This window comes from Triturus cristatus, chromosome 6 (genome assembly GCF_964204655.1).
Source record: "Triturus cristatus chromosome 6, aTriCri1.1, whole genome shotgun sequence".
NCBI classification, from domain to species: domain Eukaryota; kingdom Metazoa; phylum Chordata; class Amphibia; order Caudata; family Salamandridae; genus Triturus; species Triturus cristatus.
In genome coordinates, this window is record NC_140589.1 from 1,489,274,518 (window position 1) to 1,489,418,696 (window position 144,179).

At 44.3% G+C, this 144,179-nt stretch overlaps 1 long non-coding RNA gene across 1 annotated transcript; it reads right to left on the reverse strand.

The window, feature by feature from the left end:
- Window positions 1-13,603: 13,603 nt before the first annotated feature.
- Window positions 13,604-117,771, reverse strand: LOC146821588 (uncharacterized). The gene is made up of 3 exons (XR_014962738.1): window positions 117,668-117,771; window positions 23,464-23,605; window positions 13,604-14,487 (listed from the first exon to the last, which is right to left on the reverse strand). It is a non-coding gene; the product is annotated as an uncharacterized LOC146821588 (long non-coding RNA).
- Window positions 117,772-144,179: the final 26,408 nt, after the last annotated feature.

Consider the following 144,179-nt stretch of genomic DNA (forward strand, 5'->3'; position numbering starts at 1 on the left):
GATAAGGTTCCATACCACTGGAGGTAATTAACAACTGGTGAGCCCTCACTGTTGGTTTACATAATTCCTTTTCTTCTCTTGCTAGGTATACCAACTGTTTATATGTGTCTTTCACCCATTTCACATCCCCTTTTAATAAATTATTTGGGTGATCAAACAATTCTGGACAACCCAATTCTATGGTTAATTTTTTAGTATAGTTCAACCAGGGGCTAGTTTTACCATAATCAAGGGCTAAACAATCCCTAAGAATTTCATGATTCAACTCTAAATCAGGGTTTAACCATATTGATATCCATTTTAATAGCGGGGCTAAGGCTATACGGTCTGCAAGATATTCTACCCCGCACTCTTGGTGAACAATATATCCAGATGTTGACTGGGGGAGGGATAAGAGAGATTTCAAAAACTTATCCTCTGCAACCTGCAACGCCTTTACATTTTTAATCCCCCACAGTTCAGCTCCATACATAGCTATTGAAGTACATTTGGCATCATGAGTTTTCAACACAGCCTCTAGAGGCTTCACCCCTAACTTACGGGCAAAGTCCAAAACAGCTAGAATAGACCTAGCAAAGGCATTACGTTTAGCAACTAGTTGGTGCAACCAGGTGGACTTATCGTCAAAAATGACACCCAGAAATGGAAATCTGGAAACCCTGGATAGAACATTCCCTTCACAGTGCATAGTTTTAAAACTTTTGGGCTTGTTACCCACAATCATTATATGAGATTTCGAAAAGTTCACACTTAAGTCCAGCGCTTTCATAAAATTGGCAAAGGAGTTTAAGAGACATTGCAGCCCCACTGCTGTGCGTGCTATTAAAGCGGCATCGTCCGCATATAATAATGCCGGAATATAAAACTTGCCAGCCCTTGGAATGTCTTTGCACGCCTCCGTGGGAACCGCACCCAAATCATTGATATAAAGGGTAAAAAGCAAGGGGGCTAAAATACACCCCTGCCGCACCCCATTAGTGATCCCAATCTTGCCCGTGCAGTTACCTAAACGGTCATATCTAACTGTGGCTGTAAGGTCCCTGTGTAGGTCGGCAAGAAAATACACAATATTTTTATCTATGCCCAATTTGAGGAGCAATTCTCAAAGTTTGGACCTATTCACTCGGTCAAAAGTCGATGAAAGGTCCATAAAAGCTAAATATAGCGGACCCCTTTTGGCAATAGTGTATTTTCCAATTAATAGATGGAGGTTGAGGCTTTGATCTATAGTCCCTCGTCCCTTCCTAAACCCATATTGCAGGCATGAAAGGGTGTCAGTATCCTCCAGCCAAGCAGTTATTCTGCCTAGAACCACTCGCCCCAGCACCTTCACCGCTGAGTCAATGAGAGAAATAGGGCGATAACATCTGGGATCCCCTCTATTACCTTTCTTAAAAATGGGTATAATAACAGATTCAGACCAAGTGTCCGGAATACCTACAATACATACCCTATTAAAAACATTAGTTAAAACTATAGACCAGGTCTTGAGATCTGATTTAAAAAGGTCAGCTGGAACGCCATCGGGGCCTGGAGCCTTATTACTCGTCATCTTCCCGATAGCGTCTGCCACCTCAATTTCAGTAACCGTTAAAGTATAGGGATCAAAGATAGGGGTAAACGTATTCCCCTCCTCAGGGTTTTCCCCTTCATAGACTGACTTAAAATGAGAGCACCACAACTGTTCCTGAATACCACAATCTAATTGGTCATTACTATGTTCATGGAAAAAAGGTTTGTTTACAACAGCCCAGAAGTTGGCGCTGTTCCTGAGCACATCCACAGAGGTTAACTCTTCCCAGGCATCCTCCCGGATCTTCTTTCTTCTTGTTTCCAGCACTTTGTTATAATTTTTCCTTAATAAGGCCACCTTGGCACTATTCACTGGCTTACAATTCAGGGCGGCCTTCAGCTTTTTATTAGCTGATGAACAATTATGGTCAAACCACCCCAATTCAGCAGGAACCTTAGCTTTCCCTGTACATCTAAAGTCTGCTGAGACCTGGGTACAAATTTTTGAGTAAGCCTCTAAAACCACCTCATTCCCTGCTTCCAAATTCAGGCATGTGTCCAGCGCAGGTCCTACCTTCCTCATTAAGTTGGTATGAAAATCTCCCGGTATGACTCTGCTCCATCTAATCATACGGGCCTGATCTGTTTGACGAATATCAAATTTGTCCATTCTATTTTTAACTGTCATAGGCTTTATGATCAGGTCCGAAACACTAATGACCACTGGGTTATGGTCACTAAAATGTGACCAAACCGGCGAATATCCATAGATCCTGTCTCCCAGAGCTAAACTAACAAAGATATAGTCAATCACTGAGTGGTTACCATTCCCTTTAAAGGTGGGTATCTCCTCATACAGCATGGGAGTAAGAATCAGACCATTGTCCACCAGAATTAATTCAAGGAGATCTCCCTGTGCAGAATGTTCAAAGTGGGTCCCCCTTGCTCTGCTGGGCCTAATGGATCTAATGACAAACATTTATCAGGACAACCATGAATATTAAAGTCTCCCATAACTATAATGAAACTTTCATTTTTATTAACCTCCTTATAATCTGCCCAAAAAAGATTTAACAAGGCCAGGTGATCAGTAGGGGTGACTCTATCATATGAATTATAAAAATTAATAATTAAAACATCTCCCACCCCACTCAAGGAAATTTGTACTGCTAAACAATTTCTTGATCCCGTATCTAATTGAATATGGGTACCGGGAATGGTAGCTGAGATTAGGGTGACCAAGCCACCCTTCGCCCTCCCCCTATTAGATGGGACCGCCGGAATACAATAACTGGAATAACCATCCAATGTCAGGATATTCCCTGTGTCCCAGGTTTCTTGTAAACCTATAATGTCACCCAGACCAACAAATTCCCTCCATGCTGGGTCATCTATTTTGTTTTTAAGACCAGCAACGTTACACGTTGCCAGCTTTACAGGTGTACGCCTGGGCCCTTGATCGCACCCAACTATATGGGAAACATTTCTTTCTAGTATAGGTGCGGTAGAAACACTAACCGGGGTGACAGGGAAAAAAGTATCGTCTTGGATCCCTAGTCACTCATTTTCTCCCAAATTAGAGAGGGTATCAAATCTATTAAGGATCGGGACGGTAAATTCATAAGGACCTCTCCATCTACTCATCTAATAAAGGCTGAGCCCATATAGCTATGGAATAAACTATTGAAATTGCCAGAATGAACACCATGTTTTCCAATTCATTCCTACTGCTTGGCTGAAGCTAATTAATGAGTTGATGCATTGATATTACCCAATGAAATTGGAAGGTTATATTGTGTGTTATGCAGCTTTGAATATTACACTAGAAACAGCCATATATATTCAAGTGCTTAGTTCCTGAGCGCTTCACAAAAGGAACAGCCAGGAAGAAAGGTGAAGACAACTTCAAATTCCCAAACATCAATTGGTCTACACTTTAGGAAGCAACTTTATAACCTGATTGGAGAATCAAAACTACAGAATGTAATCCTAGGTAATGACTGCAATGCATTCTTCAAGGTAGTTTTAGACAATGGGTTGAATGCTATATGCGCCTCATATAAAATAGAGAAAGTCTTCTTAAAAACAGTCCGGAACATGCATGTGGTTGCCCTATGGCATGCAGCTGTTCAAGTAACTCGGGAATTTTCTTTCTTCTCACACCCTCAATTATCACACAGGATAATTGACGATGTATTTGTCTCAAAGACACGAAATAACAGATGCTGACAACAGAGCATTATTGATATCCTACCATTCTCTTGTTTTGATCATGTTTGAGCCACCAAGAGATGACCAGTGTTCTCCAAGATGGTGCCTGAACACCTCCCATCAGGGCAGTCATGATAAACTGTAACAGATGAGTAGATTAACCAGAAGCTTCTTTCAGACAAACAACGACCTCAATAGAACTCCAGAAACAACATGAGCGGTTTATATGACAACAATATGGGAGGAAATGTTTAACTTAGTGGGGAAATGAATAAGTTGCTAATTCAAGTAAATGAAAAACTTGAAAATCTGGTCAAGGAAGAAAACTCCCTTATGGCGTTCAATAAACTAATGAAGCTGAAATCTGAATTTGCCAAAGACTGCACATACTCTATTAACTACATCCTTCTAAGACCCACATTATAAGTAGTATATTTATCGTGATGTTGATGAAAACTATAATGTCTAACCAAATCTACATTACGAGGCATGCCGTAATACCAAATTTGGTATTACTTCAAATAACTCCACGTACAATTCCACTTTGTCAAATCTGGTGGACTTTTTCTGACAAAAGGCCTGGGATTTGAGAATATCTTGCATAAACTGGTGCACTGGAATGCTTCTCATTCTATGGAGGGCCGACATGGGATCACGTGTAATCACACAGTAACATTAAATCCCGGAATTACAGTTCAATATTACCACATTGCATTCGCCATAGTGATTGTAATTGAAGCCTAAACATTTAGCCCGCATTTCCTAATGTTAGTCCTAGAGGCATTAAGGAGTTGTGGGACAAAATGTGAATAAAAATATTCAAAGTTGTTTCTATTAAAGAGCATCAAGTTGCAAATACAGCTAAAGATACAGATACATATATTCTTCTAGTATTCTAGAAATGATATATGAACCGATATTTAAGTAAAATGTTTTCTTCGGAAGCTGATACTGACTCTCACTTCAGACATATTCCAACAAAATATATCCACCCTTCTGAATTGCACTAAAAGGGAAATTGCTGAGAGCAAAATCAATTAACACATTGAAACCATAAAATAAAGAAACCGACAAGATCATCTCCCTTCCCACATGAGTGCTACCATTGCTTTCAGAAAATACAGAAAAAGAAAATCTTGTTTTCTTTTCCTATTTAAGATTCTCACAAAGCAGACAAACTTTAGGGAGGCCTACATATTACCATCACTTATAAGCAAATTAGCAACACTATGCTACCCACCTGAGTGCTACCATTGGTTTCAGAAAATACAGAAAAATAACATCTTGTTCTTTTTTCCCTTTTACGATTCTCACAAAGCAGACAAACTTTAGGAAGACCTACATATTACCATAAATTATAAGCAAAGAAGCAACACTATGCTACCCAAAACATCATAATTAGCAATGGCTGCAACATTCTTGCATAAATATTAGGTAATTCATTTGATCCACTGCTATTGAACTTTAAAGTATTAACAGAACAATGGAATAATCAAATATATTGTAGTACGAGGTGAAGAAAAAAGCCTTTATCAAGTGTCATTAACCTACATCTTGCAGACCCAGGGGCTTGTTGATGAGAGCCCTGCATCACTTTTACACCATGTAAAGTGGTACATGCGCGATGAAGGGCTCTCATGTACATTTATGAAGCCATGCAAAGCCACCCTGCGTTGCTTTGAGTGGCCACAAAAATCATGAGTAAGGCGAAGCAGCGCAAATCGCTGTGCCATCCTACTCTGCACCCCGGAGGCATTCTATGGGCGTAGCGGTGGGTTTTCTGATGCAACATCCGTGGAATTTGACCCTGTTCTAGATTTACAAAGTGATTTAAACCTGGGGAAGCACCACATTTGTACCCCTCCTGAGGTGAGCTGTAACAAGGAGAAATATGCTTGTTTCTCCTCGCGTGTTCCTCTTTCCATGTGTGCTGCATTCTGCAGCACACATAGAAAGAGGAAAATGCCTCTTAGGATTATTTTTGTGCAGGTCCCGCTTCCTGCACAAAAACAATCCTGCATGCAACGGAGGCACATGGTGCAAGGGTGCCTGCGTTGGGACTAGGCTGCTGAAACGGCGCCAGCGCAGGGAGAAAGGACAGGAATGCACTGTATTGCTCAAACAAGGTGCATTTCTACATCAGCGCAGAAAAGTGCCTTGCTGTGCTTCCTTATTTCATGATTTCCTTAAATCCCATGAATAAGCCCCCCAGCTTTCCAGCATGAGCATACCAAAAATGCAGGACTCAACCTTTAAACATAACCCAGCCAAGAATGCCACCTACCCCCTGCTCTTTTTCTGTTAGTACTCAAGAGTCTCTGTCTTGTGAAAAGCACTCTCTACAATTCCTAACCTATTGGAACAAATTGACCCCTGCTCATCAAAATTAAGCCACAAATTCCACGCAAAAAACTGAAATCAACCCCCTCGCTAGCCTCGGGTGGAAAGACCATGTCATGAACTGGAAAGGTGCAATTTACTAAACCTGACTTGTGAACCAGGAACAGCCATTAACAAGCATTGGCAAAGTCAACAAGGCTGGGTTGCACTTGCACTGCGTTAAGAGCTCTGCGGGGAGTTAGCAGGCTTGAAATCTTTCTGCGGGAGCTGCCTGTGTGATAGTAGCTTACATGACTCTCAGCCTCCTATATTAAGCTTCTGTCAGGATTGGAGAAGCTACTTATGCTGTGGACAGATCTGCAGTGGGGTGTGTGAGCAATAAGGAATTGCTAAATTCAATGGTACGCTGGAGCAAAAAGTGCTGTGGCCCGGTATTGATCACATTAACACTCAAATACGACAAATAAACACGTCTGTAGCAGCTACAAGCTAAAAATGGGAACTCTCGCAGCAACAGGGAATAGCGGCAGTTCTGCTGGATAAACTCTTCGGAGGATAAAACAAGATATTTAAAGTAGCCAAGTGCAGAAAAGTATTTTCAAAGCGGTGGTTCAAAGATCGAGTTTACGAGAACAGGTGGTAGGATTGCCGAAACGAAAGCATTTGTGACTGTAAGTGGGATGTGATGGTGATGCAGCACACACTTAGCCACAAGTCTTGATTGCTGCCTTCAGCTTAGAAGAATACATTTGACTTGCAAATCCATTTCTTTGGATTAGGGGTCACAATACCCTCATGCCACTCTCAAATGATTTCGATGCTGCTTCACACCCATGTCGTCGATCACAAATCCAGTAAGCAAAAGGCTTCACTGAGTAAAACATTCGATATCCCTCGTGTGTCTGTAGGGAGATTGTTTGTTGTATGTGGTGTCGCTGGGGGCCTAATCAGAGAGGCTCGTGGGGTAGGCCTCGCACGTGGACCCAATAAACACGCAGGACACTCGTGTTGCTTTCTTGCCGTCTCCGCGGCCGTGGCTCTACTCCCGCCGCGTCTGCGTGACGTCATATTTATTGCTGAACGTACAATGAACGTGCCCTGACGCGCACACCATCGCGTGTCACGTCAGGGCCGAGTATCGCGACACTACATTCCTCCCCAACACACAAAACAAAAACATAGCACAACCCCAGGGTCCGTGATTACACTCCTCGGCATGGACGGCAGGTCTCGCCGTGTCCCTCACTCTGCAGCTTAACGGCCCCACAAACAAAACGTAAACAGTCTTACTTTACGTAGTCTCGTAACCGGCAAGAGGGCGCGGGGTGCGGCCTCAGGTCGTATCGCACTCCGCCACGTTCCCCGGCAGCATCCTGACCTCCGCTCCCAAAGTCACCCTCGGCGTCGTTCTCTCCGGCCTCAGGCACGTTCGCGACTCCAGGCGGCAGGGTCTCTGGCCGGTGCTGCATAGTGTCATGTCCTTGACCTGTGGGCTCTACTCTCTCACTCGCCTGGCCCTCGGGTTCTGAGAGTCCTTCTTCTCGCGGCATGTCCCTCAAGACCCTGTCTTGGCGTTGCAAGACCCTGTCCTGGCGTTGTTCCTCCCCTCCGGAGGGCACGGGAATTTTCTTGAAGAATGAGACGTTCCTCGTTATCCTTTCAGCACCCTTCCGGGCTGTCACACACGTGCCTCGAACTTTCTCCACCATCCAGGGCTGAGGTTCAAAGTTCAGACGAAACTTGCCCCCTGGCACCCGATTTCGAATTAGTACCTGGTCACCTGGGGCTATTGGTGAGGACACAGCCCTCCGGCGGGCGTCGGCTTGGGCAAACGCTCCACGTCTATGCGCATCAATGGCACTGTCATTGGGAGTTTCGGGCTGCCATCCTGGGTGATGTGGTATTGAATCGGTGACAACCCGCCCCATTAGCAAGTGCGCGGGAGCCACTCCCGTGACGGAGTGGGGCGTTTGGCGATAGCTACGGAGGAATGTGAAAATGGCAAGTTCTACAGACTGGCTCTTTTCGTGGGCGATCCGTATTACTTTGTTGAGAGTCCTCATGAAGCGTTCTGCTTCTCCATTCGCTTGAGGCCACCGGGGGGTGATTCGCCGGTGGTGAATCCCGAGAGCCTGGAGGTACACCGCGAAATCTTGGCTCTGAAACGGTGATCCATTGTCGGTCCTGATCTCTTTGACAATGCCGTGGGTTGCCATGATTTTCTCGAGCTTCGGGATCACTTCCTGAGCACTCAGAACTGTCAGTATCTCAACCTCCGGATACTTGGAGTGATCATCTATGGCCACCAAGGTGTGCCTTCCGTCGGGCAGGCTGCCGAAGTCGACGCTGATCTTTGACCAGGGCCTCCTCGGGCGAGGCTCCATCACCACAGGGGCCGGCCGGGGCACTTCACCGGTTAGCTGACACGCCTGGCACTCTCGAACGGTAGCCTCCACAATTTCGTCCATAAGAGGGAACCATACTTTGGTTCGGAGTCGTGACTTCGTCTTGACCATGCCCTGGTGACCGATATGGGCTAGATCCACCACTCTCTGGGTGAGGGACGTCGGTATAACCAGCCGGTGGCCTCTCAGCAGGCATCCAGTCTCGTCTTCCGTTAGTTCTGCCCTCACGTGGTACAAGCTCTCCATTATCTGCTTCGCCTGAGGCGTCAGGCTCTTCCACTCCTCTCGGGCGCGGGTCCAACTGTTGTTTCGGACCGCCATTCTCGCTCTTTGTAAGCACTCGTCTTCACTGGTGGCCTGGGACAGGCTCGCCATGGACACTGGCCGGGGGCATGACCGCGCCGTGACGCACCGGACGTATTCTTCAGTTTCTGTCGCCTCTTTTATTTCTCTTGGAGTTGCTGTGCGGGGGTGGCGAGATAGGTAGTCCGCCGGGTTTCGCGCACCCGGTTGGTACTCAATCTTGCAGTTGTAGTCCTGCAGTTGCAACATCCACTTCTCTATCCGTGGCGGCGGTTTCGTTGAGGTGCCTGCAAACAGGGAGACCAATGGCTTATGGTCGGTGGTCACGACGAAGGGTTTGCCATAGACGTACAAATGGAAGTGACGACACCCCCAGTGAATGGCGATCGCCTCCTTTTCTATTTGAGAGTATCTCTGCTCCGTCTCCGTGAGTGACCGGCTGGCGAAGGCCACCGGGGCCCACTCCTCGGCATTCGTCTTCCGCTGCAGCAGGACTGCGCCCAGCCCGACTGGACCGGCATCGACGGCAATTTGTGTCAGCTTGGCCGGGTCGAAGAAGGCCAGCGTCGTAGCTTCTGAGAGTGCATGTTTGACTTCCTCAAATGCTCTGCTCTGGTCACTGTTCCACGTCCAAGGGGTTGAGTCTTTTGTGAGCTCTCTCAGTGGCGCTGTGAGGTTCGCTAGATCCTTGATGAACCTGCCACAGTAGTTCACCATTCCTAGAAAACTCCTCACCTCTGTGACATTGGCAGGAGCAGCTGCCTCCTTGATATCTTTGACTTTGTCCGGATCGGGGTTGACGCCATCAGCTGAGAAGATGTAGCCGAAGAACTGGATCTTCCGGCACAGGAATTCGCACTTATCCCGATGTAGTGTGAGGCCTGCGTCTCGTATGCGTCGTAGCACTTGCACCAGCCTCTCGTTGTGTTCCGCTACCGTCGTGGCGTGTATCATGATGTCATCGCTGACGTTGAGCGCCCCGGGGATTCCAGCGATCAGCTCCTGTATTACATTCTGGAACACCTCCGCAGCGCTCGATACCCCGAAACTCAGCCTCGTGTATCGCCTCAGACCTACGTGGGTGGAGAATGTCGTTATGTTCCGTGACGCTTCATCCAGAACTATTTGGTGATATCCTGAGCGTAGGTCCAGCTTTGAAAACCACTTGGCGCCGGCCATTTCACCAACGATGTCATCGATAGTAGGGGTGATGTGTCGCTCCCTTTTGATGGCCACGTTCGGGAGCCTCATGTCCACACATATCCGGACAGCGCCTGGCGGCTTGGGTTTCTTCGCCACGACAATTGGCGACACCCACGGGGTCGGTCCGGATACTTTCTCAATGATCCCCGCTGCCTCAAGCTTCTTCAATTCCGCTTCCACTAGTGGCCTGAGGTGGAATGCTATGCGGCGATGTCGGAGTGCTATCGGCTGGACCGTGGGATCGATATGTAGGTGAACTTCTTTCCCCCGGAACTTGCCTATCCCTTGAAAGATTTCCTCGAACTCCTCCAGAGTGTGTTGTACTGACTCTTGGTGCACCCCAAACGTGAAGGTTACCACTCCCAGGTCTTCCGCTGCTCGACAGCCCAGGAGCATGCCTTGCCCGTCTTCGGTGACGTAGACGTTCGACGTGATGGACCGTGTCCCATGGGATATCACCGTTCTGAACTTCCCTCGTACCTTTAACGGTTCTTCCTGTCCATAGGCGAATACCGTGATGGTCGAGGGTTGTAGTGGGGGCTGTGGACGCATGGACTTGTGCATGGCGGCAGCCATGATGTTGATGCTGGCTCCTGTGTCTACCACTGTTGTAACTTCTTCTGCCCCTATTCGGATGCTGCATTGCGGCAGTCTCCTAGTTCGGCGGGCCGCCGTGCCTATCATGTGCACCTGGTGTATAACTTTTTCCTCCTCTTCGTCGTCGTCCATGTCGCTGGCTCCCGGGCCTCCTTCCTCGACCGTGTGCACGGCCTGGCGGGGCTTTCGGAAACCCTTCGATCGGCACACTTTCTCAAAGTGGTTGAAGCGTCCACACCCTCTGCATTTGGTCCCTCTCGCTGGGCACTCCGCCGGGGCGTGGGGTGAGCCGCCACAGTATCCACAGGACCTCTGCTGTTCTTGAGCAGCCGGGGCTGGCTTTCGTCGGGGCCACCTCTGTTTCGGCTTGACTGCCACGGCATTGACCGGCTCGGCTTTCACTGGCACTTGCAGTGCCGCCTCCATGTGCGCAGCGCGCGCCTTGGATAGTTCCTTCGTTCGGCCCATCGTCAGGATGTCCGCTAGGGGTTTACCGGATTCCTCCAAGATTCTCTCCCTGAGCTTGGCGGACGCACACCCTTGTATTATCTGGCCTCTTATCTCCTCCGTCTCGTCTCGAAACCCGCAGGTGGCCGCCAAGTTCTTTAGACGAGCGTAGAATTTGTCGAGTGACTCATCCGGCGACTGGCGCGCCTGGCGAAATATGAAGCGTTCATAGTCGCGGTTTGCCATTGGCTCAAAGTATTCGTTGAGAGCTGCTATGAGCGTCGTGTGCGTCTTGGGGGTGGCCTCCGCGAGTGTCTTCACTATGTTGTGAATTTCTTTCCCGCCTAGGTGAATTATCATTGCGCGCTTTTGATCTCTGTGGACCTTCGTGGCCTCGAAGAAGATGCGCACTCTGTCCTCCCAGTCTCTCCACCGGGCTGCTACCGTCGATGGGGACCCCTCGACGGAGAACGGCTCTATTGGCGGGATTGTCGCCATGTTGCGCGTGCGTGGCTTACGCAGGGATGAACCTCCTTCTCTCGGGTGCCGTCACGCTGGGCGAGACCTTCTGGCACGTGTGTGTCTGGCGCGAGGCGAGACCTCTTCTCCCTTGGGCAGTTCAGGCTCCCCTGGGCGAGACCTTCTGGCCCGCGTGTGGCTGGCGCTAGGTGAGACCTCTTCTCCCTTTGGCAGCTCAGATTCCCCAGGGGCACGTGTGTGGGCCAGCCCCTCCCTTGTCGTCTGATATGGAGGGTTTATACACGCTCAGGGGCACTTGACCCTACCTTCCTGGGCCTCCGGTGAGCCAGATGACGCAGTGTGTCTCCACTGGCTTGTTCCCGTCGTGTGGATGCAGGGCCCAGTGGACGCTGCACGCTCTCCAGGTCAGGATGGCAGGGCACATGAGGTCCTTGAAACGCGCTGGGCGCCGATGGCAGAGACGGCCCCAGCGCGAGCAGCCAAGCACAGCGGAGCGCTCCGGCGCTTTCGCGCACGTCCTGGGCGGGCTATCAGCGCAGGGCCGGCAGCGCGCTCCGGCGGGGCACGAGCACCGCAAGCGAGGATCGCTAACGGCCGCCACACCAACCGGACGCGCCGATCCTGAGCGGGGGCACGATCGCACCCTCGTCGCCAACTTGTGGTGTCGCTGGGGGCCTAATCAGAGAGGCTCGTGGGGTAGGCCTCGCACGTGGACCCAATAAACACGCAGGACACTCGTGTTGCTTTCTTGCCGTCTCCGCGGCCGTGGCTCTACTCCCGCCGCGTCTGCGTGACGTCATATTTATTGCTGAACGTACAATGAACGTGCCCTGACGCGCACACCATCGCGTGTCACGTCAGGGCCGAGTATCGCGACACTACAGTTGTATTGCTTAGGAATTTTATATAGCGCAAACTCGACCCGAAGGAATTGGAGCGCTTTACATGAGCGCAACTTATATTACACAAGGTCACATTGGTTTCGTTTAGGCCCGCGGAGATTAAGTGATGTGCCCAAAGTCACAGGATGTTGAACCGATGCCGAGATTCGAACCTGCTTTCCCACTTTGAAAGAGGGCAGTTCTGGCTATAACGCAACATGCTTTTACCCAATCGCTTAACTCAGGTCACCCAAACTCTTTCAGGGTGCTGCCACCCCATTTCTGTTGAACACAAAGAAAAGGCTACAGTATGAGTAGATTCAAGGTGAGTTTGAGAATGAAGTATTTTTAGAGATATCATTTGGTGAAATGTCTACTCTAGCAGTTGGCAAAGCTGTGCTTTCATTAACAGGTTCCCTACTAGAATGGTCTACCCTCTTGCATATGCTAGTCAAAGATTTTGCGACCCACACTGCCCTTGGAATTTCAGTGGTTGGTGAAGCTATAGACTTTTCCATACATACCTTAGTAAGAATTATAGGTTTTCCACCAATATGCAAGGTTGGTCGTATGTGAGAAAACTTTACATGAGGTATATACTTGCATATGAAAGGAACAAGAGATACTAGCTCAATGCATTGTCCATACAGTTTCTAAAACCAAGTGGGTTTCTAAAATCACATGGTGAAAGTTATTAGTAAGACGCACCCCATTTCCCAAGAGTACAAATTAAGCAAGCAGCCTATTAAAAATTGGGTTTCTGATTCCCTAGGGTATGCACCTAAGCCAGGCAGAACCCTCCTCTCTAGTCAGAGTAAGGGAGTTTCACACCGAAGATAACCCCTGCTCACACCCTTGGTAGCTTGGCATGAGCAGTCCGGCTTATTCCAGAGGCAATGTGTAAAGCGTTTACGCAACACACACTCCAGTGACAGAATAAGGACACCACAAAAGAGATTCCACACAGGATTATATAAACATTTCTCATGTGTTTTATATAACACATAGACCACAATCACATAAATCATAAATCCCTTTGCCAACTAGGCAATTATCATGGCATCACAGTTAGTGCAATAAAGCAAAGACATAGATTGCACACGTCCTCAAAATAATCTACAACATCACTGTATATATTATGCTGCTCATGAAATGATACTTGTTCTCCTATCGTTTCGTTTTCAAAACTTTATTCGATTCAAAGCAAAGGAATCATAAAAGTCAAACAGTTTCATTTACAAACATTATTTCAAAATCAATTTTAAAGAGCATTCTTACAATTATAACACTAAACTGTTAGAGTTCATTAGCTAAAAAATAATCACAAATAAAACCCCAAAGCTATTACTTCCAATCAATTAGATGATTTCATTGGTTCTTCATGCCAGGGCATACATTAAAATGCCGATTAAAACAGATAAAAAAATCAGAAAATCACGATGCAATAATATACAATATAGTTAATCAAAAGTCGGCTTCATGGTGCCAGATTTAGCCGTAACGTCTCCTATCATTGCACGGTATAAATGACATAAATCATAACACCAGGGCATGAAAATGCAGCAGTTTGAAGCAAACACATGAGTTACCAAACTGCATCATTGCACATCAATCACCATATGTCATGGTGAACTCTTGATCCACAGTACACCTGAGCGCCTATTATAGGTACTTCGGTACCTATTCACAACACATAGGAGACAAGGCCACCTGCCCACCTACAACAGTGAATCAGCAATTTCAGTGTGGTCTTTCGTACATGCATCCAGTTCTCAAGCGGGAGCCCGGGCAGGGCTCGGCCCACAATGACCACAACAGAACAAGTGTTCCAACCACCAGGTGTGTGCCAGAAAAGCAAAGGGGTAAGAGGGGTCCAGCTTCGGGACCATGCAGAAGATCTTGACCTGTCCCCCACAGGCAACTTTCACCTGCAGCTGCCCGCGGCACTCCTGCCAACAATCTTGGGCAACTCAGCACCTGATGCAGAGGATGTTCCAGGAAGACTCCAGGTAGCACCACAATGCCGACGAGCCTCCCTACAAAATTGAGGATCACGACCATCTTTAGGAATGAGGCAAATAGTGGCCTCCTGAAAGGTGCCTTCTGTCCTATCAAGTGAATAAAAGGAATGGAAAGCGTTAAAAGCTTGGGGAGTAATAAATCAGAAAAATATAAATAAAATTAAACAGAAAATCCATATGGACCAGGCGTTTTCCCTTTAGTAAGAGTACACAAAGCATTGGAAAGTTCCGTAAGGGAAAGATCTTTTTCAAGGTCAAGAAAATTAAGATAGGAAGTAGAAGGAGGAGGAAGTTTATCAAGATAAGTCTGAATGAGAGCAGAGGAGGGGGGAGATTCTGGTGTATAAAGATTTTGATAAAAGAGTTTAAATTCATTAAGTATTTCCTGATCTTTATGCAGAAGAGAATTATTCGAAGAATAAATAGAATCTATAAGCGTGCGTTCTTTATGAGATTTGAGATAGTTTGCTAAGAGTTTCCCTGCCTTGTTACGACCACCATAGTAACGAGCGGAGCTGCGAAGGAGCATAGATGATGCATTATCAGTCGAAGACTTATTGAACTTAAGTTTATCTCGTATCAGTTCTGGTGAGATAGAATTATTTGAAGAAGTATAGAATTCATGCTCCAAAAGCTTAATGTGTGCCAAGATAGATTTCTGCTTCTGAAGAAAGTGTTTCTTCTTTTTTTTTTTTTATATTTTTTATATTTATTTATTTATTTTTCCAAAAACCTTTATTGACAAATGTAAAGCGGACAAATCAATACACCGTGAATGCACGGCACCATAAGTTGGCCCCGCTAATCAGCGGGGGTGGGGGGGGTGGGGGGGGGTGTAGACATCGCTTACACGGCCATTTAGCCGACATCCCGGAGGACCGGCGGCGCTTCAGGAAAATCCTCACCTGTGGTGAAGCCGTCACCTTTACTTCTGAAATACCGTGCCTGCACCTGACCCTAGACCTCACCACAGCCCGCCCTATCGTAAGGCAATCCTACCCATGCCAGCTAACTCCTACGAACCTGGTCCTATCCCTGAGTGTCCGTAACCATATCCCAACGCCCCCCCTCCCCCCCGCCCCCCCTCCCCCCGCACGCACGTCATCTCATCTCTCTCACATCCACTTGCAACCTTCTCCACAGTCCCTGCATCTAGCAGTGGGCAACCATTGCGGCCCTCAACTTTCAGATCGCCGGTGATCCTGCAACACTCTGCTGCCGTCCACCCGATCACTTATAGGGCGTACCCAGCCTCTCCGGTCAATCCCCAGACACTCCCTCCACGCAAAGGCACACCTTCAGACTGTCACGCCAACGCCTCGTCCAGTTGTGAACGCACTGGGTCGTGATCCTGTACCTCCCCTCCCTCCGTCCCACTGTGTGTATCAGGTACCTCGCACTGCGTCTCCCCCTGGCTATTCGATTCAGCAGCCCCGGCGGACAGGTATGTTCTATACAGCTCCCAGAAGTTCTTGGGGCGGCTCTTCGGGGGTAACAATTCACTGTATATCTCCGCCTGTGTGCTGCAGTACAGCATGTCCCTAGACCTTCTTGGTGCTAGAGCAGCAATATTTCCACATCTCGTCCGTTATTTCCATTTGGAGGTCGGCCTGCCAGCCGCTCCGAGCCGCTGAACACTGGGGCGCCCGGTGCAGATCCCCGAGTTTCTTGAGGGTCGTCACCAGTTTGGCCGACGCCTCCGTTTTGATAACATAGGTAAGTTCCGGGATGTCCGGGGGTTCTACCAGTCCCGGCCCCAGCAGGGCCGACAGTGCGCTGCGAACCCTGTGGAATTGGAAGCGCTGGAGCAGAGTAGCTCCGGGTCGGGTCGAGGCGAATTGCTCCCATGTCTTAGCCACCCCGTCCTGAAACAGGTCCGCCATCTTAACGACTCCCAAAGCGTCCAGCGCCTGCCTCACCCCTTTTTCTCGCAGCGGGGGGAGCCAGACCGCCCATTCCACTCGCATCAGTGGTGAATACAGCAGGTCACGATCCTGCGCCCTCCGCAACGCGTGCCACGCATGGTTCGTAGCCTTAAGAGAATCCAACGTCCCCACCCGGCGGTCCACCGGCTGAAATACAGTGGCTGGGAGTGGGAGCGGGGCCGCGAACAGCCGCTCCATCAACACGTGAGGTATGTCCGAGGTGGCATGGACCCATGTCTGCAGGTGGGCCGCCTGCGCCACCCTGTAATACCTTTCCAGGTCGGGGGCCCCAAGCCCACCCATCTCATAGGGGAGCGTTAGCACCTTCCACTGCACTCGGGGCTGCTTACCGCCCCAGGCCAGCCGCACCAAGGTCTGGGTCAGCTGCGCGAAGAAGGCCCTAGAGAGCACTATAGGGATGTTCTGGAAGAGGAACAAAAATCTCGGCAGGACCACCATTTTCATGATGGCCACTCTGCCCATCAGCGACAGGGGGAGTTTAATCCACGCCTCCACGTCATCGACAAGGTTGGAGTAGGCCACCCCGTAGTTTTCCCGGAGCAGGACCTCTGGATCCTTGTGGAGCCGGATCCCCAGATATCGAATTGAATCTGTCGTCCACTGTAGAGGGTATTCCATGGGGAACGGCTCCGTGACAGGGGTCAACGGGAACGCCAGTGACTTGGTCCAGTTCACCTTGAGGCCCGACAGGGCCCCAAACCGGACCACCTCTCTCAAAACTGAGGTGAGATTCTCCTCCGGGTTGCGGACGTATAGCAGAGTATCATCCGCATAGGTGGATATGCAGATCCTATAGGAGGGGAAGTTGATACCCTCAAATTTGTGGTACTCCCTCATTGCGCACGCCAGCGGTTCCGCCACCAGTGCATAGAGGAGGGGGGAAAAGGGGCAACCCTGCCGGGTGCCCCGGGAAATCTCAAAGGCTTCCGTGACTTTGTCGCCTATACGCAGCCTGGCAGTGGGTCGGAAGTACAGTGCGCCCACCATCTGCAGGAAGGGCTCTCCCAGTCCGAGCTTCCTCAAGACTCGCACCATGAAGGGCCACTCCACGGAGTCGAACGCCTTCTCCATGTCGAGGAAGATAGCCAGGGCCTTGCCCCCCGGGCGCACGTGTTGCATGGCCCCTAGGACCGTGCGGATGTTGTATGTAAGGTTCCTGGACGGGATAAAACCCGCCTGTTCCGGGGCCACAAGCTCCGGCACCAGCAACGCCAGCCGAGTCGCGAGGACCTTTGCATACAGCTTGGCATCTACGTTAATCAGGGAGAGCGGCCTGTATGAACCACACAGGTTCGAGGGTCTCCCGGGCTTTAGGATGGTGACCAACAGCGCCTCTCGCATCGCGTCGGGCATGCTGCCCTCCTGGCAGATATCATCGAAGAGGGCCATGAGGTGTGGGATGAGCTTATCCTGAAAGGCCTTGTAAAAGGCCACCGTCAGCCCATCTGAACCCGGGGCAGAACCCGCCCGCATGCTCCCCAGGGCCTCCAATATCTCGTCCTTTTGTACAGGCAGCGCCAGAAATTCCCTCTGCGAGTTAGACAAGAACGGCATTTTTATGTAGCTAAGGTAGTCATCTATTTCCTCTTCCAAGTGGGAGGACTGAGATGTGTAAAGCCCAGCATAATAGCCCGTGAACTCTTCAACTATCCCGGTCTCGTCTGTAATCACCCTTCCAGAACCAGTCACGAGTTCATCAATAACCAGAGGGCGTCTGGTGTTGCGAAGTATCCCCACTAGTAGGGAACCCAGGCGTTCGCTCTCCCCATAGGTACGAGCCGTGGCATACTTGCCCATATGCTGCACTTCCCTGTCTGCTTCGCTATTGTATTCCGCCACCAGCGTCTGTATCTGAGCCGCCACCTCGGGATCCACAGACCTCCCATGCCGCTCTTCCAACTGTGCTAATTACGTCTCCAATGCCCCCAAGCGACGCCGGATGGATTTAAGAACACCGGAGTGCTTTGCCATAGCCACGCCACGGATAAAAGCCTTAAACGAGTCCCATACCGTTTGGAAGCTCTGAACCGACCCCAGGTTGGCCGCAAAGAAAGTGTCGATCTCGTCAGCTAATTCCCCCCGGAAAACCTCGTCCAACAGGGAGTATGGCGGCATCCTCCACGTGAACGGAGGTGGCCGCCCGACCGGGGAGGCCAGCACCACAAGGAGGGGGGAGTGGTCCGACAAGGTACGTGGTAGGACCTCGCCCCCCCTGACAACCGCCAAAAGCGTCCGGGATGCCAGCCAACAGTCAATTCTGGTATGCACATTGTGGTATGCAGAGTAATGCGTGAATCCCGCCCTCCCAGGGCTCCTGTGCCTCCAGACATCTACCATGTCTAGTCTAGTCAATTCCGCCTGCATGCACAAGGCGGCCGCCGCCGGACGACGGGCCCGCCCCGAGGAGCGGTCCAGGTCTGGGTTGAACGTGAAATTAAGGTCACCGCCCCATACCATGCGGGCGTGCGCAAACTGCCTGCACTGTGCAGCAAGTGCGGTGTAGAACTCTGGGGCGTCGTAATTGGGACCATAAACATTGACTACAATGAGGTCGTGTCCTTTCCCGGCGCACCGGGTAATCAGGTAGCGCCCGTCCGGGTCCGTGGCCAGCTTCGTTAGCGTCAATTTTGATCGTGGGTTTACCCATGTGATCACCCCTCTGGAGTGCGAGGTAAAGCACGCCGCCCAACTGTTACCCGAAAGCCCTTTAGCTAGCAACAGTTTACTGGTAAGTGGGAGGTGTGACTCCTGTATGAGCGCCAAGTCAATGTGGTGCCTATGTAGGTAGTTCAGCACCTTCCTCAATTTGCGGAAATCATTCAATCCTCTCACATTCCATGTCAGCGCTCTAAGGGTCACCTCTCCGCTGTCGTCTTTCATCTCGCTAGGCTCAGGCATCGCTGCATTCACACTCCGCAGCCACATCAGGCAGAGACCCATCGTGGGACTCCCCCCACCAGGAATCGCTGAACAACAGACCCCGGATGTGCAAGAACAAGGCAAGAGACGTATCACTCCGTGAACCGTGCGTTTCCCAACAAGCAACCCCTGAACAACCCTTTAACTGCTCAACCCCCCTCCCACAGCCGACCGCCCCCAACCTGGCCAGACAGGACCCCATCCCACCCCCCCTCCCCCGACCACAACAAGCAAAGAAAACCTTTACCGAACCAGCCCCCAAGGGGGCAACATGTGCTAAGTAGCGCTGGGGCAGAGGCCACCGGGCAACCGCCGCCCTGTCCGACTGGCGGGCCACTGCACAGGCGTGCCCCCGCACCACTACCTCCCTACATCAGTACAGCTAGAGCTGGCATCGTCTCTGGTCCAATAGGTCTAGGGGAGACCTCCACCGACCCCCCGCAGGGGCATGTCACTCCATCCAGGGAGACAGGCCGGACTGTCCAGGGGAGACCCTACATAAACATCCAGTTCAGTGTCCGGTAGGATCAGAAAACTGACCCTCACAGCTAAGGTAAGTGGACGCCGTAGTGGGATCCCCTCAGTGTTTTAGCCCCAGAGGGAGGGATCGGCAGCAGTAAGCAAATGCAGGTTAACCCCCCTCCCCAAGCCCCCCCGTCCAATGTTGTAATGTTAGGGTGCCCTCAACAAAACAGAAAGATCTCACCCAGCTTCAGCCGCGCCATCCCCAGAAGCAGTCGCCTCCGCCTCCACCAAAACACCGGCCCAGGCGCCAGTGTTCTCTCAGGACAGCAGGCCCAGTCTGTGCAACAGCCCGCGGAGGCAGGCCGCCTCCTGTCGTCTAATCCTGCCCATCTAGGCCGCCGGCTTCAGCGCTATGGTCCGTGTGGTCCCGCGGGCCGCTCCGCTGGCCCCTGGTCCACTCCCTCAGGGTGCGTTGGAGTTCTCTCGGGTCCGTGAAGAAGTGGGAGTGGCCCTGCCTGTTGATCCGAAGCCTCGCCGGGTACAGCATAGCATAGTCCAAACCCAGGTCACGTAGTTGTTTCTTATAGGGTGCGAACTGCCTCCGTTCCTCCTGGACCTTTGCCGTGAAGTCTGGGTAAATGGAGATGTCCATTCCTTCAAATTGCAGCTTCCCTTTTTCTCTAGCAATCCGGAGGGCAGTGTCTCTGTCTCTATAGTTCAGCAGCTTAGCAATGATGGGTCGCGCAGGGGCGCCGGGCTTTGAGCGGGGGCCCAGCGAACGATGGGCCCTCTCGACGACAAACATGGGGGAGAACACGTCCTCACCCAGCAGGGTGTGAAGCAGTTTTTCCACAAAGGGTTCCATCCGCCCCGTGTGCGTCGACTCAGCCACGCCCGTGATGCGGATATTCGACCTCCTAGAACGGGCCTCTAAGTCCTCCGACTTGTCCCGGATGACTTGCAGCAGCTTACTGAATTGCTTACGGTCTGTGTCCCACTCCGTCTGCGCCTCCTCCACCTGCGCTATTCTTTTCTCGGACTCATCAAGCCACTCCGCGTTCTTGTCCACCCGCTCCGACATGCGGTCCACGCGATATGAAAGCGCATCAATCTTGGTGCCTATTGCTGCCAGGCTTTCCTGCAGTCCCTTGTCCATGGACACCAGCATTTCTTTGAGGTCCGCGCACGTAGTGCCCTCCGAGGTAGCCGCGCCGGCCGCCACCGCCAGAGCCGCGACATCGGGCCCCTTACTCTTGCGGGGGTCAAACGACAGTTTAGGCTGGGTCTTGACGCCTTTGCCCATGTCGCTGCCAAGGGTCCGCGTCCCCAACTCGGTCGGCCAGGGGGGAGGGGGGGCACCGCCGCTCCCCGCCGAAGCGCAATCCGCTGGGCTGTCCGGTATGACCGGGCTGCGGGGGGGACCGGAACCACCGAGTCCAATCCACGTGTCCGGTCCCAGTCCTCCGCTCGGGACCTGGTTCGAGTTGGCCCGCAGCAGTACCGCCCAGTGTTCACCCCCGGGGAGGGCCGGACCCTCCACCACCGCAGGGCGCTCCACGTCCCTCCACTTCTCTAGCCACTGTCTGGTTCCGGGCCGGCGTCTCAGGGGCAACAGCAGGTCGCAGCCAACGACTAGGCCTCCAAACGCGGGGCAGGCGGCAGCCCCGCACCCCAGACGATCGGGGCTCGCGAAGCCCACCGCCAGCCCACAGCCGGAGCGCCCGGGTCCAGCCCTCCGAAGGCCCACCGCAGCCCACCGCCGGAGCGGCCCAGCTCCGTAGAGGGCGCAGTGCAGGGAGATATGCCAGCCAGGATGCACCCCCCGAGGATCTGCGCCGCAGTCACAGTCTTCGCCGAGGGGGGGGGGGGGGGGGGGGTGGGCAGCTCCGTCTACCGTCGTCCGGCTGCAGCCTCCCGAAGAGAGCACCCCTCCCACGCGTGGCTGCCAGGTGTTACACTGCTGGGCAGGGCTCTCCGATGAGCTCCGGAGCACAGGGGGCTCACTCGCGGCAGAGCACCGCCGCCGGTCAGCCGAGGGCGCGACCCAGCTGGGGAGGGGGGACACCCCCATGCCACTCAGCCCCCACCTCCTAAGGTCGCACGCACCTCTCAAGCCGCCCCCGGGGGCGTCCGCGCCTCGAGTCCGTCTGCTCCTTGTCCCGCAGACGCCGTTCTCCGTCGACCAGGTCCGCCCCTTCACAGGCGACCGCACGTCGAGCGACGCACGCCGGCCAGGTCTACAGGATAGAGTGGGGATGGCGGCCCTGCACTTCTATCGAAGCGCCGTCCACTGTTCCGCCGCCGCTCTGCGCCGCCGAACTCCGCCGGAGCTCCCCGTTGGGGCAGTCGGGTGCGTAGGGAGATCTCCTCGTCCGTGCGCCAGTTAACTAAGCTGTTGAGGATACTTAAGCGGATCGATGGAGGAGTAGTGCAGGGAGCTCCGCGCTCACGCGTCCGCCATGATCCCCGGCAAGCTCCGCCCGCCCGAAAGTGTTTCTTCTTAGAGACAAAGTCTATGATGTATCCTCTTGCCGAAGCTTGAAAAGAGTCCCAAAGGGTATGGGGAGAGGAACTAGAGTCACAATTGAGTTTGAAGAATTCCTTAGCAAAAGAGCGAAAGGAGGAGGAAAAAAGAGGGTCGGTAAGGAGGGAGTTATTAAAACGCCATCGAGAGGAATGTGGATGGGGAGGAAGTTAATCAAGGTCCGTGACAATTGGGGCATGATCAGAAATAACTATAGGTTCAATGGAGGAAGACAGTAAGTTTTGAGACAAAGGTTGAGAGAGAAAAATATAGTCTAGGAGAGAGAAAGATACGTGAGGAGGAGAGAAAAAAGAGTAATCAAGAGTGTCAGGATGAGAAAGCCTCCAGGAGTCCATGAAATGCGTCTGAGAGATAGTGTCCAAGAATTGTTTATGAGTTTTGTGTGGAGTGAAACGGACTGTGGACTTACGGTCAAGAAATAGGTCTACAATTTGGTTACAGTCATCACCTAGAATGAAGAAATCATCTCGAAATTGAGTGCATTTTTGCGTAATCAAAGGCCAAAAAGAACAATCAGGCTGTGTAGGACCATAAATATTGAAAACAGTGAGAGAAACAGAATTAATTAACAATTTTGCTAAGATCCATCTACCTTCTGTGTCATTTTCTTGTGAGATAATTTTACATTTCAATTTTTTATGACATAAAAAGACAACACCGTTTTTTTTGTTGGTAGATGGAGAGAATAAGACCGTACCCACCCAGCTTCTCTTTAACTTAAGTGATTCTTTTTCTGTAAGATGAGTCTCCTGCAAGAGAACTATATCAGGGTTATACGAAGCAAGGTGGGAAAGGATTCTCTGTCTTTTAAAAGGATTGATAAAACCCTTTACATTCAAGGAGAGAACTCTGAATGTAAAAACATTGAAGATTGTAAAAACTTATACAAAACCAAGTATGCAATAACATGTAGCAAAAGAGGAAAAATCAATGCAGAAATGAGGGAAAGAGCGAGGAAGGAGAAAAGAAAAGGCTGAATGGAAAAGAGAAATACAAGGAAAAATAGAACAACTCCAAGATATGACTGAGGAAACATAGCTGAAGGGGATGGAGACAAAATTGATTTAGGGGTGTGACAGCGAATGAAGAAGGGAGAGAGAGGGAAAGGAGGAGGAGGGAAAGGAAGAGAGAGGAGAACAATAAGAAGAGACAGTACATATCCAGAAAGGATGACTGAAAATAACATACCTGAGGGGGACAAAAAGGAGGACAACAGGGCAATGGCGACACACAACAAGACAAACCAACCGAATTGGGGATCCGGACTGCATCACTGCGGGAGGAAGCTAAAGAGAAGGGGGACCACATGGATGGAAGGACATAAACAGATCTGTATGAAGAAACAAAAGAAATGATTAACATGAGGATGTTACAGACCAAAAAGAACGACTAGCTAACATATAACAAACACTATGATAAACCTGAGGAACAAACTTTGCTTTTAGAAGAACAAATACAGTAAGAAGTAACTCAGAAAGAGAAATAAGAACAAAGCTAACATTCTGTAGGGAGCATCAAACATTAATTAACTGTATCCTGTAAGGAAAAAAGAAAAGTTAAATGGTCAGCCACTAGAAGAGTTAGCAGTGTCCATGCCATTGGTATTATGAATAAGGATAAAGTTCTTAAGTTCCGCAGCATCCTGGAAGGTCCATGTTTGGTTCTAGTACGTTACTTTGAAAATACATGTATGAAATAGACCGCATCTGGCACCAAGAGATCGAAGAGGAGCACAAAGATTGAGGAACTCCTTTCGTCTGGACGCAGTAGCATTGGAGACATCTTGAGACAGGAACACCCTTTGACCTAGCCAGGAGATTTGACGCTTAGATCTAGCTGCAGAGAGGACTGAGAGAAGATCTGTAAACTTCCAAAAAAGAATGATGACGCCTCGAGGTTTAGCTGGAGTGGATGAAGAGGAAAGTCGAGGACCCAGTCTGTGAGCCCTTTGGATGCTGAGAGAAGTAGTCGGTGGCATCTCTAGGAGCTTCGGGAGGAAAGAGGAGAAAAACGATACAGGATCGTCACCCTTCAAAGATTCTGGCAAACCATATATACGCAGGTTGTTCCTTCTATTTCTGTTTTCTAAATCCTCAGTGTGTTGTTGAAGACTGAACACCGTTTTTTCTAAAGAAGGAATTCGTTGGGAATTAACCTCTATTCCCGAGGTCTGATGCTCCAATGAAGTCATTCTGTTATCCATTGTAGTCCATTTTTCTTCAAGAAATTGCATTTTATTGTTAGTTTCCTCCACGAACGAGCGCAAAGCGCGTATCTCCTCCGAAAGCAACTCCATAGAGATGGTGTTTTGTCCGGAGATGGGTGATCATGTTTCAAACGTTTAGTGGAGGAGAGTGATGGGGAGGATTTATTTGGAGTAGATTGCGCCGACGAGGTACGATTAGAGGTTATTCCAGCCATTTGACCTGAGGTGGAGGAAGGGCTCGATGTTGAGGAAGATGAAGATATTGCCAAGGAAGTACTTTTTGATGGTACAAAGACAAATGTCGGCTTGCGCAACCTTCCCATAAATGTCCGATCATCAGTGTTTAAAATGAATGATGTGCAATTTTATTGAAGGCAGCAGAATGAGATATTCGCCAGGAAAATTGGTTTCCAGAGTGACTGATAGAGAACAGAGAAAAAAGACACAAAAATGTTCGCAGTCTCAAGAGATAGGTGTAGAGTAATCAGGTGCCAACCACGAAGCAAAAGGTAATTCTGTGAGTGATCAATTGCAAAAGACAAAAAATGCTGCAGGCAAATCAAAAGTACATGTTCCTTTGGAAACGCAAAAGATAGTGAAGTGAGAAAATCCACTAGTTACAAACAGCGGCGATTCTCCTGAGCACCTTATTAAAATAGAGGCATACAGTCAAATGATACGCAGTATATAACCAGTAATGATTGAAAAAAGAGGTGTATAAACTGAGGTGGACAGGCTTAGAAACAATAGACTGTCAGTGTGCAAGTGCAGGAAGGGCATCACTATTAGGGTATAAGAAACATTTTGACAGGATAAGCACCGAAAATGACAGACGTCGTGAAGAACAAGGTGTGAAACAAAATGAAGCACAGCACACTTAAATTCAAAAACAGCCTTATTGGAGTATTAGAACATTGGAATGTTGGGAGCTCCATTGAAAACAATGGAGCGCTCCGGGCTTATAATGGCTGGTATAAGCCCGGAGCACCAACATTCCAATGTGTCTTTGTTCACAGCTCTGGCAGTGAACAAAGGCTTCAGGGAGCCTGAGGGGATTTCAATCCCCTCGCGCTCCCTGAAGGCTTTGTTTTGTTAGAACATTCTGCCCTCTAGTGGCAGAATGTTCTAATAGCCTTATAGCCCTTCGTAGCAGGGCTATACCGGCTTTTAAAGTCCCTCTGCTTTGTTAAAGTCACTCGCCTTCGGCTCGGGCCTTTAACGCTGCAGCGGGCCTTTAACAGCCGGTATAGCCCGCTACGGCGGGCTATAAGGCTATATTCACACACTCCTGGAAATAAAACGGGCAGGATTCCATGAAAAACAAGTCATGTTCTGAAAAATGGAGCAAGGCATTAGCCACAGATAATGAAGAGCCTTCCAATCATCATGTCAAAGTTAAAGCCTGTAAACAGGATGTGTACCACTAATTATGTGAGTTTGAAGCATGAGGCTGATGACGAAGCCAGTGTGAGGACTGCAACGTTATTTGCACTTGAAATTCATTTGAGGAGCACCAGCGGCAGAGCGCTTGCTTATCTAATCTGGAAAATCACTTGCCGCCTGGCTCGCACCTAAAATGGCGGGCGCCGCGAGGAGACGGTTGCGGCAGCGGGAACAAGATGAAGCACGTCGCGCTTGAATTCGAAATTACCTCACCGAAGACACCGCATGTTCCGAGGGATGATGCGGGCAAGTGGCAGTGAAGAAGATATCAGGAAGTGCCCCAGCGAACTCCAAAGCGGTCCCGATGCAGCGGAGCGGAAACCCTAGGCAGCCATCTTGGACGGTGCCGTAACCACGCCCCAAACATTTCATTTTTTAATTTTTTTAAAAGCATACCGTTTTCCTTTCAGGAAAACGGGTTGCATTTGATTAAAAAAAACCTGCTTTATTGAAAAGCAGTCCCAGACATGGAGGTCTGTGGAGCCCAGCAGGCCACTATCCCTGGGAGGGCCAGCCATTCCCAATAGGATCGTAAATTGCGAGTGGCTCATTAATTTTCATGAGCCTCGCATTTTGCGACACCATTGGGATACATATATGGCCAGATGCACGATGTCAATTTGCATGCGCAAATGGGTTTGTGACCTGTTTGCGCATGCAAAACCACTGTGGCCCATGTACAAAGCCTATTTAACGAGTCACAATTTATTTGTGACTCACTAAATAGGTTTTGCGACTCGCTATTAGGAAGGGGCAAAACACTTACAAATTACCGTCCTCTTCAAGAGGGTGGTAATGGATTTGCAAATGGGAAGGAGTCCCTAGGTTCCCCTTTCCCTTTGTGACAGGCTCCCAAAATCTGCCCATAAAAAATGAACCGAAAACATTTCTTTTTTTTTTTTTAAATGCATACCGTTTTCCTGGGAAAATGGGTTGCATTTGATTTTTTAAAAACTGCTTTATTGAAAAGGAGTCCCAGACATGGAGGTCTGCGGAGCCCAGTAAGCCACAATCCCTGGGAGGGCCAGCCATTCCCGATAGGGTCGTAAATTGCGAGTGGCTCATTAATTTTCATGAGCCTCGCATTTTGCGACACCATTTGGAATCGCTAACAGTGTCTCTGACACTGTAGTACAATCCAAATTGCGATTCGCAATTTGCGACTCACAATTGAGCGCAAATTGCGAGTCACAATTTGGATGGCCGTACATCTGACCCATAGTCCATTAATAGGGGTTTTCACCAGTACTGGGAGTAACTTGCACAATTTGCTGTTACGCAATTACATGAAATTACAGCAAAATTACGTGAAATTATGTTGAATTATGAGAAGAGATTGACCCTGCCTTAAGTGCTATTTTGTAAATTGAAAATGAACCTCACATCCAAAATGGACCAGAAAAGTAGCACACAATTACACAATTTATTCTGAATACCCGAGCACAATTTAAATTTCACCCAGGTTTAGTTTGCACAAGATTACATTTGTGTGTAAAACAAATGACACACTATTATTGGAATTTCCCTGTAATAGATCTAGGGTACCCCATGAAGATCCAAGGGGGTCAGATCTTTGCCAGAATCTGAGGATATTTAGATAAGATAACACAACAATGGATTTAAATGGCGCTCAGTATTTAACTTGAAACTCTGTCACATATCTCGCTCTCCTGGACCTTAGTTGGACCTGTATATAAAATTGTTCCTGTGGGTTGTGTTTGAGCATGAGGGATCGAAATTAAATACTGGCAAGTGATTTATCTTTGGCTGCAGCCGTATTTCAGCATCTTATGGCTTCATTAGTACACAGTTGCTCCCTTATTCTTAATATGAGATTTGTATTTTAGAATGCTTTTCGCTGACTGTATTAAGTAAACAATGGTTGCCGCTCTGCTCCGGGCGCTTTCACTGATTGAACATACACATCTAAATGTCATATGGGCAGATTAATTCTGATTCCGAGAATGCCTGCTTTAGAGTGACATTTGCCCCTTATATCCACGCTCACAGCGGGTCCTACCACCGTCATGTCACTGTGCCTGCTTGATGTAAAAAATAAAGGCAGCGACATGAGCGTATCTTTAGAGGAAACAACCCACAACAGTTCAGGCTTTCGGTTTGCAAGCTTGTCTGTACTCTTTTTATGTTAGGACTAAGCCTGGCTACGGGATTCGGGATCTGGGGAGGTCATGAACAAGCATGGGTGGGGGCGGGGGGAGGTTAGAGGTCATAAAGTTCAGTGGGGAGAAGAAATAAAACCATAAACGTTTTTGGGGAAATCAGTTGTTTTAGACACTGACAATTTTGACATTTTAGAAATGTCAGCTATACCTCTTTAATTCTACTGAATCTAATGGATAGAACAACTGACCATGTATTTTTTCTAGTGCCCAATGTCAGTGTGAGCAAAAGTACTAGACAAAGTGCAGATCATGCCTCATGCCCAGGCCACAACTACATGCAGTGCCCACAGGGAGTAGGGTACCTGTGCTTCCTAGACCTCATAGCCATGCCCAGTGCTAACCACAGAAAGAAGTATTTGGCTATGGGCCTGTCTGAAATGCATCAACAGAAGTAGGGGTAAAATGATATCATAAACCGCAAAGAGTAAAAATCAATGTTTTCTTTTATATTTAAGATCATATTTGTACTCTTCTTGTACCTATGGTTTGAGCATTCATATGTCATAGCAATGATGTCAGAACTAGTAATCATTAATTTTACATATTTAACGAGAAATATGTAATGTGGGTGGAAAGTGCACATTTTACTTTAAAAAAAAAAAAGTAAATGTAAAAACTACACATATAACATGAAATTATAGAGTTCTGGCGACAATGGCAATCCACTCGATCACCACCGGTTAATTATCTGACCAAAGAATCCCACATTGGCATTAAAGATCAAGGGCTTTGTGAAATAAAAACTTCTCTCGCTTAGCTCTGTATCGTCCCATCTTATACCTTTCAGTTGTAAGCTCTGCAAGTACCCAGCTGCAAGGAACTTGGTCTCTGCTATTACTCAAGACTGCCACCCATGATGAATGGCAGAAGGATTTCAAAAGCTGTCAGCCATCAACCTGAATTCTTCCCATTTCATGCTGTCATACGTCCTGCTCTAGGACTTGTGCAAGAACTAATTTTACTACTTTACTACTACTAAATGCCTTTTGTGAATACCGACAGTCATAAAGTTAGGATTTTTCTCAGTTTAGTAGTAGTAAAGTTTGGAATCCTAACTTTTCTACTCCTAAATGTCTTTTCTGAATACCGAAAGTCGTAAAGTTAGGATTTTGTATCAGATTACTTTTGTGAATCGGGCCCTATGTGTTTAGTGTGAAACTGCTAATCAATGTTATTCCACACAGAGATTGTACGTGCTGTAAGCAGGCAGCAAAGCTTCTGAGTACAATACTGGGAACATTGGGGAACACTATTGTTAGAACTGGGGGTTTCTAGTTGGCTGAGGCAGGTACCTTAGTCCAAATAGAGACTCTTGCTTCTAACTCAGGAAAAGGAAGGACACCTTCTCAGATTGCCCCTTCTCACCTTCTTGGTAGCTTGGCATGAGCAGCCAGGCTTATCTCCAAGGCAAATGTGTAAAGTATTTGCAATCACGCTCTCAGTAAACCAATGATGACACCACAAATAGACTCCACACGAGTTTCATAAAAAAAGAATTATATGTTTATTAAAAAAAAGATATACAGTGAGACCATACAATAAAAATCCAACATATGCGTATTTGTAATATTTCCCCTGGACAGTTATTAGGCCAGCAAGCCCTTGTAGGTTCTTGCAGTATTAATGAGCAATTCTAGATGATCCACTGCAGTCCTAATGCAATGCTATGCAGCTCGTAATGCAAGAATCAGTCACTTCGTAATGTAAAAATAATGCAATCGTTATACAACAATCAGGCAGTTCGTAATGCCAAAATAATGCAATTCGTAATGCAACAATCAGGCAGTTCGTAATGCAAAAATAATGCAATGCATAAAGCAACAATCCGGCAGTTCGTAATGCAAAAAGAATGCAATGCGTAATGCAACAACCAGGCAATTCTTAATGCAAAAATAATGCTATGCGTAATGCAACAATCAGGCAGTTCGTAATGCCAACAATAATGTACTGCGGCACCGATCACGGTGCTCTGGGCGGTCTCTATGCCACTCGTACTGACCCACGGTCAGCTACTGCCAAAATATGCCCCCAACACGGGGATGGTGGAAAACAAAGTGCAGATCCATACTCCGGCCCTGGTACTGCTACTCCTCGGCAAGTACAGGGCCACGATATGAGCTTGAGCGGAGGCTCGCCCTGCGAGAATTGGAAATGCAGAGAGCTTTTCCCTTGGGGCCCGCACCCCACCCCAGGCGGCGACACACGCACGCTCGCTGAGCGTTACCTGGGGGTGCGCCCTCGCTCTCCTCTCCTCCAGACTTGGGCCGCCGATGCAACTTCGGTGATTTTGGGCAGTGGAACTCCCCCCCCCCCCCCCCCCCCCCCCGACGGGGATGGTTCAAGGTTCCTCCTTGGCAATGGCAGGCTCGGGCTGCTGGCACAGCTCTTCTGGGGATGCCGGTCCGGGCTGATGGCAATGACTAAAGGTCTCAGGCTGCAACAGGGCACATGCACACAGCGTTGCTGAGACTCACTTGAACTCCAGCTGCACACGATCACAGGGCAATTCTTACGAGGGTCTCAGGCTGCAAAAAGCACACGCACATACAGTCGATGAGACACAACTGGAATCTTTTGTGTTCCTGAGTTTCCACAACAGAGAGCCACCTCTCCTCGGGCCCTTGGGGATAAGTTACTTCAGGAAACAGCACACAGCAAAGTCCTTACAAGCAGGGAAACACAGCACACAGCAAAGTCCCTTTAGCCTCTCCTTGGTTAAATCAGAAAACTGCAGGCCATTCCCAGAACACACAGCAAGGGTCAGTCCTTTCCTTCAGTCTCTTCAGCTGTTTCTTCCTTGGCAGAGGTTCCTCTTGACCACAGAGCAGTTTCAATCCTTTCCAGTCTTGAACAGTTTCATTCCACCGTTCAGGGGTTTCAGCTCTCCTAATTATACCCCTAAAGGTCTTTGAAGTCTTTGTGATCAGGGGGGCACTGACCCCCGTCCAAACCAGTTCTGGGTGTCTCCCTGCCAGTGACACCTTCTTCTTTTGATAGTGGGGGTCTGGATCCTCAATCACTCAGCAGGAGATGGAGCCATTGTTTTATGGCAGCAGACCGGGCCTCTTCACCTTCAGGGGCTACTCCTCCCCCCTACACTCCAGATGCACGTCAGCCTGTTGCTGTCGCACCTCCTCCCCTGGGTCAAGACTTTCCCCAGAGCCTATCACATTCAAATCCAGACAGTCAATCCACAACCAGGCAGAGACAGACAAAAATGTTAGAACACAAAAACCCAGCCACTTCTAAAAGAGTGGTTTCTAAACACACAATGAAAAAACCACCTTCACGAAAAGATGTGTTATTAAATTGTGAGTGCAGGCACACTAAACTTCACCTCTCCATCTTAAGCCTATGGGAAGATAGGCTGGAAACATATTACACAGCCTCCCCATTCTGTCCCATGGGCAAGATGGCCTTTCAACAGTGAAAAACGAAATGGAGAGTATTTCACTGTCAGGACATGGTACACACCTCAGTACATGTCCTACCTTTCACATACACTGCGCCCTGCCCAGGAGGTACCTTGGGCCTACCATAGTGGTGTCTGATGTGCATAAAAAGGGAAGGGTAAGGCAGGGCAGTTTAACAAACTGCGCGCAGGCACAGCAGTGGCAGGACTGTGTTCTCTCTTTAGGGCTACTTGTGTGGGTGGCACAATTAGTGCTGCAGGCCCACTAGTAGCATTTGCATTACTAGCCCTGGCACATATAGTGCACTTTACTAGGGACTTTACTAGTAAGGCAAACATACCAATCATGGACAACCAATTACCATAACACTTTATACAGGAGCACTTGCACTTTGACACTGATCAGCAGTGGCAAAGTGCCCAAAGCATCTAACTTGGCAACACCATGTCAGAAAAAAAGGTCTAGGGGGAAGGCAAAAGTTTTATGGAACTTTAGCCAAAAAAGGGCCAAGTCCAACAACTATGCAGAGATCTGCACTGTAAGTCCAGTTTCTACATGTTATTTCCCAAAAACTATTAAACCATGTTATTCGCTAGTCCAAAATGGTTCAGATGTTAAATTGGTAAACAGTGATCGAGGAGGAGTCTTTGTCTGAACAGAGTTGTGGTGAAGATTTCTAGTTTGGACTTAGTCTCTTTTTTGTAAGTTGAAAATCTCCAGTGGGTTGAAACGGCAAACTGTAGTCGACGAGGGTTCCATGAGGGGGTTACTCCTCCTTTAAAGGATCGCTGAACATGATTTGCTGTTGCGGAGAAGAACGTAGTGGGAGCTGCTGAGAATTCAGGTCACCCGGGGCTTCATCTTGAGTGGATCGACCACCACGTAGATCCCGGTCTCCGCTTTGTTCTCAGAGCACTTTTTAGTCAAAGTTTTCAGAAGTCTGAAGTTTGGATTTTGGGCTATCAGGGTACATTTAGCACCATTTTCAAGGATCCAGGACTAGAGATGAACCACTTGAGGGTCAGTACTCACTCAAGCTGGGTGAAGGTGTGGGCTCAAGGTGGTTGGAGCCTTTTCTGTCCCTGATTCTCTGATCAGGGGTCCAGCTAAAGAGTCCTAGAAGTCACTCTGGTAGGCCTAGGTTCAAGAGGTGAAACAGGGCTGTTGGACATGGCACCATTGGCGCGGATCTCCCTTCCATTTGTCTGCTGTTGCCTCCTGTGTTTTTGCTATGTTTTTACTGGTCTAGATGCTTTGGGCACTTTGACACTGCTGTTCAGTGCCAAAGTGCAAGTGCTCCCTATTGTAAATTGTGGTAATGGATTAGTGACTCCATGATTGGATTATTGGATTTACTTGTCAGACCCTAGTACAGTGCACCATGTGTGCCCAGGGCCTGTAAATCAAATGCTGCTGGTGGGCGTGCAGCAGTGATTGTGCCACCCACAGAAGCAGCTTGTAAAATGTGGCTCAGGCCTGCCATTGCAGAGCCTGTGTGCAGTCTGGGACTGCCATGTCGACTTGCCAAGTGCACACACTTGCCAGTCCCTAAACCTTCCATTTTCTACATGTTAGTCAACCCTAAGGTAGGCCCAAGGTACCCCTGTGGGCAGGGTGCATTGTATGAGAAAGGTAGGACATGCCCTGATGTGTGTGGCATGTCCTAATAGTGAAATACAGCCGATGTTGTTTTTCACTATTGCAAGGCTATCTGTTCCCATAGGCCAGAATAGGCAGTTTGATTAGAACATCTTATAAACATAACTGACCCAGGGAACAAGATAGGACAATAAAGTTTAGTATGCCAGAATGCAGCGGGTGCATCGATCTCCGAAGACCGAGACCGGCTCACCAAATTCAACGCAAGGCCGCCGGGCGTGCACGCATCGTACCATGTCTTCGCACCGCATCAAAGATGCCATCTTGTCGCATTGCACTGGATCGTCGCATCGCATTGAGGTGCCATCTTGTTGCATCGTCAACGGAGCGCAGTAAGAAAAAGACGCATCAACTCCCCACACAGTAAGGAAGTGACGCATCACCTCCCCTGCACTGCAGTAAGGAACCGACGCATCCACTCCCGAGTGTAAGGAACAGCGCATCACCTTCCCTGCGACCATTGTGTTTGCTTTGCGTAACGCATCCAAGGTACTTAGAGAGAAACGTGTCGTATTTACCGTCTGCATTGAACTGAGTTAGTTCTACCATTTGAGAGTCATATTTTTGATACTTTATTGTGGATTTTTGTCATTTGGTCTTGTTTAGATAAAGATTACTTATTTTTCTAAACTGGTGTGGTGTCCATTTTTAGTGTTTTCACAGTGTTACTGTATGTGTTCACAAATGCTTTACAAGCTGCCTCTGAGATAAGCCCCTTGGTAGCTCGTGTCAAGCTACCAAGGGGGTGAGCAGGGGTTATTTTAGGAGTGTATCCCCCTTTCCCTGACTAGAAGCAAGGGTCCCTATTGGGACAAAGGTGCAAACCATTGCCAACTAGAGACCCCCAGTTCTAACAAGGGCCCAAGCAGCAGAGCAGGCAAGGCAGCCTTCAGGCAGCAGAGCAATCTTTCCAGGTACAGCAGAGCAGTCTTTCCAAGTACAGCAAAGCAGTCATCTGCAGTATACAGCAGGCCACAGTGGCAGACAGTCCTCAGAGAGTCTTTCTGCAGGTCCAGAAAATGAACTGAAGAATGGGCTTGAGGGTCCTATTTTATATACCTAGTTCCTTCTTTGAAGTAGAAAAAAATTGCCAGAGATTTTCATTTGAAGTGCTTGGAATTTCCTGCATCTCTTGCCCTAGCTCTAGCCTGACTGTAGGCACAATGAGGTAGTGTGAAGTTTTTTGTGTGAAGAAAGGGCACAACCTATTGATTTGCAAGTGGGCTGTGCCCAGCTCTCCCCCCATCCTACTTGCGATGACCCACCCAGGAACGCATAATCCTTGTAGTGTGTGGCTGTCTGAAGGAACATACAAAGTCCACCCTCCAACTACACCAAGTCATGTTACCCAAGAGCATGCTGCAGGCACAGAAATAGATAGAGAATGAAAATGCCAACTTTCTAAAAGGGCCATTTTCCAAATTGCGACTTAAAATCCAGCTTTACCATTAAGGAGGATTTTAAATTACAATTTTTAGACACCAAACATGAATTTCCTACCTGCTCCCAATCAAAAGATGGTACTTATTAAATGTAGTAAAGCAACCCAATGTTATCCTTTGGGCAAGGTAGGCCTCACAATAGGGGAACATTATTTTAGGAGTTTTTCACTACCTGTACATGTAAAGCTTAAACGTACATGTCCAACCTTTTCGTTGAAATGCACCCTGCCCTTTGGACTACCTAGTGCCTAACTTAGTTTTAAACTTAGTTTAAACTTAGTTTTAAACTGCATGCAGGCTGTAATGGCAAACCTTGGACACGTTGTAAGGGGCTACGTAAGTGGGAGGCACAATAAGTACTGCATACCCACTAGTAGCATTTTCAATGACAGGCCCTGAGTACTGGCAGCACCCCTCTCATATGGACTTCCAGGTACATTAAATGTGCAAATTGGCTGCAAGCCAATTTCTCCTTGTTTTAGGAAGTGAGCACATGCACTTTAGCACTGGTTAGTAGTGGTACAGAGTCTAAGGCCAACAAACTGAATTCAGAAAAATTGGAGGGGCGAAGGCAAAATGTTTGGGGGCACCCTGCAATGACGACCAAGTCAACAATATGTTTTTGGGCCATATATAACATAAATTTACAAATGCTTAAAAAGGGAATTCCAGGGATATTTTTCACCTCTGGGTTCACTCTCGTTGTCTTTTTGATGTCACTAGGAGCTCCTTGGGGGGAAAAACATCCAGGTAATTCACTGTTACCCATGTATAATCCTAAATATTATACATATTATTTTAGTAAACTCAAAAGGTCTTTTGCTAAAGCCGGTCCTAAAAGGGGGCAGTACTATAGGAAAGCTTCAGGTGCATTCTAGGCAATTGAGCCAATTGTTTACAGTCCTGTGGAACTTCTTTACTATAGAAGGAGCCACAGATCATTGTGTGTCCTTTCAATAGCACCCATTTCATGGGGACACCTGGACAATGTGACATGGGTATTCCTTCTTTTGCACTGATGCATAGTTTCATACAACAGAGGGAAAGCATTTTCCCTTGTCTCTACACAATATTACAGATGCAGGAGCATGGCCAACAAATCTTCAGAGCACCCTGTGTGCCCCATAGAGCTTGTTAAACAGTTAGTGCAGCCCAGAAGTCACACTTTGATAGGTGGGTATCTGCCTACAGGGGATACCCGTGTGGGGTGGACCTCTGGTCCTATTTGAAGGGGTGTTGGTATATGTATGCAGTGAAACAAGAAGCAGCAGTTTAAACCGCTGTTTTTTGTTTCATTGATGCTCTGTCTCCAACTCATGCACTAACTCGGACAGGTTTTCAACGAATATGGTCCCTTAATTGCTCTCATGAAGCAACATAAACGTTTTAGACGTTTTTCTTAATAAATAATACGTTCCAGTAATCCACACTTTCGTATTTGTGCTGCAGCAGTGTGTCCTCTGATGCTGTGTACCCCTGATAATCAGACCTACTGTATACACAACAATGGAGAAAACCCCAGCAAAGTTCAAAGTGGCTTTTCTGCATATGTACTTAATAATTCAGTTTGAAGCAAATATTTCCTTCCAAAGTAAGTTATTTCATTGAACGTATCGAAAAAAGAAAATGAACACTGTCAGTTACACTTTGTAAATTGATAACATGATTTCTCATATCCCAATCATGGAAATGCTCAATACTCCACTCCAATGCATTTTAGGCAATATATGCCCTTTTTCAAGGAAAAAGAAACTGCAAGAGAATTGTATAGCGACTTCATTAAAAAAGGAACGAAATGTAAAGGACCTCACCACCTACTTATTAAACATATTCTCTAATGATGAAATAAACCATACCCTAGAGTGTGCCACATTTACGCAACTAAGCACCTGAAAGTCTCTCAAACAACACCAGTGCTCATAGTGACAAGTAAATTAGATATTTCCTGAAAACAGATCTAACATCTTTGCTCTTGCAAGACTTGGGGTGAACAAATAAAGAATTTAATACCAACACCGTGACACTGAGATTCAAAAAAGCATAAAACAAAAAAGACTCTATGATGCAGTGGGTGAAAGTGCATCCTAATCAATCCCTGTGTATGTTAACAGTCAGGAAGTTCCGGTGATAGCTAGGTCAATGAAACCAAAATGAATCCATGTGTTAGGATCCATCACCATAAAAAATAAACAAGCGGAGAAACGAGTGATGCTAATAAACGTTGAAATGCAGCTTATCTCTATTCAAAGTTCTAAACCATGCCTCTCATGGACGGGTGCTATTACACCTGATGGCACAAAACCTGACTTAAAAACACCTTTATAGTGAGCCCTCGTGTGAGCCGTATTGACCTCTGCTACTGCTCATGTCATATTGGAAGGGTGCGAATCAGAGTGAATAGCATAATTCTCAACTCCCAAATGTTGGCTCCCGGGGGTGATCTTCTTTAGAGAGTACACCCCAGGGTTGCTTTGGGCGAGTGGCATGGTCCATGCCGTTTCTGATCTCTGATTGGTGGGAGTCCCTGGGGTGGATTGTTAAGTGGTTTTAGACTGGTTTAAACCCGTTCTGTTCCCAGTTGTACACTGTGGTCCTCTGGCAGGTTAGTAGAGTCAATTGACGATTTCTTAGCCACTTTGAGAACACTTGCTGCTGCATGCAATTATAGGCAATTCAACGATGAAATCATCCATGGCCATTTAATCAAAAGAACGAACAACAGGAAAGTGCAAAAAAAACTTCTGGCCACTGAAGCTCCTGATTTGGAAACAGCATTAAAACTAATTCAAAACGTATTACCAAACAACCTATGACCGGTGTGAATGCAAATGAAAATGTTTTGTGCAATTCCGAAGTCATGGCATCTAAGACAAAGGGTGAAAAGAATTAAAAAGAATTACATTTCTTGTTTTTGATGTTATGTTATGTTAAATATGTTATGTTAAATAGTTGTAGAGCGCGTGAATCACCCCCGAAGTGGTCTCTCGGCGCTGGCAGAACTATGCGGAGATGATGTAGCAGTGTCATTCTGAAAAAAGGGTGGTCTTTAGTATCTTTCTGAACCCAAGGTAATCTGAGCACTGTCTAAGCGGGAGGGGAAGCTGATTCCAGGCCAATGGTGCTTGGTAGGAGAAAGATCTACCTCCTAGCCGTGCTCTCTTTATCCTCGGAATGAGTAACAGCGATTTGGAGCCTGATCTCAGGTCGCGATTAGGAATATATTGGTGGAGCCTTTCAGTCAGGTAGGAAGGGCCGGGGCCCCACAGTGCTTTGTGGGTCAGACAACAAAGTTTAAACTTGACTCGTTTCCTCACTGGCAGCCAGTGCAATTGCCGAAGCAGCGGGATAGAGGCAGATCTGCCTGTGGCTTTGGTCGTGCTGCGGTGTTTTGCACCACTTGCAGACGGTTAAGGGCAGATTCATTGGCAGCGACCATTAGGGCGTTGCAGTAATCCAGTTTATTTAATACTAGAGCCTGGACAATTGTCTTGCGAAAAGAGTCCGGGAGATAGGGAAGAGCTTTCTTCAAAAGGCGCAGTGTAAAGAAGCATGCACTAACGGTGTGAGAGACATGATCCTTCATGGACATAGCCTGATCGAAGCGAACGCCAAGGTTTTTTACTGTAAGTTTAGGCAACGGAGCGGGCCCCAACTCAGTTGGCCACCAGGTTGGTGACCACATGATGGCGGCATCTCCATAGAGGATGATCTCTGTTTTGCTGGCATTCATCTGCAGGAAATTACCACTCATCCACTCCGAAATGGCCAGCATACCTTGGGAGAAACAAGTTTGGGCAGTCAGAGAAGATTTATCAAATGGAAAGATAAGTTGGGTATCATCCGCGTAGGATATGGGGATGAACCCAAGGGATCTTAGGAGAGAAGCAAGGGGGGCCACATAGATGTTAAACAACGTAGGGCTCAAACATGAGCCCTGTGGCACGCCCTTGGTCAGACACTCGGTGGTGGAGCGGAAAGGGCCAAGGTTCAGGGTTTGTGTGCGGTCAGTAAGGAAGCTACTTACCCAACTGAGCGCCGTACCCCCTAATCCTGCCCCTCTTAATCTTTCGAGCAAGGTCAGATGGTCAACCGTATCGAAAGCGGCGGAGAGGTCTAAAAGGACCAAGATGGCAGATTGTCCCTGATCGAGCGTCCGTCTAATGCAATCGGTAACAGCAACCGGGGCAGTCTCGGTGCTGTAGTTTGCACGAAACCCTGATTGGGACGGGTCCAGGTAACCAGTCGCTTCGATATGGTTCGAGATGTGTTTATTCACATACTTCTCGAGCACCTTGCTCAAATAAGGGAGGAGGGAGATAGGGCGAAGGTTGGCGAGGTCATCCATAAGAAGCTTGTTATTTTTACGTAGTGGGATGACCTATGCAGCTTTCCAAGAGAGGGGAACTAGCCCCTTGCTTAAAGAGGAGTTAAACAGCATGGTAACAGGGTCTGCTAGTGCGTGAGCAAGAGACGTCCCTAATCTTGCAGGCATAACATCTACGGGAGAGCCAGATGTAACATTGCGTAATAGTGTGGCGGTCTCATCCCGTAAGAGGGGAGGAAAGGTCAGCAAAGTTGCGTGTTTGACAATAGGGGGTTTTACAATGTCATCAGACAGTGAAGTGTGACAAGTATTAGATAATTTGTCATAGATGGTATCAATTTTTTGAATGAGAAAAGAGCCGATTTTATTACAGAGAGACTGGGAGTACTTGTTGTCCAAATCACAAGCTTTCGGACAAGTGAAATCTTGCAAAATTTGGTGGAGGATTTTTGGCGCATTACCTGCTAGCCTTAATTGCGCAGCTATATATGTTCTGCGGGCTTGTTTGATTTCTTTATGATAGCGAGTTAGCACGGCTCTAAAGTTTGCTTTATCGGTGTCTAGATGGGTGCGCCGCCACTTTCTTTCCAGATTTTTGCATCGGCTTTTCGTTTTACGTAGTTCTGGAGTAAACCAGACCGCCAAATTGTTCCTAGGGGCTTTAGAGCATATCTTTACAGGGGCAATAGAATTGATGTGGAAGCAAATCACATTTAGGAAGTGGCAAATTTTGCACAGCGGTTAACCAGGTGTGTTTAGGGGTGGGGAAAAGGGGCATTTCAAACGAGGGTGTAGTGCCAGTTTGGGGCAAAAACCCATTGCTCTGTAGACAGCTAAAACTATTGAGATACATTTTGTTAATTCTGATGAGGATGATAACGTTGTATTAATGTTAACTTCTACAGACCTAGACAGCAGTGCCATGGTGAAAATATCATCTATAATGGGGTCACAAAAAAGAAAACCTCCTTTTTGCATAATTGCAGTGAATAATTGGGAGATCAATGTCACAGCAGATTCTGGATCCCCTTTTACACTACTAAATGTAAAGGATTTTGGAGATTTGGGAGACATTCAGATGCATCAATTTTGGATCAGAATATTTGCATATGGGGGCAAAAGAGTAGAAGTCATGAGGAGATTTGATGCCAATCTGGAGTTTGATGGAAATTCAACTAAGGGTCCAGTGCATATTGTTTAAGACATCGCCAACTTGTTAGAGTGGGATGAAAAAGGGAAACTGTGAATTGTTTTGGACCTAAATCATCCCAATATGATGTCATCTAGACAGAAAGCATATGATGTTTATGGCGCCCAACATATGGCCAGAGCCTCAGAAAATAGTCACATTTGCCATTTGCATAATGATGATTGAATTGGAAAGTATCCTGAGGTTTTCATTGAGAGATTGGGTAAACTTACTGGTTTTCAGTAACCCATTGTTCTAAATGACAGTGCGCAGGCTGTTTCCCACAAAGTTCGCAAAGTACCATTAAGTTTGAGCAATGAGTTAAGACTGTAATTGGAGAGATTGTGTGTCCATGGATGTGATCAAACCCATTGAGGGGTCAGAGTGGCTGGACCCATAGTCCTTGCGTGTAAGGCAGATAAGTTCCTAAGACTTTGCGTGGATTTAAGGGATCTAAATTCAAACATGTGTGTGGATCGCCAGCCCTTGCCTAAGACCAATGTAATGCTGGCAACATTGAGTGGAGAGAGTTTCTTCACCTCTTTGGATATATCATCTGGTTATTATCAGGTCAAGCTAATTAGGGATTCTAGACACCTAGCAGCATTTGTTACACCTGACGGGGCATAAAGTTATGTCCGTGTGGCATTTGGGTTGGCGTCGGCCGTGTTTCAACGGTTGAAGAAAAACCTTTTTAAAAACACAAATGGAGTCACGTTCTTTCAAGATGAAATTTTGATATTTGGGAAGATGGAGGCAGAACATGATGAGAGAGTGAAGGGGGTTATGTTAGACATCAATAAGGCTAGTGGTTAAACACTTGAGAAAGACAAGAGCCGTTTTTTCCAGGAGTGGGTAGGTTATTTGGGTCACCATGTGTCGAGCAACTGAATTGAACCCAAAGTGAAGCTTCTAGGAACCATCCAAAGTGCGCCAAAACACAACGGTAAAGACCAGCTGCACACATTTCTAGGTTTGGCAGAGTACTATTCCAAGTTTGTAAGCCGTTTCTCTGACAAAGCGGCGTGCTTACGCAAACTCTTGAAAAGAAATGTTAGGTATGTGTGGGATAAAGAATGTGAAGTGAACTTGGGATTGATCAAAAGTGAGATTGTGCAGGCTCACCCACTTAAACCTTTCAACATTAATCAATCAATCAATCAATCAGTCATTTGTAAAGCGCACTACACACCCGTGAGGGTCTCAAGGCGCTGAGGGAGGGGGGTGCTGCTACTTCTCGAAGAGCCAGGTCTTGAGGAGTCTCCTGAAGGTGAGCAGGTCCTGGGTCTGCCGCAGGTGGATAGGGAGGGTGTTCCAAGTCTTGGCGGTGAGGAAGGAGAAGGACCTGCTGCCGGAGGTTGCTCGTTGGATGCGGGGGACGGCAGCGAGGGCGAGGCTGGCGGAGCGGAGCTGGTGGGTGGGGGTGTAGAAGTTGAGTCTGCTGTTCAGGTAGGCTGGTCTGCTGTTGTGGAGTGCTTTGTGTGCGTGGGTGAGGAGCTTGAAAGTGATCCTCTTCTTGATGGGGAGCCAGTGTAGGTCTCTCAGGTGGGGGGTGATGTGGCTGCGGTGTGGGATGTTGAGGATCAGTCGGGCGGAGGCGTTTTGGATGCGTTGCAGTCGCTGTAGGTGTTTGGCCGGGATTCCTGCGTAGAGTGCGTTGCCATAGTCCAGCCTGCTGCTGACGAGGGCTTGGGTCACCGTTCTTCTGGTTTCGGTTGGGATCCATTTGTAGATCCTGCGTAGCATGCGGAGGGTGTTGTAGCAGGAGGAGGAGATGGCGTTGACCTGTTTCGACATGGAGAGGGAGGAGTTGATTATGAATCCTAGGTTGCGTGCGTGGTCCGTGGGTGTTGGTGCTGTTCCCAGTGTGGTCGGCCACCATGAGTCATCCCAGGCAGAGGGGGTGGGGCCGAGGATGAGGACCTCCGTTTTGTCCGAGTTCAGTGTCAGACGGCGGCTCCTCATCCATTCAGCGACGGCCTTCATTCCCTCGTGGAGGTTGGTCTTGGCGGTGTGCGGTTCCTTGGTGAGGGAGAGGATGAGCTGGGTGTCGTCGGCATAGGAGATGATGTTCAGGTCGTGCTGGTGGGCTACTTGTGCGAGGGGGGCCATGTAGATGTTGAACAGGGTAGGGCTGAGGGATGAACCCTGGGGTACGCCGCAGCTGATGTCGGTGGCTTTGGATCGGAAGGGTGGGAGGCGGACTCTCTGGGATCTGCTGGTGAGGAAGGACGTGGTCCAGTCCAGGGCCTTCTCCTGGATTCCGGCTTCTTGGAGGCGTGTCTATAGTGTGCGGTGGCAGACCGTGTCGAAGGCGGCTGATAAGTCCATAAGGATCAGGGCTGATGTTTCGCCATTGTCAAGTTGGCGTCTGATGTCATCTGTGGCGGCGATGAGGGCTGTCTCGGTGCTGTGGTGTCATCTGAATCCGGACTGGGAGGGGTCTAAGATGTTGTTGTCCTTGAGGTGGCGGGTCAGTTGCATGTTGATGGTTTTCTCGATGACCTTTGCCGGGAAAGGGAGCAGAGAGATGGGCCGGAAGTTCTTGAGGTCCTTGGGGTCCGCCTTGGGTTTGTTGAGGAGGGTGTTGATTTCGGCATGCTTCCAGCTTTCCGGGAATGTCGCTGTCTTGAAGGAGGTGTTGATGACCTTCCGTAGTTGGGGTGCGATGGATGTGTCAGCTTTGTTGAATATGTGGTGAGGGCAGGGGTCTGACGGGGATCCCGAGTGGATGGAGTTCATGACCTTGCGTGTCTCGTCGTCGTTGACATAGGACCAGGAAGTCAGGAGGTTGGTGCAGGTGGTGTTTGCGGGGTGGGTGGAGTCTGTCGTAGTCGGGGCGGTCGTGGTGTTGAAGCTGTCATGGATGTCAGTGATCTTGCGGTGGAAGAAGGTGGCCAGTGAGTCGCACAGGTCTTGTGAGGGCGGGATGTCGTTGGTGATGGTGCTGGGGTTGGAGAGTTCCTTCACTATGTTGAAAAATTCTTTGCTGTCGTGTGCGTTGTTGTCCAGGTGTGTTTTGAAGGAAGATCTCTTGGCTGCTCTTATGAGTTGGTGATGTCTGCAGGAGGCGTCCTTGTGCGTTGCGAGACTGTCTGGTGTACGATCGTGGAGCCATTTCTTCTCTAGTTTCCGGCATGTACGTTTGGAGGTCTGGAGTTCTTCGGTGAACCAGGTGGCTTTCTTGCTGGTGTGGCTGTTGGAGGGTCTCTTGAGCGGGGCGAGGGTGTTGGCGCAGTCGTCGATCCACTGTCTGAAGTTGTGGGTGGCGGTGTCTGGGTCGGTGGGGTCGGCGGGTAGGTTCTGGGCGAGGGTGGATGTCAGTTGATCTTCGATGACTTTGCCCCAGCAGCGGCGAGGCTGCTGTTGGGTGCGGAGGTGCCGGGTTGGTTTCTTGAAGGTGAAATGGATGCAGCGGTGGTCGGTCCAGTGGAGTTCGGTGGTGCAAATGAAGGTGACGTGGGTGCTAGTGGTGAAGATGGGGTCGAGCGTGTGGCCGGCGGCGTGGGTGGGTTAGTTGCCGAGTTATCTGAGGCTGAGGTTGGCCAGGTTGTCGATTAGGGTGGTGGAGTTGGCGTCGTTGTTGTTCTCAAGGTGGTAATTCAGGTCTCCGAGGAGGATGTAGTCCTTTGAGGCGAGTGCGTGGGTGCTGGCAAGGTCAGCGATGGAGTCGCTGAACTGAGCACCAGGTCCGGGGGGTCTGTAGATGAGGGTTCCTCTGAGTGTGGTGTTGGGGTCGGTGTGGATCCGGAAGTGCAGGTGTTCGGTTCGGCAGTGTTGAGGGTGTCGTCTGCGTGGGTGTAGACCTTGAGTGTGGACTTGTGGATGATGGCTAACCCTCCTCCGATTCCGTTGTTGCGATCCCTGCGGGTGATCCTATATCCGTCCGAGATGGCTATGGTGATGTCGGGCGCTGAAGAGTCGTTCCACCAGGTCTCGGTCAGGAAGGCAACGTCAGGGTCGGAGGTGTCGAGCACGTCCCAGAGCTCGACGGCGTGTTTGCGTGCGGAGCGGGTGTTGAGGAGTATGCAGCGGAGGTGGTTGTTTCCGGTCCTTGGATGTTTGGTGGATCTGTCGCAGGTGAAGTAGTTGCAGGTGCGGCAGGAGAAAGGTCCATGTGTGCGTTTTGGAGCGGTCTGGAAGCAGCGGTGGTCTCGGCCGACGTTGAGTGTGAGGAGCGTGTTGGCCTCGTATCTGAGTCTTGCGTCGTGGAGTGTGCGGGGGTACAGGGGTTCTGGCAAAGACAGGCTTGCCTTTGGGAGGGAGGAGCAGCTAGGAGGCGGGAGTGGGGTGGCCAATGGGAAAGCAGGGGGGCGGGGCCACAGGGACGCAGCGGCGGGAGGAGCGGGAATGGCGGGAAAAAGGCGGGCAGCAGCTGGTGTGTACCGGCGAGGGAAACCTGAAAATGAAAATGGGACAGTGACACAGTTAGGGTGTAGGGGAGCAGGGAGCAGAAGTGAACGGCACAGGAATCAGGCACAAAGCAGCAACGAAGGAGCCGTGTGGTGGCGTGGGGAGTGACCTGCCTGCGAGCAGGGTCAGAGGTCGCTCCTTCACCACTGCGCGGCCTCCATAAGAGGGGGAGCGGGAGGAAGGAGCAGCTGGGAGGCGGGAGTGGGGTGGCCAGTGGGAAAGCAGGGGGGCAGGGCCGCAGGGACGCACCGGCAGGAGGAGCTGGAACGGCGGGATAAAGGCGGGCAGCAGCCGGTGTGTACCGGCGAGGGAAACCTGAAAATGAAAATAGGACAGTGACACAGTTAGGGTGTAGGGGAGCAGGGAGTAGAAGTGAACGGCTCAGGAATCAGGCACAAAGCAGCAACGAAGGAGCCGTCTGGTGGTGTGGGGAGCGACCTGCCTGCGAGCAGGGTAGGAGGTTAATGACTTGTGTATCTTCTCCACGGATGCAAGTAATGTAGGGCTCAGTGCAGTTTTCATGCAGAAAAAAAGAGATACGCTTGAGGAGACCATTGCTTTTTCTTCCAGGACATTGAGAGGAGCTGAAGTCACATATTCAACTATAGAGAAGGAAGGTTTAGGTTTGCGGTGGGGAGAGCTACATTTTAAGATTATTTTATGGGGAATTTAATTTTATTTTGTTGACAGGTCACAAATCGTTTGTGGACCTTTTTACCACAAAGGGGGATGGGAGCGCTAACCTGTGAATTTCCAAATGGCAATGCAGATTGCAAGAATTACAATACAAGCTGAATTATGTAGCAGGGGTCAAGACTTATGTGGCCGATTGTTTGTCAAGATTGCTACTGAAAATGAGCGAGGAACCAAGGGATGATCTAGAAATGGTATGTGCTGTATGTTCAATTGATGGCACAGTGAAAGGGGCTCTGTCTGAGCAGGAATGGGTAGAGGTGATGTCTGGTGACAGAGAGCTTCAGGATGTAGCTAATTTAGTTGCAAATGGTTGGCACAGTAGTAAAGGGAACCCTACAGTGTTGATTCCCTACAGGAGAGTAGCAGAAGAAATATCCACCGTTGGTGGCATAATGCACAGGGGTGGGTAGCTAATTGTTCCAGAGTACCTTCGCAGGAAAGTTCTGGATTTGGCCCATGAGGGTCATATTGGTGTTCGTGCCATGAAACGCTTTTGGATAGAGGATTTTGGGGGCTTGGGGTGGATAATGTAATTGAACATTACATTCATGAATGTTGTATATGTGTCCTTAGCGACAAATCACAGGTGACATGACCATATGCTATCACTCCTGTCACAGTTAAAAACGTACCATGGTGTAAAGTGGCATTTGCTGTGTATGGTTCTTTTGGAGATATTGGCATCACACCCAAGTTTCCTATGGTCTTAATGGGCTACATAACTAAAAGTAGCCTGAAGTGAAATTTGTGGACAGTATAAATTCTGATGTAGTCTTCAGGTTTTTTAGGGAAGTATTAATGAGAGAAGGATATCCTGAGGAATTGGTGATGGATAATGGTAGCCAGCTGGTTCCAGGAAAATTAGGAGTTTCCTGGAAACATTTAGCATAAAGCACATTCTGACTTTCTTATAACATCCTCACAGCAATGGTTTAATTGAAAGAGTGAACTGTTTCATCAAGGATCATTTACAGCTTGCACTTATCAATGGATTGCATTGAAGGGAAGTGATTGACAATATGTTATGGGCCATGAAAACAACCCCTTCTTATAAGTACAGGTATGCCCCCTTTTACATTTTTGTGAGGGAGGGTTACTGCATCTAAATTAAACAAGGAGGGGGTGTCCATGAAAATTTGTGATGCTGTGAAAATAGCAGGGGTGGTGGATATAAGGATTGCTGTACAGAAGAATTACAAAACTGTGAATGATCCACACAGAACCTTAGCCCTTAAGATTGGTAATTGGGTGAGGGTTAGGAGACCCGGTTTTGTCTTCAACGGTATTTCATATGTCTCTGCACCCATTTGTGTGAAAGAAGAAGAAAGATCATGTAGTGGTTTTGGATAATGGTAACACAAGGAACAAATGCTTTATCAAGGTAGTGCCTGAATCCATATATACGGAGCAGAATGGGTGTGCAAACTGGCACTTAGACTGATGATCAATATTCTAACAGGAGGGTTTCATGCAGCGTGAAATATAGTCTAGCAAAATGTAGAGGTTATGACATCTATTAGCAACAAAACTGTGCTAATTTTGTATTACTGATGTACATATTTTCCTATTTTGGAACATTGTCTTCTCTTTTAATGCACATTTTTCCTTCATACTGTTTCATTATACTGTTTTAATTTTTGTGAAGGAAGGCGGGATGTGAGCCGGGATGGTGCCAGAATGGATGGGTTGTGAGCTTCCGGGTTCTTTGTGAGAATGCTAGGGAACTGTGGCGAAGGGGGGGGGGGTTCTGTTTTTTGGCAGTTTATTTATTTATTTGAAGGTTTTATATAGCGCGAACATGACCCTTGCGGGTATCAGAGCGCTTTACAAGAGAAGTAGTTAACAATGGAGACAATATACAAGGGTAACATAGTGTTTTGGAATAAAGTCTTATGTTCCAGCTGGTTATTCTAAGAGTCTGCAGCAATATTTAAGTAAATTTCGACATGAGAAGAGATTTGACTTCTTTTTTGAAATAGACAGTTGAGGGGTTTTGCTGCTGAAGTGTTGCGGTTGACAGTATTAAAGAAGAGTGTTCCTACCAGCCGTGTCCTGCCACTTCTATTCAAGTTGGAGGAAGGTGAGATTCCATATTGGCATGGTTGGGATTTCATGAGACCACAGGGGCTGAAAGGGGAAAATAACCTGTCCAAGGAAATAAATATTTTTCAGATGCAAGTTCTAAAAGCACCTGTGGGGCCAGGTCACAGGGAGAAGGATTGTAGCAGTCAAAGAATAACATAATAGTGGCATTTTGAACATTGAAATCCAGGTAAGGAGGGATGGTGGAATTGTTTGCATACAAAAGAAAGACAAACATGGTCAGTATTAGTAAGCAAAAAGGTGAGTATGGATTGAGTAGATAAGAGGGTAAGTAGTGAGGATATGGGGAATGTTTTGTCTTCAGAGTCAAAGTCGGAGGGGTAACAAGGAGGTCACTGGCCCAGGTAAGCCAGGAACAGATACCGCTGCCACCACGGGGGAAATGTACAAAGAGGACGGTGGTAAGAACTTAGTAGACAGCTTCAAGTGACTGACATATATGGGGTTAGCTATGCCTTTGGGGGACACCTGTTGCTTAAGTTGAAAGAAAAATTTGCAAGAAAGAATGTATTGATGTTTTCAAATTACTACACAGGGAGGTACAAGCAAAGGAGGGGGCTAAAGAGGAAGCCTGGGATTTTGCAAAAAGACCTAGGGTGCCTACTAACATTGATATATGGACATCAGCTTTTTTGATATTCGCAAATGTTTATTTCGAGTTGATATATCACCTAAAATGGCCGGAGGTACGTCAGTAAACAATTTCATTGCAAAGAAAGTGCATTTTGCATGCATCATTTGACAGAGTTATGGACTTGATGTGGTGCAGGGGCTGAGTTAGCAAAATGTGATATACAATGGGCTCTTAGACTGTTGCCTGTTCATCCCCATTTTTCATTGTTGGCCATTCAATTTGAAGAGAGAATTTATGTTGACAAAGTTCTCCCGATGTGTTGTCCAGTTTCCTATAAATTATTTGAGAAATTCAGCAAGTATTTGGAAAGGTGCTTTAAGGCCAGCTCAAAACATGAGTTTGTTGCCCATGGAGATTTCTTTGGGGAGGCAAACACAGGCACCTGTGATACAGCCCTTCAGAATTTTTAGAGTTTGGTGTCAGAGCTGGGAGTACCCTTGGTCCCTTACAAAACTGAAGGCTAGAGTACAGTGCTAGTTTTCCTAGGCATGTGGTTGGATACAATTCAGATGGAAGCAAGATTACCCAAAACCAAAGGGCACACGATTCTACAGCTTCTACGTGAAGCTATAGCAGCACCTAAACTGCAATTACAACAGGTACAGAAATTGTTGGGCAGCCTCAACTTTACCTGTGGGGTCGTTATATTGGGTAGGTTTTTATTCTGGAGACCAAGTTTTGCCACAGCAGGAGTTCAGCTGCCCCACCACAGGGTGAGAATTTCAGAAGCATTGAGGTCAGGCTTTGTAGTGTGGAGAATGTTCTTGAGAGGGTTCAATGGAATCAACATGTGGTCTATGGAGGAAGACTTCTATTGGCAGATTGAGATTTTTTCAGACACTGCTATGGCAGATGGATTCAGCATTTTTTGCGAAGGCAGGTGGTGCTCAGAAAGATGGACAACAGAATGGAGGGAATCAGGTATAACCATTGCCTTCATAAAATTCTTTCCACTTCTAGTTGCACTGGCAGTTTGGGGTCCAAATCTAGCTTACAGAGAGGTCACATTGACAATAGAACAGTGGTGGCATTTGAAAATGGGCAAAGAGCAAAGGGCAAGAAGCTACTTAAAGTGCAACAGCATTTCATGCGTGGTTGTTTAATGTTTAACCCAGCATTTAGAGCCAGACATGTGCCAGGTGTACAAAATGACATCGCAGACACAGTATTTCGTTTGTAGTGGCAGCAATTCCTCAGTTTGATGCCCAGTGCTGATCTTCACAAGTCCAAGGTACCACAGGGCATGTGGGAGCTAGGGCTAGGAGAGTGAGGGTACAGGAATTGGTGGAAAACTCCATTGCAGTCAGCACGCAAACAGCATATAGACAGGTGTGGGAGGAATTTCTGTGCAGGGGGTATGTGAAAGAGGGCAGTGCATGGAGTGCATGGCTGCTAGTAGAGAAGATGTGGTGAGATTCATTATGTCAAAGATTAACAAAGCAGTAGCAGGAACCACAATATCAGGGAAACTGGCTGGAATCTGTTTTTATGGCAAATTTGTCTGGGGATATGAACCCAGCACAAATGAGATGGGGAGAAGACCATTACAAAGATGGACAAAGCAGAAGAAGAGAGGAGTAAGGAAGAGAGAGCCTATTACTGTGGCAAGGCTAGTTAATTTAAGTTGGTGAAAGGCTTGTAGGTGGAATGTTGGACAGTTTTCGAGTTTAGGTTGTTCCTTTTATGCATGTTATGGCTATCTTTAGGGCTTTCTGTGTTTCTGAGATGTTAGGTAGGTCTTTTGATGAAGGTCTGAAAGTCAAAGATGTGCAAGAAGTAGAGCGCAGAATCCTAATCCTTTTCAGAGATCTGTAATAGTTGCTGTCCCATCAAGGCATGGCGTGAATTTCAGAAAGGTCAGGGAGTGGGGTGCGGGGTAGGTCGGTTTTAATTTTTTTATTGTTTTGGAGATGGGAAGAAGTTGTCAACTAACCAGTTATTATCAGTCATGAGGAAAATCTTGAGGTACTTGGATGAAAAAACTTTGATTTTGGGACACACTCTTTCAGAATTGTGGCAGCCTGTGAAGCTGCAAACATGGGTAATTCGCTACAGGAGGTGATGAAATTGGGCAGTTGTTACTTTATATGTTGCAAAGCTTATATTAGAAAAATGTGACCACGTTAACTGGAAGAAACAAAAAACGCAATCTAAAAAACTGTTTACTTTCTAGCCAACAGGTTGTGTAGGAGGTCCACGGCTGTCATTTTTGCAGGCATGGATTATGGTACATTATTTTTGTAAAATTGGCTTTGAAACAGGAAGAAGGGTGCCTGTTTGGGAAGGATTTGAGCTTTAAATCAACTGAGGTTCAGATTACATGGTGGGGTAGTGGGAGCATGAAGTGGGGACACTTGTGCCATAGCTTTCAAGTATAGTGAGCACTGGATCATGTCCAGATATATTGCTGATTTACTTGGGAGAGAATGATCTTATTCAACTATATGGTTTGAGTTTGTTGAAAGGGATGAAGAATGATTTGAATAGTATTGGGAAAATATGGGCAGGAACCTTTATTTTTTAGACTTTGCTATTAGCAAGAAATGTGTGGAGATGGTAGCTCAGACACAATGCAGTAGAAAGAGAAAGACACAAAGTAAATAAAGAGATGTATCCTTTCTGTAAAGAAAGGGGTATAGGGATGATTGAGCATTGAAACTTCCAAAAGGAAGACCTTATGTTCTACAGGCAGGACGGGTTTCATGTATCCTTTATGGGCACGGTGCTTTATTTGCTGAACATCAGGGATAAGTGAGGACACAAACTGGCAGTTTCCAAATAGCATTACTAAAAATAAGGCTGCAAGGGCAGCCCTCATTCCTGTTTTGTTGGCAAGTTCAAAGAAAGGCTAAGAAAGGCCAAGATATGGAAAAGAGAACGAAAACATGGACAAATTTAAAGTCGCCATCCACTTCCTCCAATATAGCCTGATACCAGAAGGAGACTTCCTTCTTCCCTTGGGGTCTAGTCACAAGCTGATGTTCCAAGTAGTTGCCTCCACCTAGTAAGCTTCCATGAGTTGTTTGTAAATGTGACTGGACCCAGCTTACCAGCTGGAGATATTTGAATTTGGAGAGACCCGCCTGACCCTTTCCCTAAGTTGTTCCCAAGAAACAATAGTGCCATCCGGGATCAGATCCCCCCAAACTGCCAGACCTGGTTCCCTCAGAGGGTTTGCCAATCTGTCCCTCAAACATTCTGTGCCCCCGGGGGAGTCCCATAGGGGAGCCATGCTAGAGAAGTATCCAAGAGTGAGTGACCTCCTCAATTTTGCCCATGTTTTACCTAGGCCCTGTAAAATCTTAAGCTTAATTTTTTTTTTTACTTTGGATTGCCACATTTGAACAAAAAAGCCACCACCGGTAAATGTGCACCCCGAAGTATAGCTAAAAACATCCCTCCTGCGCCAGTATTAACCTGCATTTTCAGAAGCATACGTGCGTGAGAGAGTTGGAAGGCCCAAGCGTAAAACTGAATATCTGGCAAGGCGAGACCTCCCTTCTCTCTCCTGCGTCTTAGCTTTTTCTAAGCTATCCTGGAAAATTGATATCCCCAAACAAGCGAATTGATATCCCTCTGGATTTCATCAATTAGCGATTTCTCGAAATGGAGGGGAATACTATTAAAAACAAAGGTAATTTTCTGGAGTATTGACATTTTGACCAAATTGACTTTGCCAATAATAGAAAGAGGGAGCGAAGCCCAAGATTTCATTAACTTCAAACACTCCTTTGCCACCATATTCAAATTGGTTTCAGCTATCTTAGTTTTGTCTTGCAGGATATTTACCCCCAAATATCTCAATCTGGAGCTTATCTGGTGCTGATACCGGTTAGCCTCCTGAATCCAGACCATGACCTCTGTCTTTAAAGCATTAATTTCGTAGCCTGAGGCTAGTCCAAACTCCTGAGCTAGGCTGATAACGGCTGGCAATGCCGTATCTAGGTTGGCTGTGAGAATTAAAATATCATCAGCGTAAAGGGCTACCTTCCTCTCCCACTCCCCATGTTTGAAAGACTGGATGTTAGGGTCCTCTCTGAGCCATTGAGCAAATGGCTCAATACATAAATCAAAGAGGAGAGGGGAGAGTGGGCAGCCCTGTCTAGTCCCCTAGATATGTTAGAAGAGCCAGTGATATTGCCATTTACGAGAAGTCTGGCCGTTGGTCTTTGGTAGATAGACTGTAATGTGCGGCAACATTTCTCTCCAAAATTTACTTTTTTCAGGACCTCCGACAGGTAGATCCATTTCACCCTGTCGAAGGCCTTAGTAGCGTCTAGGGTCATGGCAGCCAAGGGAATGGAGTATGTAGAAGCCAGGTCTATCGCTCCAATTATGTCATATGTGAGGTGCGAAAGCTGTCGGCCCTTAACAAAGCCCTTCTGGTCTGAATGCAAAATGTCTCCTGCCACCAGTCCCAATCTTGTTGCCAATATTGAGGTGAAAATTTTATAGTCAGCATTCAAGAGAGAAATGGGTCTATAAGACAAACAATTAGATGCCGCTTTCCCTGGTTTCAAGTTCAGGACTATAGTGGTATCGTTCCATGAATCTGGCGGGTTTAGTCCTTCTTGCAATATCTGATTGAAGAGGGTCGTCATAATAGGAACGATCTTATCGCTTATTACTCTGTAGATCTCGACTGGGAGCCCATCCGGACCTGCAGCCTTTCCATTCTTGCAGCCAGAGATAGCATCTTTTACCTCAGTGTTGGAGAAGGCACTGTCTAGACTTTGCTGCTGTTCTAAATTGAGGGAGGGGAGAGGAATACCTCCAAGCCACCTCTGTGCACTATGGCTGCCTACACTACCATCCTCCCGGTAAATAGCTTGAAAAAAGGTCTGGAAGGCATCACGAATTTCCTCGTCTGTAGCAAGAGTACCCTTATCATTCTTAATTTCTTTAATATAGCTCCGTGCTCGGTCCGATTTACTCTTCCATGCAAGGAGTTTGCCCACTCCTTCTCCATACTCTAAGTGGGAGATCTTACTGGCTTCCCATCTTCGAGTAAGCGTGGTGTTCAAGATATTTTCAAGCTGGGCTTTTAATCTGTTAACCTTATTTTGTCTCTCTTGCTGGGCTTCAGGCGATACTGGACTTGATAAATCTATTTCTGCATCCTTCATCCTATTTTCAATGTCCGTAATCTCTTCTTTGTACTTTTTGTTTCTATAACAAGACCTGCTGGTAATTTGGCCTCGCAAAAAGGCTTTTAGAGAATCCCAAACAAAGGTTATTGAAGCTGTGCCGGAATTCACCTCCAAAAACCATTCCACTTTAAACTTGCCGAGGAACTGTGGGGAAGCTCTCTACCAGCACAAGACTGTGATGCATTGTGGTAGTGTTCGTTCAAGATCTTATATGAAATAGTAAAACCGCCATGGTTAAAAAGGAACCACGTGTTCACCATTCACAGGTCCTATTTTACTCCATTGAAACTTTAAAAAAATAATAAAGAATTACCTGTATGTTGCAAGAAATGTGGGCTGGCTTCAGCCTCCGACATCCATATGTTTAAAGAGTGTCCAGCTCTGGCCTCTTTTTGGGACAGTATCGAAAAAAATTTGACTGACACACTGGGAAGCCCTGTTACTATTGATTTATCTTTGATAATCTTTTTCTTAAAAGATAATGTCAAAGGTCCTGAAAGATCGCTACTCTTTTATGCCATCCTCCTAGCTAGGAGACAAATTTGCATAAAATGGACATACCCTACCCCTCCCTCCTTTTTAGATTAGCAGTCCTCAGTCTTGGCAGTTTCCAGGTTAGATCTAATGAGATCTGGAAGCAAAAAGAAGAGAACATTTTGGAATATTTTGCAATCAAGATGGGGCCCGGAGTTGACTGCTTGAGGGGCTCTCCCTTTTTTTTTTTTTTTGTGGGTCCTATGATTATGCTGCCTCAATACTCTATGGGCCATGTCGGATACCCCCAGTCTAGGACTGGAAGATTTAAGACGAAGGTCATCTAGCTCTTGGAGCTTGAAAATAGAGTTATCTCAGTTGGTGTCTTCATTAGCACATAAGCAAGTTCATGTACCGGTAAGCGGGTCTTTTTACTCTTAGACGCTTACGCCTCTCAGCTTGCTGAGTGTGGGTACGGACAATTTGAGTGTACATTTAAGTGAGATTGGTGGCGAATGAGGGAAAAAAAATTTAAAAAAGAAAACGTGGACAAATGAAGGGGGGACAGGCATAATTCCTGTTCAGGGTTATCCTGGGAGACAGAAAAGCATAGGGATCAGGAAATGGGATGCAAGGGTTGAGGCATGGCAGAGAAGACCTTGGCAGAGGGAGTTAGTTGAGTGATGGTTGGAACTCAGGTGAAGGGATGGAGAATGAAATGATAGGAGCATGGTGAGAAAGGTGTGAATGGTTGTTGGGGGATTTGTTCATTTTGAGGGGGCGGCTTTAAGGGGGGGATTAGTTTGAGCATTGTATTAGTGAGGCAAAGCAAGTTAAAATTTGTTTTGTAATATACAAGTTTTCAGCTGCCTACCTGTCCCAATAAAGGGGCCTGTTGTTCTAAACTTAGCCTGTTTATTGCACCTCCTCACTCGATGTGGGCTCCCAAAATTGAAGTTGTTTAGAACGTACACCCTGGGTTGCTTCAGGCGAGTGGCGCAGTGCAGGGTGAGTCTGGTCGAGTGCTTGGTGGGTTTAGACTGGTTTAAACCAGTTCTGGTCCCAGCTGCACAAGCTGCGATCCTGCGGGAGGTTACTGACTAGCCCTCCTTTTTTCCTTCCTCCTCCCTCTATGTATGGACTATACTGGATCTCAGACTGGATGAAATTCTATTGTCACTGCGATAAGTCAAAAATGACCTTCAATTGCTACGTGACTTGATTCTCCATCCGCCCAAGATTAGAAGGCATGATCATGACTCTTACACGAATGACCACAGTAACCGAGCCACACACCCACACAAAACACACCTTCTACCCACAAGGCAAAGGCCACCAAGATGGAGACCAGTACCTTACCCCAATGCCAGAACCCGCCCTATCTGAATGAAGGACCCTTTATCATCCAATGATATACACTCCTTACTCCGCTTCTATGATCTCTCCATCCTACCCTGAACACAGATTGCTCGAATAACATAAATATACATTCCGTAATCCAAACCATCCCCTCTAATCTACACAGAGCTCCAAAATACAACCCTAGAGGAATATCCAAAGACAATCTTATGCAAGTCCCCCTCACTCAATAACCTATAGCTCTCATCAAGCCACATCTCAAATGTATTCTATTGAATTGTAGATCAGCCTCAAGACATGCTGCTGAGATTGCGGACCTCATACTCACTCATTAACCTGACCTCCTAATTCTGACCGAAACCTAGTTAAATGAATCGTCTACACATATCTTAGATATTTTGATCCCCCTAATCATGACATCACCAGATTAGACAGAACTGATAGACCAGGGGACGGTATTGCCTGCATTCATTGAAACAGTCTCTCAGTGACCCAACCACTCTCACAGATTCTATCCTCATGCGAATACCAATTTATTGCTGTCACAAGCAACAACAAGCCAATCTGTTAATTACATACATTCTACCACACGTCAGGTGACAACCTCACCTTCGTCAAACAATTCATGGACATCATGACTACAAACACTGGACAACAAGGCAACCAAATATTCCTTGGAGATTTCAACCTTCATTGGAATAATCTTAACAACTCTATAGTGAACAGCCTCAAAACATTCCTCACAGACCTTGACATCACCCAAATCCTCTGTGACAGCCCCACACATGACAAGGGCTCCATCCTAGACTTGGTCATTTCCAAAGCTGATTCCATTCAACTGAATACAATCCTCCCATGTGACTGGTCAGACCACCATACCATCACATTCCTCATTAATGAACCAGTAAAACTATATTCAGCCCAACCCACGAAACCCAAAATATGGAAAAGAAACTTTAAAAATGCCAGGACGGTCTTACTTATTTTCTCTAGTGCCAACCTCCCGCTTCCCCCTGAAGGTCCATCTGAAGTTCAAGGTCTAACAAACCACTACTTTACCTCTAAAACCACGGTCATAGACACAATTGCTCCCCTAAAACTGAAGAAGATCTCTATAAACTCTCTAAACCATGGTATGATGGCAGCCTCAATGATGGCAGATGCTCCCTAAGATCAATTGAACATCTCCATCCCCTGAGCACCTTAAACTATTAAGAGCTACCAGAAACTCCTACTATAGAAATATCAGAAGATCCAAATCAATCTTTTTCAGGAACCAATTAGACCAAGCCAAAAATTGACTCAAAAAACAATTTGAACTAGCCAAAGCACAATCTAAGGGCTTACCCTATCCCCCCCATGGTGGTCCAAGCGCATTACCCAGCTGCGAACAATTTGCATCCTTCTTCACTGAGAAGACAGAAAACATAAAGATGGACCTACTTAAGGCCTTAGTAACTCACTATGACACCCACAAGAGCACCTCACCTTCCTCCCTAGCATCCCTTAGCTTATGCACACCAAATCTCGCCCTCAATATTAATGCCGAATGTTCCTCCTTCAATACTTACACAGAAGATGCAATTCTAAAACTTCTCACATCACAGAACCCCTCAAACCACTTCACTGGTCCCCTTCCTGCAAACTACCTAAAAGAGTTTACACCGCTGCTTTTACCACGGTGGACCAAAATTTTCAATACCTTTGGGCTTCAAGGTCTCATCCTAGAAAACCTTAAAAGTGGGCAGGTGTCCCCCATCCTAAAGAAGCCAACAGCAGACCACATGGACTTAAACAACTACTGATCAATCTCTAACATCTCAACTCTGGCTGAACTACTAGAAAAAAGACACAGCTTGTAAACCACATCGACCATTTCAACCTGCTCAACCAATACCAATACGGCTTACGCACAGGACACAGTACTGAGTCGGCCATGACCCACATAGTAGATGACGCACTAAAAATCCTAGATCAAAACGAAGCCTGTCTGCTAATCCTGCTTGATCTATTTTCGGCATTCGACACCGTCAAACATGACAATCTTCTGGACCTTTTGAAACATAGAATGGGCCTATCAGGATCAGTTCTAAATTGGTTTACCTCTTTCCTCCAAAATAGATCCCAAAGATTCAAGGTCAATCAATCCTTATCCATGGTCGTCCCAGTCACATTAGGCGTACCTCAGGGTTCATCCCTCGCACCCACACTCTTCAACCCATTCATGGAACTACTCACCGAAATTCTCAGCTCCTCAAACATCCAATATCACATGTACGCAGATGACACACAACTTTACTTAAAAATCACCTCTCTGGAAGACCTAAAATCTCTCAACTCAACTCTACAAGAAACCCAGATTTGGCTGTTGGAAAACCACCTGAAACTAAATATCCTCAAGACTGAATTCCTCCTAATTGCTCCACCCTACCAAACTTCCATCATTGAAGAATGGTTTCAACTAACAGCGCTCAACTGCAAACCCCATATCATTGACCCAGCGAAATCGCTGGGATTAACACTTGACAGAAACCTAAACATGCAGAAACATATTAGTGCCATAACAAAAGGAGCAAACATTCAGATGAACACCTTGAGAAAATTAAAACCCTTCCTTCCCGAAAGTGACTTCAAGCTGGCAGTTCAAGCAGCAGTAATCCCAAGACTTGACTATGGGAGTGCTACGCTCTGTGGTCTTCCCAGATCGACAACGGCCCCTTTAAGAGCATCACTCAACTCAGCGGCCAGACTTATCATGGGTTCAAAAAGAAATTGTCACATTACCCCCAACCTCAGAGCTCTTAATTGGCTTCCATTTGAAGCTAGAATTCAACTAAAAATCGCATGGATGACTCACAATGCCCTACATCACAATACCCCGAGCTACCTGGCCCAGAAACTTGTGCTCTCATGTGGCAACAGATCCTCTAGAAATTCCAACAATCTTCTTCTGAAACCACAACGTTTTGCCCAAAAAAAAGACATACAACCGTGCCTTCTCTGAAATCGCTCCCAGGATTTGGAACGCACTGCCCCCTGCAACCAGACGGAATCCCTCTGCTACCTCCTTTAAGAAAGAAGTAAAATCTCTGCTCCTAAGGAAATTCACATGAACATTTCATCTAATTACCACTACGGCGATTTGTATATCAAGGTTCAATGTTTGATTTTCAATACTTGTGGGTTTCTTATCGCTACCCCTGTAAAGCGCTCTGATACCTTCAAGGGTATTGTTCGTGCAATATAAAACCTTAAAAATAAATAAATGTATGATTCTCATTTTCTGTTTTGTTTCCAGGCTAGCTTTAGTGGCATTTCAGGGGTAGCTGGGGACTTGCTCTTGTTGCTTGGGACAGGTAGCATAAAAGCATAGGGATCAGGAAATAGGACACAAGTGTTGGAGTATGCCAGGGCAGACCTTGACAGAGGGCGTTCAGAGAGTGATGGCGGAGCTCGAGTGAATGGATGGAGAATGAAATGATAGGGGGATGGTGAGAAACAAACGTGTGGATGGTTGTTGGGAGGTTTGTTCATGTTGGGGGAGGTTTAAGGGTGTGAGGCATTCGTTTGATCATTGTATTAGTCAGACTGGGCAAGCTAAAATTTGTATTGTAATGGGCAAGATTTCAGCTGCATACAAGTTTCAATAAAGTGGCCTTTTGCTCTAAACTTGGCCTGTTTATTACACCTAAAATATCGAGTCTCTGTTAAACTCAAATGAACCAGAACCCTATCAGCATATATTTAGGCATATATTGCCCGAAATGCACTGGAGTGGATTAATTGGCATTTCCATGATTGAGACATGCAAAGTTATGTTATCAATTTACAAAGTACGAACTGACAGTGTTCAAATTTATTTTTTCGATAAGTTCAGTGGAAGAAGTTACTTTGGAATGAAATATTTGCTTTGAACTGAATTAATAAATACTTACATTTGAAGAAACCTCACTTGAATCAAAAAAAGCTTTGTGATGGGGTTTATTTTCTATGCAATAGGTCTGCATACCAGGCGGTAAGCAGCATCATCCACACTAACTCTGAAAGTTAGCATATGCACTGATGGCTTGTATGTCACAACAACGAGTCCAAAAATAGCAACAAAATAAAACATTGTTTAAAATATTGAAAAACAGAATTGTGTGAAGGTAGGTATATGATGATAAGAATAGCCTTACTATTCTTTACCAGTCTTAAATCCACATCTATGTGCCATGAAGATATACATGTACTCAAGGTATCTATCTATCTATCTATCTATCTAGATAGATAGATAGATAGATAGATAGATAGATAGATAGATAGATAGATAGATAGATAGATAGATAGATACCTTGTAGTAAAGTATAATAATTAATAACCTATACTTATATATACTTACATTTGACATTCTGGTGATATTTTAGCAAGTGTTTAAATTTGATATTCTGGCACCACACCTAATGAGGAGACCTCTACACAATTATATTTTTAAGAAAAAGAACCTATATTGTCTGAGGTATTCAAAAGACAAATAAATGAATGAACATTCCTAAATGATTTCTTGCCCTTCAGAACACAATGAGGCCATGCGTAAAATATTAGCAACTAAATAAATATCATTGCAAAGCCACTGTCAGTCTTACTTATTGAATGTCACTGCTGAGAAAATGACAAGCATTTAGCTCAACAGGCCAGTCGACTCCTGCTGCGTGTTCTCAAGAACAGATTGTGCCAGGCCCTTAATTGAATACACTTAAGCAGAAGGCCTGAACATGGATGCCAATTAAAAATGTCTATAGGAAATATGTTTTGAGAGAAATAAAGTGAACTAAAGCTACCCTGCTTTGCATTAAAATGTCTGTTCAAATGATTACCAAACTATAGTGTTGACCTAAAGCTTTATTCCCTTCAAAGTTCGTTTGAAACTATTTATTGAGTACGTCTCATAAAAATACCGACATGCTTGCTTATTCACTTTCGATTTGTTCATAAGGTCGCACCTCTGACTATTATATTGGCCACTTCATAGTGTTCTGTTGAGCATCATAGGGGTGGTGAAGGGAAAAAGGCTATTGTGGAAGTTAGGACCAAGCCAGATTCAAAGAGGGGTTTGTTACCTGACATTTCTTAGTCAACGTTTGGCCTGGCAATTCCACAGAGGCCAGTGTGAGCAGCTTAGTTTTCAAGAGACTCCTGCAACATAAGTAATTTGCTGCAATGTAAAAGTATGGTTCCAGAGTTGTGTGCCCTGAACACCAGTGATCTGCCTGCTGCTGCCCAAAAAAGCAAAGTTGAATACTAGTATCGGAGTTTGACTTTATGTACCTGAATGTGATGTAATATGGTACCAGTTTCTGAAAGTCACCAGGGTTTTTTCTCAAACAGGCTTTGTGCATGATGCAGTGTCCTGTCAATATCTGGGAACCGATATTTCCAGCCTCCACCTGGCTGCCATTACTGAGAGTGTAGGGCAGAAAGAGCTTCCATGTTCAAGCACAGTACAGATGGGGCAGGGCCTGTGTTACATTCCATGCTGCTCACAGTTCCTGTCACCTGCTTTTTTCTGACTGCACCTGGACATAAAGTTTGGTAAGAATTTGTGCGGCCCTTATGGATTTGAAGTGTGTACTCCCTCTACTTCTGTCTTTGGTGTTTATAACAGGAAGAATGTTTGTTCCTCCCTCTGTGTGCAGGACTTTGTTTTCTCTAGATCATCCCCTCCTCTTCGTTTGGATGCTTTGTAGAAATTAGGGGAAATATTACCAGATAAAGATGTATCTGGGTTCTTCATTTGGAGAACTGTTGGATTATGAATCTGGCACACGCCTGGGTGAACCCAACAATTTATTTGCCAGAGACAATGTTACGTCTGGCCTTCAGGGGCTAGAGGGCCTTTATGAAGTGGCTCTCAAAGCTCTTATAAAGGTTGTGCATATCGAAGTCAGAATATCAATGGTACTAAATATTGAGGTCAAAATATTGAAAAAGAAATATCAACAGGTAAGTATAGATTGTCTATATCTAACCAAAATAATGCACAACATGCTAAAATTTAAAGTCAAACTCTTCATAAATAACAAAGGCCTCAGTTTTATCTGCTGTGCATTAGCATCTAAGTAGCATTTAGGTTAATCGTCGAAGTGCTCACACACTAGCACTTTACTTTGTGTATATATGAATTAATCAGGACATTTACTGAAGTGGCATTAGTTTTAGCATGTGCCTATTCTTTTAACTGGTTGTGCACTGGCTAATACTGTGTTTTTGTATCTTGCAATGGTTTGAATTAACTAAATCATGATTTATAAACTTTACTTCACAGAAATAACAAAGGAGTAGATTACTTAGATAGGAGAGCCAAAAGCATATTAAAAAATACTTAGTAACCCACCAAAGTCCCAAAAAACTATCACGAAATCTAAACCAACATAACAAATTCATTAGTTTTTATAAATCATAAAAACAATATTTTATATCATCCTAACAATTAAATAAAATTCCAATGTTTATTAAGATTGCGATAATACAATTATACATCAATTATTTAAAAATAAATGTAACCATCACCAACCGAACAACTAAAAACAAACTCAGACCATCACATAAATTAATTACAACACATAAACCACAGAATTCCAAATAACAATCACATAATATTTACCCAAACAAAAAATTATCATATTTCCCACCCAAAAGAAATGAAATAAATAAAACGTACTAGTCTATAGCTGTACATTTTCCTCTGTAACCATTAAAAAGCCCTTTAAAATGTCTTACCTCTTTGGACAAACAGCAGCGCCTTACCGCAACCTAGTTCCGGAAAAATAGACTAAAAATAAAACAAATAGATTACAAAATAGAAGGTAGCTGTAAAAAAAAGGCAGCTAAATGAAACTAAAAAAAAGACAATCTACCCATAGAAATGAATGGAAAATAATGTAAAAAATGTTGAATACATGTATGAAAATTTTTTACAAAATTATTAAACATATAAAACATGTAAACAAATAGTGTCAAATGTATTTTAAAAATGGTAAAGTAAAAATTTAATAAATGTATAAAATATATACAATTAAATAATATTTACTGAAAAACACGTTAAATGATGTTGAAAATATGTAAATAAAACAATTAAAGAAATGTTAAAAAAGGGTTAAACAATGGAAAATAAAAGCAGAAAAAGTACAATAGTATTTAAATATAATTAACATTTTTTGTTTAATAATAATCATTAAAATAATTTTAACTTAACTATACATAAATGTTTAGTTTTAAGGTGAAATATATCTGTTGTAAATATGAATATAGCAATTTTAATAAACTTTGAAAACATAAATGAAATGTGTTACATATCTTTATTCTATAAAAAAATTAATTAATGATATTATTGCTTGCAAACATACAACTAACTACATTATTACAATTATAAACACTGACAACACTAATGAAATAAGACAAACTATTTCTACTACATACAAATAAAAGTAAAACAAAGGAATTCAGACTAAATTTGTCAAATTAAATAATCACACTCCATCATAAACTATATTTAAGAAAGTATTGGGCACTAAAAGGGTGTAATTTACTATTCCCAAGCCAATCTATTTCAATTTGGGGAAGGTGTTGGACACTAGAAGGGTAACATTTACTATTCCCGATCCAATCCATACCAATTTGAAGAAGGTATGGGACAGTGAAGGGGTGAAAAATAAAATTTCCACTCCAATCTAAACCAATCTGGGGACTGTGTTGGACACTAAACGGGCGACATATAACATTCCTATTCCAATCTAAACCAATTTGAAAAGGTGTTGGACACTAAAAGCGTGTCATTTACTAGTCCCACCCCAACCTATACAAATTTGGAGAAGGTGTTGGACACAAAATGGTAGCATTTATTATTCTCACTCCAATCATGCAAATTTGAAGAAGATATTGGACACTAAAAGGGTGACATTTACAGTCCCTCTCCAAAATAAACCACTTTATGGAAGGGATTGGACAGCAAAGAAATTACATTCACGATTCCCACTGCAATCTAACCATATTTGAGGAAGGTCTTGGACACTAAAAGGTTGATATGTACTATTCCCACTCCATTTTAACCATACTGGAGGAAGGTGTTGGACACTAGGGGCCGATTCCGATCCGGGTCAGAAAGCACTCCGACCGAGCCGGATCCGGAGTGTTTTCCGACCGAGCCGAAGTCCTGCAGTCCGACCGAGCGAGTACGATGCGGCCGTATGCTGCCGGACTCGGTTCGATCCTGCAGCGTCTTCATCTACAAATCTGTGGTAAAATGAATGCTCATTAAAAAAAGGCAACAAGACTACAAATAGGTGAATATCCACTAAGCAAGGGTACTTCCTCCTAGCTATATGAAGTATCTCCTTGTTTGTTTGGTGTAGATGGTCTCATATTTCTCTACATCAAGATTGCATCACCAAAATAAGCAGGAAATGCGTTCAGGGGCCTTTTGGTAAGCTGTCCACCAATGTGGGAAAAGGCATGAAGACCTGTGCATACTAGAAAGGGAAAATTGACTGAGATGCATATGTCCTTAGAAACTGAAATAGGACTCGAAAACTGGTTTCCCTTACAAAGAAGCGGCCATCTTTAAACGTCCTCTATTACAGGCTAGAGAGCGTAGAGTCTATATATATATATATATATATTGATGTATATACATATACTTTGATTTGTTTATGCATTTTCTTCTCCTCCCGCCTCTGATCCTTGAGAAAGGGGTACATTGATAGATTGGGATGTATGTGTATATTGATTTATATATATTCAATATTACTGGATCTTCACATGTATCATACATATTACAGTGACTTCCTGATAACCTCCTACTACACTTGGAGGGAATCCACCAGAATAGCTGCCCCCCCATTCCTATCTTTGACTCTCCGATGAGCGCACCAACCACTTCCCCACTGCAATTAGACATCCCGGCTAGTGATCCACGAACGTCTCGGTGATAGCGATAGACCCTTCTACCTTGCATTACTCCCTCTCATTCTCCTCTATCCAGGATAACTCACTGAGAAAGAGGATAGAATTCTTCTTTCAACCAACCTGGATCACACTCACCAGTATGGCAACATAATTCCTCAAAACTGCAGGATGCAACTATTTCTTACCCTCCCCAACCTATCCAAGTCCGCATCAAAAACCTTCAAACACAATATTTTGAGAAGATACCCTGAGATACTGGTTTCCGACCCGTACTTCAACCTGGAAAAGGGCACCATTGTCAATGACTTAATATTTTGCACCAGGAAAACTTCACTATGGCGAACAGCCATATTAAACTTACTGAACGTTACTGAAACCAGAATATTCCGTATGGCACCAAAATTATGACCGCTGACCTCAACATCACAATCTATAAAAATGGCACTATTCTGATCCAAGCCCCTCAAAAGGATCTCAAAAACTTTGATGACCATTTCCCCACCCTAATAGGCCAGATGCTTGCCTCCCACCCTTTAGCACACCCTCTGTCTCATCCTAAAGCACGTCAGAGCACTGACCACTACAGCCTAAAGTTAGCTCCAGAGGGTAGGGACCTCCCACCCACATCTACCAAAGCACAAGCTACTCCTTCTCGCTCCCTTTGCTCCTTATGACCCTCTCCCAAAGAATGGTTTGACACTAATCTCCCCCACTGTGTTGTCCCTTCAGCACAGGACTCAAAGCAGCTTCTCCCCCAAAGCCAATAGATTACCACTTACCTCATGACCTCAATCTTCCAAATAATTCCGTTAGAGTACCACATACCTCACCACCTCAACCCCTGAAAAAGGCAAGACCTATGAATACACCATCCGCTCATCATCTCTGTCCCACATCCCTAGCGGAAAACGCTCGGACCATCCAAAATTTGCTTCCTAGCTCCCAAAGGCGCCCTACCTCCCTGTATAGCACAATAGGCCCTCAGCTCACTTCTCCACACAGAAACACAGCCACTTGGAGACTGAACTCCAATTCTCTTACCAGGATCCCCGACTATGCCACTATAAGCCCTGACTCCTTTGTCCTTTCGCAACTAGTGTGTACACCCTTCACTAACAGACCTTGAAGCTCTGAACCTCAGAACAGCCAGCCTAGCTCAGAGCATCCATAACGCGACTCTTGAATTAAGGAACCTCCTACTCTTTAATGAACACTCCCTCGCTAAATTCAAGCATAGTCATAATTCAGTACTCTGCCCGCATACTAAGCATTAACTTCAACCACTGTCGCTGGCTAATAGACAATACCACACTCGCAATCAACTTAACTATCTATCAGAAGATGAAACCATAGCTCTTCTTCAATCCTACGAGGAGATACCCGCCGCCTCTATTTCCCTTAGTAAGAAAGCCGAAAACAAGATCAATACGGTCTCAATCAACACAAACAGATCCTCTAGTTGCAGAAACTGAGGGGTAATCAGCAGTAATCTAAAACGAATACCTTTATCCACCCCTACCCGCGACTCAACCCAGAGGAACTCTGCGTCTCCGCTCTCTGGTCGCCTTAACTGCAGATCAGCAGTCAAGCATGCCTCCGATATTGCCGAACTCATCTTAAGTCAAGAAATTGGCGTGGCAATCTTAACCGAATCTTGGCTCAATTAAGCTTCTTCACCCTGCATGGATCTACTGGTACCTCCAAACTATAACATTATAAGACTTGACAGACAAATTAAAATAGGGGGAGGTATTGCTTGTATCCATCGCTCTGACCTCTCCGTTACCCAGTTCCGCTCCGACCCTCTTGACTCCTGCGAATACCTCGCACTCTCCATAAGTAATGACTCAAACCAATTATGCAAACTGCACACCTTCTACCACCCCCCAGGTAAAAATTACCCATTCATTGACCACCTCATGGAAATCATTGTAGCTAGGAGACTTTAACCTTCATTGGAATGACCTCAATGACTTTCAGGTCAACATCCTCAAAGGCTTCCTGGATGACCAATCACTTACTCAAGCCTGCACTCTACCCACACACTCGAAAGGTGCCACGCTGGACTGGATCATCTCAAAGGATACAGCGATCAGGCTAACTTCAGTTGCTCCTTGCGACTGGTCAGACCACCGTGCTATTTCCTTCCACATACTTTGCGTACCTAAGAAAAGATCAGTGCAACCAGTGAAACCGAGACTATGGCTCCAGGACACAAAAAGCCTAGACTCCGAGAAGCTGGCAGCACGATGTGAGATGGATCTCCCCCATTCTCCCAAACTATCAACTGTCAGTGAACTTACAGACCACTACAACTCAACAATGTTGGATATAATTGACTCACTAGCCCCGGTAAAACTAAAAAGAACTCAAGCCAAAGACAAAAATCCCTAGTTCAATGGGTCCCTAAACACCGAAAGAAGAAATCTTCGGCTAATAGAAAGGAATTGGAAACAACACCCCTTCTTCCCCCCACTAAAACTTCTTAGCAAGATCAGAAATGCATACAATAAGAGCATTTACAATTCAAACAAAGAATTCTTCAGAGTAGAACTTGAAAATGCTAAGAACAGACCCCGTAAGCTCTTTCAGTTGGTAAAACAACAATCGAATAAACTGGCTAAAACCTCTAAAGACACAACCAATTCCCTGAAAAGTAGTGATGAGTTCTCCTCCTTCTTCTCGGCTAAAATCAACACCATAGGTAACGAGTTGTATTCCGGCGCTATCGTCCTTTCACAGCCCGCAGTGACACTTCCAAATGATGCTACACACTCCCCACAGATGATACCCAAAAACCAAGCCCACTGGATCACCTTCAACTTATATGATGAGCATAGCATATCAAAAATGCTATCATCTATTAAACCGAACAACCACTTAAATGACCCGCTTCTATCCAACTGCTTATCCGCAGCCAATCATTTCATCATACCCATCTGGATAGCAATAATCACTGCTTCCCTAATACAAGGATCTATACCAGACTCGTTAAAAACTGGACAAGTCATCCCTATTCTAAAACCACTCTTGCTAAACCCTGCTGAACCAGACAATTTCAGATCAATATCTAATATTCCTCTACTTGCGAAACTACTTGAGAAATGAGTGCAACAGCAACTTAGCCTACACATCGCCACTTTCAACTTGCTAGATGAGAGCCAATCTGGTTTCAAACTAGATCACTGTACTGAAACTACTATTCTCCACATAGTAGATGATGCCTTCCAAGCCCTAGACCAAGACAAAACATGTCTGTTGGATCTATCATTGGCGTTGGACACAGTCAACCATGAAAAGCTATCAGAACGTCTGGAAATCAGGATGGGTCTAGGGGGAACCGTTCTCGAGTGGTTCAAATACTTCTTACAGACCCGCTCCCAGAGATTCTTAGTTAATCGCGATCTATCCTCCCCTTCCCCGATTACGATTGGTGTCCCCCAAAGTTCAGCTCTCTCCCCAACTCTCTTTAACCTCTATCTCGAACCATTAGCTGAAATTCTTCATATCTTTTAAATTCTTCTGGACGATTGATGGCGGCGGACGGTCTTTGCGTCCGCTGCGGACGCATTCCTGTTCCCACCGCCACCCTAATATGGTGGTGGGAAATATCCAGTCGATGGCCGAAGGACCACCGCCGGCCCTGCAGTGGCAGTCCTACCGCAATCCTAATGGGCCCCTTAATACGCAAAAAAAGAATTCTTATTAATTTCCCCTCCGAAAAGCTACACTGACATACTTGAATGGACCAACTCGATCACTGCGCTGAACTATACCCCGACCATAGTGGACTCAGCCAAATCACTAGGAATCACACTGGACAAAATCCTAAACATGCTTGCCCACATAAACACACTGGCCAAAAATGCCAGGTTTCACCCGAGCTACCTGAGAAATCTCAAAACTTTCCTAGATACTTCGGACCTAAAAATGGCAGTTCAGGCTTTAATTATCTCTAGGATCGAATATGGATGCTCAACCTTATCTGGTCTACCCAAGATCTCAACAGCTCCCCGAAAAGCCCGTCTTAATGCAACTGCAAGACTCCTAACTGGCTCCAAAAAATTCATTCAATTCATATTTCACTGCACCTAAAGGTGCTGAATTGGCTGCCGTACTAAGCCGGAATCCAACTCAAACTGGCCTGGGTCACTCATAAAGCTGTACACTCCAAGTCTCCTGTGTACCTTGCTCAGAAAATCGTGGTTTCCGGAAGAGATACGCAGTCCCGGTGTGCGAGTATTTTGTGTTGAGACCACCCCTTTTCCGATAGAAGAAAACATACAACAGAGCTTTCTCTGGGGCTGCCCCCAGTATCTGGAACTCGCTGCCGCCTTAAATCAGAAGAATACCTGCTCTATCAAGATTCAAAAAGGAAGTGAAGAGTTTCCTAATGGGCAGTTGCTTTATCTCGTACATGAACACTTCCAGGATTGACGACTCTGCTCTCATATATGCAAACCAAGTGACTAAGTTACTTCTTTTTCAGTGACGTTGCCTACCACTCTGCATTCTTTTCCACCTCACTATCACTTTAAGAGCAAATGCTGTTGCCTGCAGTCTCCCTCTGCTTTTGCCATTGTCTTCCTGCTATTTCCCCAACTGTTCTCCTGTTTGCCTCCCCATTCCCTGTGTATAGCCTGCCTCTTCCTGTACTGTTTTCTCATGTTTGCATGCTCCATTTTGTATATAACTTGTGTTTGCTAATTTTTATAATTACTTGCTTCTGCTGTAAAGCGCTCTGATACCCTAACGGGTCATGTTCGCGCTATACAAAACACTAAATAAATACATAAATAAACTAGTAAGGAAAACGGGGTGGGCCCAAATGAATGGATCTTGCAGATGATTTGGGGCATTTGCATATTCATGGTCTCTGTTTTTATATTTTTCCAAGGAGAGAGGGGCTCCTTGGCCCACCCTCCCCAGACCGATTTCAAGCCAGGGGACCCCATCCCCTGGAGCCTGGCCTTTTCATGCTGGGTGCCATAGAGCCAACCCAATACACCCAGTGTCCAGCGCTGGGGACCGCGGGGGAGCCTTAATGTGCCCACAGTCCCTGTCCACTCCCCACCTCCAGTGGGAGCCATATTGCTCCCACACATAGCACAAAATTAAAATGATGCTCCCTGCATGTGGGAGCAATTTCACCCGTTTTCCTGCCCGCTTTACAGCAGGCAGGAAAACAGATGAAAAGTCTGCTCCAAGTGAGCGTAAACACTTTTCTGCTCCTGCCCATTGGGGGGCGGCCTTACAGTTTGCTCTTGCTTGACGGGAGCTGTCAAAGCTCCCGCGAAGTGAAAGCAAACAGCTATCTCCCGAGGTGCCATCCTCGGGAGATATGAAGGCGGCCTTACGGGGGTGGAGGTCCCCAGGGCAATAATGGCTCTAGGAGAGGTGGCCCACGCTGCCCCCTCCTTTCATTTTCAAGGGCTTGTCCTGAGGAGGTTGGGGTCCCCGGGGCCAAGAACGGCCCGGGAGGGGGGCTGCTTGGCTCCCCTCTTTCTAAAAAAGCAAGAATACCCCTGGGAGGTGGTGGTGGTCCTGGGGCCGTACATGGCCGGGGAGGGGCCCCATGCTACCCCCTCCCTCTATTATATTCATATCCCCGGGGAGGTACTGGTCCATGGGGCCTTTACGGGCAATGAAGGAGGGTCCACATGGCCCGCTCCTTTAAAAAAAAATAAAGCCCTGGTGGGCGTGGCAGTCTGCGCGGCCCTTCTCTGCTTTCTTTTTAATGGGCATGCCCCGGGGAGGTGGCAGTCCTCAGGAACAAGATTGGCCATGGTGAGGGGGGCCTTGTGCCCCCATCCCCTTATTTAAAATATAAATAAGCCCCCCTATCTGACCCACCAGGTCATTTAAGATGTCATCGGTGATGTCACTGACCATGTCATGAGTGATGTAATATGTGAGGTCATAAGCAGTACATTCCGGGGGCGCATGCTATAGTTAGCTCAACTAACTATAACTGCTATACGAGTGAAACCTGAGCCTAACTATATTGTCCCTGTAACCTTTGCTTTCTTCATTGAATTTCTACGTTTTTAAAATTCCATTTCCTACCCATAAAGTCCCTGTAACCTTCATTTTTTTCCAGTAAATTTCCAAGGTTTTTTAAATGCTAAATCTTTACTATAGCGTCCCTGTAACCTTTGTTTTTTTCAGTGAATTTCTATGGTTTTTTCAACTAGTAGTCAAATTTGCAGAGTGGTGGAGAAAGGGGGTGGGGCCTCCGACCAGCTTTCAGCAATCCTGAAGTCTTGTACTTACTGGTGGTAACATAAGAGGTTCCTGGCGCCAAAGGACCCTCTGCATCTGAGGGGACTTCATCCCTCTACTAGCAGTGCACCAGGAGGTGCGTTTGCAGAGTGGTGGGGAAGGGGGTGGGCCACCTACAACCTCTCTGCAATGCTTCTCTGTGGGACTTACTGGAGGTAACAGGCGAGGTAGTTGGCCCCCAAGGACCCTCTGGAGCCAAGGGGACTTCATTCCCCAACCAGCAGTGCGCCAGGAGGTGCGTTTTCAGAATGGTGGAGAAAGGGGGCATGGCCTTGGATGTTCCCTCAGCAATCCTGCTGTTTGGGACTTACTGGAAATAACAGGAGGGCTTGTTGGCCTCCAAGGACCGTCAGTATTCATGGGCACTTCATCCCTCAACTAGTGGTGCACCAGAAGGCACGTTAGGAGAGAGGTGAAAAAAGTGGGTGTGGCCTCCGACCGCCTCTCAGCAATCCTGCTGTGTGGGACTTACTGGAGGCAACAGTAGGGGGTTCTGGCTCCCAAGGACCCACAGCAGCCAAGGGGACATCATCCTCAAACCAACAGTGTGACAGGAGGCACGTTTGCAGTGTGGTGAAGAAAGGGAGTGGGGACTCCAGTGACCTGTCAGTCTTTCTTTTCTTTCCTTCCCTGGGCCAATTTTGGCCCGGGACCCCATCCCCTGGGGCCAGACCTATTTTGATTAGGGGAGGGGACTGCTTTTTAATTTTATTTCTTTTAACTAAAAGGGAGGGGGGCCAAGTGGCCCCGTGCCTGGGCAAATTTTGGCCTAGGGGATCCTATCCCCCCAGGCCCAGACTCTTTTTTTAATAAAAGAAAATAAAATACTGGGCGGGAGCAGCGCAGCCCCCATCCAAGCCGATTTTGGCAACGAGAACCCCATCCCCTGGGGCCCTGGTCCCACCCAGAGCACCCACTTTTTTGTGTTGGGTGCCGTGGGATGAACCTTAAAGCCCCAGCGGTCCGTGCTGGCTCTTCGCCTACTGTGGGAGCCAGCATTGCTTTGACACAGAGGGAGCTGCTAACATACAGCTCCCTAACTGTCAAAGCAATTGTTCTCCACTTTGAGCTAGTGAGAGCAAAATGCTCTTGCTTGCTCAAAGCAGAGCTCAGTTTGGTCTAGCTTGGTGAAACAGCTATGTCCCGGGAGTAGGCACCCCAGGACATGGCAGGAGCCGGCCCTGGAAGGGTGGCAGTTCCCAGGGCTATCTATGGCTCCAAGAGGGGGCTGCACGGCCCCCCCTCCATTGCAGGATACAGCACCAGGGAGGTGGTGGCCCCAGGGCTGGGCAGAGCTGCGCTGCCCCCACTATAATTGTTTACATTTGCCCCTGGGAGGTGGCGGTTCTCAGGGTTGCAGGGGTGCCTCACAGGCCCCTGCATTTTTTTTCACTTAAGCCCGGGGAGGTGGCGGTCCCTGAGGCTGCAAGGGGCCGCATGCCTCCCCGCATAAAATTCATATTTAGCCCTATTGAGGTCGCAGTCCCCGGGGCTGCGAAGGGCCGGAGCCCACTGCCGCATTAATATTACATTTAGACCCAGGGAGGTGGCGATCCCCGGGGCCCCCTTCACTTATGTCATATTTCGCCCCAGGGAGGTGGTGGCCCCCGGGGCTGTGACCCCCCCCCCCCACATTAATACAACATTTACCCTGGGGAGGTTGCGATCCCCAGAGCACGGGGGTTGCCCAGGGCATCCCTTGCATACATTGTTAAGAATACCCTGGGGAGGTGGCGGTCCCCGGGGCTGCAGGGGAGGTAATACAGGCCTCCCCTACACTAATCTTACAATAGCCCGGAGAAGGTGGTGGTCCCTGGGGCCATTTGCTTTTTGGTATCTTTTTAATTATATAGAGACACCAGACAAGGAGGCCCATTTTATATTCTTTATTATTAGGTCTCGCCTACGCAGTGTGCATGTCTGTCTGTCTGTCTGCCTGTCCGTTCAGTCCAACGGCAGAGAGAATGCAGTCAAATATGTGTGTTCAGAGATCCACGTCTTCCAATGGGGGTCCCTTCTGTATATGTTCTCTATCCTTCCCTCCCATTTGTCCTTCTGGCTGCATGTCTATCTTTTTAGCTAGATATTGTCATTCAACCTGTACAAAAACTATATACAAGCTGTGTGCATTTATGTTTTTCTTCAACCTTTTCTATATTTGCCAATGTATGTTTTTTTCTCTGTCTATCCAGTTACCTCGATGTACCACTGTTTGTCAAACAGTACATCGATAAGTGTGTTGACTATATATGTCTTACAGGCTTTTATCCCTACCAGCTCCTCTGTGCCTGTGTATTAATGCTATGTGTCCATCCCTTTCTCTCTCATTTTCTGTGTTTCTGCCTGCTTGCATGGTGGCCGCCTGTCTCCTAGGAATGTCTGTCTAATTTACCTTCGTACTTAGCAAGCTTTCCGCTGCTCTGGTTGTCTGTGTGTATGTCTGTCTGATCGGGGAAGTCTGCCTGCCTAGCCAAATAGTGTAAAAGTGATTGTTGAATACATGCTACTACCACAAATAGTTTCAGGTATTTCAAATACTAGACCAGTAACCTACACAGAGTCTTATGAGTAAGCGGAAGTGTGAGAACAAAGAGGTAACACCCCCGCCCCCTCCGATGATTTGCCTGCTTTAACAAGACCTCCAGGTGTGCCTTCCTTTCCTGAATTCGATGCCTCTTCAGTAAAAGATGAAGCAGAAGAGGAGACGGCAGCCCCTTCCTTTTATCATAAAAGTTTGCAGACGTCCAGGTACTCAGCAGGCTACACCCTCACCGCTCCTGGCTGCCTCTTATATAGCATAGGATTTTCCTGCGGTAGCTCAATCTGATATTATCGACATCCAAGTGGGTGGAAAACAATTAAAAACAAGCATTGGCATAGCCAATAGGTCTCGCCTTTGGGACCTTATAAGTGTTTAGCCATGCAACACTTGATGTTGTTGCACTAAGGATATTGTGCTGCATAACAAAACACTTATAAGGTCCCAAAGGCGAGACCTATTGGCTATGAAAAATGTCAGAAAAAGGAGGACGTTTCCAGCAGAAGTGTTTTTTCTTTTTTGGATCCATTTCACAGGGGAGCAAATAAACGAAAGGAGGAAAGAGAAGGTAATACCTGTTTCTTGCCTGTTCCAAAAGAGAGGAATTCACAGGACACAGCAATAAATCCAGCGCACTCCGTCCGAGGCCTGAAAGATACTGAAACCTGTCAAGTAAGTGCTTAGCCTCTCAAGTGTAGGGTGTGGGTCTGCCTAGGGTCTTAGCTGTCACCCAACCAGTGCCCGTCAGCCTTTAGGAGCATGAAAAGGGATTATGTTGTAAACTCCTCCTCAAAACGTTTATCCTCCTACAGCCCAGGGGTGGGTGAAAATACGTAGATAGTGTAATTTTTGAACAGATTGCAAGTCTTGACTCCTCTTCCACTTCTTTACCAATCCATGAATGTGCTTGAGCAGCAGGACGCACTATCATTGCTTTTTATAAACGGTGCTAGGCTATCGCACATGAACAGCTCCCATCATTTCACTCATGAGACATTTCTTCACGTGACAGCATCTCTGCCTTGCATATGTTACATATGGATTACTGGTCTTCTCGATTACCATGTTTGCTGTACATGCACACAGAGCTCCACTGCCCCTCTGGCTCGCTCAGTGCTATGCTACTGCCAATGTTTCTCGTCCTAAACATAAGTACAATGTGCATACTTCTCTCTCACCCCCCCCCCGTTCTCCATCACGCTACTAGGCGCTGTGCCACAGAAAAAGAATAAAGCACCCCTCATCACTGACGCAAAACATCAAAGCTTTCACTCATAGGAATAACACAGATACAACACTCGTACTCCCCCACAGTGAGGCTTAACAGTAGGAGTGTACATTCCAATATAAATAGTGCAATACAATTTAATGCATATTGAAAAGTAGAACTCAACCCTATATGATAAAGGAGGTAGGAGGTTTACAATCTCTCCCTACATCAAGAGCCTTGACCGCCAGGATAGCCGGGAGGCTGCAGAGATTAGAATTGTGTGGCGAGGGTCCAAGGCGGTGGCAATATTGGTAAAGAGAGAGGCACACAAAAATTTAAGGACCAACTAGAGTAGGAGAAGCGAAGCAAGCTGCTAAACGAGAGGCAGGGACCAACGCAAAAAGAAAGCAGTTGGTGCCACATACACAACCCAAAAAAAATCACAAAAGGGCATTGGCAAAGCCGATAAGTCTAGCTTTAATACCTCTATGCAGTGTTTCCCTTTCCGGGAGGTTTGTCTTTATTTATTTTCACTCACTCCATGCCTTATCTTTACGCTCATGTCCCTTTCCACCACGGTATTTTAAGCATTACATCTGAAGGATTAGCTTTCTTCTGCTGAGCTCTGAGAAGGTTATTGAGAAGGTGTTTGAGTAGCATTCAGTTCCAGGACATTTCTCTTTATACTCAAAGATCATTTGGTGTGAAGCGTCCGGGAAAAGCGCATAAATGTTCAGAAATGTTGAGGCTTTCTAAAACCAACTAATGAATCGAAGCTTAATGTGCTTTTATCAGACTGTCTCAATCAGAAGCACACAGTGCCATCAGTTAAATGGGTTTTATATCCACTTACTGCAATAAACAAGTATTTTCAATGCAATAGGTCTCGCCAATTGCGAGATTTTAAGCTATTAGCATTGTAAATGATCATGCCTTTTATTTATGTGTTTTTTAAAGCAACACATATGAAAGACATTGTCATTTCTAATGCTAATAGCTTAAACTCTCGCAAATGCGAGACTACTTTAATGGTGGCTGCGCCCCTTTCTTTAGACGCTGCTCACTGTATTCAGGTTACAGTGAGCAGCGTCTAAAAACATTAAAGTTAAAGCGCCAATGGGGCGATTTTACACTAAGTGTAACAATAAATAAATAAACATAGCTTTTGTAGCGCGGTTGCAAAAGTGAAAGAGATTGCGCAGTAAATTAAATAATTAAATAAGGGCAGCCGCTATAGTTAACGCGGGCCACGCTGGAAATTAAAAAATACATGGCTAATAACAATGTAAAAGGTGGCGGTATGCTGCGAAGTCGTGGGTGTAATAGGGAAGATCATTTAAGAAAATAATGCTCACCGACTAGATAAAGCACACCGTGTAACACCTGATCAGAAGTATGGGGAGAGTCCACGGTCAGTATGAGTGAGAGGCTATTGATCAGTAGTAAAGAGATGTCCCTCGATAAACAGGAATGGAAAACTCTGCTAAAAGCCTCCCATATCTTGGTATGATAGGCATTTGCTCACTCCTACTGGGTGGCAGTCTTGATGTAGCTAGAGGACGACAGCACTATGGAAGAAGCAGTGCAACACGCATGGTGGCACAAGACACTTGTGCTGTTCTCTCAACAGATGTAACCCTGTCCTGGGGCAACGGAGTACCTCTTAATAATGTCAGCCCCGCTTCAGTTTGATGGCCCAGGCACCGCAGGAACTTTTGACATGTTTGCATGCAGGACCATGCAATCTCTGCAATTGAGCTGCATTTTCTACTTAACTGTGTAGTTGCTGCCTTTGCCACATTCCTAAATCTAATGAGCAGCTTTCATATTTCAACAACATTTGTTTTTAGTGTTGTTCATATAGAGCAAAAGGTAGTAAAACAAATTGGCACTAGGAGTAAAACGCAAGTCCTGGCTGTCTGCTTTAGCTAACAGCTTACCTTTCACCTCTTAACTATTGGCTGTATTGAGGTCAAGTTCATGGCCTGATGATATTGATAATATAACCGCTGGACTGGAAGTATCAGGTACTGTATGCACCAGAAGCCAAGCCTCCGCATATTTAAATATATTTCAAACAGCGCACAAAGAATGATTCTGTGTTTCTCACAAACACGGTTTGTCCATGGTCTTCTCGGTCTTAGTTTCTTCATGGCAGGACTTCTGAAGAGTTCCAAATGTTTTATGTCTATTTTGAGGTTTGATGCCCTGAAATTTAAAGTTCTACTTACTTAGTAGAGTCCAATACTATTATTTTGGGTTGTCTCTTGTTGAAAAAAGTAACACGCAGGAATGCCGTTAACATGCCCACAAAGTAGACCCAAAAGAAATAAGTTTTAAACAAAAAAGGATGAGCTGTGCCTTTTCATTGTACGAAGTGCTTAGAGGTAGACTTCCTTTCTGCATCCTGCAATGCAGTTTGTTTTACACAATCTTTTACTGGAGAAGGTAAATAGGCCAGTTCTTCAAATGGTCTTCCAGTGCTCCAGTGAAAGTCAAAATCAGCTGCGGGTGAACAACATTCTGATAAGAAGTTAAGGAAAGTGCGTAGTTTTCTTCCTTATAAACCTATGTATTTCATACAGCATCTGAATTCCTTTTGTATTAAAGTTTCAAAATAGCAGATTGGATCATATAATTTATCAAATTTTTTTCCCTAAACATTTCAAGCATGGGGGCCACAGTCCTCGTCTGTGTGCCTTACCTCTCGTGCACCGGTTTGTAAAGGAGACAATAAGCAGTACTAACAAGGTACACAACTGTCACTCATGTACCATCATGGCTCTGGTTCCGACAGGAAAACCCAGCCACCAGCCCTAGTCGAAAGTCAATATTGGCTTTGGGAGCTTTCTGGATGGACAGATCATGGTAGTGATAGTGGACTCGCACACAAAGTTCCCAGTGGTAGAGGTGGTATCGTCTATAGCATTTTTCCACATCAAGCTAGTCCTGAAGAAAATGTTTGCAATGATGGGCCTTCCTGACAAAGTGAAGTCGGACAACAGGCCACCCTTCCAGGGACATGACATTAAAGAATAATTAGAGTCTCTGGTGATTCACCACTGGAAAATCACCCTGCAGTGGCCTCAGGCTAACGGGGAGGCAGAGAGATTCATGAGAACACTCAACCAGGCTCTGAAGATTTGGCTGGAACTCAGCGAGGATGCTGAATGCTGCCTGCACAAGTTCCTATGGGCGTACCGGCAAACCCCTCACAGCACGATCAACTGGGATTCTGCAAATCTACTGTTTAGGAAGCCAACACAGGATAGCATCCTGGCTGACACTGAGTGGCAACTGGCAGACATAGATGTTGAAGCTACACAATCACTGAGAAGAGCCACCAATGACAAGGCCAGTCAGTGTCGCCGGACAAACCCACTCTACAAATCAGAGCATCGGTTCTCATGAAGGACAGACATCCTGGGTGGAAGTTTTGAACCCCTTACGAGACTGAAGCATGGGAAGTGATTAAGGTCAACGGAACCATGGTCACAGTGCAAGGAGGTGATCACCAGAAACATCTCATGGTTAAAACAGGTGGCAGCTTCCATAGACCGCTCGGAGAATGCTGCTGAAGAGAATGCTGAAGCCGAGGAAGAGTATCCCCTGACCCCCACCTTCCAGCGGAGGTGTAAAACTCAACAAGCATCTGAAAGGGCAAGCACTAGAAATACCCCCACGCCACCCTCACATGGACACATGCAACTAAAAAGGTCCCTGGCTTGCTGGGCATGGGACTGATAACATCTCCCGGAGCCTGAAGTATGGTCTTCAACCACACCTGATCCCCAGTCAGAGTTTGAAAGACTTTATGGCTCAATTGTCCAGATTTTCTTTCATGCAAGAACATTTGAAAAGATGGGAGAGATGTAGAGTGCCACCTTGCCTCTGCACTACAAAGTATCAATTTCCTCACGCAGAGGGCCGGGCTCGGTCCGAGATGATAATAAATGGGCAGATGGTCACTCTGGGCCATTGCCAATAATACAACCACAATGTGTGTGTATATTCTGTTGGGGGTCCTGTGTGGTGAGGCCAAACCACATGCCACCTAACCGGCCTGATATAGATGGAATCCGGCGCTGGTCCGCAAAACATACATAAACAAACACTAAGCGCCTGTACCGGCATCATGTGGATTTGGGGCCTAGTGTTTTCCTGGCACCAGTTGCAGTTCTTTGACCCCAGCAGTATCTCCAAAAAGGTAAATTTCACAGAAAAGTATATCTTGTTAAAGTGATTTCCATTTATGAGCATATTTGCTAGAGGTTGAATGTGGTTTAGGAGTAAAGCAACCTCCTATCAGACAAGTACTGTTATTTTAAAACTGCTTTTCCTCTACTATGTTCTCTCATTAAATGATACGGATAACAGCATAAAACTCTAAAACAAAAGTCAAACTTTGTGCAACGCTTTTCTTTGACTTTAATGTTGTAGACACTTGACATTTGGGTCCCACTGATATTATGTCTAGTGGCACTATCTAAGCCTTTGGGGTTTAGTGAAGTGTTCAATGTAAGAAGGGCTGGCCCTAGATCAGATTAACCGGGACAGTGTCCTGGGCGGATAGAAAATTTGGTGTTTGTTGTGGGGGCAGGGTGTCATTGCAGTGTGACGGTAGGAGGTGTGAGGAAGATGTGAGGAGGGCAGGGGGTTGGTTATTGCGGTGCTAACAATTATGCTTAGGTACATTAAGGGGCGATTACAAAATCTTCAAAGGGGCCAGATTGGGACCAAGTGGACTGGACGAGCTGCTTCTTGCATGACATTAAGTCACACAACTCCCTGCTGCGCCCAGATCACCCATGCCCAATGCCGGCCCTAAATCTAAAATTAGTGTGTTAAATAGACCGGGACCCACAGTTACTGAGTCGCAGCACTTCTGATTTGATTCCTCAACTCTTCTCACCATAAACTGACAGATAACACCATTTCATCCACATGCTTCAACACCCTTGGCATACTCTGCAAGACCTTCAAATGGTTGAAAGCTAGGGGGATGAATGGGGTAATCAGGCGCACAATCATACGTAGTGCTCGAAGGGCAAGGATGTAAACCCAGCATCCTCAAACCATTCAAACGTTAACCTTTGCCCCGAGCACATACACCAATAGTGTCCCAAAAGAAGTAAAGTAATAGTCGTCAGATCGTTGTCCTCTTTTCATCAAGTCTTCACTTTATTTTGGGATATAAATCAGCCTCACACCAGCCAACACATGTTTCGTCTTCAGGTGAAGTCACCCTATGGCTTCTTCATACACAGACAGAGCCAGACGGGAGGCAGATCCTTCTTCTCCATCGCAGTCCAAACCTGGAACAAACTCCCCCTCAGCATCAGACAAATCCCTACTCTGCAAACCTTCAGAAAAGACCTCAAGACCCGACTCTTCAGCTGACCTCGGAGATGCTCGAAACCCCCCTCACACCAGCGCTTTGAGACCCTCACGGGTGAGTAGTGCGCTCTACAAACCCCTGATTGATTCTCCCCTCCCCTCACTCCCCAGTAACATCTTCCACTTGGTCAACGAGAGGACCGGTGCACTGAGGTGCAGGTGCCACCCTCATGCTAATACCTAATATTGCAGGAAAGGTGCTGATCCGCTGCTGGTGGACTACCAATAAAATGTACTTGCGTACTACTGACAACGAGAGTTAACGTGTGAGTGCAACCAAAGAGAAACAGAACTGAATCCTTGCACAGTGAGGAATAGTTACTTGTATACTGATATTGCTATGAGGTCCTAGCCTACGGCTGAGAAAACACTGCGACTATTAAAGTCATTTTAAAATTGCATTACAAACAGTTTGTGTCATTCAAATTGTCTCCATTTTGCTCTACGGTGTCACTCATAAGTACACTAAACACATGTAAATGTCACATGAACTATCTGAAAACTTGGCAGCTATACTATGAGTTGTCAACCTCGCCAGAAAAGTCAAGGATTTCTGCTGTGGGCAATTTCCGCATTACAAACTCAATATGCACCAGGACTGTGTGTTCGAGGTGCCTACTGTTCCGCTTGTACCTGAGGTAGTACTGTTCCTGGTAAAGTCTAGAACAGGCCGGTGCTGCTGTCCCGGAAGACGGGCCGACACTCTCTGCCACCGTCCTTAATCTCCAAATGTTTCTTTGAAGCGGCGGTCTGAGAAACAAACTCACGTGACAGGGGAGAATGGGCGGGGACCATCTTATCACGTGACGGGGGAGAATGGGAAGGAACCTCATTGTTGTGAGCCATGGTGGTAGAGAAAGGGGAGGAGAAAGAAAGTGACAGAGATGACATTTAAGAGGCGGTGTCAATGACGTCAATCGTAATGACATACTGACGACGTGGATAATAGGCTTGGGCTGAGAAATACAAATTTATCTCGTAGCGCCCATGTTGGAATGTGAAGGGTGTCCAATTCCTACTTAGAGGTTGTTTCGTCGATTTACAAAATGCAGAAAAGCGCACTAATAATTTCCGTAAAATATGTTAAGCTAAACTTTTAAGGCGTGTATTGTGTAATTTATCGGATACCGTTTTTTTCAAAGACACAATCTGCTGTACATGAAAAGACAGGACTCTAGTAGCATGGCAGCGCTAAAGGGTAAGAGCACTAGGCCAGCTCTCGTTCTATCAGTAGAACTACACGATTTGACACGCAGCTGCTGGAGTGTGCCATCCACAGCGTGCTGAGGCACCCAGAGATGACGTCACAAGCCCTGCTTCTGCTTGGGCATTTGCAGGCTGCGTGTGTAGAAAGCCGTCTGTTTCAACGTCATCTGCCTGCGACACGGTGTGTACTGGCACACCGGTTCTTTCTGAGGCTCTGAGAGTGTGTGAAAGGGGCTGAGGAGGCCGTTACTACCATGAGCCGCAGCTACAATGACGAGCTCCAGTATCTGGACAAGATCCACAAGAACTGCTGGAGGATCAAAAAGGGATTTGTGCCTAACATGAAGGTACAAGGATAGCCCAAAATCGCATTCGCTCCCACACACAGCCCAACGAGAACATATTGGGCACGCTGTTACAAGGCATTATTTTTGCTACGCATGCCAATGTAGGTTGCGGTACCAGGGTAGTGTAAGCCTAATCACACTCTGCTGTGGGTTTCCTGACAGTTCAATTTGGCAGTCCTCCACACATATTGCCTCCTACTTGCCGGTTATCATTTTGAATATTGTGTGGCGTCCACGTTTTCGGCGTTCCTGTGTGTGTCGAATAAAAGTCCGATTTGTGCCATTTAATCGCTGGTTGAACAAAACATTAAAGATATAGTAATTGTACTGAAAAATCTTTAAAAGATCTGCACTGCACTGGTCCAGGTGCCTATGCATGCTCACTTTTCTATGTAGATTTTTAATTAATTACTATCATTGCTGGACAGTAATAGTTACTCGCAGAAACAAAGAGGTGTGTGCGCGCGTGTTAGGCAGCCGGGGATGAGGTTAGGGGGGTCGGCAGCGGCGGAGTGTGTGCGCGCAAGTGTGTCTGTGCGTGTGCGTCTGCGCGTCTCAGAAGCGCGTCCACAGACCCCGATCGCGGCGCGTGCCCTGGTCTGTCTCCCTTGGGAGCAAACACGGCAACAATAAGTCTCGTTGGCGGCAGCGCTTCGCGCTGCAACGCCAGCGAGACCTAAAAATAAATTATTGGAATATGTATGTCCTGTTCACTGAAGGCCTGATCACACAGTATTTCAAAGTTGTACCATACTGCCACATTGGGTATAAATTACTCTTGAGTAAGAGGTACTCACTAAAATATTTTATGAATGTGGTCAAAAGTGACAGGCTTATCACGATCTCTAGTACCAAGAGACAACAAATGAATGTTGCTCGTTGCTGTGTTTCCTAAGCAGTCGAGGTGAATTAAAACAAGCATTGGCATAGCCAATAGGTCTCGCTTTTGGGACCTTATAAGTATTTAGTTATGCAGCACAATATCCTTAGTGCAACTGTTGCAGCGTGGAACATCAAATTCCCCTTTCGTCACAGACCAAAATCCTCAACAGCAAATTCACTCATATACATTCATTGGTGGGGCCCATAACACCAATACTTACACTCCGTTGATCTGCTTTCCTAGGGAAATAAGCTTCGAAAAGCTGACATGAAAGGAATACCTTTACCTTACCCTAAATACATTGACTTCAACCCTAAGATATTCCTCTCATAAGGAGATGAATCATTTAGTTGTTATCTATGATTTTAGTGATTAAACTCATCTATCTACACACTACTTCTTAATCTTAATTCTCTTCTTCAAATAATCGACACAACACATTTGTCAATTAATCAAATATTCTTTATCTAAGAAATATTGCAAGAATCGTTAGAAGTCATCATCAGCTTTTCAGAGCATCATATTTACCTATTCTGGCTAAAAGTCGTCCTCTAAGTCAGTCAGGTCAGGGAAAAATCTTTATTCAGCAAAGTTAGGCCGCAATTCAGTCTATCAAAGATGCAGGATAACAGCTGTTCAGCAGTGTCACCGTCCTTTCCGTCAGCATAACGTCAGGAAATCGAATTCGTCAAAGAAGAGCGAGCTTTTTTAGTTCAATTCCCTACCTACTTTTATAATGAAAATAATGTCAAAAAGTATCAAGATCGGGGTTTAGAAAGTCCTGATTGGTCGACTTGGGGTCGCGAGGGAAAGTTCTCAGGGTGTCCGTGTGATTAACTCATCACACTTGCTGGTTCCGTTTTTTAAATCGTTCATTGTTTTTGCTGCTGGCAACGTTCCCGGAGAGACCTTGAAGGGTACATGTTCTCCCGGGGTCAGGTCCAGGCCACTGCTGCTGGCGGTGACGCCTGCGTACTTCACCCAGAACCTCGTGTTGTCAGGGTAGTCACGTTCAACGTCTCGTTCAGCCATCTTGTTTAGGCCGAAATGGTCAACTTAAGCAAAAGAAACACAAAAACGTAATTAAAACATAGAAATGGCTAATAAAATGTTATCCCTTCGCTAATACCCATATGTGTGTGTATTTATCTAGCAGAAAGCAACACTCAGAGAGGTTTATACTCACTTAATAAAGCACAAATCACAAATACATCACCAAAGCAACATATACCATGCAATATTCTAATTTCCTACTATTAGTATGCATACACAAGTTAGTTTAAAATTAATATAGCCATGCAAAGTGCTATTCCCACGTATAATTCTTTTGTTAGTATGATTGATAAGTATTTCACTGCAAACCAATTAATAAGATTACTATTAGTTAATTATTCAGATTAATATAAACATGCAGAATGGGGGGGTATACAAAAGTTTGTACTACCCGCTCCATCAATCTCCCATTTGGTGATAATATCACCACACTAACCAAAAATTTTGTATCCCTTTTATGGAATTTTTAAATTGATTTCTTGTTTCATTCATATTTCAGTTTCCCGTTTCTTCTCTTTTTGCTGTTTTATACATGCTATCCTTGATCTCTTCTAGTTCTATTTCTTCAAATTCTCTTTCTTGTTTCTTATCCATTCTCCTTAAGTTTTCTCTTTTTATTCTTTTCTGATTTTTATTCTTTCTACAACAAATACAACCTAGTCTAATTATTAACACTAAGAAAATCACACATGTTAATGGAAATAATATCTTACCTATAAATGTACTACCTAATTTTACTACAAAGTCTTTAATAGCTGATATTTTCTTACCAATCTTCTCCCAAACACCTTCAACCTCCAGTGGTACAATTTCGTCATGCAATTCTGTAATATTCTTAATATAAATTTTCAAATCTCTACTTTCGTCAGTAATGTAAGTACAACAATGTTGAACTTTCAGCATTCCACAGACTCCACCCTCTTTTGCCAATAAAATATCAAGGGCAAGTCGATTTTGCATTACCATAGCACGCATGGCAACCATTTCTGTATTTACCAATAAAAATCCTCCAGCGGTGCTTGTTGACAAGCGATCCACTACTGTTGAAAGTTTTCTAATTTTGTTTGCATTCAGAGATATTCCCACCGCGGGTATCAGTGCTCCAAAAATGTTACCCACAATTTCAGTCCAAGATTCTCTCTTACTACGTGCTAAATAACTACCTAATCTATGTACACCATCTTCTCCTCTGTCCATATGAAAAATCTTTGGAAAAACCAGGCCAACATAACATGTGCCATACCAATGGTCTGGCAAACGATAATATGTCCTGTTCCCACAAATGAAATACAGTCCTGGAAAGACTGGATCTCTTCCACCTTTAAATCCCCATCCTCCCATGATTCGGTATGTATCATGGCACTCACTATTCCCTAGAAAATAATTGTCATACGCCGTTTGATTCCTTCTTATACACAATTTCCCTTTCTGAGGCCAATCTAAAGCCATAGTTGGACTTGTTTCTCCTTTCAAGTGTTTCTCCATTTCTACATTCCAGACTGTTTTCTCCGCTTTCCCTTCTGAAACCTTTCTTTGCATTTTCAATCTTCTTTCTTCAACCATATCTAAAAATGTCTTCTCCTCTTTCTTTAAACTGTAAGTCATGTTATTTCTAAATATATATTCTAATGTAAGTTCCTTAGTCTCTAAGAAAAATTCACCTAATACCTTTGCAAGTTTTACCTTGTTTAGTTTCTTAATTGCTGGTACTTGTGAAAATATAGTATCTACATCTGAAAAATAATACTCTAATTTACCTGTTTGATAAAATAAACTAGCTATTACACTACATGTTATTCCATATGTTACTGGAAGGTGATGATAAGTCACTCCTTCAGGTACAGATGCAGGTAATTGCATACAAATGTAGCAATCCCTTACGTCCATTGGTTTTACATATTCATACAACAATTTTGAAAACACATTGTTAGAAAAATCTGTTATTGACCTATCTTTATGTAAATAGTTTTTATCTATCCTAGTTGGAACTACCTTCCCTATATTAGTTATGTTATCACTATGTCCTTCTAATGTATCTACAGTAACTTTAAATGAAATTAGTAGAGCAAGAATACTCCAAAGAAGCATTAATAATCCTGTACAACAACAACACATTTTGCACCATCTTCTAAGGAAGGTACATCTACTTTTGCTACTTTCTATGTTTGCCATCTTTCTAAAATGAGCCGTGTCTTTTGACTTAGCCTCTTCAACTTCACAACTAGTTTCTAACCCAAGGCTTATAAGCACCTACGTGGTTCTACCAGTTTTTGTCTTTTTCAGTAGTTTATTGTCTTTCCATCAGTAATTTTCTTGTCTCATTCAGTTTGGCATCTCATCATCTTTCACTTTCCCTTCGTTCTCAACATACAGGTTGTCCTGAACATCTGCTTCTTCTCCAATATCGGACAAGATAACTCTCAGGATTTCCGATTCTTCGTCTTCCTCAACCACTTGGATCTCCTTGCTATCCGCCTCTTCTTTCACTTCGGGCAGGGCCACATATGTCCATTCCGGTGATTTATACTTCTGGTTAGGTTTCCTTGTTCTTTTGCTTTCTTTGACTACTGTTTGTTCTTCTCCTTTCGATTTCTCCTGACTCGTCACTTCATTCACCTGTTCAGCTCTTGGCGAATTTACACGTGTCAGTCGATATCTCAGTCTCTTTATTTTGTTTGGCCACACCTCGTCTTTTGCCGCTCTTTTCAATTTACTCCCTTTATCATTCTTTTCAGTTCTCCAAGCTCTCTTTCTCAGAACTCTGCCTTCTGGTATTTCATCTTCGCTTTCCTCAGACTCTGTTTCAACTTGTTTTTTACCTTCAACGATTTCTTTTTCCACCACTTCTTTTGTTTTCCCTACTTCTGTCTCTCCTCAAATCTCCGACACGCAATCTTCCTGCTGACTACTTGTCCCTGCTTCTAACTGGATGGTGGAGTTCCCTACACCTCCTCGGGGGTCTTCCACAATTATCTTTCCCTCTCTCTCTGTATCTGGCACCTGTCCATCTAAAGGTGTTGTTTCAGGTGGAATTTCTCTCAATCTTTCATCTGGCACTTCCTTCTCGTGAATTTATTTTATTGTCTCTCCACTGTCCTTTTCTTTGTTCTTCCCTTGTTCTTTCTTGGAAGAGTGTGCTCTTTGTTGTGTCTCTGAGTCTGAACTGGCATCAGAAATCTGTAACCTTCTCCTCAGAAAATTACTTCTGGGGATCAAAGTTAAACTTGGTTCTGTCTCCCCCCTTTCAGTGTTTTCTCTTTCTTTGTCTTTTGGCTCTCCATCACCCGACTCAGTACTGGATTCTGATTCATCAAAATACTCCTTTTCTTTACAGTCAACTGGATTTGGGATTCTCAAAGTATGACTTGCATGGATCCAGTTCTTCAATCCAGCACACTTCACAGCTGGTGTTGTGGTCAAGATGACTTGCCTTGGTTTTCCCCACCTGGGAACCAAACAGTTTCTTCTTCTGTGTACTTTTATCCTTACCCAGTCCCCTGGGCTTAGATCATGGGCTGGCTTCTTTTCAAGAATGGTGGCATCCGCTCCAACCTGATGAAACACAGAATTAACTGCGTCAGCCAGGCTTTTACAGTATTCCAACACCATGTCATCAGTTATTGTCATCAGCTTGTTGACTGTTATAAACACATGCCGCAGGGCACGTCCCATGAAGATCTCATGCGGACTCAAACCAGTAGTTCTGTCTGGAATTGATCTAATAGTAATGAGTACTAGAGGCAAGACATCGGGCCATTTCATACCTGTGGCTCAACACATTTTCCCTATTCTGTTTCTGATAGTACCATTCATTTGTTCTATTACACCAGAAGCCTCTGGTCGGTAGGCACAATGCACTTTTTGTCGTACATTCAATGCTTCACAAATCAGTTTTATAATCTCATTATGAAAATGTCCTCCTCTGTCTGATTCAATTGTTACTGGGAACCCAAATCTAGGTATAAATTCCCTCAGCAGTAATTTCGCCACTGTCATTCCATAATTTCTTCTTGTTTGGAACGCCTCTACCCACCTGGAGAATAGGCAAACCATCACCAAAACATACCTCAGCCTGTTACAAGGAGGCATCTCAATGAAATCCACTTGCATTGTGGTAAAAGGCCCTCCCTCTCGACCTATTGTTCCTAGACTCACTACTGTCTTTCTTCCTGGATTGTATTGCTGACAAATTAGACATCTTTGACAAATACTTTCTGCTACAAGCTTGAACGTGGCATTATACCAAGTTTGCTTAAAAGACCTAATCATAGCGTCTCTCCCTATATGTCCCTGTCCATGATACATCCATGCCATGGCAGACATCATGCTATCAGGCATAACTGGTCTTCCATCTCGATAGACCCACACATGATCTTTTTCTCTTGGTGCACATCCTGCTTTTACCCACTGTTTTACTTCTTCCTCTCCTGCTTCTTCCTGCAATTGTCTTACCTCTTCCCATGTTCCCACAGTGTTAGTAAACATTGAGAAACAAGAAATCAAATCCCTTTCCTTTGCCCGATTGATTGAATTCTGATTTCGTGCACAATATTGTGCCATATCATTGGCAAATTTGTTTCCAGTGGCAATGTAATCACCACTGCGACTATGAGCAGCACATTTTACCACAGCCAATTGCCTAGGAAACTGTATTACCTCAAGCAACTTTCCAACCACTTCAGCATTCTTAATGGGAGTTCCACTTGAGGTTAGGAAACCTCTTTGCAGCCAAAATCATGGACCACCCCATAGCCATACTGGCTATCAGTTATCACAGTCACTCTCACACTTTTCCCAATCTTACATTCTCTGGTCAGGGCAACAAGTTCAGCTACTTGGGCCGACCTTACTCCTTTCAAATAGGATGCTTCCATCACTGCTGCAACTGTACATACCACATATGCTGCACTCAGCACTCCATCATCTGTTCTCAAACAAGATCCATCAACAAACATGACATAATCACTTTCTGGCAAAGGTTCATCTTTTATGTCAGGTATTGGTTTTGTACAGAAATCAAGTACATCCAAACAATCATGATCTGCTTCATCTCTTACCTCCACATGCTCTACATCAGGCAACAATGTTGAAGGATTCACATTCACACATCTCACAAGACTCACATTTGTTGCACCCAAAATGACCTTTTCATACTTAGTCTGTCGGCTGTGCATCATATACTGAGTACGACTCCTTGTTAAAAGAATCGCCACATCATGAGGTACAAACACTTTCACAGGATATCCCATCACAATTCCCTCACTCTGTTCCAAACTTCGACATGTAGAAGCTACTGCTTTCAAACACCCAGGAAGGGCTACAGCTACTGGGTCCAACATGGATGAAAAATACGCAATTGGTTTCCTCTGTTTTCCATGCTTCTGTACTAGAACAGAGATTGCACATCCATTTCTCTCACTGCAATACAACTCAAACTCCTTGTCACAGTCAGGCATCCCTAATGCAGGTGCTTCACACAGTCCTTCTCTTAATTTCTTAAATGCTGCCAACTCCTCTTTGTTCAAATCAATTGGATCTCTCACATCACTTCATGTCAATCGTATCAAAGGTTTTGCAATCAATGAAAAATTGCCTATCGACTGACGACAATATCCAACCATTCCCAGAAACATTCTCACTTCTCTTTAGGTCATTGGCAGACACATTCTTTTTATGATCCTGATTCTGTCTATGGTTATTTTCCTGTGTCCTTTCTCAATGCTGTGTCCCAAATATTGGACTTCTTTCTTACAAAACTGTAATTTCAATGGTGACACTTTTAGTCCTCCATCTGCCAAATGATTCAGCAAAGCTACTGTGTCTACCTCACAAGCTTCACGAGTTTTCGATGCCACAAACAGGTCATCGATATATTGTACTAGTACTGAATTTTCAGGCATTTCTAGACTTTCCAAAGACTTTTTCAATAGCTGATTAAATATTGAGGGGCTTTCTGTATACCCCTGAGGAATTCGGCACCACGTCAAAATACGCTCACCGAAATGAAATGCAAAAATTTGCTGACTGTCATGATGCAATGAGATGGAAAAGAAAGCATGGCACAGATCAATCACTGTGTACCATTCTGCGTCATGAGGGATCTGATATAAAATCACAGATGGATTCGGTACAATGGGACAACATGATACAACAAGTTTGTTTATCTTTCTCAAATATTGAACTATCGTGAACTTCCCACTAGGCTTTTTCAGTCCCATTATTGGTGAATTACATGGGCTGCTCATTATTTCTCTCAAAATTCCTTGTTTTACAATTTTCTCAATCACAGGAGTAATTCCTTCGATTATTTCAGGGGTCAATTTATATCGTGGGACATTTGGGTAACATACTCCTTTTACAGTTATTTTTACTGGATCTATATTCCTCATCAATCCTACGTCTTCTCCTGTGAAATCCCACACTTCTGCTTTTACACATTGTTTTAATTCTTTAGGTAATTCGTCAGGATTAAATACAGCATAGGCTCCTGTAAGCTATTTCTCTCTGTTTGCCATTGTCATTTTATACAGCACATCATCATCTGGTGTTTCAAAGGCTATTCCATCTGGAGTACAAAATATGGGGCAATTCATCTTGCACAATAAATCTCTACCTAACAAGTTCACAGGACTGGTATCGCACACTACAAATCGGTGCATTTCAGAAAATTTCCCTTTACTAACTTTCACTGGTTCTGTAAGGTAAGTTTTAATCTGTCTGTTGGATACACCAACTACTTGGATCGTTTCGTCCGAGAGAGGAAGATTCTTGACATCAGCTGATCTAACAGTTGATCGAGTAGCACCAGTATCAACTAGGAAAGTAATATTTTCATTATTAACTTTTCCATCTACAAATGGGCCTGTCTGGTCTACTTCTAGAGTTGTGCCAAGTACGCACTCTTCTTCCTCCCTTCGGCACCGTCAATAACCCTCTTCTGAATCGCTTTCATCGCGTTGCAGCCAATACTGCAAAGCAGCGCTAGCGCGTTGCGGCTTAGTTAGCTGTTCTTCGTTGTGGAATCCATTCTCCTTACTATACTTCTGGCAATTTTTGTTCAGTGGAAAAGGTGGTTTTGGCACCTGATTTTGTTGTGTTATGCCCTGCTTTTGTCATTGCTGTTGACCACTCACCTCATTCTGCACCTGTGGATTCAATGATGGATTTTCATCGTTAGTACTTGGAGGAAATTTACACTCGGATTTCCAATGCCCTATCCTACCGCAATTATGACACGGAAATTTCTTTTTAGCTTCCTCAATTTCCCTTTATTTTTCCCAGGATTACATTTTTGTTTCGACCCAGCTTGTTCTGCTAATTGTGCTTCCTGTCTTTCTGCTACTTTTACCTGCGCCCACATAGCCTTCTCTTTCAGTTTTCGCTGTTTTGCTTCAATTTTATCACTGAAATATTTAGCATGTCTCAATACTTCGTCTATTTTCTTATTTTGCCAATCTACCGTATGCTGTTTTATCATTTCACTAATTTCTGGACGAAGGCCATATACAAATCTGTATATGAAATGACTCAAATCCTTGTCACTCAAATTTTCATCTCCACTGAATTGTTTAAAGGCTAAAATTAACCTCTCATAATAGGCATGTACGGACTCTTTGCTTTCCTGATGTGTTCTGTCAATTTCCACCCAATCTGTCTCTTTAGGGGGTACCTTGTTTTTCAAAAATGCCATAACCTATTTATATTTCTTCATTACCTCGGGGTCTGGAGCTCCTGTCTTTGGATCCCTTGGGTATTCCTGTGTCGGACAATCTATTACTATTTTACATTCTGTCCATAGATCTCCTGGTACTATTATGCCAAACAAGCTATTCGGATCAATCCACAATACTTTGGATAATTTCACAAATCTGTCCACCTGTCTATACCACTCGACGGGTTTTTCACGCAGTCGAGGGAAGTCATTCGTAAATGACAAAATATCCTGTCTAGTCCATGGGACATGTACATATCCTCCTCCTGGAATCTCTCTCATAGGGCATTCTGTCACAGCCTTCTCTTTTTCTCTCACAGGGTAGGCTAAAAACGTTTTGTGTGAAACTTCGTCTCGTTTACGATACCAGCTGCTTTTCCATTTGTCCACATCTCCCCATTTTCTCAGCAAAATAATTATCTCTTTAATCTGACCTATTCGTCCTGTGGTAGTCATGTTTTCAATGTCTTTTTCGGTGAAATCTACTCGATAGGGTTTCTGTAGGGCTTTTACCTTTTCAATATCAATACCCATTTCATTTGCCACTTCTTCTAATCTTTCATGAAGACTTTTTGCTCTCCATGTTACGCTTTTGCACAAAAATAACAACTCCTCATCTTGGTAAGTTTTTAACTTCTCTGTCGGGATAGTTCCTACTGTTAATTCTTCCAGTACCATTCGTAATTTAGCTACATCTATTGACTGGGATTCTTTGTCTTTCTTTTGCAAACTTCTCAACGATTCACTCAACTCCTCTGTTGATGGTCCCACTGGCTTTTCTACATTTCCTTGTCCAAAATCTTTTTGAGTTTCTGACATTGTCTCAATTATCGTCATACGTTTTTCTGCACAGTTTTGAACTAAAAACAGGTTATTTGAAAAATTCGGTTCAATCATACTCATAGTCTGTCTCCATGGATTCTCACTCTGACTCATTCTTGGTTGTTCAACCGGTTTACTACTTTTATAAGGGACTGTCAAGCAATGTTCGCTATCTTTCTGCTTATCAAAAATAGGCATTACTGGACCTATCGTTACTGGAACAGTTACCGCTTCTAGATTCTTAGTCAATTTTCTTATTTTCTCAGTTAATTCTAGGGTAGTTTTTTCTAGTTCTGCTGAATTTTCTCCATCTAATTTTCCTCCAGACTTCTTTTCTACCTCTCTAATGGAATTGTTTCTCCCGGAATCTTGGAACTCTGGTTCCGATTTTATGATTCGTACTGTCTCTTTCATTGGGGCACTTGGGGTTAATATTTCTGGTTCTGGTCGATATGGCGGTGGATTCTTATAGAACATATCATCAAGTACATCATCCTCTAATTCATTCATTCCATACCCTCTCGATTCCAAATTATGCCTTTTTTCTACATACTTTCTTCCTTCATTCTCTCCTGCAGTTCTTACGGGAAACAAACCCTCAGTCATACTCGCATTCCGCCACCTTCTCATTCTATCATCATGCGTCTCATGTCAGTATGATCTGCCAAACAGGTACCTATATCCTCTGTCTTTCTCAGTCATGCATCTCGTCTTCCCACTCCGTCAAAGCCTCAAATTGAGTCGGTCTAGGTCTCGGTTCTAAATTCATCATTTTCTCTCTCAAATTTCTCAAAACAGCCAAATTAAATGAACCATGTTCCGGAAAAGCCAACACTCCGTCCTTCTCGGTATACTTGACCCAATTATCTAACCAAATACAAGTGTGATATCCATATTTCGCAACCATGAAGGATGCAGGGGTTTTCGGTGGAGGAAGTAACTGTCCTTCCCTAGTTATGATCGGTTTGTCCTTCTTAAACCATTTCTTAATTCTACCAAACCAAGACTTTTTCTCCTTTTCTGGTGAATCGTAATATATTTTCCCTTCTTTCATGTTTCACTTGTCTCTTCAACTGTACCGCTTTTCTGTCCAATCGTAGCGCGACTCACACTAACGCACCAATCCGGAGCGTTTATGTCACTTTTACAATTCTCCAATCCCAGCGCGACTCTCACTAACGCACCAATCGGGAGCGTTTACGTCACCCTGTATTTCTCCACTCCTAGCGCGGCGCACACTAACGCACCAATCCGAAGCGTTTTACGGTTCTGACTGACTGTCCAATCCCAGCGCGGTCGTTCTGACGTCAGCAGCCGCTGCAGCAGCTCCTGCTCCTGTCTACCCCTCTTTTAAAAAATCCGCTCAGTACGTTTTTGTTTCAATTTCTACAATTCTGTTAGTAACAACAATAAAACACCACCATTGTCTGCTTCGCTAACCAAGGAATAGCAATAGACCTTCCCACAAGAATTCCGTCTTTCCCGAGAGCAGCGCTTACCTCTGCCCTACTACGGAATCGTTACTTCCGTTGATAAAGTAGCAAATCCCTCTACCTTACCCTTCTAACAAGCATTAGCTAACCGTTTCTCCAGAATTAAGACACATAGTTGGAGACCCAATGCTCCTGAGAAATAAAACTAGAGTTTTACATGCCTTTACATTCACACACTTTCACACAAGAAAAAGTAGCACATTCACATAGAATCCTGTCTTTCCCGAGAACAGCGAACAGTCTGTCCTACTACAGAATTATAACATATGTTAACAAAGCAGCGCTTCCCTCTCTTTTGTCCTTCTAACAAGCTCAGAGAGTACCTATTACCTTTCCAGTGATAAGCGTTATCGGAATGCCATTTGGATCCCTGGTACCTAAGAACAGAATTTCACAGGTAACCTTCGCTATCATACACACTTCTCTCACACAGAAAATGTCTCTAATGGCAACACACGGCGATGTCACCGAATCGAACCCAGACAATGCATCGTGCAACTTCAATCGTCACACGTTTCTCCTGTGTACCTACAGTATAACAACAATTCCGTCTTTCCCGAGAACAGCGCTTACCTCTGCTCTTCTACGGAACCGTTAAAAACTTCTGACTTCCTACATCCCAGAAGCCGTGCAAACAACATAAAACTCAACACGACTCAACATAGAATGTTAGTACATAAACCAATATCAATAACCAATAATCAATAAGCTATTTACAAGCAATAATCACCAAACCAAACAATAAAAACCATCATACTGGTACCAGAAAAACTGATGCAGCGTGGAACATCAAATTCCCCTTTCGTCACAGACCAAAATCCTCAACAGCAAATTCACTCATATACATTCATTGGTGGGGCCCATAACACCAATACTTACACTCCGTTGATCTGCTTTCCTAGGGATATAAGCTTCCAAACGCTGACATGAAAGGAATACCTTTACCTTACCCAAATATTTTGACTTCAACCCTAAGATATTCCTCTCATAAGGAGATGAATCATTTAGTTGTTATCTATGATGTTAGTGATTAAACTCATCTATCTACACACTACTTCTTAATCTTAATTCTCTTCTTCAAATAATCGACACAACACATTTGTCAATTCATCAAATATTCTTTATCTAAGAAATATTGCAAGAATCGTTAGAAATCATCATCAGCATTTCAGAGCATCATATTTACCTATTCTGGCTAAAAGTCGTCCTCTAAGTCAGTCAGGTCAGCGAAAAATCTTTATTCAGCAAAGTTAAGCCGCAATTCAGTCTATCAAAGATTCAGGATAACAGCTGTCCAGCAGTGTCACCGTCCTTTCCGTCAGCATAACGTCAGGAAATCGAGTTCGTCAAAGAAGAGCAAGTTTTTTTAGTTCAATTCCCTACCTACTTTTATAATAAAAATAATGTCAAAAAGTATCAAGATCGGGGTTTAGAAAGTCCTGATTGGTCGACTTGGGGTCGCGAGGTAAAGTTCTCATGGTGTCCGTGTGATGAGCTCATCGCACTTGGTGGTTCCAGTTTTTAAATCGTTCATTGTTTTTGGGGCTGGCGGCGTTCCCGGTGACGCCTGCGCACTTCACCCAGAACCTCGTGTTGTCAGGGTAGTCACGTTCAACGTCTCGTTCAGCCATCTTGTCTAGGCCAAAATGATCAACTTATGCAAAAGAAACACAAAAACGTAATTAAAACATAGAAATGGCTAATAAAATGTTATCCCTTCGCTAATACCTATATGTGTGTGTATTTATCTAGCAGAAAGCAACACTCAGAGAGGTTTATACTCACTTAATAAAGCACAAATCACCAAAGCAACATATACCATGCAATATTCTAATTTCCTACTATTAGTATGCGTACTCAAGTTAGTTTAAAATTAATATAGCCATGCAAAGTGCAATTCCCACGTATAATTCTTTGTTAGTATGATTGATAAGTATTTCACTGCAAACCAATTAATAAGATTACTATTAGTTAATTATTCAGATTAATATAAACATGCAGAATGGGGGGGTATACAAAATTTTGTACTACCCGCTCCATCACAACAACACCAACTGTTGCGTGGCTAAACACGTATAAGGTCCCAAAGGCGAGACCTATTGGCTATGCCAATGCTTGTTTTTTCTTGCTATTGAATCTCTTTGTTTGATCAAAAATGTAGATGACAATATGGGTATCTATATTAAATATGTTGTCCTCAAGACTTCTGCTTATGATGATGTTTTGCTATTTGTAAGCAATCCAGAAAATACCATTCCAATTATGCTAAGGATCATAGATAACTATGCTAAGGTTATACTAATAACACTTATAAAACAGAATTATTCCCATTAAATGTTTGCTGTACACTTGACATCTGTTGCCAATTCAATATTATGTGCTGTAGAGAAATAAAATATATTTTTCAAATTCAACAAAAGTTACCACAAAATTAGATTGTGATCACATTATTAATGAAAGCTAAGAGAAGGTTGATAGATGATCATCTCTCTATTTAATTTGGTGACAGAAGATTAAAGCTATCATCATGGTAATAATCCCACCAACATATATGCTTTCTGTGCTTCAAGTTCAACTTCCTGTTACTTTCTTCAGTACCTTAGATATAATTATATCCAAATGTATTTTGAACAATAAAACACTGAAATTAAATGCAATTTATATATATATATTTTTTTTATTTTAAATGTTTTATATAGAGCGAACATGATCCCTGGGTGTATCAGAGCGCTTTACAGTTTGGCAATCACGAAGGTACAGGAAGTAGTAACAGTAAACTAACCGGTCAAAATACAATCATAACAGTTCAGTATAGACATATAAATAAGTGAGTCCTAGAGTGCCTGGGGGGCTGGAGATCTAGGCCAGAAATTATTTCTTCAGTATCGCTTAAACTTCCCTTTTAAAAGAAACCGTCAAATAATTCAGTCTGATTTCAGGGGGCAGGGAATTTCAAATTCTCGGTGCAATACCGAGAATGCTCAATTGTAGCTTTTCTTTTTATGGAATTTCTGTGGCTTGAGCAGTAAGGTGCTAAAGCCCCTTGAGGATCGGGAGCCACCAGAGAGTTCAAGTTTTTGTGCAAGGTATATTGGGGTGTTGAAATGTAAAGCTTTGTGGATCATGCATGCAATTTTTAGCTGTTTCCTTGCTTGATCCAATTTAGTGACTTCAGCTCATGCATGATGTGATTGTTAAGTTTTGAACGGGTGATGAGCCTTGCAGAAGAGTTGAGAGAGGCCCTAAGTGGCGCCATCTTCGACCTGGGAAGGCCGCAGAAAGTTGCACTTCCATAATCCATTTTAGAGATTACTAGGGCTTGCACCGTAACTTCAAAGTCGTTGTGGAGTATGAATGGTTTTATTTTCCTTAGGATGCTCAATTGGAAGTTTGCTCCTTCGGTGATAGCACTAATGTAATTCTACATGTTCAGACACTTATTTAGCATTACTCCCAATGAGATTGTGGAATCAATGATGTTTAGAATGCAGTTGAGAGCTTTTAGTTGATTCATCCATTGTTCGATGTCTGAAGACTGTTTGGAAGGGGCGTTTAAGAGGAATTCTTTTTTGAGAGCATTTAATTTCAGGTGATAAAGGGTCAGCCAACTTTGCGTTTTCTGTAGAGCTGAATTGAGGGACCTGATGTCCTTCCGGGAGGAGACTTTCAGGTACAGTTGGGTGTCATCGGCATACATGTGATAGTGGATGTTGCATAGTTTCAGAATTTCTGTTAAAGGCGCCATGAACAAGTTGAAGAGAGTGGGTGGGAGCGTGGACCCCTGTAGCACCCCCAGAGTGAGCGGTGAGGGATTATACAGAGACCGATTAACCTTGAATCTTTGGATTCTATTGTGTAGAAATGAGGAGAACCAGTTTAGCACGGTCCCTGATATCCCCATCCTGTGTTCCAGTAGGTCGATAAGGCTGTAATGTTTAACAGTATCAAAAGCTGACGATAGGTCAAGGAGGATCAAATGGCACGATTCATTTTGATCCAGTATTGATAACACATCATCTACAATGTGAGTGAGAGCGGATTTGGTGCTATAACCCTGACGGAAGCTGGATTGGAATTGGTCTAGCAGTCGGAATTGTTCTATGTGGCTGCATAGCCTGGTGTGGACACATTTTTCGTGGAGCTTTGCTATGGTAGGAATGTTGGAAATAGGACGAAAATCGTGAAGGTTAGTGTGATCTGCAGTCAATTTTTTTTCAGAAGAGTGGTGACCTATCCAGGCTTTAGGCAATCTGGAATAGAAGATTGAAGTAGCAAGGCATTTACTATCTTTGTCCAAAGTGGGAGAATGGATGATCTGATCTCATTGAAGAAGTTAGAAGACAAGTGATGACTAAAGTGGTTGGATGGTTTCAGTGCAGCAAGAATTTTGAGAACAGTGCTTTCATCAAAACATTTGACTAGGCTAAAGGAAGCATTGTTTTTGGGGGGAGAAGCAGAGCGGGTGGGGGCACTCCAAACCTAGATGGAGGGAGGGTAATAGGTGTTGTGGTCGGTAGATTCTCCAAAGCTGACAGCAGTTCTAATTCGATCTTTTTTTCTCTTTTCACAGAAGAAGATGGCAAATTCTTCAGTTAGGATGTGGACCGAGTTCCCCTGAGGGAAGGTTAGGTTGACTGTTTGATTGAAGCTTGATGAGTTCAAGGGATGCATGCTTGATGAGTTCAAGGGAAGCATGGGAGCACGTCTGCGCAGCTTCAGCATACCTAAAGGTGATTTCTAGTATTTCGCTACTCTAACCTGCACTGCTACTACGGTGATAGCCTACCTCTTCTTTTATTGATTTCCTTGTAGCACTGACGTGCATATTCGGAGTTGCCTGGCTCCGGTTACCCCAGACACAGCCCACTTTTGTTTCCTTGTTGGCATGCATGTTCCTTTTTTCAGAGGTGCCTGGCTCGGGTTAGGATTGGCGCCATCTTGTAGTGGGTTTTTACCCAGATTTAAATCTTTTTACGTGTTTAAACTGTTCTCAACTTATTTTAGTTGGATATTATTTACCAGTATTAGCCCTAAGCAGGGGAACCTGTTAAAGGATAAAGGGGTTGCTGGACACCAGTTAGTAATTTATTTTCTCCCCTCTGTTTGCACGCTTACTCAAAGCTTCTGGCGTAGCCATGCCCCCTGCACTCGGTGCAAGATGTAATTAGCATGGGAGCATATCTGCGCAGCTTCGGCATGCCTAAAGGTGAATTCTAGCATTTGGCTGCTCCTACCTGCACTGCTATTATGGTGATAGCCTACCTCTTCTTTTATTGATTTTCTTGTAGCACTGATGTGCATATTCAGAGGTGCCTGGCTCCGGTTACCCCTGACACAGCCCACTTCTGTTTCCTTGTAGGCCTGGATGTGCTGTTTTTCAGAGGTGCCTGGCTCCAGTTAGGACGGGAGCCATCTTGTAGTGGATTTTGACCCAGATGTAAATCTTTTTATGTGTATGTTTACCAGCATTAGCCCTCAGCGGGGGAGCCTGCTGCAGGACTAAGGGTTTGCTGGACCCGTTAGTATTTTATTTGTTCCCATCTGTTTGCACGCTTACTCGAAGCATCTGGTGAAGCCGTGCTCCCCACACTCGTGGGAGATTTAATCAGCATTAGAGCATGTCTGCGCAGCACGCGCGCATGGGGCGTGCCAAATACAAGCCCATCTGCGCTTGTCCGTGCTCGGACTGCACTCAGTGACAGCCCCACTGCTGGTTTTAGGCCCCAACCGAAGGAGATAATTAGCTACTCTAGAAGCAATCTTCTTTAACTAAACATTTCGGGTAGCCGTTGCTTGGGCCCAGTGTTAAGCTGTTGTAACAACAAGGCTCTACGGATGTGTCCAGAATGCAATCTTACATTAACAAACATCAAGGTGAGTACAACCAAGACCGCCAGCCCCCCTGGTTAAGGAAATAAAGGTTAAGGAGAAAGGAAAGGTTAAGGAAAAAAAGATTACACTATGTTGGCACTTTGCACTAATAAATGCTCTTTCACTGATAAAACACAAGTATGAATTCACAGACTTTGTTTCTACAAAGTACGCCCTTGACATCATTTTTTTATGATGGAAACCTGGGCTGATGTTGCAACTGGCCCCAACATGATTACAGTCACCCCGGCAGTCTTCTCCATTATTCGGAAAGACTGGGAGGGGAAAAGGGAGGGGGCTTAGCCACAGTTTATTATGATCATCTGAGGGCAGTCTTTACTGAGATCCTGACTAAACCTGACTGTGACATACTCTTCTTTAAAATCAAACTTAGTCACACTTATTCCTTTAATGGAATTCTTATCTATCGCCTGCCTGGCCTTGGAGCCAACTTTATTCAAACTCTCAGTCAGCTGCTAAAGTAAAAGGTCAATTCCCAGGACTACACTATTTTAGGCGATTTCAATTTCCATTTGGATAATTTGCAGAATAAAGATTCTAGTGACCTTACTGATTTGATGACTAGTGCAGGGTTAGAACAGATTATCCTGGGCCCTACTCATAGGGCACGGCATCTGCTTGATAATGTCTTTACAGACTGTCCTTTATTGGAATCCAACAATATACTTCAATTACATTGGTCGGATCACTCAGCGGTTCTGTTAACCTTTCTCTGTACCTACTACCTCTGGCAATCCGAGCATTCCAGCCAGAATGTACAAACTGCGCCAATGGCACACTTTAGATTCCAAAGAATTTAATACTGTATTGGGAAATAGTAGACCTGCTATTTCCTGTGATCCAGAGGTGGCATCCTTGGAGTATCACTCTTGGATTGGCTTGATAGTACATACTCTAGTGCCCTTAAAATCTGGAAAGACAAACAGAGCTATCCCTACTGAGCCCTGGTTTTCAGAGAAACTCAGACTTTTAAAGAGGAGATGCCGCTGGCAAGAATGGCGGTGGAGACAAAATTATGCCAACACAGAGAAAGAAATTTATAGGAAGCTGATCGCAGAGTATAAAGAAATGATACACAATTCAAAAATCACCCATTTCTCGGATATAATAAAATCCGAAAATAACAGCACTAAAGAATTATTTGCCATGGTTCGGAAACTAAGCAGGACTCCAGAGACTAGACACTGTGCCATTGATCACGCCTTCTGTAACACTATAGCTTCTTTTTTATGCGAAAACGTATGTAGTTTTACAACTTATTTTTCTTGATTCACTCTCAGGAAAGGTGTAGCTCTTCTGCTGAAAGAAGAGGGATCTTGGCTAGTCTAACAGACCAAAAGGGCCCATTAGTAGCTAACTCTGCTCAGCTATCACATTTTTCATCCTTCTCATATGAACAGGTTCTCAAACTCCTTCGTACAACCAAAGCTGGCTCCCCAGCGGATCCTTCTTCTCCTAGAATAGCTCACGTAGCTCTGGATCATACTGCACAGCAACTCACTAACATTTTTAATCTCGTCCTCAAAACAGGAATATTTCCCAAAATTTGGAAAAAGGCTTCCATTCTGCCTCTGTTAAAAAAAACCACTTGGACTCTCTGAATCCCAGTAACTTTTGCCCGATTTCCCAGTTGCCTTTGCCGGCAAAAAATTCTTGAAAAGGTAATGAATCAAGAACTGACTACTTTTATCAGTAACAACCATATTATGCATCCTACGCAGTACGGGTTCACGAGTGTGCCCAGTACAGAGCTCGCCCTGATTACTGTGACGGAGGAGGTCAGACATGTGGACGACAATGGAGGAAATGTCGCTCTGAGTTTGCTAGACCTTTCGGCGGCTTTCGATATGGTGGACCATGGCTTATTGATAAACCGCCTCCAAGAGATTGGCATAGGTGGTGTAGCTCTTTTTCTTTTAAAATCTTTTTTAACTGAGCGTGAGCAAATTATGGAACTAGATAGCCCCTCTCTTTTTAATCTATACGCCACTACTATGGCCAGGTTTATTAAATCATTTGGCTTTACCATGGGGTCATATGCTGATGACATGTAGATTATTATTTCTGTCACAAACAATATTCAGGAAAAAGCTTTTACGTTTCATAGTTGCATGCAACAGGTAAGTAAGTGGATGATGGAGAATTGCCAAAAATTAAATTCAAACAAAACCAAAGTATTGCTCTTCGGCAATAACTCCTCCTTTTGGTCTACTGATTGGAGGCCTCAGAAACTCGGCTGGCTCCCTATTCTAGTTACAAAGGCAAAAAACCTGGGGTTTATCTGTGATACATCTTTGTCCTTTACACATCAGGTAAAGGCCATCACCTCGTCCACATTTTTTACATAATATTTTTTAAGAAAAACTTTCCTTTTATGCCTCTGGATCATCAAAAAACGGCTGTCTCCGCACTCATCTTATCTAAGTTAGACTACTGTAATGCCCTCTTTGTTGGTCTACAGAAGGATCTTCTTAACAAACTACAGGTTCTCCAGAACGCAGCTGTTCACTTATTACTAGGGCTCCCCAGACATTCATCAGCTAAACAAACTCTTAAATCCATCCTCCCACTGGCTTCCTGTGGAGAAGAGGATTGGTCTAAAGGCCTGAGGTAAGCCTGTTTCAAGCTCACATCGAAGAATGTGTTGCTTTTTTTTTTTTAAGGTACCATAGTGAGATGTGAATTAAATTAGCCGGCTCCCATGAGGGAATACCTAAATAGGTTTAGGTATAAAAACATATTTCTTCCTTGGTGATTCTGCATCCCCAGGGAATTAAAATATGGACATAATACATACAAGGATCCTTTGTTCTGCGCAATCTTATGAATGGAGTGTATTTTGGCTTCTTGGACATATAGCAGTCTGTTGGGATGGTTTTTTGCAGTCTTTTAGAACACTATTAAGAAGCGTTTCTTGTAAATATGACTTGCAACTAGTATTTACAAATGGTTTGGTTTAAGTACAGTCTGTGGGCTGTCCTTTGTTTCTGTCCTAAGTGTTGATCTATGGGTTAAATGTGTGTTTCTGTGGGTTAAATATATGTGTCCTGAGTGTTTGACCCCTTTCTGTTTATGTCTGAAATGAGCTCAATGTGTGCTTGTAGTTTTTCTTGATGTTTTCAGTCTGTTAAGCAAAATGTCAGTTAATTAATATTAAGTAGAAATTAAATAAAAATCCAGAAATGAACCATGTGATATGCTAAATAGCTATATGTTGCAATATAATTTATAGAGTAAACAATTATGCACATGTACAAACTGTTAAATGCTTAAAAAAAATAAAATTAAAATTTACATTCACTAGGAATACAATGGCCTCAAAAACGAAATTGTGTGTTTTGTAGAAAAATAAACTTATAGTATTTTTTACTTGCATACATTGTATTAGATATTAACAGGCAAACACTTCAGCTGAAGTAAATTTTTGCTGAACTCAAACGCAACACGCATTGATATGTCTTAGTTTGAAAAAGACTGCCACCGTGCTCATGTTACAACACTGAGAGACAAGCTTTTATTGTCGCTAAGCAAGCAGCTCTAATAGACAGGAATGTTTACTCAGCCAGGACTTCTCCCTCAGTTGAACACGGGTGAAACTTTGCATTTCAAAATGTTGTTTTAAAAAGGTTCCAAAACTAAGGTTCATTATTTTGTATTACAGGAAGACATTTCAATTAAGGGTTTCCTCTCTTTAAGCATTTTTATAAGAATATTCTTGGTTCTAATGTTAAAACAATTGTTCTGTTAAAAAAATGTATTAAAAAAAAAGTGGCGAAGAATTTTTTTTTGTCATGTTTTAAGTTAGGCTTCTGTGCTTAGGCTTATACATGAATGCATCTAAAATGATAGGCAAGGGATGCAGCTTGCTTTTATATGTGAAATTATCAAAAATGATTGGGTTTATCAAAAATAATTATTAATTATAAAAAATAATTATTAAAAATAGGTGCTTCTAAATTCATTTTTTTACTATTTATAAAGCTTAATTCTCATACTGTGACCTCCTAGCATTATAATTTAATTTAAGTTGTGTTGTACTGCATAATGAGGACATTTGTATATGGAATTTCACTTGGCGCAGGCTTAAAAAAACTCATTTTTCTAAAGGATTTGCAAGAGATATGTCTAATGTCCAATATCTGCAATCTGTAAAGAACATTCTGAGGATGATTAATATGTACCACAATTATAGGATATTTATTTTTAAGTGCCCCAAATATCAAAGTCGAAATTGGGTAAAATAGACTATTTAACAGCATTCTTGCCCTTTACAATAGCTTTAAAGTGCCTTAGGCTTCAGTAAATGCTTATATTTAGGTATAATACAAATTTGCAGGTTGTTCCCATTTGGGGTTGCTTTTAATGTCTCAGTGAGCCAATGTGCCCAGTGCAGAGGTTTGGGTTTAATATCAAGATTGAAGGTTCTAACTCTAGCTAGACCTACTGAGACGTTCATCCTTTTAAGGTTGATGAACTAAGTACCGTTGCATAGGGTAGTAACAAACATTTGTTCTAAAGCTAGTATGTTATGTTATTATGTTCTGTGAGTTATTCACAGTAAATGTTTTAATAATTTAAGAATAGAAATACATTGTAGCCCCTAAAAGAAATAATATATATAACATGTGTTTTTAAAAAGGGTTAATTATTGCAGGTTAGGAAGGTTTTTTTGTCTGTGACAAGCTTCAGGATGAGGAGAGAGACAGGGCTGAGGAGCGCAGAACGCGAGGCAGATTTTGACCTTGAGGTCAGTAAGGTGGGAGTTAGGAGTGAGTGTAAACAGATGGAGAAACCATTGCTTGGAAAAGCTTCTCTGACAAGAAGACATTAATGCTTGCACACTATAGGAACCTTGAAAAGTGGCGGGACCAGGAATGCTGGCAGAGGCTGGATAGCAGCCCAGAAAGTTCTGCTGAGGTGTTATTCTTAGCTCTTGGAGGACTGTGCAAGGTCGAGAAGTGCATTCCTGCACGGCCTCGCTCAAAGCAGGGCCTCAAAGGGGGTGATATATTTATATTTTTGCTTTTGAAAATACTGTCCATGTAGTTGTCTTAATTTAAGATGGTTGGTTACAATTGATATTTTGTCTGTTATGTGAAGTATCAGCAGTAGGTTGAAACAAGATGATTTTTTTTGCATGACTTCTTTGAAAACAAAACAAAATGTTTGTGTGTTTTCCATGTTTTTGCATTTTGTTCTTCTATGAATTGTTCCTGCTGGTCCTGTGTGTCAGAAGCGACACAGTAAGTTATATTTGACAGCCGGTCACCACTAACTGGTGACCAGCTGTCAAACGGAGGGTTAGGAAAGTAAAAAAGTGTAATTTTCATTTTAAGCCTGACAAATTAAGCAGGCCCGAATATTGGGTTTTGGGCTGCAGGTTCATAGTGCATAAAGTACATGACATGGTGTTGTGAGGAACTGGAACATTAGCTGAGATTACCGTAAATGGTGTAGGGGCCAGCAGTAGAGTTAAAATTTGTGTACTATTTTGACTTTTGTGTATCACCCATACTCTTGGCATTGTGTCAAAAACTTGACTATCACCCGAGTAATTTTCCGTTCTTCCTATAGATTTTTCTTTTGCCGCTTCTCCCCTGATTGATGTTGCATTGTGCCTAGTTATTGGGGATTTTAGCTATGTCCTAGTCCCATTTCTCTTTTTCGAATTCCTTTCATCAGTCAGCCCTTTTATTATTATTGGTGTATTGTTCAGGTTCACATTTCCAGACTGTAGTAATGTACCAGGGACCCCCATATTATGTATAACTACCTTTTTGTATGACCAGACTGGTTTTTAAGAATTTTCTTTAGGCCTTCTTCGATGTTTTCCAGTCTGACTGTCAGGGTAGTGATGGACTGGTTAACTGACTCAATACTATAGTAAGACAAGTTTTCCACCTCAATAGGAGATACCTTACATTTATTTTTTTTGAACATGACAAATTTTCAATGACTATTTTAATTTGGTTTTTTACCCTTTTGTTCCTGCTTCTTTAATTTTCGGTGGGATCAGATGTGTTCTAAATCATGGAAATACCAGGACTCTCTAGTTCTTGTCTTTTGTTTCCACATTTGATTATTAGCCTGTGTATTGCATAGTGCACCTGATGCACAGTTATTAAAAGGGAGGTATCTACATGTCCCTGATAATCTGTATCATGTGATTTCTCTTTTGAGGTGTTCTAGATAAGGAATTTAGGAACACCTAGACGTAATCATTGAAAAAAAAAAAAGAATAAAAATAAAAAAGGTTTATCCCATTAGGCAATGCCACCATGTGATAGAATTCCCATGTAATTATCTACCCTCAGATGGCAGAGGATAATGAAGGGTACCCAAATTGAAGAGACTAGAAGTACTGCCTTTGAGAATGACAGTGTATTCTAGACCAGAGTTGTCCTATGGCGTATGGTCACTCCCTTGCAGATTGTAGGCCACCTGCTTGCAGTCCCATTGTTAAATACAATGAACTGTTTTTATACTAAACTGAGGGAAACTAACAACTGTGTCACATTTCCTACATCACTAGATTCTGCGGGAATTAAGTCATCATAACCTGCAGAACACTGATTTAAGCCTAATTCCCATCAGTGACAGCTACAGATGAAAGACGGACGTCTTGGCCCTACAGTCCCAGCACCCAGAAAGTAGCAAGGCTGGATAGCGATCGCCAGCGCACCATCAATGGTATCTCCAAAGCCTCGTACTTGCTCCATCAGACGGCATTGGACATCACAAAACCAGAGTTTCAGTGTAAAAGAGCGAAAGAGAAGGATCCCTGTTGTTGATGGCAGAGCTGGTTTGAGGCTTTAGTTTTCTACCTGTCATGTGCTGGTAACCTCCGACAGTGTGCAGTCCCTTGAGCCCCTTGGCCTGAGTTTTGGCCACCCCCCCTCTCTTTTCTTTGCTCCAACGGAAGGGCAGTGCACTGGAGGATCTAAGGCACTACATGATGAAAGGAAAATTAAATGAAAGAGCTGCCCAAACATCCTCTGACACTGAATAGCGAGTGTTGGAGCCTGAAAGTGTTGCTGAGCTTGAAAGTCTGTTGCTCTTTCCGATTAATAGTACTTGGGTCTGCACGAGATGATCTGTGCCCATCACCAACGAAGAGCACAATATCTGTAGTGCCTGCCGCAGAGGAAATATATTGGTGCACTGCCTTGAGACATTGAGACTTTTGAGTAAGCTGTGAGCGTTTGCCAGGAGGGCACTCCAACGGATACTGAGAAGCACTATTTTCATGGAAGGCCTGAATGAAGAGGCCCAATGCGGAAGAAAACAACAGAAGCAGATTTGATGGACGATAGAAGCCTACCAGAGAGGCTTAGAACGGACTTTGGCATAGTTATGGTTGCACAAGCGGTTCCCGTGCAATTGCATAGAATGGGTGTTAGGAGACTGATTCTTATTGTTTTGCTGGCATTGTTTTAGAGTAGTATTCTGTTTAGTAAAAGCAGAATGAGGTCTATCCTCTGTTGAAGAGTATCTCCATTTCACCTGAGAGCATTGATAAGGATCGCCACTGTTTCACCTGAGTATACAATAGTCACTGAAATGCTTAAGAGCCCTGAAAAGGTTCGCTAAATAATTTTAGGATTTGCTTTTGCCTAGGGTTGTGAAAAAATGATAATCCTGTTTGTAATAATGGTCATTACTTTCTTCTGCTATCTGAATGTTAATTATGACTCGATGCTTTGTTCTCTTTGTATCCCTGTTGATAGCTTACATATACCTGCTTAAATGAAATGTGTAGATTGGAAAATGCTCACCTAGCAATGAATTAGGATTTGCCTGAGTAATGGCAAAAGGAGGGTCTGAGATAATTCAGTTTTAACTCCATTCTGTATTCTGTCACCATTTTGTTGCCCTCACTCAGGCAGCTTGGTAAACCGAGTGTTTTTGCCCTTTGTACTGCCACGTGTCAAATAACCTTCCCTGCCTTGTTGTGGAGCCAATTCCAGGAACTAGCCAGACTGACTAAATCCCTGTCTATACTGACTAATCCTTGCCCCAACTATTTGCTGGCCTTCAGTATTCTTTCTCCGCATTATCCTATTTTGCAAGTTGCCCTTTGAAGCACACAAACATGTCCTGCCGTTACTGATTGACCTATAGGTGCTGTCATTGATTGACTTATGGGGTTGGGCAAAAACACGACTCAAGGGGGACGTTCTGGTTACATGATGCCTTGTTTTGAATGTTTTCCTATTGGCTACTATTTGGCAGATCTTGTATGTCCATATTGGCATTTTGCATGCTTGCATGAGCCAGGACTGCCCCTTTCTTTTATGCTGAGTATGTAACCCTCAGGCCCCAGTGTTCTGCTCTCTTTGGACTGCCTATTCAGTTGCTGCAGCTTCTGGGTGACGTAGTCACACTCATTTTGAATTTAATAAAGATGTGCTTTTATATTTCAGTCTCTGTGACAACTTCTTTTTTTTGTTAGTTTAACCATGAGAAGGAGTTTTGAATTTCTTCAGGCCCTTTGTATTGCTTTTAACCCCCTCCACAATCACAGACCTGAATAAATAAAGGACCAGTTCCTTTGGTATGTTCCGACAAGGAATCTCCGGTCATCATCTCTAAAGCTGGTGGAGGTTCCCAGATTCCAGCTTTCAAGCTGAGGGGGGGGCAAATGTTTTATCACTGTCACCGCTAGATTATGGAACTGTCCTCCCACCAATCTAAGGAACTCCTCTGACTTGCTTTCTTTTAGGAAGGGCCTCAAGACCCATTAGTCCATCTTCCATAAATGCAAAGGTCTGAGTATTGCTAAGATCTGGCTATCAATTCAGCTTTCTTTAAGCACATAGATGTCTTCGGGCATTAGTTTGCGCTCTATGAATAAATAAATAAGTAAATAAATAAACATTTTTTGTGACGATTGTGGACTTGCTCTTGTTGGTTTCTCAAGTAACTAGCTTTAGAGCATCTAATGCGTTTGTTATATATATTTCTCAAAGATCTCAGCTGAGTGAGATGGTCGAGGGAGGGAGAGGATCTCCACAGTCGTTTCGCTAGTCTCAGATTTCTGCTTTCTGGATTTAAACTACCATTGTACCAAGGTTTGGAGATTTTAGAGGTCATTCTTTTGAGCAGTAACGGCGCAATTAAGTCTAAAATGTTTGTCATGGAGTGGTTATAGTGGTCTGTGAGGTCATGGACATCAGACATTTCCAATGGAGAGGGCAGGATGTTATCACTGAGGGAAGTCAGGTCATCCAAAAAATAATGTTTTGCAGACTTCTTTGCAGGTGTCTGTTTTTTTTTAGCTAAACTTTGTTTGCTCTAACATATTCTGTGATGAGGAAGGTGATGCAATGGTGCTCCGTCCAGTCACAAGGGGCGATAGTTTCAAGATGAATTAAGTTAGCCTTACCGATCACTAGATCTAAGGTAGCTCCCTTGATGTGAGGAGGGCTGTCACATATTTAGGTGAGGTTGAGGCCTACTAAGAAGGATTTGAGGCTACTGACTGCAGAGTCACTCGTGCCATTCCAGTGGAGATTAAAATCTCCGATGAAGATCTGGGTGTCGTGACATCCTGAGTTAGTTGAGATAATTTCCGTGATTAGTTCTATGAAAGGGAGGTTATCTCGTGGAGGGTGGTAGAGCGCGTGGAATTTGCAATCTTGCCTGTTGTTACATATATCCTCGATGCACAGTATTCACATGACAACAGGGAAGCAGATTGGAATTGTCTAACTGATCAGTTGTTACGATGTATACATGTGATGGCTCCACCTTCTCCACTAGATCTATCTAGTCTAATGATGTCATAGCTAGGAGGCCCTAGTATGTTGAGGGTTGGTACTAATGAATCGTAAAACCAGGTTTCTGTCAGCATTAAGATGTCAGAATCATGAGCACGGATGAGGGCAGCAATGTCTGTAGCGTGTCGTACTGTTGATCTGCAGTTGAGAAGCATGCATTTAAGCTGTGGCTTGGAATCCTCTGAGTGTGACATTGACGTGGGGACTTGAGTGAGGTTTAAGGATCTGGAGTTTATTATTGGTTCTCTGAACATGTCCGAGTGGATTGCCTAAATTTGGCACATATTATCCGTGTTAGCAGCGTGTGTTGGGTCATATGAGAGTAATAGAGATAGAATATCCTTGTCATGCAGTGGGTCCTTTACTCTGAATGGTAGAGAGGGGTCATTAGAGTGGGGTGAGGTTTTCCATCTTTGATGTGCAGAGGCCACTAATGGTGAGGTCCCAATGGGTGTGGGGCAAGCAGAAAACCTGGTGCAAGAGTTAGAGGGATGTGTGTGGTTGTGGCACTTAGTCTTCGGCGCCCAACTTAACCTCTAATTGTCAGATAACTCGGAGGTGATGTGTAATAGGATTTGGACATCCACCTTGAGTTGTTGGAGGGCAAGTGGGATCTCGTCCAATCTGCATTCTAATGTTATGTGGGAGCGGGTTTCCGGGACTTGGGGACAGGGACAGGGAGGGGGATAGAGCTTGGAGATAGAAGGTTAGAGAAATGCTGGCCAGGAAGAGCCTGCGGAGGCGAGGTAGTATTGTGAGGAACATCAAGAGGTGGGAGGTTTAGCACCTGGTTAAGAGGAAGCACTGGGGTCATAGAAATCACGTTGCTAGCCCGGTTGGGCAGATCAGATTTTGGGCATGACATCGGTTTATCAATGGGGAGAGTCTTTGACACAATAGTAGTGTCCGCAATAGTGTGCAAGGGGGGCATGATTTTTCGATGGGGTGAAGGTATGCCTTGTGGGGCTTAGTGACTCTGAGTAATTTGCTCTAGAAGCGTGGTGATACGCAAACAAATGCTGAATAAATCACACATTCACCCCCTGTCAAAAGATCTGGGTCAAATCCATTGTTCTTCTGCTCACTACACCACCCCAGTTTGGACCCAGCTATATGCAAATTAGAAGAGTGGTGAGCATGCAGACTAGATTGGGGATTGCAAGAGAGGGATTCAAACCCACCTAATGTCGTTGAAGAGTTGCTATTGAGTACTATGGTCCCTCTATCGGAACAAGGAAGGGAAGGGGTAGGGTTAACAGAGATGTTGAGGTTGTGAGAGGACACACTTTGTGGATTTTGGGAGTTGACTGAGGAACTAGGACATCCTTAGGCAGGAAGGATTCATTGCTAGTCACTGTGTTCTTGATGAAGGGGAAAATATTGTCAAAGATGTCCAGGTTGCGGTCTGATGATTGGCTAAGGATAGCCCCATTGTTGTAAAGGAAGATGGTTGCTTCTATTCTGTATATAGGTGAGGGGACAACCGTAAGTCTAAGTCTCTGAGAAGTCTTCTTGGATGTGATGATTTGGAGCAGTGATTAAAGAGCCAACCTCTATTGAGCACGTCTTTTCGCAAAGAAGATAAGATCGCTTATTGTATCAGTATCAAAGGATCTAACAAGACTTTGTTGTGGTATAATCATTTAATTAAATTGAATGATAATATTCAATTTTGACGTTCATGGATTGTAGCGGGGATTATCAATTTACAGGATATTTACAAGGGAGATATGTTTTAGCCTTCTCAATAGTACAAAGTACGTTTAACTAACCATCTTCAGATTAAAGTTTATATGAATTATTATCTGATACAATCTTAAATAGTTTTTCAAACACAATACCAGATGCCAAATCATGAGGCATAGAACCCTGTTTGAATATTGTTAATAACACTGGACACAATGTTTCTAAAATATATCAAAAGTTGCAATATTCTGATGAATTCCACATACCCATGATTGGAAAGTTCTGGAATAATTAATTATCTTTCTTACTTTCTGAAGATGATTGGCAAAAGATAGGGTGGTATGGTACCTCAAGTTAATTTCCTTCCATTTTATATCAAATCGGTATTTATCTACTGAACAATTGTTAATGGATGCCTCATAATGGATGCCTCATAAGCTATTCAAAGATAAACTAAGAGACTCTTTGCTCCGTTGGCTTTGAGAATCATCTGAAGGTTCATTACAACAGTATTATCTGATTGTCTCTATATCTCAATTTTTTATCGGATGTTTGGAATATTGTTACCAAGATTCTTTGTATTACAAGCATTGTCTCATACACATTATTTACATATAATTTCTTTATATTAATGAGCCTACTTTATCTACATTTTACGAAAATATTACATTTTTGATATCCTCGGCAATTCAATCAGTTACTTCCAATTGGAAAGATACAACTCAGCTTTCAGTGCATAGATGGTGGTCTTGGATAAAGTTTACAAGACAATGAGCTAAAGTTATTATTTTTGAATCCCTAAACCAATTGCTGATTATATTATGTTACTATAGGTTCATACATAATTGCTTTAATCTTTGACTAAATATTATATTTACTGATATATTTATATTTATATGTTGCTCTATTTGTTTCACTTACTTATTTTATTTTGTATGATTTTATTTCTTGTTAAATATTTCATTAATGGTAATTTACATCTTTCTATGGCAATGATGGATAAATACAATTTTTTAGTCATTATGAGCCTTATCTATATTATATTTAGCTTTCTTTTTCTGTATTGTCTATATAAACATAATAAAAATAAAACAAAGAACATCCACTAACCATGCTGCTGTTCCTTATTTCCAATCAAAGAAATATAAGCACTTTGAAGAGCATCTGGCCCAATCTAGGCCCAGAGTCACAAGAAACTGTGACACCAAATTTAGGATATAGCAAGTCCAAATGGCACCATTGATAAGGAGTTGGTAAATATGCTGTAGGAAGAGTGCATGTGTATTGATGGTGGGCAAAAAATTAGAATAGTGGTGTACTTCTCGACCAGGTTTTGTTGTGTGCCTAACACACGTTCTCTCCAGGAAATTCTAAGAGAGATTCATGGGTAATGACCTGTAAATTCTCTGCACTCTATCTGTGCTGTCTGACCTCCAAGGGAATCTACAAGCTAGAGATTAGAGAAACACTCTGATAATCTAACATGACTGTTCTCCCCCCTCTCTAGTATTCAGCAAAACAGACTAGACTTCCTACACATATGTATTTTACTGATAGGCAATATGTCCATACAATTTTCTATTGTATGGACATATTGCCTATCAGTAAAATACATATGTGTAGGAAGTCTAGTCTGTTTTGCTGAATACTTTAATTCCCTGAATACTTCCTCACTCGTTTAACTTACTCAGGGTCCCTCGTCCGTAGTTTTGTTAGCTTCCCCCTCTGTAGTTACATAAGGAGAAACTGACTTTAGAAAAAGCCACACACCTGCTGGCATCCACAACCAATCAGGTAGTTTCTTTGAACTTGAGAAGTACATGAGGTAGGCACAGCAGTGAAGGTGTCATGCAATGGGAGCACTTAACTATGGGCAAGGTCACCTATCCATAACTGATGCGCACGGGCTCCGTGGCCTCCTATTTGTTAGTGGCATTGTCAGTCAAAGAGTGCTTCTGAATCTTTGTATTTAATCCATTTACTAGGTGTTTTCATGGTAGCTTTTAGTGTTTTGAGAAAATCTGTGATATACTATTGTACAGTCAAATCAAATCAAAGAAAGCTTTATTCGATAGCTATATCAGGCAATCATAAAAGCTCATAAGAAAACATTAAAAGAACAGATCCGTAAATACGTTGGTTAATAATGTCCTACAAATGTACACATAGTCTCTGGTATAATACATGATTAAAAGAAAATCAGAAACGTTTAACATATCGAACAGTACATAATTTACAAAATAAACCTACACATGTACGCGTGGTCTATAATATAATACAAGGTTTAAAAAGACAGTGTTTAATTAAGACGATATTAAATTGAAAATATTTATCTGATTAGAATCGATCAGTTAAGCATGGTTTTCCTTTGACTCAGAACTTCCTTCAGAAAAATTACAATTCTAAAAACACTATGCTCGTTATCTAAGTGCTGTAGTGCAAGAAGAGCAGGTCGACATTGGCGGAGCCCGAGTGTTTTTAAGATTGGTACTAAAAACATTTTCCTTACATGGGTATAAAATCTACAAAAAAGAACCACATGTATTGTAGATTGGCTGGAGTTTTTGTCACAAGGACAGGGTCGGAGATTACGAGTCCAATCATTCATTGTGGGTAAAGTAACTAGACTGTGAAATACCCCCAACCTGAATCTGGTTAATAAAAACCTATCATATACTCCAGGTACAAAAGCCAAATACAGTTGAAGGCTAAAAGTGGATAAAATCATCTGGTGGTGCAGCACTGTAGGTTTCAGTATCTTGGAGGTCAGTCTAATAGAGTCCAACAACGCGAGGCCCTCCTTTCGTAATTCTTTTCTTGTTATTGTCCCAATAGTTCTTGGGTTGATAAAGCAGTCTAAACGTCCAAGATCTTGTAAGAAGTTGCAGACATACCTTATCCATGGGATCTTTAATACCCCGTCTAGTTTCAGAGTGTCTAGTAGAATTTCTCTGTTTAATTTAGCCTCATCTTTGGTCCAAAGCCTGTGCCATAAAAGCACGGGCTCGAGCTTTATTAAATCAGAGATGAGGGGTAGTCCCAGCTCCGCGTGGCAAATAAAAGTTGAAGTACTCTTTGGGACAGATAGAATATACCTTAAGAAATGATTTTCAATACGTTCGATGGGTAACAAGTCAGCAAACACACAGACCCCTGTGCCTTACACTGCTGAAGAGACATACTTTGCCTTATACATTTTAATAAGCTCCTTGGGTGGCCTTTTTCTCAGTTTCCTGGCAAAATTTGTAAGGGCATATGTTGTTCTAAGGGGTACCAATTTTTTCGCTGCCACAGTTTGTGCCCAAGTATCGTTATGTGAAAAAAAGATTCCCAAATATGAGAACCTTTTGGTTACCTCAATCTTCTGACCTGCCACAAACATATCTTTAGGTTTCTTTGCACCAGAGCCACATTGCATGATAAAGGTTTTAGAGGAGTTTACTCTTAACCCTAGATTTTTCATGAAATAGAAAAAACTATCCAGCACCCTCTGTAGTCCTACTTGTGTGCGGGACATTAGCACCGCGTCGTCTGCGTAAAGAAGGGCTGGGATGAGACGTCCTGCCACCTGAGGGAAATCATTATTATCCTTCTTGAGAGCCTCTTCCAGACCGTTAGTATAAAGGTTAAAAAGGAACGGAGCCAGGACACACCCTTGCCTAACTCCGCTCCTGATTGAAAATGCGGCCGACCGCTCACCCCTCAGTCCATAGCGGACATGTGTCTTGGCGTCACTATAAAAACGCTTAAGAAAATCAATGATCGGGACATCAACCTCCATATCTTTTAAAATAGACCAGAGTTTGCTGTGGATGACACAGTCAAAAGCAGCTGTGAGGTCCACAAATGCTTAATTAGGTTCCCCTTCTTTGCCCTCGTATACCTCCTTACCAGGATAGACAGATTTAAACCCTGTTCCACCATCCCTAACCCTGCTCGAAATCCGTATTGCAGGTCGGATAGGACGGAGTTCTCCTCTGCCCAGTCCTGGAGGCGTTATAAAATAATCCTGCCTATAACTTTAGTTACTGCGTCCAGTAAAAAAATTGGACGGTAACAACCGGGGTCCTGTCTGTCCCCCTTTTTAAAGTTAAGGACAATAGTAGATTCTACCCAAGTTGATGGGAAGCTGGTACTGCAGCGCGCGGTAATTACCTGAACCAGAATGGGTCCCCACAAGGAAGTGTTTGACTTAAATAAATCTATGGGGACCCCATCTGGTCCAGGAGCCTTACCATCCTTGCTTAAGGATAGGGCCCGCTCCACCTCGTCCAGGGTGAATGATAAGTCAGAGTTGGATGGAGGGGACTTCCAGTACCAGTCTTCCAAGGTAAAATTACAGCTCGCACCAGGGTTACCCTCGCCACTGTATACTCTGGAGAAATGTTTAATCCATTCTTCCTCAGTGATTGCAATTTCAATAGAAGGACCAGCCTTGCTTGACAAGAAAGAATCTTTGACTACCTTCCAGAAAGCTGAACTATCGTTCGTTATTGAGGCCTTGTGTAAGGTCTCCCAGGTCTAATTTTTCAGGGCAGTTTTTCTAACCTTTATAGCTTTTTTAGAACCCACTCTGGCACTCCTTTACATCATCTAAATTTCTGGGAGTTTTATGTAACTCCTTTTTTAGGAGGGAGTAAGCCTGGGTACAGCTGGAATCAAACCACCCTTTCGAATGTCTCCTGCTTCCAGTACGCCTTAGAAGAGCTTCTTTTATAGCGTTAGATATCACCTGGAATGAGGCCATGATGTTATCTGGAGCAGCTGTCTCGTTCAGGCAAGTCCCGATGGCAGATCTACATCTGTCCACCACTATCTTTGTTATTGCAACCTGATCCACCATGGCCCAATGCAGGGAGTACCCATTCGATCTTACGATCACTATATTTTCTAACAGTTGGTCATCCTTATCAGATCTAGGTGCTCTACTCGAGGATAATATCACTGACATCCATAGCGGAAAATGATCGCTAAGAGAGTTATCTGAGACAGTAAACGAGTGCAACCTATGGGCATTATTACATGAAGTTAAAATGTAGTCTATGGTGGTGTGAAAACCCCTATCATTAAATGTCCAGGGCATGGGGATAGATGGCTGACATAATTCATTTACAAAGCCCAAATTAAGGCTAAAAATTAACTCATTAAGTTGCTCTCCCAAGGCAGAATGTCGAAAGTGAGATGAGCATGCCCCGTCTTCAATCAAAACACTGCATCATTTATCATCATTGGTAAATAATGCACAGTTAAAATCCCCAGCCAGTATTAACATCAAGTCTTTTGCCTTATTATTACAAGCAGATTTCAACGATTTGATCATACCTTTAACAACATTTCCAATTTTGTCAGGTGGAATATTATTATAAAAGTTGGTCAGGATTATACAATGTTTTGTGTCCAAGTCTAGAATGACCATTTGGTAGCAAGGATCACTAACAGACACCGTTATTACCTCCACTTTTAAACTACATGATATATATGTGCATAGCCCTCCCTTAGCTCTGCCACTTAGACTGTCTATTTCTGGAGTGTGGTACGTCCTGAAACCAGTCTAATGGATCGCCTCCCTTGACCAGGTTTCTTGAAGGCATAAAACCTCAAATTGCAATATAAAATCCCACCACAAAGAATTATTTAGCTTGGAGGTGATACCCGCAATATTCCATGAAGCAATATTATAAAAAAGTAATTTGCCTGTGTTGGGGGTATAGGTAAAGGGTAATAACCTCGGTGGTTCGCTGGGTGTGTCACTATGTAGATGGGAATTATCTGTACAACCCACGGGATCCATTAAAACTACCGATTTCAGAACTGTTGTCTCTAGATCCTCAACTGTATGGCCTTTCCCAGTGTAAGTGCGCAAGGGAACAACCTTTCCTGCCTTTGCTGACCCACCAGGGACCCTGACTTCCACTTGAACGGATAGAGTTTTAGGCTGACCATACTCCTCTGGAGCCAGTCAATCAATCTCCTCCAGTGAGCTCAAAACATTAAAACGGTTGCTTACTGGTACCAAATATCTAGGTTCCCTGTTACCCATAAAATTTGCGCCTGCAGGCGCATGCCATCGTGGTATGGAATGATTGGGAGGTTGATAGAAAAATCCCAATGGTAAGATGTTAATGTCATTGGGATTCACTGACCCATTACCTCCCCTCTCCAGGATTGTGTATACCAAAGCTGGCGAGCTAAAAGTTAGAACAACACAGTCTCCCTTCATGGTTTTTCCTGAGGTGCCCACCCACCCTATTCTCCGTACCATTTTAAATTCTGAGAAGAGGGTATAACCAATGCCAGTCCTTGAATTTAGGAAATGTAAGGATTTATTTTTTAAAGTTGACCAGGGTTCATAAGCGTTATGTGAGAGGGGAGGAGCGTTAGCCAGGATTACTGTGTACGGGGTCGCTTCTGGGGGAAGTTAAGATATTGTGGGGAATTTGGGGGCTTGTCACGATGATCTTGTGAACGAATATCTTTCTCCACGTCCTTAGCTCTGCCTGGCGTCTTAGGGCCTGATGTTCCTCTTACTATAATATCGGAAGTACTAGAATCTACTGTGGGGGGGTCCTGTCATCAGGGTATTGGGCCCAGGGTGGCCAGGGTCATTAGTTGTACTATGGACGATAATGTTAGAAGGACTCCTGGTGTGGATCTGTCTATTTGCCTGTCTGATCTCAGCCCCCTTAGCCTTCCAACTATTGTTTGATGTACCGTGATTTGGCAGAGAGCTGACGTCAGGTATGGCCGACGATTGACAACTTATCATCTCTTCTACCTTAACCAACCTGGCTTCTACCATTGTTAATTCTAGTAGAATTGGTTCCATTAATATAGTAAACATTGTTTCCAGTCTGCCCCAAAAATTCCCCTCTTGTATGGGATTGGCGAGCTTTTCTTTCTCGTTATCAGAGATGGTATTGGGGGAACCCTCATTGGTCTCCTTTTCGCTAGCAACAAATTTCGGTCTTTTCCCAGGAATTGTTTGAGTCGGCCTACTCTGTTTCTGCGGGCCACAACCCTTTTTTTTCTTAAGTGGGGGGTCAGCAGTATTGTGTATACTTAAATTGGCTTTCTGGGCTCTGGTTGATACTTTGGGTCTAACGGGCTACATTCTAGCTCAGAAGACGAAGATGAGGAAGCAAGTTCCAATATCGCATCAGGGTCGGTACATAATGGCGATCTATTCCGTATCGGTGGTGCCTCTAGGATGGACTTTGATCTCACATCAGTGAGTACAGGGGTCAGAGAAAGTCTAGGAGTAGGGGGCTCAAGGGATAATCTTCGTTCTGTGAGTTTAATCTCGTGGATGAGAGCCGATTCAGCCCTCAGCAAGAAGGTGTCAAGGGTCGCTACAATGCCCTGACCCACACCTGGTTTTCGTTAGCTCATATTGGTGTTAGCAATGGGGAAACAACCGTACAATATAATGTATGGAGCGTTAGAAAGTTAAACACACTTTACCATGCCAATTACAGGTGTCCCTCGTAACCAAGTCCTTAAGGGGGAGGCCCTGCCCTGCCTCGTCAGGCCGCGGATGGGCGCAGACGCCTGTGCACATCCCACGCTGCAGGAGCCCGCAGCCGCTTTTAAGCGCCACCTGGCGCAGGCTACACGCGTTGGTGCTCCCACAGCACAAGGGATGATGGGGATTGAAGTTCCCAAGGTGCCGGTAAAGTGGCGGCGTGCAGAAAAGTGCTGGTGCCTCCAGCTAGTGCCTCCAAGGTGCCGGTAGTGCTGCCAAATATTCAAGGTAAAAAGTCAAAAACGGGGTGTTGTACAGTCATTAATTTCTATACCTACATAAAATTATTTGAAGATTATGTACAGATTTTTGGTCATTCTTTTGTATCGGTTGGGGTGAGAAGCACAGCCTACTTTTTTGAAAGAGCATGGTTTGTAAAAGAGAGGAAGCAGGTCCCGTAGAAGAAACCTACCTCAACTGAATGTTTTAATGAGTTCTCTAAAACCCTCTCAAAATGGAGTTACTGACCCCCTTAGTGTTTGTATAAAATGTTGTTGGGTTTTAATGTCTAAATGTCATATACTTTGCACACTTGTATTAGGTGACATTTTAATGTGTTCCGACTATAAGTTATATAACATGGATTTTCTATTGTATTCCTTAAAGAAACTCACACTAAACCTATTGAATTGAAGGACATTGCAGCCGATGATATTCACAGAAGCTTTGCATCTATTTATAGGGCTGATCTTTCCATCTAAAAGCTAAACATATGAAAGAAGAGCTTTTGAATTCTGCCAATGCATGACTACATATCTTCTTCTAGGGGTCACTATTGTATTGCTGCTGTGAAAGAGTAATAACTTAAATGTCATCGCAGGCTCCAGGAGTTGTCATTCTCTTTTAGATGGAACCAGAACATTCGTTTTATAGCTTCGAAAACATGTATTGTTTTAAAAACAGAAATGAGGCAATTTCAAGTCTCAGTGCATTGCTTGGTTTAAGTTATTACCTGGGGGCAGATTTATGTTAGACTTGCGCCACATTTTCGCCGCCGTTGCGTCACTTTTGTGACGCAGCGGCGGCGTAAACCCTGCGCCACGTTGCGCCCTATTTACATCGTGACGCATCTATGGAGATGCGTCACGGTGTAAAGCCCTGCGCCAAATTAAACCTGCGTCAGGTTTAATGTATGCAGGGTGGGCGTTCCAGCGGAAAAAGCCTCGGAACAGTGACGCAGTGAAATCTACATCTAAATCTGCGTCAAAACCTTGCGCCTGCTTGTAAGGCATGACGCAGCATGTAAGGTATGGGCAGCCCCTAAACATTGCTGGAGTTGCGTCGTGCTTGCGACACGACTCCAGCAATGCGCCGCCCTTACGCCATCAGATGCGTCACGCATCTGTTTATCCTTGCGCCACGATGCGCTGCATTGTAAATGCGGCGCATCTGTGGTGGCGCAAGGGTAAACTTGTGTGACGGATCTTTCCTGGCGCATCCCTGCTGATTTGCAGGGATGCGCCAGGAAACATAAATCTGCCCTCAGGTTTTTAAGAATTGCAAATTTGTAGTCACTCATTGTCCATAAACCATACTAATCCAGATTCGTCAGTCTAGGAAATTGTCTCTCCGGGGTTCCAATTTACACCTACGAAACTGAACTGAAACCCAGCTGATTTCCACCATTTTTGGTCAGGGCGTCCAAACTACACCCACTCAATATTCATATCGTCGGGTTATGCCCTAACAACTGAGTCACTGGTGCAGACGCAGAGTTAGAGCCGTCCTTCACGATGGATAAAAGTGCCCTGGCATCTTTCTTATCACGTGACATACCTATTCACAAAATTATTCAATTGGACACTTTGCAGAGTGATGGAAAGTGGGGCTATTTTTTGCAGCTGCCTTGACATTGGTAAAATGTAAAATATAAAACACAGTCAGAATTGAGTACCAAAACGTATAAAAAAAATCATTAACCTTTGATTGCAGGGGAGTTGAAATCAGCATTAAGTTGTTTAAACACATGTGCCTCATGTCTCTTTGTGCACCCAAATCCTTATCGCGTTGTAGCCTTAATATATAATGAAATGTGGAAATATTTTCATTATTTGTTGCATTTCTCTTACAGGAAACAATAAGTCTGGAACGCGAACCAAGGAAAAGTTACCTTAGATGTCTGAAGTTCGGCAATACCAAGTATTAGTGGGTCTTCTAAAGGAATGCAGCCTACACAATCAATTATATAATTATATATTATTAGCACAGATCGCAAAGTTATGACAGAATCTGTTTATGGTGCACTGTCATTTGATGACAGATATTAAAATCAGGACTATATGGAAAATATAAAACCTGTACGTTTTCTAATTCTGTGGGACCTAAGGAAACTATTAGTGCAAGCCAGGCCTCCTTACCCTCACTGGCTGTCCAGTAGTACATGCTGAACATGACGATTATCAGATTTTGAACAGGAACAAACTCCTGTCAAGATTTTACCATCATCTTAGTTTTTCTGGGTCTCCTGAGCATGGGGTAAACATTCATGTATGAGTTCAGCATGGCCACAGAGGAATGCAGTGCATTTTGAAAATCTGCAAAGTAACCTAAAACAAAATGCCATGTTAGGCTTCCTGTCAGTTTAGGCTACCTGTCATTTGCTCACAGATACAACCTATGGGCTGTATAGAAATCTGCCACAATTATATATTTTTAATATCCCATCATCATGAGGTTTCTATTGCTGGTTTGCCAGGCTTTCTTGCCGTGGTTGCCTTGTGGACAATGAACTGGACAAGATGTTTATCAGATTTTCAGTGTTTTCCTAAAACATTGTTGTCAGTGTCAGACATGTGGGGTTTCCATGCGTCTTAAGCAGGGATCCACAATCTAAACACAAGAGACTGTTCTTGATGGGGGGTGGGGGCTATGAAAGATGTCTGCAGTACTGTGGCGAAGGGTCAGATGGAGGTTTCCTGGTGAACCTACCAACCTAGACATTTCTGAAAACTAGAGACAAATGGGAGTCTAATGTTATGTGGCTTCGTAGAATTCCATCATTTATTACCCTCAAACCCCTGCAAGTTTGGTTAAAAAAGACACAATTGTCTGTGAGAGAAAGCTCCAGTACACCAGGCAAAGGATAAAGCTCCCACCATTCAATTTTTCAACACTTCTCCTGATAAAAGCATTGTGTGTCTGTATACCAGACACCGGGGGCTTTCTCTTAGGATAAGAAATAATCCAAACAGCATCTTACTTCCTCTTGTGGCCATAGAACTAGGTGTCTGTGGCAAAGTAACTGTTTGGAGAGTTTTCTTAGGCTAAAACAATATCCAAACTGTGTCTGGGTCCTTGTTTGGACAGAGATTCATTGTGAATGATGCGAGTTGTGTGAAATTGAACAGGAAGTGTGAATTAGAAGGGGTATAGGAGCAATCATATTTCATCCCCATCCCCTTCCAATCCCCATCGTCTGTTTCCATTCTTCTGTTGGTTTGAGGAAACACTCACTCCCTTTCTCCCCGATCCCTCCCTCACACCAGCAGAAAAAATATTTTGTGCTGGTGGGCATGGCTAGGAAGGAGCTGTAGACAGTAATAGCTGCTCTTAGTCCCTTGTATGGGCCCACCCATAAGACTGATCTTTGAATGGATATGGGAGGGGCTAGGAAGTACCTTTTAGGTCCATGAGATAAGTGTTGGATGTCACTAGTAACTTCACATACATAAATTACGAGCCAGCCCCGATGTGAGCACCCGACTGTCTGATTCAGAAGTTTACCAGTTCCCACTGGTAACACCCTCCCAGATAGAGAACTGGTAACACCCTCCTACCAAACCTTGAATGGATAAAAGCTTATCTCCCATTTGGGGGACACAAAACACCCAGCAGCCAAGTGTTAACCCCTTGGCTACCTTGACCTATATGTAGGTCAGTATGGCAGCCATGTGGTCAAAGTATGTAAATATGTTTTTCATAGATTGCAGGTTTGTATTTCATTAGTTACATATATTTGTTTTATTTAAGTTTAAAATTTGTAAATTGAGTTTGTGCATGTGTTGTAAAAATGGGCGCAATGGTGCTATAGCAATCAAAAACCATGCATGTGTATCAAATTGTCATAAAAAAGGCTGAGCTAGAGGAGGAAGCAATTCCTGTACGATGCACCTTGCTTATGGAGCAATCTCCTATCAACCCTTTTACATTGTTTCAGTTGAATGGCCAATAAGATGTTGAATGCTGACATCTAGCCTCTGGAATGGAGCAAAAATCTTGCTAAATAGCCAGGACTCCAGTGGCAAAGAGCTTTGGAAACAAAGCAGATTTATTGAAGCAGTCCCCTTTTCCACAAGACAGTGAAGAGCGTTTCTGCTAAGGTGGTATTGTTTGTCTATCCAAGTGGGTTTTGTGACCTTTGGAGTGTGATCAATAAATTGATTGGTAGACACACAGAAATGGCAATGCACATCATTATTATTGATAAGATAAAGTATGAAATATTGGGTTGTTTGTTGAAGGGGTGAAACCCTAGTCAAGCAACAGCCACAATACTTATCAGGGTGAATCTGTAAATTAGCCTGTGTTTATCCCTATGGTAGCTTGGCACAAGAGCAGTCAGACTTTACTCAGAGGTAATGTGTAAAATATTTACGCAGCACTTAAACATTAGTAAAGTGAAAACCAACACAATTAAAATCCCACACCAATCCATAACAATAGGGTAAAATATACAAAACTAATTGAGATCAAAACAACAAACATCCAGTGAATGGACCTGGAGATATGCAATTTTAGAGATTTAGTTAAAAGTAGCATCAAAAGGCGTAAAGCACAAACTGAGAGTATCTGGTCAGGCTGGACTGGGGCAAAGTCACAAGTTCAAGTTGTTTGCAGGCCTGGGTGTAGTTCGCGGAGTTTTGCTACGCGGACCTCCGCGAAGTTACAAAAAAACTCAGCGAAGTTTCGCGAGTGGCAGAGTGCAGTGTGAACTGCAGTTTGTGCTGGTATTCCTGCCGCTCGGGTAGAAATTCTACCCGAGTGCGAGTGGGGAAAAAACTCCGCTGCACATCACGAAGCGAGATTTCTGCACTCCGCGAGCTCTGAGGAGTGCCTCAATGTAGCACAGAACCAAGGGGATCATTATGATGGCGGGCGGACATCAGTATATGAGTCTCTTGGAGGCAAACCAAATCAGCCTGCATGTATCATAGACTTCTGGCTATTTTGTCCCTTTTGTTCTTATTGTTAAGGTCACAGACATTTATCGAGCAAATCCAAATTTTACCTCCAGTCATTATGTTTGAAATTAGATAACCGTGCTCTCTCACTACTTCACATTATGTTAGTGCTCTCAAAAATGCCCATTTTCTTGCTCCTAACAAAGCTATGGATGACATGACAATTAATACAAAAAATATGACTGTTTACTTTCCCCTCCCCCACCCTCCAACCCCCCACCAAACCCCTTCTCACCCCCTGCCCCCACCTGCTGTCACAAGCAGTTGGACCAATCAGGTCCTGTGAGGGAGTGTTACCCTTCCAAGTACCCTTCCGAACCTAAGACCTAGTGAGAAAAAAAAAGGAAAAGCAGCCATCCTCACTACTGCTGCTGGTCCACAGAGTGTGATAGGAAGACACCCCCCACCAAAATGGGCACCGAGACGCTAAGATCTCATTGCAAAATAGACTAAAAGTGACATTTTTGTTTTTTTTTACTCCCAGTCAAAGGCAAGCTTACATGAATGTTTGCAAAAACTCTTTGGCCTTAATTTTCGATGTGAAGAAATACAGCTTATCCCTCCAGACAACTTTCAGCGTAGCTGGATTCATTAAAAAGACCTGAGCACGTCTACTCTAAAATGGTTGAATCAGCTGGCACAGACGCCAGTGACGTTCCACCATAGAATGGCAGAAATCAGGTCTGACAAAAAAGGTATAACCATTGAAGGAGCGCTGCCAATCTGGTCGGACCAGATCAAAAATCGCCAGAATCGCTAGAGGTTTTTTCCCTTCTATTGAGGCAGACCTCTTCTGCTTATATGGAAATCTGTGAGCCTGTTGAATCTCCTCAGCCAAGCCCCAGTTCCCCAGCTCGGGGAGAGCACCTTTAAAAAGGTCAACAACAAATGTTGACATGCCAAAATGACAGTTTACAAGCTTCAAATACTTGCTGCAATGGCAGGCCTGAGACATGTTTAAAAAGGCTAATTAAGAGGAAGGCACAATAAGTGCTGCTGGTCCACTAATAACATTTAATTCACAGGCGCGGGGTACATGTAGCATAATTTTACAAGGGACTTACAAGTAAATTAAATGTGTCAATCAGTTGTAAGCCATATGTAGCATGTTTAGTGAGAGAGCACAAGCACGTTAGCACTGGTTAGCAGTAGTAAAGTGCACAGAGTCCTAAGGCCAACAAAGATGGAATCAGCAAAACAGAAGAGGCGAAGATAAAACCTTTTGGGGAGGATGCTGCCGAGAGGGCCAAGTCCAGCATTAAGGTTTTGCCAACACTAAGCTTGCTTGCTTGTTACTGAAGGTACGACTGATGGAAGCTGACAACAGGTCAAAGAAGAGCAGCTGTTGTACCATTTGTCACAATTTTTATAGTAGATGCATTGATACCCAGTCTGTTCTGATGCATTTAAATGTAAATCTATCAAAAGCTAAAATATTTTGGAAAATGTTAGTGCCAGGATACAGGTGATCATATTCACAGTGTCATCTGTATCTACATCCACACTCCATACGCTGCCTGTCTTCATCAAGGTTCAGCAAGTCTTTACTCAAGTATTATTGCCAGGAATTGGAGGTGGGCCTTGCACTTATATCAGTAGAAGCAGACCCGGCTCTATAAATGACCCTTGGCTACTTCAGTCATGGTTGTCAATCTGTGGATGCTGAATCATTGGTGGCATTTAGTATGTCATCACATCAGTACACTATGTTGGATTCTGTTTCTGATCCATCCACATTTATGTTTCTCTCTTAGTGTTTCTATGTCTTCTGCTCTTCACCAGAGTTCAAAATTGGCATTTCCCTTGGATTCCTGCTCTATTGATTTACTGCTATTGGCCATCAGGGATTCCTGCATTTGTTAAGGCATACCTAAGCATAACCTGAGACATAGCAAAATACCACTTGAATATTGTCACCAAAGGTATTGATATCAAGGAGAGCCTGAGATTTATGAAGAAGGTCATGGAGCCCTCTCCACCTGAAAAGTATCATCGTAGACTATGAGGGAATGTTCATTGCTGTCAGCGATTACTATCAGTTATCTTGAAAGGATTAATAAGGTTCACCACAGTCAGGTACTTTGGGAAACTAACTAGGGAAAGGAAATATTGCATTTCCATACCTCTCTCAATAATGGTAGCTTATTCTCTTTAGGGAACCCCTGATGGAATGGAAACACGAGTGAAGAATTCCAAAAGACGTGTGGACCAGTCTCCCACATGTAAAGCGTTCCCAATATTAATATTATAGAGTGGCAATTAAACTGTCACTCATTGCGGCCAATTGAAAATGCTGGGGTGGATGTCTGAATGGAAAAGCAGACAACCATACTAGCTTTAAAATGCATGAGTTACAAACAGTGTGATCAATTTCCCTTAAAAGACATATTGAGTGCTATACTTTGAATTCGACATTGAGGAGGCTATGCAGTGGACCTTGGAATCGCTGTCTGCTCCTCCTGGTGGCTCAGTCCTGCACAGGTACAGTGTAAGCTGTGAAATACTGACTGCTTGTAGTTGCAAATGTTGGCCGCTTATCCTTAGTAGGCCCTAACATTTGCATAACTTTACTGCATACACTGTCAAAAGCATTTTCACAAACCATTGTGAGTTTCTATGGGATGGTAAGTAACCTCCCATGGCCATTGTGAAATGTAGCCCTTTCCAAAACATTACTCCAACTACTACAATATCTTTACCACCTATTTAACTTGGTTATTTTTATTTCCAAAATTCTTGTGACGCTCTTTCACAAAAAATGGAAAGCCAGTATTTAAAAGACTTTAATGGTCGGATCTGATTTTCATGCTATATTTTCGAATACCCCCATCCCATATTGATTGAAACTTGATCTTGTATTTTCACTCTCTTTCTAATTTTCGGTTTAAAATTTTACTTTGAGCCCATTAGAAACCAAAGTGGATCATCAAACTGAAGTGGAAGGCTATCCTAGAATAATGTCCATTGTTGAAAAAATCGAGAAAGAGTTTCATTCTAAGAGTTTTCTGATGATTTGGCTACTATTTAAAACAATGATTTGGCAATGGTTCATCAATCTAACCTATTACACACTTTGTTCGCCACTGTGTTTTTGTGATCACCAAACATAATGGGGCAGATTTACAAACACCCTTGCGCCTCATTTACGCCACCGTTGCGTCACTTTTGTGACGCAGCGGCGGCGCAAATCCTGCGCCTTGGTGCGGGGTACTTACAACGTGACACATCTGGGAGATGCGTCACGTTGTAAAGCCCTGCGCCACATGTAGGCGTTCCTGCGTAGGTGGGGGGGGCGTTCCAGCGCAGGAACGCCTCCTAAAAGTGGCTGAGTGAAATCTACAAGATTTCACTAAGTCACTTTTAGACCCATGCTGCGTCAAAACCCTGCGCCTGCCTGAAGCAGGCGTAAGGATTGACGCAGCATTAGCAAGTTTGGGCCCCCTAGAGCATTGCTAGAGCTGCGTCGCGCTTGCGACGCAACTCCAGCAATGCGCCACTTTTTTACGGCACAGATGCGTCACGCATCTGTGCCGTTTTTGCGCCATGGTGCGCCGCATTCTAAATGCGGCGCATTCATTGCGGCGGAGCTGTGGCTCACAATAACTGGCGCATCCCTGCTGATGTGCAGGGATGCGCCAGTTATTGTAAATATGCCCCAATATATTTACAAAGTCCCCAAGTTCACTTTCAAAACCAGTTGAAGCAAGAGACTTAGCGCACTCTGTCCCAATGACATGTTTTCTATTGTACCGGATTTATCATTCATTTTATATAATCCTCTTTTTATTTGCTCTATTCTTTTATTTATCCTGGGGTGGTTTCCAGTAAATGGGATTTTAAATTGACCCTCAGTACAATGATAACATGGAGTCTATCGAGGGTTGCTGCTTTAAAAAGAAATTATGTACTTCTGGTAAGTGGGAACCAAGCATCAAAGAGATTTAGTGATCCTTAGCAGTGAATCAACATACATAGCTTTTAAGCACTGCAAGTAGATTTTGCATGAGTATTTCCCTCGTACACGAAGGATGGTTTTGTCTGAAAACAGAAGATTCAGATCTTCATATCTTGACATAATTAAAACATCATGGGCTTCTTCCTGCAGAACGTGAGTCATCATGGTGAAATACACGTTTAACAAGCATTGGCAAAGCCAATAGATCTGGATTTTCTTTGAGTAAAAGTGTTATTTGTCCACTGATTGTAATTCTGTATTTGTGGTTGAGCAGATTGATGAGCGCATCAATGAATCAAAAGGTGAATGGGTGAGTGAGTAACTAAGTATGTGTATAAATGAACAGGCGATTGATTCAGCGCATGGATGAATGAATGTGAGGGGAGTGCAGAAACAGAAAGATGAGAACAATGGCCTAATTGTAGTAGAAAAATAACAATATTTACAGTGTAAAGGAGCATAGAGAATGCTATTGTGTTGAATACCTGAATGGAATCATAACAGGTAGTTACAGGCCAGTCTATACACGGCCACAGTAATCATCCCAAGTTTTTTGTAGACTTTCCTGTATAATGGTTGTTACAGTGTAAATAGTTAAACTATTATCCAGTTAGGTGTTATGCAACAGAAGTCTAGTTACTTTCTTCTTTTTGGAATACGTGGCTATAGCTTTTTTCTAACTATATGTTATCACTGACTCTCTGATGTATGAAGTGCTTCAACATTGAGCTGTATGTAAAGCATCTCAAAACCGCAATATTCCACACACACACAGTGAGACTGGGGTGAAATTAACGTGTATTCACCAATAAGCTGGCTGCTCTTTGCCATTTTCTGGCTGGCAATTCAGAGGATTTAAGATTAAGGTTCTCCCACAACACCTCAACGGGGATATGACTGTAAGACAGGTGAATTTGACATTTCTCTAGGTGTTTTAATAGTGCAGACTAATAAAGTAGCTGTGTCAGCAGTATCTTATTGATCATTATAATGGTTACGAAATGTAGCCGTATATTTCTGAACAGCACTGACAGTGTCGGGAGCATCTGTAATCATAAAGGACCCACAGTACAGCTGCAAAATGGAATACACAGATGACTCACCCCCTAAAACCAGTTTACCGGTTGACTTGAATCTACATTGCTTTGCATGTACGTGGAGCATGCATTGCCCTGCCAAGTGGCAGGCATCACTTGTTAGACTAACACATTTAAATAATGTCTTGAAATTCCTGTATATCTTTAGGATTCTCCAGCAAACGCAAGGCACTTGACAGTGCTGAAAAGAGCTGAGCAAATAAAACTGGATATTTGGTGCTGGCTGTAGTACTTGCAATGGCAAGCCAGGGTTATAACAACATTTCCTCTTTCTCTGTCTTCCCGGTCATTCCCGATTGGAAAGGAGTAGCTACTTCATGTTGAATACCTTTGGAATGGGGGCGATAAATCCTCTTTAATGGTAAAGTTGGATTTGTCATTACCGTTTTAAAAATGCCACCTTTTAAAATTGGACATTTCTCTGCGCTTAACTTTGCTCTGTGTGCCTACAGCCTGTTTCCAATACACATCTGGGTTGGGTGACAGCTACACTTTGTGCATTCCCTCTAGACATCCACAAACATAGGAAGAGCTGGATGTGACAGAGGACTCATCTGCATTCTGATAACCTTCTTGGGCAGGAAGGGGGAGAGGTAGCTCACACATACATCTGAATAGGCTGTGTCCTGTCCTCACACAAATGGCTGATCATCCCCCAAAGATAGCCTGGCAGACAAGGCCGGGGTGAAAGGGATCCTTGAACATTTCAGAGAACTCCTTTGAAGTTGGGTATAAGTACCAGGGCTCTGGGCCTACCAAGTGAGTACACTATTGGACCTGAGAAGTACTCTGCTGGATAAAGACTGTTGTGCTGTAAGGATAGCCACATTGCTGTGACTGACTGTTCTGAGGAACTGCTTCTCTGCTTTGCTGAGCTGCCCTGCTTCCTGCTGATTTCTGCCCTGCTGAGGTCAACTACTTGACTCATCTCACTTGAACCCAGAGTGACTTCCAGGGCTTGCTGGCTTGCCTCTGGTTTTCTGAAGTGTCAGGGACACAAAAGACTTCCTGCAATCCTGATGGTGCTGCTGGACTCTGCCATCTGTGAGGCCTAGCCATGCCTGAGGTGCCCCCTTGATTCCTGGGCCTCAGAAGTGGGTTTTGCAGTGACTTCTTCAAAAACTGACGTATTGCCTCAACTCGTAAGAATTTCCTCTGTATCGCCCTTCGATGCTGACGCTGAGGCTGTTGGACAGCGAAGAATCCACAGCCTTTATGGCTCCTCAATGATGCTTGTGTGTGGCTCGACAATGACACATTGCATTCACTCCGATGGAACCCGACAACGACGGCGGGACTCCCTTTCGCGGCTCGATGATAACTCAGTAGACTCTCGACATCGACAAAAGCTCCATCCAAGGTATTTCTTCAGTGGGACCTGTCTAGGTCCTGTAGCCAGCCTGCCGTTGATCGTGGTTGGCCTGAACTTTGACTTTACACCGGTCCCTGGCGACCTCTAGTAACCTTTTGACCACTTGTGGCTTCTAAGCACTGTTTTTACATTTAATCTTTCAAAATTCATATTTCGACTTCTACTTATTGGATTTTTGTCGTTTAGGTCTCCTTTTAATTAGATAAAGATTCCCTATTTTTCTAACCATGTCTGGGTTTTTTTGTGGTGTTTTCATTGAGCTACTGTAATTTAAAGGTTACACAAATACTTTACACATTGCCTCTTAAGTTAAGTCTTACTGCTCCGTGCCAAGCTACTAGAGGGTGAGCACAGATTAATGCAGGGTGTGTATCTGACTTACCCTGATTAGAGTTGAGGTCCCTACTTGAACAGGGTGCAAACTTCTACAACTAGAAACTCCATTTCTACTTCTCCTATGAGTGATGTTTCTTCCCACGAGAACAGTCAGCAAGCTTTAATTGAAATGGTCCAAATTGCTTCAACATGATCCCTCTCCCTTTACTGTCACCTCACTAAACAGGAAGCATAGTGGCCTCATATGTTTCTCCTTTTTGCTTCTGGTATTGTCACCAGGCACAGCTAAGTGGAGTTTCCCTGTTTTTGTTTTTATGTATTTGGGGGAATTGTTTTTTTGTTTTGTTTTTTAGCTCAGAACCTTTTCTAAAGTTTTTCCCTGTCAAGGTGATCCTGTGAACAGGTCCTCATTTTATTCTGAAAATTCCACCAACTTTCCATTGTTATGAAGATTTGATTTTTCCTATACTCTCTTCCTCTCCGGGTACAATTGAGAAGCATGCTCTTCACACTCCGGACGTTAGAAGGGTTCTGACAGCTTATTTGTCTATTTTATAAAGTTTTATATAGCGCGAATGTGACCCACGAGGGTATCAGAGCGATTTACAAAATACAGTTATCAAACATTAGAAGGTTGAGGTAGTATACAAACATTTGGTATTCGCCATTCCGTACAAAAGAGGTATATAGTAGTATATGGATAACATAGGTGACTAGTAGTCAACAAAGAATGATCCCTGAGGGAATCAGAATGCTTCACAATACACAGTATATACACAGTTATTAAACATTAGGCGATTGAGGTAGTAAACATACATTCGGTATTCGCCTTCAAGACAAAAGAGGTAGGCAGTAATATGTGGATCGCATAGGTGACTAACGGTCAGCATAGAAATAAAGTCTTAGGTTGTGAATTTGTTCATTGGCAGCATTTTTCCTTCTTTATTGAAGGAGGTGAAGGAGGAGATTCCATGTACCACTGGAGGTAGGGAGTTCCAAATCTTTAGTGCAAACCCTGAGGATGCTCTGCAACCAATTCTCTTTTTATGTATGAATTGTGGTTTCAGTAGTACTGAACTCGCACTTCGCATTTGTCTGCATCCTCCAGATTGCTCTAGCTTTAGAGCTAAGTAACTGGGGATATTGTTATGAAGTGCTTTATGGGTCATGCAGGTGATCTTTAGGTGTAGTCTTTTTTTTTTTTTTGCTGAGCAGAGCAGAGAAAAAATATTGTTACATTGGTCAGAAGGAAAAAAACAACTAATAAACATCCGTATTTGACACAAATACACAATAAATACATTTAACAGCTGAAACCTTTAAAAACAGGGATGAACACGTCCTGAAATAAATAGAAGTCCAGTACACCATAAATTCATAAACGTCTAGAAGCAATTACATCTTCCACTTCCTAAAATACCCAAAAGTGTCTTGTGCCTGAAGATCAAGAAAATGACAGCTGGATTCAATTGGGTTCTCTGCAACCTTCTCCATGTGCAGAATCTTAGCAATGATAAAGTGCGATAGTTTTTCCCCACATTATGTAGGGGCTTAAAGTGCAACGTGTTAAGGTGCTAAATTTTCTAAAGTGCAATGTGCTAAGGTGTTAAAGTGCTAAAGTGCTAAAATGCTAAACTTCTAAGGATACATCCAAGTTGTCAAAAAACCTCCAAACTTCTATACATTTTTTTGTTGCCCCAACCCGTTTAGCGTAAACTTCATCAAATTTCCTTATCCTAGACATTTTATTTATCCATTCAGGATGAGATGGAATCTCTTCTGATCTCCAATTTTGGAGAATTAACGAGCGTGCTACTGTAGAGCAAATTGAGATGCACGCCTCCTCGGCCCTGGTCAAATCTGACCTAACTTTGGAGAGCCCAAAGAGAGACACTTCTGTCTCGGGGTTAATCTTTTTTTTATAGCCTGGCTCATTGCTAAGAAAATGTTACTCCAGAAGGCTTCAAGCTTTGGGCATGTAAAACATATATGGAGCCAGTCTCCCTTGCCATGGGACAGACATCGAAAAAATGTATTCTCCACTTCCACATGAAATTTATTTAGCTTTTTCGGGGTGTAGTAAGCCAGCCACCGAGACAAAAAGCCCATGCTTTTAAAATTAGCTGCTCTCAGGGCCTTACTTCCTAGCTATAGCCTGCCATTCCAGGTGAGAGAAGGAACAATTAGTCTCCTGGGTTATTTTTTCCAGAAATTCATCAACAAGGGGGAGTGCCTTATATTTCATCAATAAGGAGTACCAGTTTCCTACTCCCTTAAATTTTACTTTATATAGAGCATTGACCATAGGAGTTGGAACCCCGCTTAGCAGGGAATTATGTTTTTTAATAAAATTAACTATCTGCATGTATTCCAGGAACCCTAGCTTAATTCGGCTCCCTGTTCTACCTAGGATTCCTCCCCAAGAAATTACTGTATTTACATTAAAGAGATGCCCCAGATTTTCAAAGCCAATGTCCTTCCATCTCTTTCAACGACTGGAATGAATTTACAGGCCAAACCCCCTACATTCCTCTAATTTTAAAAAAGCAAACCCTGACGAGTTCGCCTGTTTAAAAAAAGATTGGAGTCGATCAGAAAAGTCACAAATAGTCTTATAACGGGACTTTTCGGAAGTTTGGATGTTTTAAAAAAAAATGGAATTTGTGTGCCGGACTCGCCAATCATTCTTTCAAGAACATATGAATCCATCAGGTTCAGCTCACCAGGTTCCAGTAAACGAGCTGTGAGATTTAATAAAGCTGCATCGTAGTAAGTATGGATATTAGGTAGTTCCAAACCCCCTTGATTTATCTCCAGTTTTAGTATGGGCAGTTTAACCCTTGACACCTTTTTATTCCAAACAAATTCCCTGAACATAGAATCAATTTCTTTAAAATACTTAGCATTGATTTTTAAGGGTACATTAATAAACAGAAATATTGAAAGTGGAAGAATTGACATCTTTAAGAGTGCTACACGACCGATCAAGGACAAAGGTAGAAGCGACCACTTGTACAATAGGGATTTTATTTTATTTCGCATTGCCAGGTAATTCAAGTTAAAAAGTTGTTCTATACGGGTCGAAACATAAATACCCAGATATCTTATTGGCTCTTCTTTCAAGGCCTGAATTCTTAAAGTCGAAGGTAGGAAGTTACAATCTGTATTAAGCACTAGAATCTCAGTTTTATTTTGGTTTATTTTATAACCTCCTATTTGTTCGAATTTAATGAATTCTAGAAGAGCTTCCTCAACGATCTGTTTTTCGGGGCAGAGGTACATAATTATGTCATCCGCAAATAATTTTAACTTGGACATCCCTTCGCATGGGGCTCTAATCAGGGAATTTCCACGGATTCTTACCGCTAGGGGTTCGATGAAGAAAGTAAAAAGTAGGGGTGACATCAGACACCCTTGTCTAGTGCCGCGGTTTATTTAGACACTCCCTATTGAATCTCCATTGACTATCACCCGGGCTTGAGCGCCTTGGTAAATATTTTTCAGCATATTTAGTATTTGCACCGGAATGCCAGATTTACCCAGACCAAAAAAAAGTGCATCCCAATTTACCAGGTCGAATGCTTTTTCAGCATCGACCATAGTAATAAGGGTAGATATTTTATTATTTGTTAGATAGTCAAGAGCTTGAATTAGGGACCCAGTATTAGTGGACATGGACCTTTCAGCTACAAACCCGGTTTGAATTAGCTCCTGGGCGATGGGGGTAAAGCATTGTGCCTAAATTTTCATTAGTATTTTAAAATCTGCATTGAGAAGACTGATAGGCCTATACGAATTAACATCTTTACTGTTTTTCCCTTTTTTGACAAAACTAACCAATATGGATTCCTTAAAACTTGGTGAAACCCAACCTCCCTGAGTGATCTTATTAAAAAGGTTTACTAGAAAAGGGGTCAGCTCTCTCAAAAAAGTTTTATAAAATTCAATTGGAAGTCCGTCGGCTCCACAAGCTTACGCTCCTGCCATAGACTTTATTACTTTAATAATTTCTTCTTCGAAATATCTAGCAGGAGCTATTCCACCATTGGCCCTAGAAGAGTGGGTAACTCAATCCTCTCAAAGTAGTTGTTGATTTGATTCACTCCAGCTTCATATCTAGTGGTGTATAACTGAGAATAATGTTCTAAAAAAACTTGCGCCATATCCTCTTTGCCCGTTAAAGACATTCCTGTTTTGGGGTCTGTGATTTCCGTGATGGTGGCTGCCTCCTGTTTGGTTTTAGTACTACCGGCAAGCATCTTGCCAACCATCTGGCTCTCCTCATACACTCGCTGTAGATATGTTCTGGAGCTGGCAATCACTTCCAAAATAAAAAACTCCTTTAACTCATTTTTGGCCCTGTCTAACTTTGCTTTAATATCCCCTATCGCCACAGGCTGGGCATATCTTAATTTTGTAGCTTCTATTACTGCCTGCTGGAGTTTAAAAATATTCTCTTTCCTCAGTTTAACTTGGGAGGCAGATAGTGTAATCAATTGCCCACGAAGGGCTGCCTTAAATCCCCTCCAGACTGAGAAAATTTCTGCCGTGTTCTCATTGATCTTAAAAAATTCAACAATCCAGTCCTTAGCATCATCCACCCATTGGGGGGCCTTCAGGAGGAGACGATCCATCTGCCACCTGGATCTTGGCCTCCTGCTAGCCCCAATTTCCATATTAAGTTTAATTAAAGAATGATCAGAGAAAGGATTAATATCTATGTCAGAGGTTGTACTGCTCAAGGATTTTGATATTAAAAAGAAATCAATTCGAAAAGCCGTATGGAATTGATTCGAGTAACAAGTAAATTCCAATTTCGATGGATTAGCAGCACGCCATGGATCCATCAAAATATGCTCCTGTCTTAAAATCTTGATCACCTTTTTAGTTTTGGGTTTGAGCTCTTTTTTACTTTTATTCGTGGTATCTTTCTTCAAGTCCTGAATATAGTTAAAATTGCCTCCCATAATTATTTTCCCTGGTACCCCCCTAAGTAACTCAATAATTCTGAATAAGGCAGTAGTATCATCCACAATAGGGCCATAATAGTTGATAAAATGCAATATCGTGCCGTTTAATTTAGCCTCGACCCATATCCATCTTCCCTGGGGATCTCTCCTTACTTGTGCGAATTCCCAGAGAAGACCCCTGCAGAAATATATCGCTACTCCTCTCTTAGCCAGTCCTGCAGAAGCAAAAAAGGCATGCGAGTACCATCTGGGGAGGAATATTCTTGGAGTGTTGGTTTTTAGATGAGTCTCCTGTAGAAATAATACTTGGGGTGAAAAGGAAGTTCACCATCTAATTAGGGCTCCATATTTTTGTTTGTTCAAAATCCCATTTACGTTGAGCGAGAGAGTACAGCACTTACTCATCATTTTTTATCCCTGAATCTGTAAGCCTTGCTAATTGCGTCAATATTACACATACTCCTGACCCTTTTTTCCCATCAAAATCCTGCTACTGCTCATTTTACAACTGCTTTCACCCCCCCCTTTGAACCCTCCCCCTCGCCCTACCCTCCCCCTCTGAGCCTACCCCCTCGGGAAAGGTGAACCACCACGCTAACCACCTCTCACCCCGCTACTTTTATGGGTGCCATGATACTGCACCCAGGGTGCCAATCCCCTCCCCCCGGCAAAGCGATGCTATATACAACCAATCTGAGAAATATGAAACCATCTAAACGTCAACAGGAAGAAAAAGCATAAAAAAGTTTGTTAATTCATTGTGTACTCGAAATTTCCTTAAGAAGATCTTGTGCATCTTCTAAGTTGGTAAACAAATGGAATTTCCCTTTGACCAGGAAGCGCAGTTTCGACTGTTGGGCAATTGACGCTTGCGCGCCTAGAGCTTTGAACAGAAAAAGCAGCTTGACAAACTCTTTGCGTCTCCGAGCCGCCGCTGCAGACATATCAGGAAAAATTCTGCAGTTTGAAGTTTCGTTCACTGGAAATTGTCTTTGTTGTATGGCTTTGGACAATATCCTCTCCTTAATACGACAGTCAGCGAAGTTAACCAAGATGGTACGAGGGCCGCTCATGCTTGGCAGAGGATGGAACAGAACTCTGTGAGCCCTGGTAATAGTTAGATCGCCGCTAAACTCGGGGAGAACTTTATCCTTAATAAAGGATTCTACCCATTGCGGTGTCTGGGCTCCTTCTATTTTCTCGGGAACTCCCACTATACGAAGGTTGGAATGGCGTGAGTGATTTTCCAGCTCCTCTAGCTTATTTTCTAGCAAGCTCCTATCTTTAGTGACTTTGCGTACTTTAGTAAGCAAACCAGTCATCTGGTCCTTCAATTGAGAAATCCTGGACTCAGCTTCCTGAATTTTAACTGGAAAACAAGCCACTGCCTCTGCGATCTTTACTAAAGGGAGATGAAGAGAAGAAATGTAATTCTCCTGTGACCGCTTTGTGTCTCTTATTTCATCAAGGATGAGGTTGAGCAGCATTTTAATATCTAATTGTTTAGTGGTGTCAGCCTCTGATAAATCATCTATTGGAGTTTCTTCAGGATCTGGGGCTGAGTCGCAGGCTGAAGATTGAGGAGTATCTGGAACCTTCTGCACCTTCTCACTAAAGGCCAATAGTAACATTTTTTAGATCGTTGACTTCTGAACTGGAACCTTTTTTTGATGTAGCTGAACCTGGGGCCCAGACGCAGGGACCGGGTTGGTATTCATCAAAATCTGATCCTGATCCAGTTGGGAGAATAACTGCAGCGCTGATGGTTCCGCAGGCGTGGGGACGGGAGTCTAAGAATACATATTCAATTCTTGTATCATATAGTTTGAAGCTGATGAGATTTGGGCGTGCGGAGGCGCTAACGGGGCGGAGGAGGTAACAGGCGACGATGATGAGCTCAGATCAAGTGGAAGTTGGCTCGGGCTAGCAAGATCGATGGCCGCTGCCTGAGGTGAATTGGGCTGAGGAGGGACTGACTGTAGTAGCTTTTTCATAAAGAGGGGAAACTCCTTAACACTTTTACCCTCCTCCTTACTACTTTCGGCAGATGCAGTTGCAGAGTTGTCCACTTTTAGTTTGCCTGAATCGCTGGACTCGTTTGATGGCACCAAGGGGGAGATTCTAGCTCCCTGGCTAATTCCAGAGAGCTCTTCCGCCAGATCATCTTCTGAGCTATCAAAGCTGGAATTATGCTCAGGGCGGTTCCCCAAAAGCCCTGCTCTACCTGCCCCAGCAGACAACGCCTTTGCCTGTGACTGTGCCAGGCGACTCTTAGCCTTAAGGCCAGTCGCAGAGTCGACTTTAGAGACTAAATTGTTCTGTTTGTTATGTCTCCCCATCGTCAAGTCCTGAAAGAGTATTTGCTGTACACTGGATTGCAGTGCCTGAACCAGGGCTTCTCCCTTTTTCGCTGCTTGCTCCTTTAAATTGACTTTCTGCTCCTCACCACACCTCAGCACCTCACCTCACCTCCCAGACTCCTCACCTTGCCTCTCTTTTGCCTCTATCCGTTGTCTTCTTCTTTCTCCTACCCGATTTTGGCACAGTATAGTTTGTCGGTCTTAGCCTCCTCCTCTCGCACCACCGCCGGCCAGAAAGAAAGAGAAAAAGTCTAGTTTTTCGACAATTCTCCAAATCTTGTGCAAATGCGATCTGCTGCTGGCCGCGGAAAGGCAGGAAACGCCGCGTTTGATCGGTTCCGCTCTACTCAAATTTCAGCCGCTACCGCAGACGGCGGAGCTGCCGAGATGCACCGCCATTGCCGTCGGGGGGGGCGTGGTCACGTGCGGCTACACAGAGGCGTGGTTCTCCGTCATGCCCTGCTTTAGATGTATTCTTGCCTCGTAGGGCAGCCAGTTCAGAGCTTTCAAGGTCAGAAAAATGTGGTTATGTCTTTTAGTCCCTGATACCAGCCTGGCCGCAGCATTGAGCGATGCCCTCAGCAGGGCCAGCTTGTATTTGGGGAGACTGCATAGAGTGGTGCTTCTATAGTCTAATCTTGGTAGCACTAGGGCTCGTAATGCCATTTTTAAGTCGGTCTGTGGAAGGAAGGGTTTGAGTTTCCTTAGTATACTCATCTGGGATTAGCTCCCTTGGTGGCATTAGTGATTTGCGCCTGCATGTTCAGGTGTTTGTCTATGGCGACTCCCAAGGATTTCACGGAGTCAATGATTTGGGGAGCACAATCAAAGGAGGTTAGGTGTTTCAACCATAAGTCCATCTTGGGTGTGTGATTGGGTGGGGAGATGAGAATGTATTCCGTTTTCTTGGTGTTAAGCATGAGGTGGTTGCCAGTGAGCCAACTTTGAGTATTCTGTAGAATAGCGTTGAGGGAGATAAGTCTTCTGGTGTGGACATTTTCATATACTCTTGGGTGTCGTCCGCATACAGGTGATATAGAATGTTCGCTGAGTTCAATGCATTTTCCAGGGGCTCCATTAGAATTGCTTCATTCAGGAAAGTTGATTCTTTATTTGTCACTTTTGGCTCAGTAGGCCAAGGGTTAAAACACTCTGGTGCCACCTAGAGTAAGTGGCTAAAATTCACTATCATTACAGCATATGAAGCTTAAAGACGTGCTACTAAGAGTTATCCAGGGGAAGCCAACAAGAGGTATTGCAGCTTCAAGGGGTGCTTTAATGGTAAAAATTGGTAATTTAGAATCATTGTCATTTCACCATACCTTTATGAACCATTATAGGCTTTTATCAGAGGGAAATGGATCATCTGCTTCTAGCACTTCAGTGTTAAGTTCATAAAAAATCATTCATGACTTGAATCGTGGTTGTTTCATTAAAATATAGAATACATTAGATGCATCACATTTCTTGCCTATTCTACATGAGGCCAATAGCCTGCTTGGATATCATCTCACAGGTTAGGGCGTGTGATGGGGAAGTTAAACGAAGAGGTAATGGCTAGGTTACTTAAAGGTGATCTTCTTTATTCTGAATTCTAGGCTTCCGTGCCACTGTCCAGTTTATCTATCTCTCTAATCCCATGTGGAATATGAGCTTCGGATAGTGATTGCTTGGAATGACAGCGTATGTGGTCAGTATGCTTCCTGTTTTATGGTGTGTGACAAGAAAGGTAGAGCAGCCATGTTGAAGGGATGGTAAACAAGGTAATTGAAGCTTGATGACTATGCTGGTGGGAGGAGCCTTTGCTCATAAGGTGAGGACTGTGATGGGGAAGCCTAGGACTCAGAATAATGAAGTTTACAGGTTAAGTTACCGACCATTCCACTTGTAAGCTCTCTTTGTACTTGCTTTAGAGTCTCTGCTAGCTGTTCTCTCTTCTGTTGCACAGTGACATCTGTTTTGTTAATTGTGCTTGTGTCCTACTTAATCCGGTGTCTCACAGTGCATCCTCTGATTTAGGGAAAACAAAGTACGACGGAGAACAGGGTGGTATCCTCATTCCTATTGCAGAATTTTCACCTGGTCTGTGATCTTCCATCAATGAAGCATCTGTCAGGAAAAGTATTACTGTGAATTTCAGCCATTTAGCCTCAGGAGGCAAAGTGCCTTGCAGTACTCATCTCTTAGCGAGCACAGGTCTGTTGACAAAGCTCACAATGAGTGCCAATCATAGAGCAAGCATAGCTGTTTTTGTACTTAGGGAAAACCATGAATATCATTATTTCCACGCTCTGAGCAAGCAAATTTCCATCTCCGAGGCATGATCAGTCAAGAAAGCAAGCTGCTGCTAAATTGTTAGTGAGGCTCCTGTGTGCAAGTAGCAACAATCTGGTGGTTTTCAACTGCTTCCTTTCTGAAGCTGCACTCTATTGTGACAATAGGTGTGTTCAACTTACCAATTGAAAGACCGTAGCCCAGAATAAAGGGCTAACTCGCTTACAACAAGGTTACAGATAAAGGAACCTCCATTTACTTTGCCAGGTTTAAAAAGGCTTCCTGTAGTTCATTGAGGTTGGTCATTTGCAAATGTAATATACAAATATAATAACATAACATAACAAAACACATCTTATTTTGAATATAACAATATCAGAACTGTAAAATGTTCATATTTTTTTTAACATTTATTTATTTAGTGCTCACGCAGAGAAGAACATAAGCGAGTGTTCAGATCTGAGCATGCAACGACACTGACATCGGCAATCAATAGGATAAGTACACAGGAATATGTAAGGTCAACAGAGCTATAAAATGGCATTGTCTAATACATGGCTACAGATGTCCAACATTGTATAACAAACAATGGGGCAAGCTCTCTCCTACAAGAATATTACTGATAGTCGGGTACCAGGGGATACCACAGCATCATAGACGTAGAAATGCAGCTATACAGTCTTTAGCCAGAGGCCAGGGCAGATAAGTAAGTCCGTAGTGGCGGCCAAATGTCTTTTGACATTGCGGCACTGGTAAGCTTGGCAGGGTAACATAGGGTCATATCTTTGAGCCAGTCCTGGAAAAGGGGGAACTCTCCGACTCCCCACATCATCGCAACCCTTCGTTTACCCAGTAGCAACGCTAAAGAGGTGAGTATGCGATACACCTTTGGGACGTTTTTAGCATAGCCAAGGAGAACAATGTTGGGGGTAGCTGGAAGTTTTGTTCCTTCATGTAGGCCACAGCTGCTATAACTTGTTTCCCAAATGCGGCAACTCCCGGGCGTGTCCACACCAGGTGAAGGAATTCTGCTCCCCCAAGCACCACATCACCTACAGTCAGTGTCATCTGTGTGACTGTACCTGGCCAGGACCGTTGGGGCCAGGTAGACCCTGTGCAAGAATTTATAATGTATTAATGGATATCTGCCATTAGGGGAGACTTCTTTGGTTTGCTGACAGCAATACTTCCATATCGTGTCTGTAACCTCCATGCCCAGGACCCCTGACCATTGCACCTGCGCCCGGGAAGTGGCTCCCTTTATTTGTTCCATTACTGCAGTATACACTCGGGTAATGACCTTGTTTGGATAAGGAGTGGATAGTGAGATGGACCGCATGGGCCTTGACAACAGCGGACCCAAATACCTCAACGACAGAATAAACTTCTACGTACCCAAGAGGAGCTACCGATCTGCCAACCTTGCACTAGTCGAAACCCCACGCATCCACAGAGCCCACGTGGGAGCCAAATCCTGGAACGAGCTACCAACAGACATCAGGCGCGCCCCCTCCTTGAACACCTGCAAAAAGACCCTCAAGACCTGGCTTTTCGGCTGAAACGGATCTGCAAAACCCCCACCCCCTCAGCGCCTTGAGACCATCACGGGTGATCCCTGATTGATTGATTGATGGGCCACTCTGACAGGTCCTCTGGAATGTGGCAAATAGTTAGCAGGCTTCATAAGAGAGCGTACTATATATGATAACATCTAACAGGGTGATTGCTGTTTCTCCTAAGTTGCCCTGAAAGGTTTTGAATGATTGCTATATAAATAGGCCCCCAGTGTGTTGATATGATTTCTGTGAAGGTGGGTCAGTAGCGTGGAGGTATGGTCCATCAGGAGCAGGTGCTAATGTGCAATGGATGTGAGGGGTGAGTAGTGCACCGGGATATCAGACAGTGAAGCCAATCTAGACATCACCCATTCATCTCACTATGCATTTCGCATATGGGTCTGGTAAACTGAGAATATAGTGCAACTTGTATTGGAAGTGGGTGTATCTACCCATTCTCAAGGGCAACATGTGGTGCATGCCAGATGTTATGTATCCAATGGTGCATGAACTGTACCTGTGCTACCAGGTAGGACACTTCAAAATGATGTACTGCAAATCCACCACTGCCACATGGGAGCAGTAATGTATGCCATCTGAGTCTAAATTATTTGCCTGCCCACTCTAACTTGATCATAAGTGTGTTCAGCTGAGTGAAGAAGGGCTTATTTAATGGAATGGGTATGTTTTGGAATATGTACAATAGTTTCAGTACCACTACCATCTTCATCAGGGCTATCCTACCCGCAAACGAAAATGGGGGGATGACCCAATGATCTACCCACGCACATAGCACCTCCATGTATGTCCCATAGTTCTGAAGGATAGTAGGGATAGCTGTGTGATAAAATATGCCTAGATAATGAACAGGTCCCATTTGCCATTGCAGCGGGTAGGCTATATTAGGGCACGTTGTGGCCTCTGTCAGGGGCATCATGATGGATTTTGATCAGTTGATCTGCAGCCCCAATCAGCGGCCAAACTGCACAACCTCATTAATAATGGGGTACAATTTCACGTTGGGATCCCGCAACACTAGCAGGGTGCACATACGTTGATAAAAAAGTGTAACAAATTCCCATTTTAACACCACGTTGGCAGTGAAACACCTGAAGGGCGCAAGCCAGAGGCTCCACCATGAGAGCAAACAAGATAGGGGACAAGGAGAAAGCTGTGGTCATTGCTTTAGTTCTATTGCAACTGGATTATTGTAATGGTCTTTATGTTGGCCTCCCAAAAGGTCCCCTTAAGAAACTGCAGACCATTCAAAATGCTGCCACACGATTACTCCATATAATTCCTAAAACACAATCAGCTGGGTCAGCCATTAGACTATTGCATTGGCTCCCGATTAGCCATCGTATCACCATTAAGGCACTCTGCCTAGCCAACAAAACACTCTATGTGAAAGCTCCAGCATATTCTATGAAAAACCTTGGGTGGTATGTATATACCAGGTAGAACTCTACGCTCCAGCACAGCTAAACTCATTAAGGTTGCTCCCTTCAAACTCACTACATGGGGGAGGAATAGGCTTTTTCAGAGCCACATCTCTTCATTGGAACTGCTTGCCACCTGAATTGAAAACAGCATCTTCACTCCCTTTCTTTAGAAAGCAACTTGAAACTTCGCTTTTTAACTAGTGATCTTCTACAACACTTCTCAGGCACTGTCGGCTCCTCTCTGTTCCATATAGTGCTAAGACGCGTCCGAGCAGTCGTGCACTCTAAAAGTTACATCATTCATTCATTCATCCATTCATTCCATTCCTCTGCTGACCTGAAATGCAGGGGACATCCCACAGTTAACCCTTAGCCATACCAGGGGGTATGTATAGATGAGCTTGACTGATTTCACTAAAACCCTGCCAAGCCCCATTCTGTACAGCATCCACAGAGGAAATGATCATTCAACGGTGTTGAATGCCATCACATCATCCAAAACGGGGGCCACCAATTTTAGATCAGGGTTTAATTGGTGCATGAGAGCAAATAGTGATCTAAGGTTGTCAGCAGTGGGGCATTCTAGGATGATTCAGACTGACCAGCCGGGGTATCAAGGGAAGCAGACTGTTCACTAGTATTTTAGCAAGGGTTTTACTATCTGTATTGATGAGGGAGAGGGGTTGATAAGAATCACACCTATCTGGGGGTTGGTCTGGCTTAACCCTTTCACTGCGGCGGGAATTCTGCCGCAGCGCTGGGGGGTGCGGGGGGGCAGCGCGGTGGCGCTGTGCTCATGACGGAGCCGCTCCGTCATGAGCCACGGTTGAGCTGTGCTCATGACGGAATGGTTCCGTCATGACTCCGCCCATTTGCGTTGTCCCCCCGCAAAGGCGGGGAAACAGCGCCGCGTAGGCGGAGCGGCCGCCAACGGCCGTGACATGACGGAACCGTTCCGTCATGAGCACACGGCAACCGTGGCTCATGACGGAGCGGCTCCGTCATGAGCGGGGAAGGGGTTAAAGAGAGTTATTACTATGGCTTCCCTCATAGTTAGTGGGAGCTTCCCATCTCTATAGGCTTCCTCATAGACCTCCAGCATCACAGTTCTTCCTCATATGCCTTATACAATTCAGCCATTTCTAAGCCCTTTAATCACCAATTTAATATCTTCAACAGTTATTGGTTGACATAAACTATTGCGGTCCTCAAGCCCCACCCACACCAGGGCCACCCTGTCCAGCAAATGTGTCTGTAATGCCTGTGGGATCGTACTCTACATGCTCCTCTGATGTGCATACTAGGGGTATATGAGTTGCAGCCCATCCTGGTATAAGCAAAGGTGCCAGTATGTGTCTTGGCCTTTCTTCCTCCCCGTAACTCCAGGCTTAACTATATTTATTCACAAATTTTAGTTCTCTGTCAGCCTCCTCTTGAAATTCAAGCAATTTAATGCTTATGGGGCTCAGGATCTCCTTATCATGAGGGGAGTATTTTTCTAGATTATGCACGTCACGTTCCAGTGTAGAAAGTCTTGTTTTAATCGACTTTAGGATACCGTTTCCCTATGCAAAACATTCCCCAAAAATTAAGGCCTTGAGGGCTTCCCACTGGGTGGCATCCGAGGCAAGTAGATCCCTATTTGACTCCATATGGGCCCTAATGGTTTGTCGTATTTCCTTCTTCAATGCTACATTCAAAAAGTTCTTGGGTTGGAGGTGCCACATATATGTCTGGCACCACCTACTAACTATTTCCAGGTGAAGCACTACTAGGGAGTGGTCCAACAACATCCCAGGGAGGTGAATGATCTCTCTCGTCCAACCTTACACATCCTTGGAGCCTATTCAGAAGTCAATGCGGGAGGAGTCATGCACCGATAAATGGAATGTGTATTCCTGTCTTAATC